Source organism: Aethalodelphis obliquidens, unplaced genomic scaffold, assembly GCF_003676395.1.
Source record: "Aethalodelphis obliquidens isolate GAN/ISIS:26980383/991018 unplaced genomic scaffold, ASM367639v1 scaffold72, whole genome shotgun sequence".
NCBI classification, from domain to species: domain Eukaryota; kingdom Metazoa; phylum Chordata; class Mammalia; order Artiodactyla; family Delphinidae; genus Aethalodelphis; species Aethalodelphis obliquidens.
The window spans coordinates 9,034,700-9,150,476 of NW_020838016.1; the positions used below are offsets into that span (position 1 = coordinate 9,034,700).

A 115,777-nucleotide genomic window follows, 5' to 3' on the forward strand; every position below is an offset into this window, starting at 1 on the left:
AAAAAAAAAAAAAAAAAAAAAAAAAAAAAAAAAAAAAGTGACCTCTCCAGTGATCAGTGGAGATTCCTCTTCCTGAGAATGTGTGGGAGCAGAATAAAAGACCCCCAAAGATGTCTTTGTCCTAATCTTCAGACCCTGTGACTATGTTACCTCACATGGCAAAAGGGTTGTTATAAGAGGGAGGCCGGAGGGTCAGAGTCAGAGAGAAGGAGATGGGACAGTGGAAGGAGACGTTGGAGTGAAGTGGGGAAGGGGCCATAAGCCAAGGAATGTAGGCAGCCTCTAGGAGCTGGAAAGGTCAAGGAAACGAATTCTTCCCCAGAGCCTCCAAAAGGAACGCAGGTCCACTGATGCCTTCACTTTTGCCTATAAGACCCATTTCGGACTCTGACCCCCAGAACTGTTAGGTAATACACTTGTATTGTCTTAAGCCACTGAGTTTGTGGTCATTTGTTACTACAGCAATAGGAAACTAGTACAGCATGTTAATCAGCACTCTTTCAGTTAAAAGTGAAAGCAACTCAAACAGAACTAAAGATAAATAGGGATTTATTGGCTCACATAACAGACGTCCACAGGTGGAGCTGTCTCAGAGATGGCTGAATTTAGGAGCTCAAACCATGTCATCAGGAAACCCCGAGTTTGCTGCTCGTGACTCTACTTCCCTTCCCAGGGTTGGCCTTCTCTCCCAGGGCAGACAGGCTTCCTCCAAGCAGGAACATCAGTTGACATGTCCACCAGCAGTCCCAGAGCTATATCATCATTACTTGTAATCACCCAGAATGTGTGAACCTCTTTCTTCCAGTAACTGTGGGTCAAATCCCATTGGAAGGCTCTAACTGGCTCTCCTTGGGTCACATATCTACCTCTTGGACCAATCCCTACAGTCCAGGTCATGGTAAACCATGATTGGCCAGGACTGATCACACACCCCATGGGGGTGGGGTGAAACACTGTGATGGGCAGCACTACCAGAATCACAGGATTTCCAGCGGGGAAGTGGCAGTCCCCCTCAAAGAAGTAGACAGATGAAGAGGACAATGCAGGACAGACGAGAACAACAGCTGCTTACTTCTCCATAAAAGGGTTATCATGTGTGTTAATAGATCCCAAGTACACATATTCACGACACATTTTAAAGCTGACTACTATTTTTTTGTGGTACGCGGGCCTCTCACTGTTGTGGCCTCTCCCATTGCGGAGCACAGGCTCCGGACGCGCAGGCTCAGCGGCCTTGGCTCACGGGCCCAGCCGCTCCGCGGCATGTGGGATCTTCCTGGACCGGGGCATGAACCCGCGTCCCCTGCATCGGCAGGCGGACTCTCAACCACTGCCCCACCAGGGAAGCCCTAAAGCTGACTACTTTTAATCATTGGTAACAGTAAATTGTAGCAAGTTAGTAGCATAGACTTAGAGTCAGACCTGGGTTCAAATCCTACTCCAGCTGTGCGTGACTCTGGGCAAATTGTCAAATTGATCTAACTTCAGTTTCTTCAGCTACAAAATAAAAATAATGATAACTACCCCCCTGGTGTTTAGTGCAGATTAAATGATATAATGTAAAGCAGTTAGCACATGCCTTACACACAGTAAGTCCTTGAGGGATGTTAATTATCATCATCACCGTCATCGTTATCATTACAGCAAAAACAACCCTTTCCCAGCTTGAAGCATATTGGTGAACACGACCACTCTACTTGCTGGAAAAAAGTGGAGATAAACAGCTAAGTCTAGCATACAGCATGGTGACCATAGTTAACAATGCTCTAGTGCATATTTGAAAGTTGTTAAGAGAGTAGATCTTAAAAGTTCTCATCACGGGGGAAAAAATATCTGTGACTATGTATGGTGATGGATGTTAACTAGACTTATTGTAGTGATCGTTTCACAATAGATACAAATATCGAATCATTACGTTGTACACCTGAAACAAATGTTATATGTCAATTAGATCTCAGTGAAAATTACTGAAATACAATTATTCTCCGACCCTTTTGCTGTATCCTCACATGGCCTTTCCTAGCTGTATGCACCCGGATAGAGAGAGTGAGCTCTCTGGTGTCTAATAAGAACACTATCCTAGCTGATCAGGGCCCCACCCTTACGATCTCATTTAATCTTAAGTACCTCTGTAGAGGCCCCATCTCCAAATACAGCCATACGGGGGATTCAAACCCGTTTGTTTCAAGGCAGAGTTGTAAAGGTCAGGGACCAGTGAGCTCCAGGGGTCTGGCAGGATGCGCTACAGCATGGGTTGCTGGGGGTCAGTGCTGGATTTCTTGGCTCAAGAAGCACGTTTGAGGGTGGCAAAGTCCAGCTGGCGGGGCTTTGGTCCCACACCCCCTGGGGCCAGGTGAGGGCTGGCAAGATACCGTAATCAGTTTTATTGCCTCATATGCCTCTTCTTTTCATTTATGGCTAATCCTGCTGGCATAGAAGTGAAATCAAGATGGCAAAACTAATTTGCCTGAGCAGAGGTCTATCAATCCAGTTCTGAAATAGAAGGCACTTTTACTCTGTGCTGGTGTGTATGTTACCGTTATGGACTGAACGTTTGTGTCATCCCCACCCCCGCTGCCAAATTCATAGGTTGAAGTCTTCACCCCCAAAGTGATAATATTAGGAGGCGGAGGCCTTTGGAAGGTGATTAGATCATGAAGGTGGAGCCCTCATGAATGGGATTAGTGCCCTTATAAAAGAGACCCCAGAGAGTTCCCTTGCCCCTTCCACCATGTAGGGTTATAGCAAGAAGACGGCCATCTATGAACCAGGAAGCAGGCTCTCACCAGACACTGAATCTGCTGGTACCTGGATTTTGGACTTCCCAGCCTCCAGAACTATGAGGAATAAATGTTTGTTGTTTATAAGCCACCCAGTCTATTGTGTCTTGTTATAGCAGCCCAAACACACTAAGAAAAAGAGTACACACAAACTTCCCAGTGGCTATGTTTGAGGGGGTGTGGATGGTTTTTTTAAGTGTCCAGATTCTCACCTTCCATAATGACCCAGTACCTGTGGTTAATATCCTTGGTCACAATCATCATTCTATTTGGCAAACAAAGGTACGCTTCTCTCCCATCCAGTATCTGATCAGAATATCTCCTCTAGGGAGCAAAAACAAAAAGACAATTCAAAATATGAATATAAGCTTTAAGAAAATGAATGGCTCTAATAACTCAGTGACAAATCAATTTATACACATCGTGTGGCTTCCAATTTTTGCTTTTAACAAAATTGAAGGAGGACTTAAGTTATCAACCGACAGATTATTAAAAAAGATTTTTTTGATCAACAACTATATTAATTTTTAGCCTGTAACTCAGGAGTTCAAAGAATTGAATAATACTGCTGTGATAAAACTCCTTCTAGGATTTATTTGAATTTTAGATGAGAAACAAATAATGTATTATAAGTATGTTCCATGCAATGTTTAGGATACACTTAAAATGATTATTCTTGTTTATCTGACATTAAATTGAACTGGGTGTCCTGTATTTGGGGGACGAAGGAGATTAGGTCTGGCATTATTCCATTGCCATCCGCCTGAACAAGATTTCTCAGCAGTTCCAACTATAACAATGAAAAATAGAAAAAACATTGATGCTGAATCCTGCCTCATTTTAGCAGTAATATTCTTTGATGAATACATGAATTAATTATAAAAACAAATAAATAAAACAGCACTATCCATCTCTTTGGGCAAGGCAGTCAATAAAATTTTAGTTTTGTATTTAATTAGGATTTATCAAAATATATAAAATACATATGTTGTATTAATCAGTTGCATACTTCTAAAGATTAATAACTATAGAAGAGCCTCCGCACCCTGTGACTGCGCTCAACCCCGTGGCTGCGCTCTCCTCCGCGGTGCCGAAGCTTTCCGCCTCCGCCACCCCCGGTCTCCGCCCGCGGAGGGGCTCCTAGTGTTTGGAAACCTTTCCTCCTTCGCGGCTCCCTCCCAGTGGTGCAGGTTCCCATAGAACCATACAACATCCCGCTGTCCCAGGCCGAAGTCATCCAAGAAGGGAGTGATGTCACTCTAGTTGCCTGGGGCACTCAGGTTCATGTGGTCCGAGAGGTGGCTTCCATGGCTCATGAGAAGCTTGGAGTGTCTTGTGAGGTCATTGATCTGAGGACTATAATACCTTGGGATGTGGATACAGTTTGCAAGTCTGTGATCAAAACAGGGCGACTGCTAGTTAGTCACGAGGCTCCCTTGACGGGCGGCTTTGCCTCTGAGATCAGCTCGACGGTTCAGGAAGAATGTTTCCTGAACCTGGAGGCTCCTATATCGAGGGTATGTGGGTACGACACGCCGTTCCCTCACATTTTTGAGCAGTTCTACATCCCAGACAAATGGAAGTGCTATGACGCCCTTCGAAAAATGATCAACTATTGACCACAGTATATAACATATAATGGAAGCCAGATGTTGACCCAGATATAAGGAGCTTCATCCATCCCATCATCCCAAGTGTGAAAAGCTGCATTCGCCTGAATCAATACATTTGTGACCTGACCTGGAAAAGCATAGGAAGATAGTGCATCAGAGTTACTTCCATCGAGGTGAAGGGGATTTGTGGCATAGTTTGGAACACAAAGGGGGACTATATCACTTTTCCATTCTATATCCTTCTCTGTCCTTTGACTTTTAAAGTATGTCCCATGGCTCCCCAACTCAAATACAGCGTAATATTTAGAACCACAAAATATTTAAAGTGTTTGGTGAAAATGTATGCACCGTAGGAACTTTTTAAGAGTGTCAGATACTAATGCTGTGATGGAATTTAATATCTCAAAACCACGGGCTTCAAAGAAATTAGACTTGATCTAAGCCTCCGGGTCAGAAATAAAATAAAAATGGAAAATATGACTTATACTGGAACTCTTCAAGCAACTTTTGGCTTTTTCTGTGAGAACACTACAGCTTCCCTGTTGGTAAACTTGGGAATAATGGAGAAAGTCTTGTGAGCTGGGAGCTTCTAGGCTGAATGTTTAACTGCAGCTGGGAGATAGCTGTTCCAAAGAGAGTTGAAGACAACACCAGGTTAACAAGCAGACAAGACTGTTAAATGTGGCTTTTAAAAAGCCAGGCCCTTTGCAAAAAGGGAGGTGGATACACATCCCATCCCTTGTTAAGTTTTCAAAGAAGAGATAAATGAGTATTATTATTTTTGTAAAATTTTGTTGAAGTATAGTTGCTTTACAATGTTAATTTCTGCTGTCCAGCAAAGTGAATAAATGAGTATGCTTTAGGATTAAAAAAAAAAAAATAATAACTATAGAAGAATTTTTAATACTTTAGAGGTTTACGAGCCCAAGACATTTTTCAAATTTAAATATTTGTAAATGAAGCATTTTTATTACAGAGAAGTATTACAGGATGGCCTATAAATGACTTTCAAATATAAAATTCTGCAGAGTTAGTAAAATGGAAATAACAGTAAAAACACAGGAAAAAAAGGAATCATGTAAAACTTTCAATCACTCAAAGAGAACTGCTCATGTTTTGAGCTGTTTGGGATTTTTTAATGCATGATGATGGGTATCAAAGTGCTTGGAATTCAGATTCCATCTGATATACTTAAAAGAATGGTATAACAGACTTCATTTTTATTGTTTTAAATTTATTTATTTTATTTTATTGAAGTAGAGTTGATTTACAATGTTGTGTTAGTTTCAGGTGTACAACAAAGTGATTCAGTTACATATATATATATACCTATTTTTTTCAGATTCTTTTCCCTTATAGGTTATTACAAAGTATTGAGTAGAGCTCCCTGTGCTATACAGTAGGTCCTTGTTGGTTATCTATTTATATATAGTAGTGTGTATATGTTAATCCCAAACTCCTCCCCCCTTCCCAGATTTTACTTTTAAACGTCAACATTTTCTACATGCTAGAAATTTCACTGTTTGAAATTTTAAAACTTACGATGAACAAGTTTAGATACCAGACTAAAAATGCACGAGATTGTACATAGCTTTTCCATATTCCTCTAGGGTGTTATGAGGGCAAAAATGTTCTGAGGCCAATGCTCCGTAAGGCCCAGATGTTTGGTTTCCTCTCTGTTCTGTGAGCTGCCCCAGGCCTCCTAGTAACTTTTCCTTGCCAGAGGTGGGCACAGAAGCCTTCTGTTGCCCACAGTCAAAGAGGCCAACGACAAGTCTGTTTCCTTAATCGCTCATTATAATGTGTAAAATGCAATCGGTAACAATGCTCTTTCCTTCCTTCCTTCCTTCATACGTGTGTGTGTGCACCTGTGTCTTTCCTTACACACACTAGAGCATAAAACTACGATCCCTGCCCGAGGAGGGGCTGGGAATGCCGTGTATGTGTGTGCCTAGATGTGTGTCAAGGACGGGGGAATCAGACAATTTTTAAAAGGCGTAAGAAATATAGAGCCACTATAGTTTATTAGAAGATGATAACTGCTATGGAAAAATGAAAAAAATCAAGCAAGATAAGCACGTTTGGGAATCTGGTGTAGGAAAAGATGGTTGTGGTGTGAACTTATTTTATTTTATTTTTCCCCCAAATCCAAATAGCTTTCTTGTTTGCTAACTTTCTTATTAACACACACACACACACACACACACACACACACACACTTTCATGAGCAAATGTAACCGATACTGAAAATTCTTAGAAGTGGAATTATAGGGCCAAAAGGCATGTAAATTTAGAATGACTTTAAATAGATGTTTGGGTGGCATTTGTGCCACAGAAGGTGAGGGAGTGAGCCTGCGGATAAATGGGGAGCATTCCAGGAATGCCCCAAGGCTTTGCACAAGGAGCACCAATAACAGGGGCCAGGGGGTCACGGGCCTTGTTAGCTAGGAAGGCGCAGAGGAATCAGGACTTAGTTGGGACTTAGGTTTGAGAAGGACCCTCAATCTGCGTAGCAAACGGATTGGGTGTGGGTGGAAGGCACAGAGATCTTTTGGGAGGCCGTTGTCATCCAGATGAGAGGTGGTGGTGAGAGGTGAGAGGCTTCCACCCAGGTGAGACTAGGGCAGCAGCAGAGGAGGTTCTCCATCTACACTGTGTCCTGATGGATGGGATGTGGGGTGCAAGAGAAAGGAGAAGAAGGGTCCAGAAAGACTCCAGGGCGATAACGCACCAATATGTATTTTTAAACATGCCAAAAATGTGTTCCCCTCTGCTACGTTCTTACTAATTCCCGAGATTGGAGCCACTTTTATAGAGGGCAGCTGTGGAGCAGAAAGAAGAATTTACATAAGGCCCTGCAGGGTGATTCTTGGAGCCCTGCTTGGCTGCATAGTCTCCTCAAGCCTTTTAGAGGAGAAACATGAAAAAGACAGGACTGAAGTGAAGTCAGTGGGTCAGATAATTCTCTTTTATGAGAAATACCTCTGTCCAAAGTGTACCTAAAATGAAGGCAATAACCTATATTAAAGTGTGTCAAAAATCCATTCATGCGGACTTCCCTGGCGGTCCAGCGGTTGAGACTCCACACTTCCACTACAGGGGGCACGGGTTCGATCCCTGGTTGGGGAACTAAGATTGCATGCTGCACAGTGCAGCTGAAAACAAAAAAAAATCCATTCATGCAACTTTGAATTAGCTTTTTAAAATCTTTTTTATTTTTCCATACAGCCAGACAGAGAGGAAGTACAACCTTGAACCAGATTACAGAGTCATCTGGAGCTGTAACAGTGAAAACTACTTCAGGGAAAAAGAAGAGAAAAAAAGGTATTTTTGTGATTGTTTCAACTATTCCTCCCACTTCCTTCATCTTGTAAATCACTTCCTCCTTTCATAGGCTGTGTGTTCCCCTTACTAAAGAAATTACCCCAAACAGAGAGAAAAACTCAAGGGGAGAAAAAGAAGACTCATCTGACGGCTTCATATAAACCAAATATAGAACAGCTTAGCCATACCCACCAGAAGAATACATCTTTGGCACATTCAACAGGGCCAGAAAACAATTATGGAAATATCTCTGCAATAAACAGCCAGCAGGACCTGATAAATTCAGCTTGGAAACTTTTCTCCTATGCTTATTCCGTAGAAGCAGAAATGGAGTCATTCAGAGGGAACTTGAAGAAGTCACCAGCTCCATGACCTCTGAGCAGGATTAAACTAAGTGAGAAGCTGTCCAAGTGTTAAAGTTTTGTAGGGAACCAGGATTCTGTTCCCAGCACTTGCCCTGATGCCTCGGTTTCAGCATCCTGTTCTGCAAGTCCAGCACTTGTGCTCACAGCTTCCTAAATTCCACTCCAGCTTTAACATTTTGAAGTTATGAAGAGACAGCACAAGATGATCAATCACTGAGTGTGTCAGCAGCACAGTCTTTGGGAAACTCCTTGTGGAAGCTAACCTAAATTTCTGTTATTCTGTTTTAGTCCACTTCGGTTTGTTTGTTTGTTTGTTTCGTTCTGGTGCTCTTGTTGGTTTCTTTCATTTTTGTTTTGTTTTTAATAGTTTGTGGAAGGCAACAGGCCCTTATAATGAAGCTCTTCACCCTTTGGCTTTCTCTTCCTCAATTTTAATCTGTTCTTGTGTGGTCTTTTTTCTGTTCTTGGATTATCCTTGCATCTTTTCCGTGAAATCTCACTGAATTCAAAAACTACAATTTTATGATCTAAAAAGCCAGATGGGGCTTCCCTGGTGGCGCAGTGGTTGAGAGTCCGCCTGCCGATGCAGGGGACGCGGGTTCGTGCCCCAGTCTGGGAAGATCCCACATGCCACGGGGCAGCTGGGCCCGTGAGCCGTGGCCACTGAGCCTGCGCATCCGGAGCCTGTGCTCCGCAACGGGAGAGGCCACAACAGTGAGAGGCCCGCGTACCGCAAAAAAAAATAAAAATAAAAATAAAATGCCAGATGAAAAGGTAAAGTGAGAACATTTATCAGACCCTGGCTCTGTTGTCTGATGTAAATATAGCCTTTCTGCTGGATAGTGCTAGTAGATTTTGGAAAATCTACTAAAGGGAGAAGGAGGAAGGTTGTGGGGGGGGGAGCACCATGGTAGGTCATCATTTGTGTTAGACAGTTACCATCCGGGAATATTTTCAACCAAGGATGCTTTCAGAGGAGTTGGTTGGGGTTCCTCTGGGGACAAGGAGAATCAGTGTCTCCAAGACAGGTAGCCATAGAGAGGACAGTCCTTACACTGCGCCAGATGACATGTGAGGGGAGAGGACTGCTGGGTCACTCAGTCTAACTCTGCATCTAGACTTTACAGAAAGTGGTAGCAGGGACAAAGACAAGGCATATGCGTCATGCTGTGCAGTCAAGTTGGCACTGCAGAAAGACCAAAAGGACAAAATCTATCTGGGAACTTCAAGGCTTCCCAAGGTTCGAGAGAGTCTCTGACCACTTCCATTTGTTGAGCTACTTGAGCTAAAATTATTTTTTCAGTTAATTAATAGCAAAGGTTTAAAAATGCATAATGTTTGAAGTCTTTATATTTAACAAGCAAACTCTTCTAACACACATAAAAACACAGAGAATACCTGCCTGACCTCATTAGGCAATGACACCAGGGTCTGAATGTGAGTACTTCATGAATGTGACGCCTCCTGTGCACCAGCCCTCACTCGAGCCCCCCAGACCGCCACCCTTAAGTAGGCCCTGAGATGTTAAACCCTTACGGAAGGTGAATAGTTTGAGGAAAAAGTTTTTTTTTTAAAGCAATACTATTAGTTATCCTTTAGCTTTTAAATAATAGCTATGTTAAGGCCCAGGTCACAATAGCAACCTTTCAGTTACTAAAACCTGACCCGAAAGTACCAAACTTGCTTCTTCTGACCTTCATGAACTAGCTGTATACAGTCTCCTGCCAGGCCCCCTGGGGAGTCCAGTATCTTACAGTTTTCCAGGCTCTATGTCATTCTTTCAGTCAACACTAATGGAATTAAATGTCCTCAGGGCCATTTTGGGCTGGTATGTGAGGGATGTAGCGAGAGAGATCCCCGGTCTCTGCCCCAGGGAACTATCTTCCGGTCACTGCAGCTGTCTCAACAGAAGATGGTTATCAGGTGCCAGCTCTGTGTGGGGCACAAGGTGTGCTCTTGCCTTTTAGGGGTGTATTAGTTTCCCAGGGCTGCCATAGCAAAGTACCACAGACTGGGTGGCTAAAACGACAGAAATGTAGTATCTCACAGTTCTGGAGCCTGAAAATCCAGATCAAGATGTTGGCAGAGTTGGTTCCTTCTGGAGGCTTTGAGGGAGAACCTGTTCCATGCCTCTCTCATGGCTTCTGCTGGATTAATGGCCATCTTTGGTGTTCCCTGGCTTGTAGATGCCTCACACCAGGCTTTGCCTCACGTTCCCTTGGCGTTCTCCTTGTGTGTATCTGTGTCCAAATTTCTCCTTTTTATAAGGACATCAGTCATACTGGATTCGGGGCCCACTGTACTCTAGTATGACCTCATCTCAACTAATTATATCCGCCATGACCCTATTTCCAAATAAGATCACTTTCTGAGGAACTGGGGGTTAGGACTTCAGCATATGAATTTGGGGAAGAGACACAATTCAATTCATAACAAAAGGACTCAGAATGTAGTTTTGAGACAGGATAGACACCTAGGAAATGAAAAATCACACAAGGCAGCATCTGCCAAGGGCCAGATATGGACACTGGGTTCAGAGGGCATTCTCCCCAGAGATGGAACTGGAGAGAAGGCTTTGTGAATGAGCTAGGAGCTAACCTGATGTGGAAAGAAAGCACTTATATGGAGAAGGATTTCAGTGAGGAAGAAAGGCCTGAATGCAAGCCACAGAGGAGCTGAATAGACATTTCTCCAAAGAAGACATACAGATGGCCAACAGGCACATGAAAAGATGCTCAACATCACTAATTATTAGGGAAATGCACATCAAAACCACAATGAGATATCACCTCACACCTGTTAGAATGGCTATTATCAAAAAGGAAAGAAAAACAAGTGGTGGTGAAGATGTGGAGAAAAGGGAAGCCTCAAACACTGTCAGTGGGAATGTAAATTGGTACAGCGGAGATTCCTCAAAAATTAAAAATAAAACTACCATATGATCCAGTTATCCCACTTCTGGGTATTTATCCAGAAGAACGCAAAAACACTAATTCAAAAAAGATATATGCACCTCTACGTTCATTGCAACATTATTTACAATAGCCAAGATATAGAAACAACCTAAGTGCCCATCAATGGATGAATGGATAAAGAAGTTGCGGTGTATATACAATGGAATATTACACAACCATTTAAAAAAAAAAGAAATCTTGCCATTTGCAACAACATGGATGGATCTTGAGGTTATTATAGTAAGTGAAATAAATCAGACAGAAAGACAAATACCATATGATTTCACTCATATGTGGAATATAAACAAACAAACAAAAACCAAAATAAATGAACAAACTGAATCAAAACAAACACATAGACACAGAGAACAGAGTAGTGGTGACCAGAAGAGAAGGGCATTGGGGTGGAGGGTGAAATGGGTAAAAGGGATCAATTGTATGGTGATGGGTGGAAACTAAATTTTTGGTGGTGAGCACACTGTAGTGTATACAGAAGTAGAAATATAATGTTGTATATATGAAACATATAATGTTATAAGCCAATGTTATCTCAATAAAAAATTTTTTTAACTAAAAAACAATGCAAGCCACAAACATACAAGTTTAGCTGGAACAAGAGGATGCAGGAGGATGGACCTGGCAAGACGGTGTGGGTCACATTAAGGAGGACTTTGCATGTCAGGCCACGAGTTTGGACTTAATCCAATGGACAATGGGAGCCATTAAAGTCTTTGGTCTCCCAAGGAATCCTGTGCCTCAAATCAATAGAAACAACTTTGTATCTAAGATGTATTTACTTTATAACTTCTTGTCAAAGTAGAGCATTTTCATGCTATCCAGAATTCACAAAACAAATTAAAAATCAGCTTCCCATATTGGATAATTACTTTCACAGTCATAAGGTGTTTATTTGTCTGGGGATGAGTTTGGTCTTTGGTAGAAGAGTTTTACTTGTTTCAAAATAAAGGGTCAGATTGAGCTGATTTACATCAACCTCCTGGGTAAGGAGTCCAGATGGTTTCCATTTGGTTCCAATTGGAAACAGCCAAACTATTTTTGTGCTCGCCCCTTTGTGGACAAGAGGCTTTTGGCCTGCTGCTTGGAAAGTTGAACTCACAATATTGTATGAGTCAAAACCCCCATTCAGAAGCCTGACACCCTTTATTTTCCTTCCAAATGCATGACTACGAGAACGTGACAACTTTACACTTAGCAGCCATCTGCAAGTTGATAGAAGAGGCGAAGTATTCCATTTCTAGGCTTGCAGAAGGTAGATGTCTGTTTGTCCAAGCCAGTCTTGCCTCAAAGCATCACTGAATATGAAAAATTATTAGATCAGTGTTGCTCAAACTTGAGCCGCATTAGAGGCACCTAGAGGCCTTGTTAAAACACAGATTACTGGATCCTGCACCCCCCCCCAAGGACCTGAATCAGTAGGTCTGAGATGAAGCTGGAGAATTTGCATTTCTATTACGTTCTCAGGTGATGCTGACGCCGTTCGTCCAGGGCCCACATTTCGAGAACCACTGTTTTAGACGTGAAGAAAATCAGATTGCCTACTCTTGATTTATTTTGCTAAGTAAAGAAAATCAGAAAGCAGAGTGAGGCTCCTAGATGCCTCTTCTTTGCCATGGAAAGCACAGAACAAACAGGGCCCAGACCTGTTTCTGTTCCGGCTTCTTTGTCTCTTCTAGACCCAGTCTGGCCACCTCTGAGCCCCATGGCTCTGTACCAAGGGTTTACAAGAACTGTCGACCCTGGGCCTGGTGGGTGATCAGCGCTCACTCGGGTGATGTCTGGCTTGACTTATCCTAGTCACAGGCTTGTCAGGTTCATAAAGAGCCAGAAGATGGCTGAAGACTGAAAGTCACCGAAAGGTCATCAGGAAGAGTCATCTGCAGATAAGGCAGCTTCCCTGTGCCCCGTTCAGTCCCCAAGCTTGGGATTGATCAGACCCTAACTACAGCACTAATGCCACCCTGGTGGCAAATTCACTTCCCAAAATAAAGCAGTATTGCTTATATCAACGGCACAGACCATAGGGATGCTTAGTGGCATTAAGGAATGCAAGGTGAAGTTCAAAAGTCAAGATGAAATCTTCAAAACAGCTTTATGAGTTCCAAGTCAGGAAGTTACTGGTTATAATCCAGAAATTATTTTACTCAGGATTTCATCGTGAGTGATAGCTAAACAATGGAAACCGTTGTGGACAGGTTCCAAAGTCCAAGGTGTGAATCATCCAACACTAATTACACTTTGCTTCCTTAAGTCCTGCAATCAATAGAATTTATATTCTGACTGATAGACCTCTGGTAATTACACAGAAAATCACGTATGCTCCCTGCTGATGGAAAGAAGCTGTTTTAATAAGTTAAAAAAAAAATCAACGTCAAGAAGAAGGTCCTACCAGGACCTGGCATCCACAGATGAACAAATGAACAAATCTGAGTACTGGTTCACAGTCTGATGCCCACAGGAACGTGTGATGCCCACCTGTTGGTCTCAGAAACGGCTAGATGAGGACCCCCTCTGGGGAACTTCTGGTTCCATGAAAATTTACACTTGACCTTTGGGAGTTGGCCCATGTGGGAAACAGAGCTCTCTCTGGAAGGAATGAGAAGAGGTTCATCAACTGGGAAAGAGAGGGCATTCTAGGTAAAGGGAACCACGTGAGAAGAGGCTCAGGGGATGAAAGCGCCTAGAGTGTTCAGCATATGGGAAGTGTGACATTCACCACAGAGTGGTCAGGTCATTGGTAGAGGGCTGGAGATGTAGCTGGAAAGGCCAGTGGAGCCCACATGGCCAAAAGCCATGAATGCTGTTAAGGAATAGGGCTTTCTCCTGTGAGCAAAGGGGGAGCCATGGTGCTTCTGCAGCAAGACACTGACATAATAAGAACTGGATTTTTACAAAAAACCTCCAGCAGCCTTACAGAACTTGTTTTAGAGATAGGGACATCTGGATGACGGGAGATGAGTTTCGAGGTTTTTACAGTAGAAGGTAAAGTGCAGAATTGAGCCTGCGGTGATGGAAAGGTAGAATCTAGATATATTTAGGAAGGAGCATTGACAGGACCCAGTAGCCAGTGCAATGAGGGTGGTAAGAAAGATTCTGAAATCAGGGACAATTGGGGAATCCTGGCGATTAGCCAAAGAGAAAATGGGACAAAGTTCAAGGTAGGGCAAGTCCACACTGGATCCGTGGTGTGGCTCCTAAGGGAGGTATGCAGTTGTCGTAAATATGTATCTGATCCTCAGGCAGCGGCAGAAGGGGGACATCTTACACACGGAGGTTCTCCATTAGGTTGCACCCATTCTAGGGTTTCAATGACGTGAAGTCCAGACGTGCAGCTGGAAAGCTAGGCAGTAATATTTGCTGTGTACTACATGCCTCTACAACCACTGTTTCACCAGGCTTCCCAGTCAATCTTCACAATACCTCTAGGAGGTGAGTGTTATGATCTATATGTCAGCAATGAGGCTATTTAGGTTCAGAGAAGTTAAGTGACTTTCTGGGGCGTCACACAGCATTTTTCAGAGAGGTTTTAAACCTGGGGATTCTGCTCATTTCAGTACACCACCCTGTCTCAGGCACAACTGGCATCGCTATATCATTGCTAGATTCTCTGAGACAGAGGAGCATAAATTAAAGTGGTCATTGTTGGTGAGCTTGTTTTTGTTTTAAAGTAAAGGAACTGTAAGATTAGGTAAAAATAGTTTGGAGTGAATACAGCTGGGGTGGATCAAGTGTTACCAGAGCTGAGCATGTACTTACCCTTACTCCAAGGAATTTGTTTCCCATCCAGAGAAAAGAATTTGGTTCTGCTTGAACTTTAGTTAGAGGCCTGCAGCAGGAAATCCCTGTGCTAAAGCAGCATCAGCCTTCCTACCCTCTAACAGGGCACTGGGACTAACTAGAGGTCTAAATTCTGGCGCGTGCCTTGGACTAGCATTTTCCAAATGGCTTATTTTTCATGGGCCCAGATGACATTGTTACCTCTCTTACCACCAACTGGAGGGAGATTTGGATTGTTTTTTCCCATAGGGATGCAAGCTGGACCAGGCCAGTCACAAGCTTGGAAGCTCCCTTCCTCTCCAATGGCACACATTTATGCCATGCTGGCTCGGGTCGGGGTGCAGACTGGCTGAGACCATTTTGTTTCTTTCCCTGCAAAGCTGAGTGGCTGCAAAGGAATTTGGCCTCTGGCCTTTGGCCTTGGCCCCCTTGGCCTCATGCTTCATCACTGCTGCTTTCTGGCGTGCCAGAAGGGGGCAAAAAGAAATGAGTGCCACATGCAATTAGAATCTACATGGTTAATCATCCTGGGCAGTCAACTCTTCACAGGTGTTTATATTTGTGAAGAGATTTCAAAAATAGAAAAATCATATTTTATTCGTGTTCATGAGTTGTCTCAGGGCATTATTAACCACGCTATGCTTGGAAAAACAATGAATGGTGAGATAAAATTTTCCACAATATGATTACACTGTTATTCATTAATTCACTCATTCATTCAACAGTTACCTACGGTGCGCCAGATACTGTGCTAGTATACTAGCACTGTTATATTATTCATAATGGCTGTCATTTGCTATCATTCCCATACCCTGAATGTAAGGACAAATGAGATTTGGACAAGTTTGGCTTATCCCCAGTAAAACTAAAGGATGGGCTCGTTTTCACCCCTCCAACTATTGATTTTCGAAGGAAAATCAATCCTGCCTATTTCCTTCAATAACTCAGCAGATTAGATTCATATCCAAATAAACCAACTGAATCTTTTTTTTTTTTTTTCCGGCACGCGGGCCTCTCACTGTTGTGGCCTCTCCCGTTGCGGGCTCTGGACGCGCAAGGCTCAGCGGCCATGGCTCACGGGTCCAGCCGCTCCGCGGCATGTGGGATCCTCCCGGACCGGGGCACGAACCCGTGTCCCCTGCATCGGCAGGCGGACTCTAAACCACTGCGCCACCAGGGAAGTCCCTGAATCTTTTTTGAAAGCATGCTTTTTTTTTTTTTCTTTACTGGCAGAGTAGAATGATCCAATGTCAAATTTATCACCTTTCCCTAAAAAGTCTGTTCTCTTTCATGACTTGAAAACATCCCCTGAGTTATCATCCACTCTCCTCTCTTCCCACACACTAGTTAACATTCACTCTCAGCTTTATGAAGGCAGGAAGTTTTGTCTCTTTTGTTCCCTGTTGGATTCCCAACAGCTAGAACTGTGCCTGGCACATAACAGGAGCTCAAAAATACTTGTTGAATGCTGAATGAATTCAAGTACAGAAGAGTCCCATTTAGCCCTGGGGTTAGGCTCTCAAGTCAGCATGTTAGGCAAAATTATTGTGTAACTAAAGGACCCTTTTTTTTTTTTTTTTTTGGCCACACGGCTCGCAGGATCTTAGTGCCCTGATCAGGGATTGAACCCACGCCACGGCAGTGAAAGTGCCGAGTCCTAACAACTGGACCACCAGGGAATTCCCTAAATGAGCCTTTTTTTTTTTAATTTTATTTTTTTATATAGCGGGTTCTTATTAGTTATCTATTTTATACATATTAGTGTATACACATCAATCCCAATCTCCCAATTCATCCCACCACCACCACCCCCGCCCCCTACTTTCCCCCCCTTGGTGTCCATATGTTTGTTCTCTACATGGGCCTTTAAAGTCCCTTAAACTGCCTGCACGAGACAACATAGAGATATATTATCTCTAAGTTCCCTGCATTTTCTTCCCCGACTTTGGAACAGATCACTGGTTTTCAGTCGGGCCCCCGCATGCAGTAGTTGGCTGGGGTTCCGAGGGTCATGTTGCACACAAAGCGTCTACCCTCAAACGCTTGGAGGCCCCCGGGAAGTGATAGGCTTTGAGACTGACTGGAGGTTCAGCTCTCCCATCTCACACTTATAAGTGGATAAGCCAGCGTTATGTCCACGGCTCTTTTCTCCATCCCCTTGTTTTTTTCTTTACCAAACTCCTAAACTTGTAAATCAAGTGTGAACATGATGCCACCCCACAGCACTGACCCTGAACTTTGTGAAAGCTGGATAGAACACGGATGTACCAGACTCCAGGACCACGGAACTCAGTCATGAAGTCTACGAAGGCAGGACAGTTCTTCCTCCACATTTGTCCTTCTAGAGCTCAAAAAATATGACAACTTTGCAGGCTCTTTTAGAGGGGTGAATCCCTGTAAAAGAGCTATCATTTCCCCGGGATCAGCAGACAATGCATTCAGCTTCTACCGAGAACTTCTGGAGACATCGATTTTCTCTTTAGCCAAAGTAAAGGCAACAATTTAAATCTTAAATGAGATTTTCTTTCATACAGAGCAATTTTGGGCTTGCTGTTGTAAAGAATAAAGGATGTACTGGGGGCTTCCCTGGTGGCGCAGTGGTTGAGAGTCCGCCTGCCGATGCAGGGGACGCGGGTTCGTGCCCGGGTCCGGGAAGATCCCACATGCCGCGGAGCGGCTGGGCCCGTGAGCCTGCGCGTCCGGAGCCTGTGCTCCGCAGCGGGAGAGGCCACAACAGTGAGAGGCCCGCGTACCGCAAAAAAAAAAAAAAATGTACTGGGTATTTTAAAAAGGACTTCTTAAATTATATGTATTTCCTTGACTATATTGCCAAATGCATCCACTCACACAAGTAAAATCAGTATAATCTTAAAAAATAAAATCAACTTAGCTGGTCGAATGGGGGAACTATTGTCTAAAAATAATCAAATACTCTTATCTTTTTACAGGAATCAAGAAAAAAATTAAAAATTTGACTGAAGCTGCTCCTTGTTTAGTGAAGTTGTATTTGGCAGATAATGGCATAGATGGAAAAGGAAAAGAAGGAGCAAATGATTTGCTGGAATTCACTCAAATTGTAACAAGGTGAGTAGAAAATTAAGAGGCTTTATTTGTTCACCTTCCAAAACGAGGTGCTTGGGTTAATCATGGGGACAGTGATTTAACTGCATCTTGTTAACAGTGCCAAGTGAGATTTTTCAGCTGAGAGGGAAGGAGTGACCCATTTTAGTCTTCGTATGTGATCTTATGGGAAGGCCTGAAATCATAAAAATGGCATGGCAGACAGTTGTATGTAAGCCCGCAAAGGGGTCTCAAAGACCTCACTAGAAGCCCCATTTCAAGAAGTTGGCAACTAAGGAAAGGCAAGAGGTATGACTTCCAGATTTTTCTTCCCTAAGGTCAAGATATGTAAATTTTACAATGTAAAATGTAAGCAAGTGACCTGAGGAAGAAAGGCAGCCTACTCAAGAGGGAACACTCCTTTGTGTATGATTACAAAGTCATCCCAACCTCCTTAGGGAGAAAGAGCTATTCTCAAAAACTTCTGGAAAACAGAGTATTTCCTTGCCATGTTTATCTTCACAACCTTGAACGTCTCCACTTTTCTGAATCCACATACCCAGTAGGCCAAGCCACAAGTGAGCAACTGCAGCACTGCAAGAAAGCTTTCTGGATTGTCTCTAGGCTACACCATCTTAGGACCTCAGTACTTACAGCACCTTGGGGCAATCAAGGGCAACAGAACATAGCCAAGGTCTGAGGATTGAGGGCTTGACTGAAGACTGTTTATTATTTTAGAAGAAAAAGATGTCTTCTCTAATATACTTCCTTATTCAGAAAGGTTGGGAAGATTTACAATTTGGATAGCTTTGCTGTGATTTTTATAATATATTAATAAACTTCATTTTATTAAACTTTTAATATAGCACTAGATCTAATATATTGCTGATGTGCTGTCCTTTTAGTATATTGCTAACATTTTGTTAAGAATTTTTGCATCTATGTTCATGAAAGATATTAGTCCATACGTTTCTTGTAATGTCTTCAGATGGTATTGGGGATCAGGGTAATTCTGGCCTCACAGAATGAGTTAGGAAGTGTTCCCTCCTCTTCTATTTTATGAAATAATTTGTGTAGAATTGTCATTGTTTCAACTCTAAATATTTGATAGAATTCACTAGTCTTCGAAGACATCTGGACCTGGAGTTTTCTTTACGGGAAGATTTTAAAACTACAAATTCAATTTTTTAATAGATAGAGGGCTATTCTGGTCATTTGTTTCTTGGGTAAAGCTTTGTTAGTTTGTATCTTTTTAAGAAATTTGTTCATGTCATGTAAGTTTTCAAATTTATTGGCATAAAGTTATTCATATATTCCCTTCTAACCTTTTTCATGTAGGATCTGTAGCAATGTCTCCTCTTCCAAGTTTGAAATGGATAATTTGTTTTCTCTTTTCCAATTAATCTGATTGGAAATTTATCAATTTTATTAATCTTCTCAAAGAACCAGTTTTTGGTTTTCTCTAATGTTTTTCTTTTTTCAATTTCATTGATTTTTTTCTTTTATCTTTATTATTTCTTTTATTCTGCTTACCTTGGGTATAATATGCTCTTCTCTTTCTAGTTTACTAAGGTAGAAGCGAAGCTTAAGTTATTGATTTTAAACCTTTTTATTTCAAATATAAATGTTTATATTAACACTAAGCACTCTTTCATTGCATCCTACAAATTTTGATAAATTTGTATCTTTATTGTCATTCAACTCAAGCTATTTTCTAAGTTCCCTTTTGATTTCTTCTTTGACCTATGGGTTATTTAGAAGAGTGCTGTTTAGTTTCCACATATTTGTTAAATTTTTAGATAGTTTTCTTTGGTTGATTTCTACGTAAATTCTGCTGTGGGTGGAGAACACAATTGTTTTATGGCCCAGACTACAATCAGTCTTAGTAAATCTTCCATGTGCACTTGAAAAGAATGTGTATTCTGCTGTTATTGGAGGAAATGTTCCATAAATGTAAGCTAGGTCAAGTTGGTCAGAAGTGTTGTTCAAGTCTGCTGTATCTTTACAAATTTTCTGTTAACTTGCTCTATCAATTATTGAGAGAGGGAGATAATTGTGACTTTGTTTATATCTCCTTGCAGTTTAATCAGTTTTGCTGCAGGAATTTTGAAGCTCTGTTATGAGGTGCATAAAGATTTAGGATTGTTAAGTCTCTTGAAGAATTGACCCTCATTATCATTATGAAATCCTTAGTAATATTTCTCTCTTATCTCTGGTATTATTCCCTTCTCTGAAATCTACTTTGACTAATATTAATATAGTCTTTTGATTAATTATTAATATTCTTTTGATTAATATTAGCGTGATATATCTGTCTCTATCCTTTTACTTTTAACCTATCTATATTATTATGTACAAATTGGGTTTTTTGTAGACAGCATATAGTTGAGACCTTTTAAAAAAAATCCACTTGGGGGCTTCCCTGGTGGCGCAGTGGTTGAGAGTCCGCCTGCCGATGCAGGGGACACGGGTTCGTGCCCCGGTCCGGGAAGATCCCACATGCCGCGGAGGGGCTGGGCCCGTGAGCCATGGCCGCTGAGCCTGCGCATCCGCAGCCTGTGCTCCGCGGCGGGAGAGGCCACAACAGTGAGAGGCCCGCGTACTGCAAAAAAAAAAAAAAAAAAAAAAAAAAAGGCTCCAGGAGCACTTTGAGGAACAGATTTATGGTTTCTCACCTTTTATCATTGAGGGTCCTAGTATCTACAAAGGAGGAGCTCAGTGAATGAATGGGGAGGCAAGGGACTTGTCAGGGGGCCTGCTAGCAAAGTCAGCTCCAGGGATCTGCTTAATTGAATATTTACTTGGGGTGGCTTATGCTTATGCATTTATGTTGGGGTAAGATTTGGTGATGGAGATTATGGGGCACTAAACACCTGTCTGCCTACTGGCACTATTCACCCTTGGTACCACATGGGTCTAGCATCACCTTCAGATTAGCTGGTCCAGGGTCAAGGATATCATGCCTTTCCTTTGTGATGAGGCTTTACCTAGCTCTGCTGCTTAAGTCTATCCCTAAAGGCAGTATCGATGGCTTCTTTGATTTTAAGGCAGGAACCAAATGCTAGTTTGGGTGCAGAACCCTGCTGGTTCTCCCCTCATGAACGAGGCCTCCCTCTGACCACAATTCACCGAACAGTGGTCTATAGGGCTGACGATTACTTAAAGCTGACCATTTGTCAGATTTTGCTTTCTGCTCTGACCACACTAAACATGATAGCAGGAACTGGCTACAGAATTTGTTGGGACCCAGTGCAAATGGAAACTCATGGGTCCTTGTTCAAATATTATTAAGAATTTCAAGATGATGATGACAGAGCACGAAACCAAGTGAGGAGCCCTTCTGGGTCTGGGGCCCTGTGCAACGCTGGCTGTGTGCAACAGGGATGTATACCACTAACAAGGTGCACCAGTGCCAGAATTCCTTTCGCGTGTTTTTTTTTTTTAGTTCTGACGCTAAATACCTAAATCCTTTTGTTCTCTTTTTTTAAAGTTTAAATATTGAGAACTACTGAAAGTTAAAACATTTTCTTGGTTTATTTGAATCATGCTTCATGGTTATTTTCAAACAGACTGCCTGAGTTCACATCCCTGCTCCATGATTTAATCTCAGGCAAGCTAAATAACTTCTCTGTATTTCAGTCCCTCATTTGTAAAAATGGGATAATAATAGCATCTAAATCAAGAGATTGTTACAGGGTAAATGAGATCATATATGTAAAGTGTTAAATATAGTGCCTAAGGCTCCAGCTAGCACCTTTATACGAATTAGAAAACGAGCCCCTCTGGGCAGATGAATTAAAACGCACTACCTCTCACCAATGAGTCAGAGGAAGTTACCCCTTCCAGGTCTATGCTTCATGCCCTGGACTTGGCAAACAGAGCTTGGCTGGCTGCCAGCCCCACTCACACCCTTGGAAGGCCCCTTTGTGCCAAGCACAACTGCTTAAGCATGTGGGTGGCCATGATCACATCTGATGCATAGTGAATGCTCCATGAAACCATAGCTCTTGTGAGGCCTGTGTAGCATAGTGGTTAAATCCATGACCTCTTTGGGGTCATGGACAGAAAAGGGAAAAAAAATCCATGGCCTCTGGACTCAGACTAGATATAGAATTGTTGAGTTGTAAAGTTTGTCTTCAACACTCTCCACTCTCCTTCTGTCCTTCCCCTTTCTCCATCTCCTCCTTGAAGCATCCCTGCTCTCCCTCATCTTGTCTGAAGGAATTGGACATAGTCAGGCAGCTCAGGAAGCCAAAGCCTGTCCAGTGCTGATTAGACACACTGTTTCCTTGGGAGCAAGACCTTCGAGAGGCAGAGTCTGGCAGGACCATTCAGCCCCAGCCTCGAATTCTGGCTGCTCAATCAATAGAAAATGTGTACGGGAGGCAAGAGAATGGCCTTGTATACACTACTGACCCTAACTGAAATTTCATATCCCCAGCACATGGTAAGGGCTCAAAATTCTTTTATTGATGGTCATAGGATAATTTCTTTCAGTGCAGAGGCCACGTGTTAAATTCCTTTGAATCCCTGCAATGTTAGGCACTTAATATGCATTTAGTAAGTATGAACTCAGAATTAATAGCATCACTGATATTGCGTTTTGCAAGATGCTTTCATAGAAACTGCTTCATTCTGTTTTTCCACAACCTTATGAAATAGGTAGAACTGCCCTTTTGAGGCCAAATTTACAGATGAGGAAGGTAAGACCCAAGAGGGCAGGCACATGGCCTGCCCATGATCACAGGGTTGACAAGAGGTAAAAGCTGACCAGCAACAGAGGCCTTCACCCAGATTCCATGCTCACTCGCAATGCCAGAGATTCCCAAAGTCCACTTGGCAGGCCGAGACCAGGACATGAAAGAATTTTCAATAGTCCTCAAAGAGATCAGAAAAATAAAGACAGGTAGAGTGTTCCTTTTCGTAAAGCTAATCTTGATTTAAAAAGCTATCCTTTATTTTGAGACTGTGCCCTTCCTAATTTTATATAAAAATATTTGTTCTTTTATAGTGTTGCCAGGTGAGAGTTATTAGACATACTAAAAGGTGCCAAACTGACATTTGCCTGTTCCCACAACTTATTTGACATTTTACTGGTAGGTAAAATCTAAAAGACTGAGAAGCTCTGCACAATAACACACCATATCCTTTGAATAAATAAATGAGTGGTAGATTTAAGGCAACTAAAAATCCTTATCCTACCGACGCACTTAGGAGAGGCACCCAGAGTATAGAGAGATTAAATTGGGAAAAAACTGGATTCCAGATGTCTCCAAATTGGGTCAGTGCCGCATCTTTGGGAGGGAGGTGGGGGAGGGTGGAGAGCAACTAAGGAAAAGAGCATACTCTGAAACTGGACTGTGTTTCTTTGAGTTACCACACTTGACACAGCACTATTTTGTTTTGTCATTTTCTCTGGTCAGCCTGATCAAATACTCTGCCCACTTAAGGGAGACTGACCTTGGAAACAATGCCCTGGGAGAAATGGCTGCTGCTGACATACTTGAAGCACTGAGAGCCAGAAAGACAGGTAGGGCATTTTCAGTTTGTGTTCCCCTCCACCTGTCCACGTCTACTCCTTCCCAAATGCAGCGCTACTTACAACTTGCTCCACTTCTTCCATTAAATAAGTGGCTTGAGCTAAGCGATGACCAGGATCACTGTCACAGGCCGGCCACCATTGTGTCGATGTGCCCTGTGATTTGCACAAAGTTCAAGAACTCTTAGGATGTCATATGTAGTCTTTGATCTAGGTAATGAATACTGTTGAAGTGAAAATTTCTCTGTTGCTCTTTCTTTTCTCCCTCTTCTCTCATCCTCACCTATTCTCTGAGGAATTCTCTCCCATTCTCTATTCTTCCCCGCAACCTGACCTGCAAAGATTTCTCCAGGTATCAACTGGAAAACTCAAGCACCAGCCCTCGTAAGATTCTGATGTGCTTCCTGGATAATCAAAGAATGGTTAAAGTGTGATTGGCACAGAGACAGCATTAACGGTGTTTTATGATCATGTAATCCTTTGAAAATGAGAGAATCACATATGGAACAAGCTGTTTAGCGTTGGCCACGCCTGTCCTGTCCTTCACAATACGCATGACCAGAATTAACAATAGCCAATCTCACTGCTGACGGAGAGATGAGGAAACGTCATTTTAAATAAAGCCTAATGAAAGACATCATAAACACAGTTGAAAGTCCAAATTCAGCGTTAACAAAAGCAGGGAGAAATCTTGGTGCACTATCTGGTAGGTTATGTGGAGAGAATTAAGTGATACAAGCATCCAGTCTTTTATCATTTCTATAATAAAACAGTTTTAGAGGCATGACATACTTCTAGATTGCAGTTTTTTAACACTGGCAGTTCTAGAGAGAATTATATTACCGTCTACTTCATTGCCACTTTTAAACTAAAACTACCGTATTGCCATTTCTTAACAGCCAATCAAATGATTCCAAGATTTTAAGATTATCCCTCTATTTTTAGAGAAACAGAACAGCTACTTTGTAGTCCATTTGAGTTGAATTCAAACTCAACAGAATTATTCTGTTAAAATGAATTCAAATTTAAGTCTAATTTACGCTCAATAAACTGATGGCAGGTTAATGATTTCTTTTGGTTTTTCTTGGCACTGCAGCAACTTTTTCATTACACACTGCACTAGAAGACATTATAAAGCTGCAGGCAGTCTACTGACCATCTCTGTAGTAGGTGCTAATGATGGGTGGTCTCAGATGGTTTGATGGAAAATAATTATCACTGAGTATGTATTTGGAGCTGCAAAACATTGTGCTTGCTTAGTAAATGGTTCAATTTGCACATATAGGAAGATGATCATGAAATACCAACTGAAAATACTCATCTAAAAAACATTAAAATGTAATTTCTAGTTCAAGAAGTCAGTTTTTTCCCAAATGTGGTAGTATATATACGTAGTTTTAATGCATCCATATTTTGACCCAAAATAATTGAGATATTTCTGATGGAGCAGTTCAATCAGATTGTTGCTTTGAACACCAAGAAAGACTCTTCAAATAGGGTTACCTGGTTGGATTTCATAGGGAAAATATCTTGCCATTTAGCCCCAATGACATCATTTTAAACATTAAAAGCAATTAGTAATATCACTGATTATAGAACTAATGTTCTTCTGATTGCTTCTGTGTTCTTATCATTAGCAAGTTATCAAGCTAATTTCTAATTCTACTTCTCTCATGAAATCCAAATTAACACCCTAAGGTTATTATATTAGCCTACTAAGGAGTTCTTAATGACCTACTTTTAACGATGGAATACACACAATGAAACCTTCCTCAGAAACATCAGGAACCTCACTTGTTTAAGTAAAAGTTAATAAAAAGACAAACTGCTATCCACATCTTACAGGGTTGTTTTTCAACTAATATTTTTAAAGCAAACAAAACAATACTTCAGGATCACTTCATTTAGTTATTCTTATTTATTTCTTTCACATACATTTATTAAATGCCTCTTGGGTGCCAGGCCCTGTTCTAGATGTTGGTGAATTGAGCAATGAATTCCTGCCTTCGTGGGGGTTACTTCCTAGTGAAAGACAGACAGACAGTAACAGCAAACCAACAATAGACAGACGGTAAACTAACAACTTCAAAAAGAAGGAAAATATATACTATTGTGTATCAGATGGGGATTATACTTAAGGGAAAAGTAAAGCAAAATAAGGAGATAGTGTGTGTATGTTGGGGGCTGGGGGCTGCAATTTTAGTTAGGGCTGCCAGGGAAAGCTGTATTAAGAAGGGACATTTGAGTGAAGACCCAAAGGAGCGAGGGAGCAAGCCATGTAAATATCTGTGAATGCACATTCCATGTAAATGGAACAGCAAGTGCAGAGGCCGTAAGGCTGGAGCCTACCTGGTGTGTTCTAGTGACAGTAAGGCGGCCAGCATGGCTGGAATGGGGTGAGAGAAAACGGGAAAGTAATAAGACAAGAAGTAAGCATGGAGGGCAGGGGACCTTTAGTTTTTAACTCTGTTGAGATGGAAAAGCATCGGAGAATTTTAAGCAGAGGAATGACCTGATCTGACCCACATTTTAACAGGACCATTCCAGCTCTAAGTTGAAAACAGACTGGAGGGGAGGCAAGGGCAGAAGCGGGGAGACCAATTAGGGACTTTTCTCTGGAAAGATTAAACAGCCTTTCAGCAGACGCAGGACACCCAGCAATGAGGGTGAGGCGAGAAGCTGGAGAGAGGAGGAGTAAGGAAAATTCTACACATTTGGGATTCAGCCTTTCCCTTCACCCAAGCCTTCTTTGTCTGCCTTGCTTCCAGAAGGCTGATAGCCATGTAGAGGACTGGGGTATTCTTTGAGAAACTGAATAGCCCCAGAGAAAGGAATTCCAGATGCTAACAGCTGGACACTCCCTCACCATTCAAAGAAGCCTAGCAGGTAAGCAAGCCCTGCACATACACAGGAGCTTCCTGTCAGCCTTTGGAATCCTCGTGGTTCACTGTGAACAGAAATCTGAGAATCTCCAGACACGTGAGGCAATTCTCCAACACAGGAAACCACACCTGAAACAAAGAGAATGAAAGAACCCTGAAGATATACAGACAATGCAGAAAATTTTAAAAAGAAATTAGTTATAACACCCTCAGTAAAACAGAAGATAATGTATCTATAAAATAAGAACAGGCTGCTATGAAAAAAGATTAGAAAAAAATTTTTAAGTTCTTAGAAAGTGAAAATGATAGCTAAAATAAAAACTTCAAAACAAATGTTGAAAAATGAAGTCAAGAAAGTCTTCAGAAAGTAGAACAAAAGATAGGGAGATGGGGCTTCCTTGGTGGCGCAGTGGTTGAGAGTCCGCCTGCCGATGCAGGGGACATGGGTTCGTGCCCCGGTCCGGGAAGATCCCATGCTGCGGAGTGGCTGGGCCCGTGAGCCATGGCCACTGAGCCTGCGCATCCAGAGCCTGTGCTCCACAACGGGAGAGGCCACAACAGTGAGAGGCCCGCGTACCACAAAAAAGAAAAAAAAAAGATAGGGAGATGAAAAACTGGTGAGAAAATATGAGCAACAGGATCAGTCTAAGAGCACCAGTATCTAACTCGTAGTTTCAGAAAGAGAGAACAGAGAAAAGTGACAAAAGGGAATTATCAAAGGAATAAATGGAGAACTTTCCCAGAACCAAGGGACATAAATCTGCATACTGAAAGAGCCCCCTGAGTCTTCAGCACAGTGCATGATAATCATGGCATTTCAGAATGCTAGGAATAAAGGGGAGATCCTAACAACATATGAAAAGAAAGAAGACTGCACACAAAGGACTGGGAGTCAGAAGGACCTCAGGCTTTCTAACTGAAAGCTAGAGGCAAGGAGCACGGCCATGGCAGCTCTGTGAGAACTCTGCACATTTCCAGCTCCTCACCAAGCGCGAGCATAAACTAAAGATGTTTTCAGCTCGCAAGGACTCAAACTCCGTACGTCCTCTATATCCATTCTCAGGAGGCTTCCAGAGAAGATGCTTGAGCAAAATGAGGGAATAAATCACAAAGACAAAGAATGCAGAATCCAGAAATCAGGAGAATCGATACAGAAAAGTAGAAAAGGGAGTCCCAAGAGATGGTTGAGGGTCAGGCCTAGTCCAGATGGGTCAGAAAAATGGAGGACTCTGGAAATGGGGAGTATAGCATTAAAAACGGAATTAATAAAGCATTGGAAATGCTTAAGTATTTTGAAAGAAATGACGATATGTATGTGAGAAATAAAAGAAATTGGGGGAAATATTTCTAATAGGTACATAAAAAAACTATGCAAATGAAAAAAAGAGCAACTATTAAATCAGGCAAAAGAAAGTTATGTAAGAAAAAGAAACACTGTGAACAAAACATGTATGATCACACCAATGAATCTAATGTGTTGATTTAACTAAAACTTGTGATGTATCTCTATTGAAAGGTTTGCTGAAAGTGACAATAGTAAATATGTAAAAATTTAAATGGAAATATTGATAAATAATATAGAAGTACTTTGAAGTAAGGCAGTAAACATGAAAAACAGCTGAATGAGTTGAAAGTGGTTGTCTCTTAGAGAAGAGTGCTGCGGATGCTGAGGTGGGAGGGGGAGGGTCTGCTGATTTTCATTATAAACTTTTTAATCCCTATTTAATTGTTTAGTTATGTGTATGCATTGTTTTGATCGAAATATTTTTAGGGAATTGAAACGTGCATGGCTTTCTCACCATGCCATTCATTGTTCTGTAACTCCATCTCAATATCTAATTACTATCTTTTTTTTTTTTTTTTTTTTTGCGGTACGCGGGCCTCTCACTGCTGTGGTCTCCCCCGTTGCGGAGCACAGGCTCCGGACGCGCAGGCTCAGCGGCCATGGCTCACGGGCCCAGCCGCTCCATGGCATGTGGGATCTTCCCGGACCGGGGCACGAACCCGTGTCCCCTGCATCCGCAGGCAGACTCTCAACCACTGCACCACCAGGGAAACCCTACCTAAACTCTTTATGAAGCTGTGCTACCTCTTGGGGGGGTAATTGTTTACATATGCTTACTCTCTACTATATAAAGTTGAACTTCCTTTTTTCTTTTTTTCTATTTATGATTTCCTGTTCATTTTTTCACAGGCTAAAAACTGAATATGGACACCATATAACCATATGGATTCTATCTATTTCCATGGCCATGCCTGGAAATATATTGCTTGTTCTATAATATTTTTCACTGTAACCAAACCCCTTTCAAGTTCTAAAATTTGATAAGACTCTTTTATGAACGTTTAAAGTAGTGTTAGTTCTGTCACGCTTGTCATTTTCTAAAATGTGGGTTTCACAAGTATGCCTTAGTAAAAATAAGTGGGATTCTTCTCTTGTGCATGTGAAATTTATAATTTGAAGGAAGTCATGATCTTTAAGAAAGAAAGACTCTTCTTTCATAAATATATCTATGGTTGGGAACAATAGGAATTTGGGGAAATAATAACCATTTTCTAAAAGACAACATCCCTAAAAATGGGGATCTTCTCCCAAATGAGGAAACTTCTGCTCACTCTACCCCCTACCCTCATTACGATTTCAGACAGCTCCATGGGAAATGCAAGAGGTGTCATTGATCAATGTATGGATGATAAATTGGATTTGTTAAATTGTACATGATGCAGGGATAAAAAGCATAGATTGGGCAACTAGATGAACCAGAATTCTCTGTGGAAACCTGCTGCTTTACAGGTGACTTTGGGCAGGTCAGTTAACCTCACTGTGCCTCAGTTTCTCCTTATGTAAGATACAGATAAGAATAGCACCTATTTCATTTGGTGAGCATTGAATGAGGTAACACATCTCAAGTATTTTAGGACAATACCTGTTTCATAGTATGTTTTCAAAAAATACTAATGGCTGGTATTAGTGTTGTTAGAATTGATGATTCCAGTTATTTCATTTAGAATAGCTACACAAGAACAATAGAAAAAAAAACACTTAAGATCTCTCCATTTTGAAGTTAAAAACAAAAACTGTCATTCATTCTATGTACAATGTAACAATTGCTGGCAAGTTCCAGGCACCAAACTAATTGTAGAGGTGAGGATGACTACAGTAAATTATGTCCACTCTTGAGGATCTTAGCATCTAGCAAGGAAGAGAAGATCCTCATACATTAAAAGTAAACATTAGAGCATGAGTTGAAACAGTATAAATCGTTAGTCAGGGTAAGGAAGCCTATAGGGTAGTGACATCAATTTGACAAATCTCTAGAACTTATATATCCAATGTGTGAGGCTTCCTGAGAAATTGTTTCCACTCAAAAAAATAATAATAATAACTTTTTAAAGATTTGCCACCGACATCCACTGGTTGGGAGTGTAAAATCTGTGCTTATTTAGGGGTCTTTTGGCAATGTCTATCAAAGTGAAGAATACATGGCCTTAACGCAGGCATACTACTTCTGGAAATGTACTATATATATATATATATATATATATATATATATATTCTCACATATGTGCAAGGAAATATGTATAAAGATGTTCACTGCAGCACTATTAATTATACATTGGAAACAACTAAATGTCTCTCAACTGGTTCTCAGAGAAATAAATCACAGGAAATGTATATAGTGGAATTCTATGCAGCCATGAAGAAGAATAATGTGGATATGAAAGTGCTTATATGGAGACATGCCCTAGTCATACTACTGAACAAAAAGAGCAGCCTGGAGAATAAAATGTGACAATTTCACATTAGCAATGAATTAATATGAGTCAGCAACTTCACTTCTGGGTTTGCTGCAGAAAAGAGAGTAGGGCGCGAGAGGAGGGTCCCATCCCAGGTCTCAGGTGAGTCCCTGGAATGGCCGCCAAGTGTGGGTTCTTGGCTTCACACAGGAAAGAATTAAAGAGTGAGCCATAGTAAAGTGAAAGAAGGTTTATTCAGGGAGATACACACTCCACAGACAGAGTGTGGCATCTCGGAAGGCAAGAGAGGCAAGAGGGTATGGGGCTGTCAGTTTTTATTGGGGTGGGTAATTTCATAGGCTAATGAGTGGGAGATTATTCTAGCCATTTTGGGGAAGGGGTGAGGATTTCCAGTAACTGGGCCACTGCTCACTTTCTGACCTTTTGTGGTCGTCCTTGTAACTGCCATGGAAGCTGGGGTGTGTCATTTAGTGTGCTGATGTGCTACAATGAGCATATACTGATGCTCAAGGTCAAGTAGAACTGACTCAGCCATCTTGGACCTATTTGGTTCTAATCAGTTTATGTCGTGCCCTTGGGCTATGTCATTCTTTTTTTTTTTTTTTTTTTTTTGTGGTAAGCAGGCCTCCCACTGTTGTGGCCTCTCCCGTTGCGCAGCACAGGCTCCGGACGCGCAGGCCCAGCGGCCATGGCTCACGGGCCCAGCCGCTCCGCAGCATGTGGGATCTTCCCGGACCGGGGCACGAACCCGTGTCCCCTGCATCGGCGGACTCTCAACCGCTGCGCAACCAGGGAAGCCCTATGTCATTCTTTTAAAGGTTGTGCCCTACCCACTTCCTGTCTCGGGTTTATATCCAAAAGAACTGAAAGCAGGATCAGGAAGAGATAACTGTACACCTATGTTCATAAAAGCATTATCCACAATAATCAAATGATGGAAGCAACCCATGTGTCCACTGATGGATGAATAGATAAGCAAAATGTGGTAAATACATACAATGGAATATTATTCAGTCTTAGAAGGGAAGGAAATTTTGACACATGCTACAACATGTATGAACCTGGAGGACATTATGCTAAGTAAACCAGTTACAAAAAGACAAATACTATATAATTCCAATTATATGAGGTACCTAGATTACTCAAACTTAGAAACAGAAAGGAGAATGGTGGCTGCCAGAGGGAGGAGGGGGAAATGGTGAGTTGTTTAATGGGTACAGTTTCAGTTTTGGAAGATAAAAAAGTTCTGGACATTGGTTGATAGCAATGTGAATGTACTTAATACTACTGAACTGTACACTTAAAAATGGTTATGATGGTAAACTTTATGTTATGTGTATTTTACCACAGTTAAAAAGTTTTTAAATGAGTTGATGTGTTATGTGTCTGCAGTACATACGTAGCAATTTCTGGAGAGTCCATTAACAGTACTTGCTTTTTTTTCCATTGGATACTCATTTTCCTATTTTAAGGTTTTTATCATTTATGAGCTGTCAATTTAAAAACCTTAAAATTGTTTGATAAACATCAGCAACAGCACTTTTGGGTTGTTATGCGACCTGATGCCAAAAGAGTGAATTAAGTGCTATGGTTTTTCTGGGAGGAATGAATAAATAGTGGCAAAGAGTGGTCAGTACGGACACAAAGATAAGTGAATTTTTCCTCATTTCAGAAGCAATGTAGCCGGAGCAGGAAGGGAGACGTTCTGACCAATTTCAGAGATGTTACAATGTGAGGGGCAAAAAACCCCGACAGTCCAGGGTGTGTTTGGATGACTGAGACGACTAATCTGATGACAGTCTCAGTGAGGAGTGCTTAGGGATGACTACTGGAAAAGTAGACTGGGGCTATATGGTGGCAGGATTTAAGGGACCAACTGGCACATTTAGATTTTGTTCTAGTGATAATGCAGGGCCACGGAACATTTTGAGCAGCAGAGTGCCAAGTGGAAAAGTGGACAGAGGAAAATTAAACAGGCACTTTAGATTGAATGCTAGAGTGGGGAGGAGAGACAGGAAGGAAGTCAGGCCACAGTAATCCAGGGGCAGGGTGATCAGGTTCAGATTCAGCATGGGCATGTGCCATTTCTCCTTCTTAATCATCCTCTAGCCTTTCATGTGAGGTCCCTCCTTTTCTCTTTCAGACTGCCCAGTTCCCACCAACGGGGGGCATTTTATCCTCATCTGGTTCCAGCCTTCTTTTAACTATCTAGCATTTATAGCCATCTCTAGTCAGATGTGTGATAGCTTAATTGAATGAAATGTGTTTTGGATGGTTCATCTAGGTTTGTTTACAGGTATTTTTGTCTGGCTCATAAAGTTACTGTGGTCAGATTTACATCTGCCACCACTATTACTGCTCTGTTCAAGCTGACAGCCTCGCAGAGGTCTGCTTTCTCCATTCACTTCCTGGTCTCCAAGGCCTCCCATCTCTGCCCAGTTCAAATTTCACCTCTTCCATGGGGCTTTCCCTCACTACATCCGTCCTGAGGAATGTTTCTGTCCCTCACAGCACCTAACTGCACCACTCAATGAACAGCACACATTAGCATCTAGCCAAATGTGACCATGTGTCCACATTTATATTTTTACATATATAACTATGTAAATGCATAAGCATCCCTGTTCCTCTGCCAGATTTCTGGAGTTTGGGTAGTCCTGGCCCAGGCACAAGGCCTGACATCAGGAGATGAAGGGATGATTAGGCCCAGTAAGAAGAGGTGGGAGGCTGAGTCCCAAACCTGACACAGCAGGTGTCCACCACTAGGTGGTAGTGGTAATCAAGCATCTTCTTCCGCTCTCTGTGCCTCAGATTTCTTATCTCTTATCTTTTAAACAGAGATGTTATCTGCTTTACTTGGCACAACATAATAATAAGACCCTGGGCTAGCAACAGAAGAACGCTGGTTTCCAAACTGTCACCTTCACGGAAGGGCAGTGTGCTCTTTAAGTTACTCACTTTTCTGGACCTCATTATTCCTACGTATAAAAGGAGGTTAAACTAGATCAGAGGTTCTCCGAGTATAGTCCCCAGGGTTCCTGGGATCCTTTCAGGGGACCAACAAGGTCAAAACTATTTGGATAACAATATTCACAGCTATTTCTCTTCACTCTTTCTTGTGAGTGCACGATATTCCTGTTCTAAGGATAACTTGTAATGGGTTTCTTACTGTTATTTTTAAATAAATACATTTAAATTTTTTCCTGTTTTCTTAAAAAGGAAATATATACGTATGATTGTGTATATGTATACATCCATCCTACAAAAACAAAAGTTCTTTAATGTCCTAATAATTTTTAAGTGTAAAGAGGTCGCGAGACCATAAAGTTTCAGAACCGTTGAACCAGATTCCTAGACCGTCATTCATTCACTCAACAAATAACTGCCCCTCCTGAGGCTGCATTTTTTACATACCGAGGAGATGGTGGTGATCAAGACGTGGAGCCCGCTCCGATGCCGTTTACATTTGGGAGGGAGGAGGCAAACGAATATATCAAGACAACTTCTGAGAGCGGTAAGTGTCATGAAGGCATAAAGCAGGACACGTGTTTCATGCGCAGTGGAACCCTCCATTGTGCTGAGTCGGTCCCGGGCCCCTCAGGCCCCTGAGCTGGCCAGGCGCGGGGTCGCTGATACCCCGGGACACCGAGACACCCAAGCACCGGGAAGCCGCGGGCGCTGACGTACCGTGACGTCACTCGGCCGCGCCAGCCAATCGCGGGCGGCCCCAGTCCTGGGCCGGCGGTGGCCCGCGGCCTGCGGGAGGCGCTGTGGCCCGTCGGGCGGCCCCGCGGAGCCGCCATAGCCTCCCGCCTCCCGCGACCCAACGTCTCCGCCGCCGGCCTCGCGCCGCCGCCATGGCCGACGTGGAAGACGGCGAGGAGCCCTGCGCCCTGTCCTCTCACTCCGGGAGCGCAGGATCCAAGTCGGGAGGCGACAAAATGTTCTCTCTCAAGAAGTGGAACGCCGTGGCCATGTGGAGCTGGGACGTGGAGTGCGATACGTGCGCCATCTGTAGGGTCCAGGTGATGGGTAAGCGCTGCACGCGAGGCCCGGGCCGCGCTGCGGCCTCCGCGGGCCCGGCTCCGGGCGTAGGGGACAGACCGAGCCTCGGAGAGACTGTTCCTGGAGGAGTGGGGGCGGGTCGCCCTGCCCCGGTGCCCGGGGACCGCGGGCCACGCCCGAGCTGTCGCCGGTCAGAGGGCTGCGGCCGCCGCCAGGGGCCGTGGGGTCGTTCAGCAGGCGCCCAGCGCTGGGGACTGGTATTCTGGGGAAAGAAATGGGTGGTAAGCAGTGCAGTTAAACAAGGTAATTTCAGGTAATGATGGGTGTGATCACAACAATAAAAGTAGGCGATTTGATGGGAGCTGAGAGGAACCACTTCGGTTTGTGTGGCCAGCTACGGCACCCTTTTCAAAAAGATCGCAGAGAGGTCAGGGTCAAGGCCCTGAGTCAGCGGGTCACTAAAGTGGTTCTGGTCACACACAACAAAGTGATGCTCTGGAGTCATCTTCCACAAAAACGACCCCTAGCCGTGCTCTGAGGAGGCGCAGGGAAGAAAAATGTTCCTAGCCGTTGCCTTTCTGGATGGGCTACTGTTCTGCTGGCTTTTAAAGCTGGATGATTCGAGACTGGTCAGATAGCACTCGCTTGGCTTGAACGGGAAGGATGTAAGCCCTTTTATTCAGAAACATAAAACTTCATCTCCTTCGTGGTCCCTTCCTATCATAGGATGCCATTTCTTGGAGAAGACAGTGCCCTGAAGTCAGACCTTTATGGAAAACCCTCTTTTACAAATAACTGTTACTTCTTTCTATGATATTTTTAATAAAAATATTGAACCAAGTGAAACCTTTTAGAACAGCTTCATCTCGTTATGTTTTATATGGTTTATGTTTTAAGATCTCCGACCACCTTGAAGAAGAGGTGCTCTTGAAATGCACGTTATGTTTTTAAATAGGGCATTTAAAACTCCTGCATTTAAGAGCATCTCCCGTTGCGGAGCACAGGCTCCAGACGCGCAGGCTCAGCGGCCATGGCTCACGGGCCCAGCCGCTTCGCGGCATGTGGGATTTTCCCGGACCGGGGCACGAACCCATGTCCCCTGCATCGGCAGACGGACTCTCAACCACTGCGCCACCAGGGAAGCCTTAAATGTTGTTTCTTGAAGGTAATTGGAGAACACTGAGGTTTCTATAGTTTGAAATCTTTGTGTCTTGCACTGAAAAATGAGAGAATTGGAGAAAATAACTTAAAAATTGCTCTCCCTTCTTGAGGAATGAAAATTGAAACCTACCAGAATCAAGCGATTTCTCAATTTACTGTCTCTGTAGTATGCTCTTATGTTTTTTATTCATAAGGATTTGTTTTAAAGAGAATTTACAACCATGGGATTCAAACATTTTTTACTTTTAAAAGAGCTTGATTTCAGATGTGATCCGCTTATATTGTGTTTTAAAAGTACCTAGTTTATTGGCCTGCAATACAGCTCCCTTGTCCTTCCCCTTTCTTAAAAACTAGAATCATAATTTCCAGTTTGAGTGACATTTTTCACTTATCCGGGCGATTTTTGTTCTTTTGTACGACAAACTGTTAAAAATTTTATCCCCTAAATTTCCTTTAGTTTAAAAAAAAGAATTTCCTAAAAGAACATTTTATTTTTCTCCCTAAAGAAAAATTTTAAAATAGTAAACAGAAATGCAAAATTTAAAATAATGGTTGCAATTTTGCAAGAAATAAACTTCCCTGGGATATTTAAAGTAAGTCAAAGTATGGGCTGTAAATGACTCAGGGTTCACATTAACTTTCTAATTATAGCAAGTATTCTGCTACTGTGGATTAATGTTACAGATTTACAACAGCTGTGCTTTGGGTTCAGGAAAGTTTTCTGGACTAGACCTCTGTATTTTGTTTATGAGGTGTTAAAATCCACTTAGTGGTCAGGTGACAGCAGAAGGAAGTTTGTTTTTTAGCATCATTCTGAAAGGTGTTACTATACTCTTTAGAAATGTGCTGTTTTAGATATTAGGAACATCATCAAAAGAAAATGTTTTCCTTTATCTGCAACGTTAGTCATTTTTAGCCATTTAGGTCAGTTTTTGATAATGAATCTAAATCCAAGCTATAAGCATAATTCAGAGACTTCTAGATTATACAAAGAGCCCACTTAATCCCATGTCCTTTATATTTGGAATTCATCTCACACGCCTAAATGATTGGTTATGACTTCTGGATCTAAGATTTGCCTGCCAGCCCACTCTGATGTAGTTAACACTCTCTTCCTGGGTTTCCACTCTCCCCCCTTCATTCTGAAAGGAGCAGATGGCACAGCGAGCAAGCACTGGTGAGGAAGAGGCGACCAGGTTTGCTAGTGCTGTCAAGTTATGAAGAGCCAGAGTAACCTTCCACAGCTGTATGTTAACGTGGACGTTTGAGCTAACTTTTTGGAGCCTTGTTTTCCTAATTTGTAAAAGAGACAGTTGGGACCATGAACTCTAATTCTGTGATTACACAGAACCAGAGCCATGTCTTCACCCTTATATCATGATCCTTATGATATTTAGTTGTTTGCCTATCTACCTCGCCATTTACTGGTGAGACCAGGGACCCAGACTTGGTCATTTTGGTGTCGGCAGTGTATTACTCTTTGCCCAGAGTAGATACTCAGTAATTGTGGAATTGAAGAAGGCCTCAGGAGGCGGTGGTTGTTTTTAATCCACACTGAAGAGGCCAGGGTGGTGTGTTTTCTTAAGGGTGAGAGCACGCAGAGAGGAGCAAACAAATGCCTGAGCATAATCCAGTGTAAGAAGAGAAGCAGGCTTCAGCTCCACCGTGTTTCTATTTTTACAGAATTATTTTCCTCCAATTTATGTTAAAAACTATTTTTTTCTGTTGGTTTGAACTTCCTTTTACCCAACTTTGACTCCTTTCAGCTAGTGAATGAGTCCATTTCATTGGTTCCTAAAATATTCTATATTACCTCCTTCATCAAACAAATAGTAGTACGGATTCAATTTTGAAAACTTCTAGTATACCCTTTTGGTTCCCATTCCTCATGTTTTCTCCCAGGTAATTTATTAAAATATTTTACTGTTGTCGGGTAAATGCTTTGGGCTCAGAGGGAGCATTTCCTTAAAAAGAAAAAAAGAGAACCTAGTATTTAGGAGTTTTTTACATTTAATTTTTATAGAGATTATACAGTCACATAACTTAAAAACTTGAGAAAGTACACAGTGAAAACTCCTTCCCGTTCCATCCCCTCCCAGGTAAACTTTATTATTAGTTTCTTGGATATCATTCTAGAGTTTCTATCTGTGTGTAAGCAAATACAATATATATGCATGGCTTATTTAAAAGGATGTCTTGAAAATAAACTGCTCATAAGGTTGATCTGTGTGAACATGCCCAGTGAGCTTATAACTCCTAATATAGTGGAGTATAGCATATTTTTCTCTGGTGGTTACATCCAAGGTCTTTTCATCAGAGCTTGTAAAAATAGAGGGTCAGTAACCCTTGTGAAATTGCTCATGGTCATAAGTAAATTAGTAGAGTGCCTTGTACTTTATTCATCTTTAAGCAGTTATGTTCAGATGAGAAATTAATAGTATGAGTCTTTTAATCTACATCTCTAACCCTTTGGGCCTTTATTTGACTTTGAAGTGTATGGGTTTTAAAAATTGCATTCTGAGCATCAGAATGAGAATTGCTGTTTGTTTACTTTTAGATGCCTGTCTTAGATGTCAAGCTGAAAACAAACAAGAGGATTGTGTTGGTATGTTGTAATTTTGTTCTCTTGCTTTTTCAACTGAAGGTTTTCTCTCAGTGGGGATGTTTGAATTTGCAATTAAGATTGACTTTATCAATACACAAAAATAAACTGTAAAGCAGTGATCCATTATTAATATAAAATGTGTTGGTTCTCAAATGGTCTTAATGGAATTAATCTGTAAGTCCTTCAGTTGCTTTAATTGAAGAGAATTGGTTATATTTCTAGACATGGGCATGGTAAACATTTTGATAATCAAAAAAAAATAATTCTTTTCTATTAAGAAGAGTATAAAATAAGGAACTTGCCAAAACATCCTTCAAGTTTTGAGTATGTTACAGGTTAGTTTTGGTCAGTCAGGATTTTATTCTAACAAAGCATTTCAGTATTCAATATTCTTTTATGATCCGGTATTTAACTTTTCTACTGAGGTAAAAACAATTCTAAATCTCAAGATTTTTTTGGATGTAGTTTATAGAAAGTTTGTTAAATTTTATTTACATCTGGGACTACAGAAGTTGTCTTAGGCCAAATATTTAAGCAACTCAAAGGTTTTTATGTCCCAGTTCTGGAGGTCATCACTTCTAGATTGCTATATAAAAGTGTTTAAGGATTTTCCTGAAATGAAAGGTTACCTTTGTGTTTGTGTGGTTTACATACAGCTTCTTAATGATTTATGTAGTTTTGATAAAATCCTGTTTCTTCCTCCCAAAAGACTTAGAATGAGTCCCCTAGCTTCCTACTCCTACAACCAATTTTCACAAAAAGGTTTGTTTCCTGTTTTTTTTTTCCTATTTCTTTTATTGTTCTGTTATAGCTCAGTTGGTCAAGCAAGGGATAAATGAAGCCCATGTTTGAGATTGTATCCCAGATTATGGGTGATTTCCCTTGGTTAAAATTTTTTCTTCGATTCTGTTTGTTTTAAAAATTTTCATTTGGGAATTGTGAGGTGTAGGCCAGCCTTATTTGATCATAGAGAGACCCTTTTCTTGAAAGAGACCTCTCTTTCAAAGCCAGCCACTTTGAAAATTCCATTCTGTTTGTCTGTTTGTCACTGCCTGTGGATGACTTGACACAGATCCTCACCACTTCCAGAAAACAACTCATTAGAGGTACAACTAATAATGTTTAGAAGCCTGTCACCTGTTTATAATAGCCTGCTATGAGCTAAAAACATTTTAAAATTCATTATATCTTGCTAAATAAAAATCAGGAGAACATTTTTCAGTAAAATAAAGACCCACAGGTTTCCAGGGTCAGTGCCTGACTGAGGTAGTCTGGGATCTAAAGAAGGCTAAAGCCTTTTAATCTCCTAACTTGAGAAAGACACCATGTGGAGCTATGTAGGAACTGGGGGCCACCACAGCACCCACAGATTCTAAGCAGTGTTGGAAAGTTCCCAAGCACAGTGGTGTATCTCATTTCTTAAGTGTAATTTACATATGTAAGGTTCCATTTCTTTATAGCTAGAAAAAATTATTTTGACCAGTTAACCATCTTTATTCAAGATTATGAACCCTAATTATTACATAATCTAAAATAAGCTAGAATTTTGAGCTCGGTAATTTAAATTGAAATATGTAATGTCACATATTCTTTTTTTTCTTTCAGTCGTCTGGGGAGAATGTAATCATTCCTTCCATAACTGCTGCATGTCCCTGTGGGTGAAACAGAACAATCGCTGCCCTCTCTGCCAGCAGGACTGGGTGGTCCAAAGAATCGGCAAATGAGAGCAGTGGAAGGTGTTCTTTGTGCAGTTGTTCGGAGCCCTGGTGGATCTTGTTATCAGGTGCCCTACAAAGGCTAGTACTCTCCAGGGGGCTAATTCTTTGAATCGGAGGCGGTGGATCTGCGGTCTTTTGGGACTCATCAGAGGCATGGGTTAGCCTTTTTCAGTTTTATTTGCAGAAATTCTCTACAATTAAGAAGATAATTTATTAAAGATGGTCTTTCCTACCTCTGTGGTATGTGTCTCACACACTGCTTATAAGTGCTATAAAGGAGAGAACTATAAGTTGAACAACGTTTATAATTTACCTACTGATATCCAAGGAGCTATGGAAGCAGTTCCGTTCAGAAGAGAACTTTTTGCATGCTTATGGTTGATCAGTTTAAAAAAAAAAAACAATGTTATAGTAACAAATAAAGTGCAGTTTAAAACCCAACTCTTATCCTTAATCTGTTCCTAATATTTATTTTTGGCAGGGAGGGGGATGATTCATGAAATCTTTATTTGATATTATGAGAATTTAAAGTTTGGACCAGTGAACAGGGTAAATAAAATTTAACCTTTGGTTGTATGAGATTTCAGTGGTGTTCTACATTATCATCCTCTGTCTCTGACTCATCAAGAAAACCTAGATCTGCACTCACCTCACTGTTCAATTACTGAGTGGTAAAGGACAGAAGTATTTTCAAGATCTAGTCATATTGCGTTGTAATTTAACTGTGTTTTAGGTGGAACGTTAATGAGGGGAAAATGTTTACCATTGTAGCATTGGATCAAAAAGTTTATTTTATCACACGATGTTTTAATAAATGGTTTATTCTGTTTACCTCATTTGAATTGTCATTATTGCAATTTTATGCACAACCTTCAACTTAATAAGCTAATTTGTCAAGTGAATGCTTTTGTTTAATTTGAAAAAATATTCATTTGCTCTTTCATTGGTGGTAATAAAATTTTAACTTTATTACCTAGAAACATAAGTGTAAGAAAATACTTAAATTTTATCAAACCAACTCACATTCAGTGGAAGTTATCAAGGAACAATTTGTGAGCCACAATTTATGAACCCATGAATTTTTCCATAATAGAGGCTACTGCTATGCATTTAAAAAACCAAAATCTTAACCATTCACTTCTGCAGTTTCAGAATTTGCCAATCTGAATCTCTTTGAATCTAAGGAATGTGAATACATAAAAGAATATTAAAAATATAATAATTAGGGCTTCCCTGGTGGCGCAGTGGCTGAGAGTCCGCCTGCCGATGCAGGGGACACGGGTTCGTGCCCTGGTCCGGGAAGATCCCACATGCCGCGAAGCGGCTGGGCCCGTGAGCCATGGCCGCTGAGCCTGCGCGTCCGGAGCCTGTGCTCCGCAACGGGAGAGGCCACAGCAGTGAGAGGCCCGCGTACCGCCAATATATATATATATATGTATATAATTAAAATAAAAACTAGAATTCTGTATGCCTTCACCTTGCCTATTTATTTCTTGTAGATTTTGCTTTATTATCTTTTTTTCACAATTATCTACTGAAAGAATTAATCACAGTATACAAATATGTTTGGACCATTTGAATGTGTTTCTTGTGCAGTAAGCTGTTTTAGTAGCTCTTTAATCTTTTTAAAAGGTTGTGTCTATAAAATGTGAACTAAATATTTGGCTTTGCAATGGAGAGAAATAGAATGTTGAGTTATTTCTGTCAGTATGACAGTATGTAAATGAAATGTAAAGGATGGTGGTAATAAGTTGATTTTCCACACGGCAAAACTGCAGGTCCACCGTCTAACAAAGCTCTGTTTCTATTACACATCAGCATCTGAGGGTAGAAGAGGAGGGACTGGGACAAAGCAGCACTGATCCTATACCCAACCTGGGATGATATCAGCTCATTTGCATAGCCATCTGAAAGTTCAGTACACGTTGTTTCATCAGAAGGAACATGCTGTGACATTTATGAATTCCAATGCAAAGCATTGAACAGGTTTTTCTTTCCATTTGATTAAACAATGTTGAATTTTACTTCACTAGTGTATTGGAAACACATTTGTCATCTTTGGCTGTATAACTTTCCATCTATGCAAGTTGCATTCTTGTATTAACAGCTGACATCTAAGTAAATCTCACTCTACCAAACCCACTACTTCCTTTTTATAAAAAAAAGTCCCATTTACTATCCTGAAGTGAAATTCATAAATATATCTCCACACTAATTAAAATGTATACAATAATAATTGTAATATAAAGTAGAAATAAAAGGAAAGTAATTTATAATTCATTTCTTTTTCAGTATGTAAATGCTTGAGCACAGTTACACCAGAAGACATAATGAAGTAGGCTGATGAATGCATGCATGTGTGTGTGTGTGTGTGTGTGTGTAGTGTGTGTAATCACTACACGAAGACAGCAACAATGTAGACTATTGTGACTCAGAAACATGAACATTTCCATTGATAAGACTTTTTTTCCCCCAAAATGGTGAACTGTGCTAGTAAAGTTCTGAACAACACAAATTTACAATCTTGATTTGCAATTTAGTTGCATATTTGGAAACCTCAATGGATTTTAAAGCGATGCAGAAATGTACTTTGTGTTTTTATGGAAAAAGAAGTTAGGTTCTAGGCTCAGATAATAATAAACAGACTTTCTACTACATGAATGAACCTTCGAAAGTCGCTCAGGGTGCTGAACCATGTTTCTTCATGTGAGACTGTCTCACACGTTACAAGACACCAGAATTCCCTGGCCTCTACCCACCAAACACCAGTGGTACCATCAATCTTTGTGCCATCCAAAGAGAACATTTCCGAAACATCCCTTTTAGAGGTAGCATAGGCTGTTTGGGGAGCAACGGTTTAAGTGCTTGTACAGGCAATTACATACTTTGCTGCCACTGTCCTAATCCTAATATGACACACACAATAATTTAAGTATAAAGGGTTCAGAATTTTGAATAACTGCTATCCTAAAACGAAGAGTTCATAGAGCCAAATCTTACAGATCTGTGCCCTCTTCTGTAGAGGTGTGAACAGCTATTAAATTAGTGTTTAATACCTAGGACACACATATGATGGTGAATACTCACTTTAGGCTTAAAGAAGAAGCCTAAAATTGTTTTATAGAACTGAAGCTAATGTAGGAGGCTTTACGATCAGAAAAAACATTTTTTTAATTGTTCCTTTAGAAGTTTGGTAGACATCTGATAAGAAAGGTAACTGTTAAAACAATGCTTTGTTGCTTTTTTAGAATATTGCCAAGGGCTAACTTTGGGTAATGCTCTGAAAAGAAAATGAGAAAATTTCCATGTTTACTTTAGTAAGCCCTTGTTTTAAAAAATACTTAAAACGTTACTGATTTGGATGTAAGGAAATTGGAATTAAAGTACAAATAAAATTTAAGCTATTTTATATTGGATGTCTGAATGATGTAACAAAATACATGAGAAATGTTTACATGATCGTTCCTCTTTTGCCATCTTTTTTTTTTGGCCATGCCACGCGGCATGTGAGATCTTTGTTCCCCGACCAGGGATGGAACCTGTGCCCCCTGCAATAGAAGTGCAGAGTCTTAACCGCTGGACCATCCCTCTTTTGCCATCTTTATGTCATTCCATTTCTACCACGGTTAGATTTTGTTCAACAAAATATGTCTTACAGGAAAAGTATTTTTTCTGCATTTTGCTACTCAGTTTAAAGGCTGAGAGCTGAAACTCTAGTGCCAGGATACCTGGATTTGCATCCCAGTGCCACCATTTATTTGTGTGACCTTGAAGTTACTTGACCTCTCTTTACCTAAGTTTCCTCATGTACAATGTAGATAATAATAATAATACCTACCTTACTAGATCATTTTGAGGATTTAAGATGAAATAGATTAATACACACGTAAAACTGACAACAGTTTCTGGCACATAGTAAGTGCTACTGTTGTTACTTCATTTTAGTCATTTTTGGAAGCTCCTCTAATAGAAGTGGCACTTTAAAAATAATGTGTTTTTAGTTATGGGGTAAAGCACTCCTAACTGTTCTCAACAAAAGTTTTGTAAGAAAAAGTTAATTGTTGTAAACATGTTAGATTACTTGTAGCGCTATGAGATTTTGTGGAGGATGGTAATGAGGCCTTCATGACTTGCCTGTTACATTTTTTCTAATCATTCAGTCAACATGATTTCCAGATTTTATATTAAGGAAAGGTCTGTAAATGTTGAGCTCTATTTTTAATTTTAGGTGTCCCACCTTAGTAGAAATATTTCATCAGACCTTGCAGATATGAATATAGCAGTACATTTTTAAAAATTTTATTGAAGAATAGCTGATGTACAATGTTGTGTTAATTTCTGCTGTACAGCAGTGATTCAGTTATATATATACATATATATATATATATATGTATGTATAAAGTTCCCTATGCTATACAGTAGGACCTTGTTGTTTATCCATTCTATATATAATAGTTTGCGTCTGCTAATCCCAAACTCCCAGTTCATCCCTCCCCCATGGCAACCACAAGTCTGTTCTTTATATCAAGCAGTACATCTTTTGACCACTTGATTTTGGAGATATCCACATGTTTAGAAAATCAGTCTTTTTGACAGCCCTCGGTTTTTATCTTGAAAGACTTTCAAAGCAGGAATAAGCTTTACAATCAATCTCCTGCTTTCTCTTGTCTACGCACTGGATAAACCTGAGTCCGTGGCTAGAACTCACCCTGCTTTTCCTAGGTTGGCTGCAAGCAAGCTGTCCTAAGTGACTATAGCTGCCATATAGCACAGTAGTAAGATGGCAATTCTGGAGCCACTCAGCCTGGCTTGGAATCTCAGCTCCATCTGTGTGATACTGCACAAGGTCCTTAACTTCTCTGTGCCTATTTCCTCAACTAAAATGGAATCATAATAGCATCTACCTTATAGAGCTGCCATGAAGATTAAATGAATTAGTGCATGTTAACTGCCTAGAATGATGCCTGAAACAGAGTAGGCACTCAATAAATGGTAGCCATCATTATAGATCACTACTGCCACTGCCGATCTCTGGCTTAATTAGAGAATGGCCTTTCAGAAAGGTATATTGCTTGCAGTGATGCTTCTTGTAAGAATCCTGATGTTTGTGTGCACCTATAACCTGTAAAGAACTGTCAAGATGGGTTTTTAGGAGAAAGGTTTTCAACCTTTCTTTCTTTTTTTTTTTTTAATCCACCTCAACACATCCGAAAAGCACATTTCCATCAGTAACAACGGGCCCTCCCACAAAGATTCCCAAAAAAGTGTGTGTATAGCAAACGGGCAGGGAGGAGAGTTAGAAACAACTGCCCAGATGAAAATCTCAGGTAAAAAACTTGGAACTATTTTAGCACAGACGAAATGTTCTATGCCAGTTGCATTTTATCCTAGCCTCTAAGGAGAAGCCTACTAACTATCTAAATTTATTGGAACTTATATTGAATATGTAACTAAATTCTCTCTACCAAAATTTTAGTGTAATAGAATAATCAGAATTCTTGCCAGACCACCAGGGCTGTGACTTTATAAATCCAAATACTACATAGCATAGAACAAGCTTTGCATGGTTGGTATACAGTCATCTAAGAATTGTAGCGATTCTTAGACCCTTCTTGTAAATTAACCCCTGCAGTGCTAACCCCTGCTCTGCTTTTTCTACTTTTATAAACATTATATATATATATGACATTACATATTGATAATAAAATGGGATTATTTATTGCTTGCCATAACAATAGAAGGAATTTGAATACAAAGAAGTTTGCTATCTTCAGATACAACAGGGCCTGTTAGGGAATGTTCGATTTACAATGGAATTGTGGAGTGGAATGTAGTGAGCCTTCTAAGAGACATGCAGTGCTCTGGGAAGTAGAAGGGACAAAACACAGTCTCCTGCAACGTATACAGTACAGTCAGCCCTCTGTATCCGCGGCTTCTACGTCGAGGATTCAACCATCCAGGTCAAAAGTATTCTCAAAAAAAAAAAAAAAAGGTTACAGAAAGTTCCAAAAAAGCAAAACAAATTTGTCATGCACTGGTAGTTATTTACAAAGCATTCACATTGTGTTAGGTAGCATAAGTAATCTAGAGTTGATTTTAAGTATGAGGAGAATGTGTGTAGATTCTATGCAAATACCACACCAGCATCCTCAGATTTTGGTATCAGGCGAGGGTCCTGGAACCAATCCCCAACAAATACTGAGGGATGACTGCGTATGCCTATGAAGATCATTTCTTGTGTGGATCATGAAAACACATTTCTCTTTTATTTAACAGTATATGATACGTATGAGCTCCCTAGCATTTCTGGGGCAAGAACAGGCGGCCCCTTAAAGTAGTTGTTCATATTGCCGCCACATCCTTGCCCACCAACCTTGCCGTCAGTTCTATCAACACCCCACACACCCTCATGTTTGCCTGGTGGTACCCTTCTAGGTAGGGCAATGGGAGAAAGGGGCCTGCCCATTGACAAAAAGACTCCCTTAAGGAAGAAAATAACATGTAAAATCATTTCTTTCTTGAAGGGTATAGATCTGTGTTATTGAAGAGTGTAGCCACTAGCCAATAAATTTAAATTAATTAAACTAAAATTTAAAATTCAGTCCTTTAGTTATACTAGCCACATTTCAAGTGCCCATCACATGTGGATGGTGGCTTCCATATTGGATATCACACAGAACATTTCCCTCATGGGAGAAAGTTCTGTTGGACAGTGCACGTGTAGATCATCCAGTTATGAGGTATTTCTATCAGAATTAAGGAATAATGGGAGCTTCAGGCATATCAAACTCCGTTTTAAGTGACCTTCCACCTTCCCTTTAAAAGATTATCTCTGGGGCTTCCCTGGTGGCACAGTGGTTGAGAGTCCGCCTGCCGATGCAAGGGACACGGGTTCGTGCCCCAGTCTGGGAAGATTCCACATGCCGCGGAGCGGCTGCGCCCGTGAGCCATGGCCGCTGAGCCTGCGCATCCGGAGCCTGTGCTCCGCAACGGGAGAGGCCACAACAGTGAGAGGCCCGCATACCGCAAAAAAAAAAAAAAAAAAGGATTATCTCTGGAAACTAGAATGCTGAACATGAACCTTATTTTACTAACTAAATCTTATCCTTGACAAAGAAAGAATTAAACATTGTTTTTAATTTATTTTATTGTAGTTGATTTACTGTGTTATGTTAATTTCTACTGTACAGCAAAGTGATTCAGTCATATATATATCGAAAATATGAAATATTTATATATATACATATTCTTTTTCATATTCTTTTCCATTATAGTTTATCACAGGATATTCAGTATCATTCCCTGTGCTATACAGTAGGACCTTGTTGTTTATCCATTCTGTATATAATAACTTGCATCTGCTAACCCCAAACTCCCACTCCATCCCTCACCCATCCTACCTCCCCCTTGGCAACCACAAGACTGTTCTGTATGTCTGTGAGTCTGTTTCTGTTTCATAGAAAAGTTCGTTTGTGTCATATTTTAGATTCCACACATAAGTGATATCATATGGTATTTATCTTTCTCTTTCTGACTTTGTTCACTTATATGATAATATCTAGGTCCATCCATGTTGCTGTAAATGGCATTATTTCATTATTTTTTGTGGCTGAGTAGTATTCCATTGTATATATGTACCACATCTTCTTTAACCATTCATCTGTGTTTTTTTAATAAATTTATTTATTTCATTTATTTTATTTTTGGCTGCGTTGGGTCTTCATTGCTGCATGCAGGCTTCCTCTAGTTGCGGTGGGCGGGGGCTGTTCTTCGTTGAGGTGCGTGGGCTTCTCATTGCGGTGGCTTATCTTGTTGCAGAGCACGGGCTCTAGGCGCATGGGCTTCAGTAGTTGTGGCTCGTGGGCTCCAGACTACAGGCTCAGTAGTTGTGGCACATGGGCTTAGCTACTCCATGGTATGTGGTATCTTCCCGAACCAGGGCTCAAACCCATGTCCCCTGCATTGGCAGGCGGATTCTTAACCACTGCACCACCAGGAAAGCCCCTAACCATTCATCTGTTGACAGACATTTAGGTTGTTTCCATGTGTTGACTATTGTGAATAGTGCTGCAATGAACATCGGGGTGCATGTATCTTTTCAAATTATAGTTTTCTCCAGATATATGCCCAGGAGTGGGATTGCTGGGTCATATGGCAACTCTATTTTTAGTTTTTTTGAGGAACCTCCATACTGTTCTCCATAGTGGCCGCACCAACTTACATTCCCACCAACAGTGCAGGAGGATTCCCTTTTCTCCACACTCTCTCCAGCATTTGTTTTTTGTAGACTTTTTTGATGATGGCCAAGAATTAAACATTTTTAAACCTTTAGCTGGTCAATTTATTGTACCTAGGGGGGAAAGACCCAAATACAGAACTTCAAAATTATTTGAAACACCCCAGTATTAAGTATAAAAAAGATTGTTGACAGTTTCCTGTTCTTTAAGTTTTGTAAGAGTTTCTTATACCTTCAAAATTACAATATTTTAAACTATAAATTCATGTAGCTGCTTTTGTGTCCTTGACAGAGTTATAGCAACCAATCAACCAAGGGTGATTTTGCACTGTAAGGGACATTTGGCAATGTCTGGCGACATTTGTGGTTGTCACAACTAGAGACAGGGTGCTACTGGAATCTAGTGGGTGGAAGCAAGGGATGGTGCTAAACATCCTACGGTGCACAGGACAGCCTCCCACAGCAAAGGATTATGGGGCCCCAAATGTCAATAGTGCTGAAGTTGAGAAATCCTGGTTAATGCTAATTTATATACATTTTTATAATATTTTTGAGAAGTTGGAATTCCCTATTAGAAACTTACTGAAATATGGTCAATAACAATGATAAAACTTGCCTAGCACTATGCACCAAATTCTCTTCTAAGAGCTTTACATGTATTAACTCATTTCATCCTCACAAAAACTCTTTTCCATTATTTTACAGCTAAGGGAACATAAACACAAGAGGCTAAGTAACCCGCTGCTATGGACTAAATGGTGTCCCCCCCAAAAATTAATTTATATGTCCTAGTCATATGGGATTGATGGTCTTGTAGGAAAAGAAAGAGATCTCTCTTTCTCTCTCTCTGTGTCTCCTTCCATCCTGGCACCCCATATGCACCAAGAAAAGACCATGTGCACACACAGCAATGTAGCCATCTGCGAACCAGCAAGAGCCCTCACCAGACACTGACCCTGATGTCACCTTGATCTTAGACTTTCCAGCCTCCAGAACTGTGAGAAAATAAATTTCTGTTGTTAAAGCCACCCAGTCTATGGTATTTTGTTAAGGCAGTCCAAGCTAAAACACCTGCCTAACTTTACAACACTAGTAAATGAAAAGCAGGATGTGAATCCAGGCAGACTAGTTCTAGAATCTGTGTTTCACCACTAGCTTATATTGTCTCAAAAGAATACTTCATTTGAATATATTTTTCTCCAAAATTGCTTTTGTAAACTTTGTTCACATATTTCCGTTTTCAGTTCTGTGAAGACACACGCATACGTCTTTATTCATAGCTATAGTTTAGAGCTGTATATTCTGTGTTTTCAAGTACTGGCCAAGCCATTTCATTGTGTTCTGTACCATTTCATAATGTTCTATACCATTTTATTGTGCTCTGTATCATTTTACTGTGCTCTAGTATACTGCTGTAATATCTGATCTAAATTCAAACATTCAAAAGAGGTACAACTATTATGTATAAAATAAGTTGCAAAGGTATATTGTACAACACAGGGAATATAGCCAATATTTTATAATAACTATAACTGGAGTATAACCTTTAAAAATTGTGAATCACGGGGCTTCTCTGGTGGCGCAGTGGTTGAGAGTCCGCCTGCCGATGCAGGGGATATGGGTTCATGCCCCGGTCCGGGAAGATCTCACATGCCGCAGAGCGGCTGGGCCCGTGAGCCATGGCCGCTGAGCCTGCGCGTCCGGAGCCTGTGCTCCGCAACGGGAGAGGCCACAACAGTGAGAGTCCCGCGTACGCAAAACAAAAACAAACAAACAAAAAAATTGTGAATCACGGACTTCCCTGGTGGTGCAGTGGTTAAGAATCCGCCTGTCAATGAAGGGGACACGGATTCAAGCCCTGCTCATTTATCCCATAAATATCCCTCGCCTTCAGGGAGGCAGATCTGAGACTTGTTCTCATAGACTCTTAGAATTGGAAAGGATCTTAGAGATCATTTTCTCTCTGAAACGACATCTTTGTGTTTATGTTTTTGTTGTTGTCGTCTTTTTTATAAATTTATTTATTTTTGGCTGTGTTGGGTCTTCATTGCTGCACACAGGGTTTTCTCTAGTTGTGGCGAGTGGGGGCTGCTCTTCGTTGCAGTGCGCGGGCTTCTCATTGCAGTGGCTTCTCTTGTTGAGGAGCACAGACTCTAGGTGGGCGGGCTTCAGTAGTTGTGGCTTGTGGGCTCAGTAGTTGTGGCTCATGGACTCTAGAGCACAGGCTCAGTAGTTGTGGCGCACGGGCTTAGTTGCTCTGCAGCATGTGGGATCTCCCCGGACCAGGGCTCGAACCTGTGTCCCCTGCATTGGCAGGTGGATTCTTAACCACTGCTCCACCAGGGAAGCCCGTGTGTTTATGTTTTTAGATATGCTGACTTGTAAAGCAAAAAAATTTAATGAGACTTTAGTACATGTCCATTATGACACAAATTTGGATAGTCTAATAAAATTGTATGTCTCAAAAATATAACTCTATAAAAAATCATGTTATACAGGCTGTAACACCACTTTTATATATTTTCCCTAACTTTAATTTTATGCAGAGATTATAGAGTAATTGGTCTTTGTATTTTGAAACTTCGAACTGAAATAGCACATGGAATCTTTTACAAATAAAAACGGTTACTTCTACAGTCATCCTGAGAAATTTAAAGTGTTTGGAAAGATGTAAATCTAATGCTCTTACCTAGCTATCTTATTTCTGCCTTCACTGCCTTCCTGCAGAACATTCAGCTTCTCTACTAAAGAACATGATCGGTCAACAGAATACTGCCTGATGAGGCCATATTACCAACAAAAGCTTAATTAAGGAGCTGGATATTGGGCAAAATAATTGAAAAGATACTTCGGAAAAGAAGATATACAAATAGGCAGTCAGCACATGAAAATATACCTAACATTCCTCCTCAGAAATGCAAGTTAAAATTGCCATGAAATACCTCTACGCACCCTGTAGAACAGCTCAAGTTTAAAAGACTGATAACACCATGTCTTGGTGAAGATGTGAAGGCTCTGAAATTCTCCTCCATTGCTGGTGGGAATGAAGCATGGAACAGCCATTTTGGAAAACAGAAAGCAGTATCATAAAAAGTTAAGTATGCATCTATCCTACGACCCAGCAATTCTATTCCTAGGTATTTGCCCAAGAAAAATGAAAACATTTGTCCACAAAAAGACATAGATGAATTAAAGGAGCTTTTTTCATACTTATACTAGCTCCAAACTAGAAACAACCCAAATGTCCATCAACAGAAGAATAATGTTCTATTCATAGAATGAATTGAATAGCAGGAAAAAAAAAAGGAAAAACTGATACATGCTACAATATGGATGAATGTCAAAACATTGTGTTGAGCAAAAGAATCCAGTCATAAAAGGGTACTTAACTACATGATTCTGTTTCTACAAAGTTCAAGAACAGGCAAAACTAAACTGCAGTGTTAGAAATCAGAAGAATGGTAGCTTCTCAGCAGGGCTATTGACTGGAAAAGGCATAAGAAAATTTCCAGTGGTGATAGAAATGTTCTATAAGTTGACTTGGGTGATGGTTACATGAGTTTATACATTTGTCAAAACTCTTCAAACTGTACATTTAAGATCTATACATTTTACTCTATGTAAAATAAACCCACATGTAAAAAGAGAAATGGGGACTTCCCTGGTGGCACAGTGATTAGGAATCCACCTGCCAATGCAGGGGACATGGGTTCGAGCCCTGGTCCAGGAAGATCCCACATGCCACGGAGCAACTAAGCCCGTGCGCCACAACTACTGAGCCTGCACTCTAGAGCCCACGAGCCACAACTACTGAGCCCACGTGCCGCAACTACTGAAGCCTGTGCACCTAGAGCCCGTGCTCTGCAAAAAGAGAAGCCACCACAATGAGAAGACCGAGCACCGCAACGAAGAGTAGCTCTCGCTCGCCACAACTAAAGAAAGCCCGCGTGCAGCAACGAAGACCAAAACACAGCCAATAAATAAATAAATAAATTTAGAAAAGAGAAAGGGATATTATTATTTAAGATCACAGCCAACACCCTTTTACATTTGCTACTAAGTGGAAAATGCATTAATGGTTGTTCCATTTGTCTTATTGTTCAACTCTTCAAGAAAGCAGTCAAATCAAAATAATTGTGTTTTCTCATCTTGTTCTGGTCCCCTGTGGAGGTAATCTGAGAAAGCTCCTTGGAGTTCATTAGAAGGGCTACATTTTCAAGAAGTTTAGCAAAATGCAGAAGAAATAAGTAAAGCAAGAAGTGATTTTTTTAAAGAGCAAACGTTTTATTCTTTCCAACTCTCTTCTAGAATGTTTCTCAGGGTTTTAAATGTACAAAATCTTAGAGCTGCCCCCTATTATAAGATGGAAATTTTAGGGTAGCCTGAAATTCTTCACTGAACCCTAAACTGAACAACACTAACTCTGAACTTTTCTAACAGGCTTAGGTCTTCTTAGGGATAAAGATATGGATGTGCATCTTTCCCAGACCTTATGGTTAAAATAGCCCTTGACAGCCCTGAGGCTGTAGTTTTGGGTTTCTGTTGGACAGATGGCCCAGAATTGAGGTTTTATGAGTGCCTACAGATACCTAATAAACCTTAGGAATGCTGAAGTCCCCCCAACTCCTCCACAGCCCTGCTGTTAGGTCCTTTAGGCAGATGCAAAGTCAAAGGAGTTTCCTCTTAAAGTCCTTATGAGGTCTCCACACGCAGCCCTCAAACCCATCGTCTAACCATGTGAATACTCCAGGCCCTCCCAGCTCAGGTCAGACCAACCCCCTGCCAGCTCCTCCTCCGTGGGCCAGGTGGGAGGGGCCCAAGGTCTCCAAATGAGACCTCTCTCAACTCTGGCCACAGTGGTCCAGTGGGAGCTCCAGCTCTAGCACCCTGCATGCACCCCTCCCTGCCTGGAAAACTCAGAGTCTGACCACCATCATCTGCTTTGAGACGGTCAATCTCACCCTGCTCTTCATCCCTAGTCAGCGTGAGAAACCCAGGCTTTCCCAGTCACCTCGCATTCTCTGAAATCTAATCCGAAGTAGTTCTTTTATTGCAGTACGCGGGCCTCTCACTGTTGTGGCTTCTCCCGTTGCGGAGCACAGGCTCCGGACGCGCAGGCTCAGCGGCCATGGCTCACGGGCCCAGCCGCTCCGCAGAATGTGGGATCTTCCCGGACCGGAGCACAAACCTCTGTCCCCTGCATCAGCAGGCAGACTCTCAACCACTGCGCCACCAAAGCCCCCGAAGTAGTTCTTTAAATTCCCTTTTATTCCTTCGTCTCCCACCCCTCCCCAACTTCTGAAACTCTTCCTCTGTGCCCTCTGATATTCACACCAAAAACATCCTCCATCCTCATCCTTCTCCAAAAGTTCCTTTCACTTTCTTATTCTCGCTTAAACCTGCTTCTCCCCCGAGAACACTGCTCCTTCGGCAACCCTCCTGGTCCCTCATACCGCTTGACCTGGCAATGTGGGAGATGTCTTCATTTCTCTCTGTTGCTGCTTCCCTCCCTAAAACCACCCAGCTTGCACTCTCATGTCATTAGACTCCACTGCTCACTAATGGCCTCACACTGTCACTCCCCTTTGTTGGATGAAGATGCTAGCTCCTGGCTCTCTGTCAGTCTCTCCATCACTGCTTTGGATAATTCTTGGTGATCTCATCATTCACATGAATGATGCTTGTAATACCCTGGTTTCTCAACCCCCTGACCTCCTCTCCTCCAGTGATCGTGTGCTCTCCACCCCTACCTTGGCTTCTCACTCCAGTGGTCACACCAGAGCAAAACTCCTCAAAAGAGAAGCTTACGCTGCCAGCTTCCAATTTATCTCCTTCCATTCCCTATTGAACTGACTCTAATAAGGGTTTCATCACATCACTCCATTGAAACTGCTCTTGCCAAGCTCCCTAGTGACCTTTAAATTGCAACATTTTTTGTTTCAGTATTTTATTAAAATAGCATATTTAATTGCTATTAATCAGAACTGTATTAACTTTGTCTCCCTCGCCACCGCCCCCGGCCCCCCGCCAGAAGAGGTAGCACAACACAGTAGTGATTTCAAATATCCTTGATCATGATAAGCAACAGAAATATTTCAAAGTCAAATCTGCTAGTAAAAACTAGACCTTGGAAAAATTCTGAATTAAAGCTCTCTTGAACAGAATTCATTTGTCTGCCCAAAGAATCAATGCTGGTGTGCCACCCAGCTGACAATACTACTAGGTTAGTTGGTTGGTTGGTTGATTGGTTTTCCTTTATACATAGCATAACTTCTCATTTTTAAGTACCCACTTTTATAAGTAAAGTCAGTATCTTTCATCCCATTTAATATTCCTTTTCAGCTTCACAAAGAAACCAATAAATAAAACTGTCAACAACAGTCAGTTAGTTCTTCAATCCTTATCTCGCTTGGCCTACCAGCAGCATTTGTCACAGCAGATCACTCTCTTCCGGGACAGCCTTTCTGCACGTGGTTCCTAGGTTAGCATCCTCTGCCGGCTTTCCTTCTTTCCCACTGCCCTCTCCCCCCCCCCCCCCCCACCCCTAGGGCTCAGTCCTCAGCCTTCTTCTCTGCTATCACCCCAGTGTGTTGCATCCAGTCCCACGGCTTTACATGCCCTTTATATGCAGGGTGACAATGAATATCTCCAGCCCAGGCCTCTCCCCTGCACTCCAGACCCATAGATCCAGCAGATTAAGATCTCCATTCGGATGCCCCATAGGCAGTTCAGATTGAACAGGTACAAGACTGAGTTCTTCATCTTCCCTGAAACCTGCCCCTCCAGAGGATTTTCAGCTGAGTTTAGGGGAAATTCATCCTTCCAGTTACTCAGGCCCAAAACCCCAGAGTTCACCCTGTCCTCTGTCTTTCTGCCACACCCCACATTCAACTCAGGAACAAACCCTCTTACGGCCTCAACTGACCTCTCATCAGAGCTACTGTCGTAGACTCCAAATTGATTTTGTTTTTACCCTTGCCCGCTTCAGCCTATGATCCTGTTAAAACGTCCATCCACCATAGCATTCCTCTGCTGAAAACTTCCAGTGGCTTCCAGCTCTCCCACCTGAGCTCAGCCATCTGCCAACCCACCAGCTGAATTCAGCCACTGAGTGAGACCAGCAAAGAGCTGCCAGTCAAAGCACAGAACCCTGAGAAGTTCTAAGTCATTATTTTAGACTATGAAGTTTTGGGGTAGTTTGTAACACCACCATTTAATATATTATATATTTTGCTTATTTTGTTTATTGACATTCTCATCCACTAAAATGTAATGTCCTTATGGACATTAATAATATGTAATGTCCTAATAGACATTCTGTCTATTTTGTTTACTGCTACATACCTAGTGCCTAGAACAATACTTGACATATGTCCTATCTATCTATCTACCTATCTTCTCCCTCTCTCTCTCTCTCTCTCCCTGTAGGATGAATGAATACACAGATATATAGGTGATCTATTATACAATATTATATAAGTTACAGGTATACAATAGAGTGATTCACAATTTTTAAAGGTTATATTCTATTTATAGTCATTATAAAATATTGGCTATATTTCCAGTGTTGTACAATATATCCTTTAAGCTAATTTTATACCTGATAGTTTGCACTTCCACAATAGTCTTTTATGTTCTACTAAAAATAACTTTGACTTTTACTCCCTTGTTTCACTCTTTATAACCACAAGAACTTTTTCTTGCTGTTTCCCACATTTCCCTCACTTACCAAATATATGTTTAGTGGACTTTATTTTGCTTTTTCTTTGTTAACATTATATTGTTTGGTCTTCTCTAATAATCTCTTAGTCTTCTTTAATAAAATCTCTCACTCACTGGAAAGTTGTTTATAGATGTTTAAAATCTCATTGTGTAAACACATACAGTTCATTTTCTTTTGTACATCTGCCATGATCCATTTCCAAATCGAACCTCTGTTGGGAAGTATTTTCTATTTCCTCCAAATATACCAGTTACTTAATTTTCTCTCTCAGCTATTATGGCTCTTTGTTTAAGAATAATATACTCTGTTATGGGTGTGTAGTCATTATTAGAACAATCAGATTCTTGTTTCGAGAGGAAGATATTTATGTTATACCAGATTACGGATCCTAAGGTTCAATATTTATGAATTTAATTTATGATAAAAACAAGAGACCTTAAACAAGGCCTACAGATTCTTTGGGCCTTTTGCAACTTCTTCTATCCTAAGTAGCCTCAAAAGCAAGATTTCTTGGTATGGCTTTTAAAGAAGATCAGGATTCCTGTTGATGAAAGGATTTTTTCCTTCAGGTGCACAGTGACTGTTTCACTATCAATTGCAGTAGAGCTGAACTAAATGCTTGGTGTTATACCATGACACCATGTAAGCCTGAGAACTAGAAAAGCTGCCATTTTGGCAGGAAACAAAGCACAAGGATCATTTCTGTGTGAAATCCTTGTTTCCTCCAGTCCAGAAGATCACTGGATCACTTCACACAAATGGAAAATCACGTGGTAAATTTCGCCTTCCTCACTAGATGATAAGTTCCATGGGGGCAGGAACCACATCTGCCTTGGCTCTCCACTGTGGCCACAGCCCTAGCACAATGCCAGGCACATGGGAGACCCCAATAAAGACATGCTGGAGGGAGGAAGAAAGCAGGTGGCAGGGACCTTATTCGTCACTGTACCCCTACAAACTGGCTGTGATTTCTGACACACAGTAGGTGCTTATTCAATACAATTCACAATAATGTTCACAGTAGGTGAACATTATTCAGTGTTCTGAACAAATGAATGCAGGCACAAATGTTTTAGAATAGCAGTTGACTAGGAGCAAGCAGTAATACATACAGGCTGATAAACAATTTTAGGATAAGCTAATTTTAGGATAAGCTAGGATATTAGGCTGGGTAATAAAGAAACCCCCAAATCTCAACAATTAACACATAAAAGTTTATTTCTGGATATGAGATTGTATCAAGGAACTATTGGGAACTGTGTTGGGGGGACAACGGCATAATAGTTATGCTGACCATCGACATGTTTGTTCTCAGATATGTCCTCTGACTTTGCCCTTCTCTGAATCTGCATCTCAGGGGGCTCACCTCCCAGCCTCCCTTGTTGTATCAACCTGCTAGGACTGCTAACAAAATACCACAGAATGAGTGGCTTAAGCAGCTGAAATTTATTCTCTCACCTTTCCGGAGACCGGAAGTCCAAAATCAAGGTGTCAGCAGAGTTGGTTCTTTCTGAAGCCTCTGTGCTGTGCTTCTCTCCTAACTTCTGGTGGTTGTCAGCAATGTTCCTTGGCTTGTAGATGCATTACTCCAACCTCTGCCTCTGTCTTCACATGGCCTCTTCTCCATATGTCTCCTCTGTGTCTCTGCATCCAAATCTCTTTCTCTCTCTCTTTTTTTTCTTTTTATTAAAATAAAGATACCAGTCGTCAGATTTAGGGTCAACCCTAATCTAGTATGACCTCATCTTGACTTGACTGCATTTGCAAGCTCCCTATTGCCTAATAAGGTCACATTCACAAGTAGTGGGTTTCAGGACTTGAACATATCGTTCAATCCACTATAGCTCCCCTCATAGTTCCATGGCCCATTGGGTGTTTGTGGCCCTAGGCTCTGAGAACACACCTCCTCCAGCCCTAGGGGTGGAACCAGCCTTCTGTTAGAGCTAATCTCTGAGCTGCTTCACCAAACCCTGTTTGTTTATATTACACAAAATACATAATCTATATGTATGCGTATGTACCTATATAGATGTATATTATATATACCAAAGTATTTACAGATACAGTGACATGGGATTTTCTTTAAAATACTCCAGCAAAAAAAAGGGCTGGGGAGAATCCTAATGTAAGCTGTGGACTTTGGAGGATTATGATGTGTCAATGTAGGTTCATGAATCATAAGAAGAGTACCACTCTGGTGGTGGGATGTTGATAATGGGGGAGGCTATGCATGTGTGGGGACATGTGGGAACTCTGTACCTTCTTCTCCATTTTGCTATGAATCTAAAACTGCTCTAAAAAGTTTAAGTATTTAAAGCAAAACAAGGGGGTGTTAGATGAAAGTGAAAGAATATTGGGACAGTGCTAATAATGCTGATGATAAAGTTGAATGCTGAGCATATGGGAGTTTCTTATACTATTCTCACCACTTTTATGCACATTTGAGATTTTCCAAAACAAAAAGATCTCTAAAAATGGTGTGATAAAATGGTGATTTATCCCTTATAGAATTTTTACACTTAGTTCTATGAAAATACCTTGTGTATGATTCCTTTCTTACTTCACTAAGAAAACCTCAATTGTCTGTAGAACTCTGTTGAAGACAATTCAGTAGGCCTAACACTGGTCTTACTATTCAATATTTCAATCTAAAAGACAAGGTGCTTGAAAACTAAATTTCTGTGTGAAAATTCTGTGACTACATTGAAACAATAAAGTTTATCTAGCTCCACCTCTTCTCTGTTTAGTATCTGTGAATTTTAACAAGCAAGGGATATCCTTGATTTCTTCAAATTAGTAAATGTGAAGTGTGGTCAGCTGTGGTTGGAAGGATAAGACCCTTTTGCTTTTTCTTCCAGTAGAGGGCTGCTACTGAACAAAAAAAGCAAAAATCTTTACTATGGAAGGATTTCAATCAGAAGTTGAAGAACAATCTGGGTTCTTTGGGTGTCCTAATGCTAACATATTCATCTGCTTCAGAACTTAACACTGCTCAAAATACCTTCTGGTTCTGAGACCACATAATACCAAACTCTATAATTTCATAATTCTTGAACCTCAAATATGTGCTATTGGACCATGCAGAGAATTGTGCATTGTAAAGGATGGTCATGTTCTTCCTAGAAACCTAGCTTTACATTTTCCTCAACCTAGGGTGTATTTTCAAAATTAAAAATCCTCAGAAAGAGAAGCAAACCAAGCACACCCTATTACTCAGCATTAACCTAAACTTCCTAAAAAATGTTCTTTGTGTTTCAGATGTTGTATGACATCAGAGCATTTTAAAATGTAAGAACATACATGTCATAAATAATGCTTTAAACCACATGATACAAAATGTAATGGAAGACCTGGCTGGGTAAAGAGCATTTTTTCCTTTTCTTTAGGTTACAAAATTAGACATAAAAGATACTAAAATATTTTCATTGTTTTTCTTCCTAGCATCAAAGTTGTTTTTTCTTTCAAACTGAAATATCTCCTCTTTTCACATGACAGAGTTTAGTCTTCCTTTTTATGGCAGAACATAGTAAATCGCTTAGTTGCAATAGTTTGTTGTTCTAAGTCTTGCATGTCACTTAATGAATCCGATCTCCCTGTCTTCCTGCTCCACGGGTCCCCACAGCTTTCCAAGGTCATGTGAGACCCTGAGTTGGCAGCTTTATGCTAGATGGGCACGGAACCCACCTTCTTCCACATTGCTTAGGTATCTCCTGTCTCCAATCTGCATATCAGAAAAGCATAATTCTGGATCAGGTTTTGATGATTGATAGTCATTATTTAAAAGTGAGGGACTTCCCTGGTGGCAAAGTGGTTAAGAATCCACCTGCCAATTCAGGGGACACGGGTTCAATCCCTGGTCAGGAAAGATCCCACATGCCGTGGAGCAACTAAGCCCGTGTGCCACAACTACTGAGCCTGCTCTCTAGAGCCCGGGAGCCACAACTACTGAAGCCCGCGCGCCTAGAGCCTGTGTTCCACAGCAAGAGAAGCCACCGCAATGAGAAGCCCTTGCACCACAACAAAGAGTAGGCCCTGCTCACTGCAACTAGAGAAAGCCCGCACGCAGCAACGAAGACCTAACGCAGCCAAAAATAAATAAATAAATAAATTTATTTATTTATTTTAAAATAAATAAATTTATTTATTTATTTATTTTAAAATAAATAAATTTATTTTAAAATAAATAAAATAAAAGTGATACTTTTATACTTTGATAAAAAGTATTTTATCAAATATTTTTTGATCACTTCTTTGTGCCAGGCACTATTTGGCATTTAATTCTCTCGAGAACTTACTCAAAACTCAACACTGATATAAATGAAGTATAACTTTTAAAAATTGTGAATCACTATATTATACACCTGTAACATGTAATATTGTACACAAACTATAATTGAAAAAAAAAGAAGAATCAACATTAGCTCTGTTTTCACATAATGAGACTGAGACTCAGAGAAGTTAAGTAGAAGTTAAGTAGACCTTGCAGAAGGTCACACAGCTAGGACTCGCTAGAGCCAGGACTCAGCTCTCCCAAGCAGTGCTGGAGTTAGTGCTTGTAACCATAGGGCCACATCTCCAATCCAAGATTTCTGATATTTTTCCCCTTTGGCGCAGGGTATCCTGAATGTGCCCAGCACTTGGCTGTGCTTCTAAGCTAAGTATTCAGTGCTGTTCTTTAATTGGACCTAAAATTACTGTTTCATCAAGTTGGGAAAAGCCCTGGACCCTAACTGTTAGTAATCACATAGAGTGTTCCATTTTAAATAGACTTTTTTTTTTTCAGGTGGGTAAAACTTTGAAAATAATGGTACTCTGCTTAAAATGGCCGGTGGTCAATGTATAACCATTTTATAACTTCTAAACTTTGCGTCAGATATTATTTAAATTCTGTTCTCATCAGTCAGATCATTTTTAATTACTAAGAGAGTTTTTTATTTTAACCCAGATGGTCTATGGTATTCTGATTAGGAAAAAAAACCACGAGAAAAACTTTCTCTTATTTATGAGTGACAAAGCTACATCCAAAAGGTTTGTCTGTGCTGTCCAAAAAGGTAGACACTGGCCACATGTGACTACTGAGCATTTCAAATGTGTGTGGCTAGAACTGGTAAGTGTAAAATACAAACCATATTCTGAAAACTCAGGACACAAAAAAGATGCAAAATATTCCATTAGCAATTTTTATATCAATTATATATTGAAATGATAATATTTTCCATATACTGGGCCAAGTAAAATATATTTTAAAGCTAACTTCACAAGTTTCTTTTTACTTTTTTTAATGTGGTTGCTAGAAAATCTGAAATTCCGTATGTGGCTTTGCATTTACCTATTGGACAGTGCTGGGTTAAGTGATTACTCGGGGATAAAAGACAGTATCAGTGCGAGTGGGATCAAGCAGCTCATAGAGGATATGGTCATCAGTGAAAAACGTTCTTTTTTCAGCGATAAGGTGAAGTAGTCATGTGATGACAAGTCTACCATTTTCTCAAAGTTCTGCCCTGTTGCCGCTGTATTCATAAGAACCCCAGGAAAAGGCATTTCCTCCTTAGGAGAGAGTCTCAGACTGATTTTTCACTACTCAGAAATGTGGGCCTGGAATGACATATCAAGAACAAAAAATGTCCCAACATTTCTAGCGTGGGTTGCAAAGCAGATGGCATGGTTCCGAGCGGTGGTCCCTCGTGCAGATCCCCCACCTCTGCCATTGGGCTGAGGGTTTACAGCACAGCAGTCCAAAGCCAAAGGGCACCCATGAGTTCATTACATAATTCTTGGTAGCATGTGGCCAAGTGCGTATCTGCTCTGGGGGACGGTCAGCAGGCTCTGTCAGGCAGACCACGGCCGTCACGATGATGTTTTGACAGAGTGTGCTACAGGTTGTTTGTTTGGAAAAAGACTCACCAGGTATTTTTCCTCCCCTTTCTCCTTCCTCTCTCTCTCTCTCTTTTATTTTCCCCTTTGAAACACTCTGGCATAATACTGAATGACTTTGTTTTTAAGCTGCCTTAGCCTTGCTTTGTGAAGAAAAAGCCTGAGTGTTCTTTCCCTGTAGGACACAAGTGTTATTTTTGGAGCAGAGATTCTTAGCCTGATCTCTGTCTAAACCAATTTCTGTTCTTTGTGAGGTCGTGGTCTGGGGCGGCTCTGAGTGATCTCTGTGGAGGGAAGCTTCCTGGCTTCATGAGGGAGCCTGGGCCGAGGTGTCGAAGGGCCACGCCTGGAACTTCACGGCTCGGGGTCTCCACACACAGCTCCTTCACCTTCAGATTCCCCTTTTAGGCTCGTCCCCTTGGAATAGTCTGGACCACATGATGTGAAGTGGTGTGATTTTCCTGCTGATGTCATTTCACGGGATGTTTTGGGTCAAGGTGACCCTCCCCTTTTTAACTGGGTACTGTAGGTCACAGACTCCTCAGAACTAAGAAAGCCATGACTGGAGGATCTCTGTAGGCTGTAGAGGGTGTCGCCGGCTATGGGAGAGCCACAGCCCACTCTGAGGGCCACAACCCGGGTTCCCAAGGGCCTCTGGGAACATGTCTCCTGACTCACAGCTCAGAGCATCCCCTTCTGTAACCTGCTCTGGATCACGCTGCTAGACACAAGGAAGAAAACCTCTTCAGCTTCCCACAGCTCGTCTTCCTGACCTGTCATTCCTAGGAGTTTACTTACCTTGCACCTGCTGGGAAATACGTAAAATCAGACACAGTTGAAAACACTGCTGTCATCAGCAAATAACACACCACCTTTCCTTTGGAAATTGGTAGCTGGGGATTCAGGGAGCAGGTGTAGATGAGAAAGGCCCCATGATGAACAGTAGACCCTGCAGGTGTCACAGACTGCTTTCCCCTCAGTGGGTGACCTGTGAGGCGCCCTTCCCTGGCCGGCTATACATAGCCAGCAAAGCTTCTTACAAGAGAAACCTCTTTCCTCATCCTCCATCAGTCCCACCCTCAGACCCGAAGCTTCGCTGTAAATCCCGCAGAAGTCACTGCACCTTGGACCGGACAGCAGCCAGCTGGCCCGGGCCTGACGGCATCCCCGCCACAGCCCTCCATCCTTCCTTTTCTGTGCCGAGGGAGCACTATTGGTGCTCCGCCATGGTCGACATGGGGGGCCTGGACAACCTGATCGCCAACTCGGCCTACCTGCAGGCGCGGAAGTCCTCGGACGCCGACAGCAAGGAACTGCAGCGCCGACGCCGGACCCTGATGCTGCCCGGGCCGCAGAGCTGCGAGCAGCTCCGCCAGGCCCCGCCCAACGACTTCCACAGCCTGTGCGAGCAGCAGCCCATCGGCCGCCGCCTCTTCCGGGACTTCCTAGCCACGGTGCCCGCGTACCAGGAGGCCGTGGGCTTCCTGGAGGAGCTGCAGAGCTGGGAGCTGGCCGAAGAGGGTCCTGCCAAGGGCAGCACGCTGCAGGGGCTGGTGGCCACTTGTGCGGCCTCCCCGGGGCACCCACACCCCTTCCTCAGCCCAGCTCTGGTCACCAAGTGCCAAGCAGCCACCACGGAGGAAGAGCGAGCATCCCTGGTGGAGCTGGCCAAGGCTGAGGCCATGGCCTTCTTGCAGGACCAGCCCTTCCTAGAGTTCCTGGCCAGCCCCTTCTATGAGAAGTTTCTGCAGTGGAAAGTCTTTGAGATGCAACCCGTGTCAGACAAGTACTTCGAAGAGTTCCGGGTGCTGGGGAAAGGTGGTTTTGGGGAGGTAAGTGTTTCAGAATAGCCAGGCTGGAAGACGAAATAGACAGCATAATGGAGTTTTATTTCACCTCTTTTTTTTTTTTTTTCCTTTTTAATCTCAAGGGAACTTAGAACTAATCTCAGTGCCACATGTGGAGAAAGAATTCCTAACTTGCTCTCACGTCTTCTTTCCGGTCACCGCGTGAAATAAAATGAGAATGGCATAGGAAAAACTAACAAAATGTGGAACTGGCCAAGAATCTTTATCGTGGGGTCTACAACAGGCAGGCACACACTGAAATGCCCCTCTGGTGAATGATAGCAACAAACAATGGGGGATCCCCCTTTCCCCTTAATTGTGGTAATGGAGGTAATTTGAGAAAAACTTCAGAGAGCTAAGAAAACACTCATCTTGAATTAAAGCCTGGAATTCCTTTTGCACCAATGCTGTGCTCATCTTTCTTTTTTTTAAGTTGAAAAAAATTCTTTAAGGTAAAAGTCACATTAGCCATTTACCCTTTTAGAGTGTACAATTTAATAGCATTTGGTACATTACAATCTTGTATAACTATCATCTCTATCTAGTTCCAAGATATTTTCGTCACCCCTGTGCCCATTAACAATTACTACCCATTTCCCCCACTCCCCCAACCCACCCAGCCCCTGGCGACCACTGGGCTGCTTTCTGTCTCTATGGATTTGCCAATTCTGGTGTGTCATATCAGTGGAGTCACACAGTATTTGAGCTTTTGCGGCTGGCTTCTTTCACTTCGCGTAAGGTTCAGATGTTCATTCACATTGTAGCATGTATCAGTACTTCATTCCTTTTTAGGGCTGAATAACATTCCGTTGTATGGGAATACTACATTCAATTCATGTATCCATTCATCTATTGCTGGACAGTTGGGTTGTTTCCACCTTTTGGCTGGCGTGAATAGTGCTGCTGTGAACATTTATGTACAAGAATTTGTCTGAATACCTGCTTTCATTTCTCTTTCATATATGTCTAGGAGTGGCATTGCTAGGTCTTAGGGCAATTCCATGTTTAACGTTTTGAGAAATCACCAAACTCTTCCAAGTTTTAAGTTCCCACCAGCAACACGTGAGGGTTTCAATTTCTCCACATCCTTGCCAGCACTTGTTATTTTTCGTTTTTGTTTTTTTTTAAATTATGGCTCACATAGTGGGGGTGAAGTGATACCTCACTGTGGTCCCAGCTCTATCTCAAAGAATCCTTCTCACTCACAGCTTCTCTTTTCTCAGAAGCCTGCCATCTTTCCACCTTGGTGGTTTTCTGCTCCTCCACCCTCTGTATCCCCCTTCCCCTTCCTGTCTCCAGTACTGTCTACTTCTTCCTCTCCCTTTCTTTCTCTCCTTAAGGTATGTGCTGTCCAGGTGAAAAACACCGGCAAGATGTATGCCTGTAAGAAACTGGACAAGAAGCGGCTGAAGAAGAAAAATGGTGAGAAAATGGCTCTCTTGGAAAAGGAAATCTTGGAGAGGGTCAGCAGCCCTTTCATTGTCTCTCTGGCCTATGCCTTTGAGAGCAAGTCCCATCTCTGCCTGGTTATGAGCCTGATGAATGGGGGAGACCTCAAGTTCCACATTTACAGCGTGGGCGAGCGGGGCCTGGACATGAGCAGGGTGGTCTTCTACTCGGCCCAGATGACCTGCGGCGTGTTGCACCTCCACTCCCTCAGCATCGTCTACCGGGACCTGAAGCCCGAGAATGTGCTTCTGGACGACCTCGGCAACTGCAGACTGTCTGACCTGGGGCTGGCTGTGGAGATCCGGGATGGCAAGCCCATCACCCAGAGGGTGAGTGGCTCTTCGTGGGCCCAAAGGTGGGGCATAGAGTCAGAGAGGGGGGGAGAGGGCCGTTCTATTCCCAGGACAAGCAGAACCTTGGACTTAATGCTTTTAATTTCCTTGTTCTTAAAGCCCTTGTGCTGTCATCTTGCCTTAAGTGGAGTGGTGTAAGAGGATTAGCTCTTTGGGGGCTATTTTACTTTCCTCTCACTGGAAGCAGAGGGGAGCCTTCTTTGTGAGTTGGAGATGATCTGTGCCTTCATCGTGAGATGGTAAGAGCTGAAGCCCTAGCCAGGATCTAGGTATGTCCCACCAATAACCACCTCCCTGGTGCCATGTTCCTGAGTCAATAGAGCCTTGGTTTCCTTTTCCGGAAATTTTTAGGGGCTGGACCCTAAAATTTCAGGATTCTAGGAGGTAAAATTTAATAGGATAAGAAATAGAAGGAACCCCAGCATTTAGCACATTAAATATCTCCTTTTCTGTTGAGTGCGCACTGGGGGAATGTTTTACATTGGACAAAGGTGAAATTTTAAATGAAAATACATATACAAGACAACAAAGGCAATTGATGTTTATTTTGATCAATTTGGTTCAAGGTGATGGCAGAGAATTCTGTGATTAAAAAAGGAATTATAATTAAGCAATTATGTTAAGTGAACAATACAAAAATCTCTCCGATTCTGACAGTTCTTTACCACTGAGTTTCTGTGCACAAAGGTGGGAGAATCCCCAGGAAGATAAGGGACCGTCAGGTTCCTAAATATCCACTTAAAACTTTGTTTTTGCACAGTTTCCAGCTTACAGGTCAGAGAGGACAGTCAGGCAAGGAAGTGAGAAAAATCATGGCAAGTTTGGGAAACCACAGGTGAATTTATGTGGCTATAATGTAAGGAATGTTGACAAGATGTGTAGGGCTCAGATCATGCAAAGGCATTGGAATTCTTTCTTGTGAGGGACCAGAAGCCATTGAAGGGTTTTAAGAAAGGGAATGGTGTGATTAGATTTGCATTTTTTTTAATTTTGTTTTTTTAGCGGTACACGGGCCTCTCACTGTTGCGGCCTCTCCCGTTGCAGAGCACAGGCTCCGGACGTGCAGGCTCAGCGGCCATGGCTCACGGGCCCAGCCGCTCCGTGGCACATGGGATCTTCCAGGACTGGGGCACGAACCTGTGTCCCCTGCGTCAGCAGGCAGACTCTCAACCACTGCGCCACCAGGGAAGCCCTAGATTTGCATGTTTTTAAACACCAATTTGGATTGTGGATGAGAGGCAGAGGAGCTAGTTAGGAGGCATATGCGGTGGCTCAGGAAGAGATGATGAGGCCTGTATAAGACAGTAGGATTGAAGAAGTGGGAATAAAGTGGAGCTGTTGGAAAGAGACCTGATGGGACTTCAGGACCAGCTGGGTATGAGGGTAAGTGATGCGGAAGGTCTCTAGCTCCAGTGACTAGAAGGAGGAACAGAGTTATGGGAAAGCTGGTTTAATTGGGAGTGTAGTGTGTATGAGGCTCCTATGTGACAGGCAGGTAGACATTTAGATAAAGGTCTGGTGCTCTGATGAGAGGTCAGAGCTAGACATTGGGATTTGGAGTCATCATGACTTGGGAAGCAGCAGACACCACTGGGTTGTTTGGGAAACAGTGGAGGAAGAGGACCAGGGATGGTAGCTAAGGAACATCAACATGTAGGGGGTGTTGAAGCAAAGGGGCCTTGAAGAGGTTAAAGAAGTAGGACGAGAGTGACAGAGTCATGGGAGCTGTATCAGTTAAGGGTTGATTTCAGCAGCATATCATAGAAAACCCAAATAACAGTGGATTAAACAAGAGACGGGGGTATTTTTCTTATGTAACAAGTAGTGTGGCGCTAAGCGTGGTTGGTGTTAGTTCCGCAGCTCCAGGATAACGGGATCGACATCTCTGTCATTTTGGCCTTTTTGACGTGTGCAAGATGGCTGCCCTAGCCCCAGCCATCAGGCCCATGTTCCAGGCAGGAGAAAGGAGGAAAGGTCTGGAGTAAATAGGCATGCACGCACCAACCGAATATGTCTCCAAATATGAACTTCCTTGGAAGGCCCATCTGACAGCTTCCATTTAAATCTCATTGGCTAGAACTATTATCTGGCCACCCCGCCTGTAGGGGAAGCTGATAAATGACTTTTTTTTTTTTGGAATGAGAAACGCAGGATATGGAGCAGGTAACCGGCAGCCTCCTCCACAGGAGCCAAAGGAGAAGAGGATTTAAGGGAGGAGAGTGATCAGCACTGTCGAGTGCTGCCAAGAGGTCAGCAGGGGATTTGACAGTCAGGAAACCACAGTGTCCTCAGGGAGAGTGATGTTCAAGGTCAGAACTCAGACTGTGGAGGTTGCATTGACCTGGGAGTAGAAAGTGAGACAAAGGAAGGAGGGAGACTGGTCACTACAGGAGGACACAGGGAGGAGGATGGAGTTTTAAGGAGGGGAGATTTAGATGCTGAGACAAGAATCAGGAGAGAAAGTGCTGGTTCTGTAGGAAGGAGAGGCTGAATGAGGGTGGAGAAACCGAGGAAGAGGTGGGGATGGGATGGAGGACTTCCATATCACTGTCTCCTAAGTTGGGGTGGAAGAAGCGGGAAGATGGCGGGGAAGCAGAGTGTTCGCCTCCGTGGGACTTTGCTATGAAAACAGAAACGTCTTGGGACTTCCCTGGTGGCACAGTGGTTAAGAATCTGCCTGCCAGTGCAGGGGACACGGGTTCGAGCCTTGGTCCGGGAAGATCCCACACGCTGCGGAGCAACTAAACCCGTGTGCCACAACTACTGAGCCTGAGCTCTAGAACCCACGAGCCACAACTACTGAGCCCGCGAGCCACAACTACTGAAGCCCACGCGCCTAGAGCCTGTGCTCCGTAACAAGAGAAGCCACCGCAATGAGAAGCCCGCGCACCACAACGAGTAGCCCACGCTCGCTGCAACTAGAGAAAGCCGCACACAGCAACGAAGACCCAACGCAACCAAAAATAAACAAATAAAAATAAAATTTAAAAAAAAAAAAACGGAAACGTCGTGAATCCATGTCTGTCTATACATGGAAAAACCAAAGTGTATTTCTTCACTTATTGTCATAAGTGACAATGAATTCGCATTGTCACTTATGCAGAGGGGACGTGTTCCTTCTGAGTGTCTCATAGGCATGTATCATGCTAATTGGTGGTACATCTCCACCTTGCTGAAGGTTGAGGAGACACGTAGCGCTGTCTCTTGTAAATCCTTTCTCAGTCTTCCTCCAGCTCTATTCATGGGCCAAGAGAATATTTAAGGACAGTTCCTTCAGTGGCTCCTGTGTCCAGCTGCCTGACTCTTTTGGAAACTGGAGGAAGCTTTCCGTGCCTCCTCAGTATTGTCCACTATAACGAACGCAGTTGGTGGAGAAGTTTACTCACTGAAGACCTCTCGCCCTTTTGCCTTTCCTGAGTCCCTCTTTGTCCCATGAGACCAAATTTCTGGGTTTAGACCACTTGCCCCAGTCCTCAGACCTGCCTCCAAATCCCAGGGGACCCTCAGGAAGGGTGCAGGGTGGGGAGGGGAAGAGTCAGAGAGAAAGTTTAGAAGCCATAAAAAGAAAGACAGGGCTTCCCAGGTGGCGCAGTGGTTGAGAGTCTGCCTGCTGCTGCAGGGGTCGCGGGTTCGTGCCCTGGTCCGGGAAGATCCCAAATGCCGCGGAGCGGCTGGACCCGTGAGCCATGGCCGCTGAGCCTGCGCGTCCGGAGCCTGTGCTCCGCAGCGGGAGAGGCCACAACAGAAAGAGGCCCGTGTACCGCAAAAACAAAACAAAACAAAAAACAGAAAAAAGGAAAGCATCCCTCTTTCACTGTTTATCCCTCCACATAGCTAAGTAGAGCCCCTCGGTTTCCTATGTACTGTAGCTCCCACACATGTAACTGGGCCCCCAGGTGGATTTTAAGGTCATTATACTCACAACATTTCACAGAAGAAATGAAAAGGAACATATTTACAGGACTTCTGTAACCACTAACATTGTTTTGATGTCAAGATACTGTATAAAGAAGTACTGTGAACATTATGAAGAAGGTGTGAAGGAAAAATCACCCTGATTATGAAGGTTGATACCTGCCTGAACTCTGTGCAATCCTTCCAGAAAAGTTAAGGCATCGTGGCTTTGGAGACATGGCTAGCTGCTTCTCATTCAGCTACTCATTCAGTCTTTTGTAAGCTAGCATTGCTTTCTGCTACATATGAAAGAATGCCAGATTCTCAACAATTTCAATGCCAAGGTCTCTGTGAAAATCTCCCGGCCTTTTCCTCCTGTCACAGATGGCTTTTGCAGCTCCAAACATCAAGTCCACATTCCAGGATGGAAGAAAGGAGGAGAAAGGAGAATGTTAACAGACTCTGCTTACACCCCGTTGGCCAGGACCATGCCACATGTTCACCTCTAGCTGTAAGGGAGCCTGAAAAATAGTTTTTCATTGTCCAGCCTCTATTGCAGGGGATGATAAGGGAGATGGGGAGTGAGATCAAGTGTTGGATGAGCTGACAGCATCTGTCACCAGCCCCCAGGAAAAGAATATTGAAAAAGATGAGGAAATCTGGTTCAGTTTTTAACTCACACAGGCATTAAAATTCGCAAATAATTGTTACAGTGGTGTGGTAGGTAGAATTCTAAGATGACCTCCAACGACCCTTGCCCCTGTATAATTTTTTTCCCATTGACTTGTGGGCAAGAGCTGTGAACATGGTGAGCTATCACTCCCGTGGTTGTATTACATTATAAGGCAAAATGGATTTTGAAGATGCATTTATGGTTACTAATCAGTTGATTCTGAGTTACTCAAAAGAGAAATTAACCAAGTGGGGCTGACCTAATCACGTGAGTCCTTTAAATATGGGTATAGAGGTCAGAGACAGCAGAACTCAGAAACTGAAAGCATGAGAGGGCTTCAACACACCATTGCTGGCTTTGAAGATGGAGTGAACCACATGGCAAGGAATGTAGTTGGTCTCCAGAGCCGAGAGCTGCCTCTGAATGACAGCCAGAAACATAGCAGGGACCTCAGTCTTACAACCACAGTGAACTGAATTCGGCCGTAACCACGTGAACTTGGAAGAGGGTCCTGAGCTCCAGATGAGAGTGCAGCCCAGCAGAATCTTGACTTTGGCTTTGTGAGATCCTGACCAAAGAACCCCTCCCATGCTGTGCTCAGACCTACAGAACTGTGAGGTGATAAATGGGTGTTGTTTTAAGCTACTAAGTTTGTGGTAATTTGTTACACACCAATAGAAAACTCATTAATAAAGGAAGATAGCCAATGGAAAGATGAAAAATGGCATCAACATTAATGGTGACGATAGCAAGGTACTGGACACTGTTAGAGGGACGTTTTCTTTTCCAGCAGGGATCAGTGCACCTACCATCTACTACAGACATACCACAGAGATATTGTGGGTTTGATTCCAGACATTTTTTGGTTTCCCAGTGTATATAAAAGTTACGTCTACGAAGTATGCAATAGAATTATGTCTAAAAAACTATATACATACCTTAATTTAAAAATAATGCTATTGGCAGAATGGTACAACAGACTTGCAGGGTTGCCATAAACCTTCAATTTGTAAAAAATTCAATATCTGCAAAGTGCAGTAAAGCAAAGCACAATAAAACGAGGTATGCCTGTATAATAGAACTTGGAACTCTTAATTGAATTTGAAACTCTGGAACTAATTCTTCCCAGTGGGTAACCCTTCCCTAGGTATGAGCTGAGCCTCCCTGGAGGGACACAGGCCCTGTCAGGCTATTTCAGGACACCAGGTGAAATACTTTGGACATTGCTTTATAGGCAGCAAGGAGCCATTGAAGGTTTATCAACAGGAAATGGCATGACCAGAGTGATTCTTTTTTTTTTTTTTATTGAAGTATATTTGATTTACAACGTTGTGTTAATTTCTGCTGTACAGCAAAGTGACTCAGTTTTATATATATATTCTTTTTCATATTCTTTTCCATTATGGTTTATCATAGGATACTGAGTATAGGTCCCTGTACTATACAGTAGGACCTTCTTGTTTATCTATCCTATATATAATAGTTTGCCTCTGGTAATTCCAAACTCCCAATCCTTCCACCCCCTTTCCCCTTGGCAACCACAAGTCTGTTCTGTATGTCTGTGAGTCTGTTTCTGTTTCGTAGATAAGTTCATTTGTGTCGTATTTTAGACTCCACATATAAGTGATATCATATGGTATTTGTCTTTATCTTTCTGACTTCACTTAATATGATAATCTCTAAGACCATCCATATTGCTGCAAATGGCATTATTTCATTCTTTTTTATGGCTGAGTAGTATTCCATTGTATATATGTACCACATCTTCTTTATCCATTCATCTGTCAATGGACATTTAGGTTGTTTCCATGTCTTGGCTATTGTAAATAGTGCTGCTATGAACATGGGGGAGCATGTATCTTTTTGAATTATAGTTTTGTCTGGGTATACAGGATGATTCTTTAAGGAGATGACTGAAACTATGATGAATTCAAGTAGAGGGAGCCTGGGGTTCAGGAGAAAGGGGGGCTGGTAAGGAGCTACTGTAATAACTCCCACATGAGGTAATGAGGGTTGAAGTAGGGCCCAAGGCTCTGAGCAGTCTTACATCCGGCGCTCAGCTGCCTGGCTTCACCTAGCCTCCATCAAGACCCACGTCTGTACTCACTTCTCTTAAATCACGACTGTCCCCAGTAGAGGGGGCGGGGTTGTGGAGAGAACGGAGCCACTTCTAGAAGGTGGTGCCTTTTGCCCCGTGGAGCCCCTGGCTGCTGGTAATTGGGCAGTGACTCAGGAAGGAAAGGCGAGGGTAGTTCTGCTCGAGTCTGAAAAAGACAGGCAGACACACGACAAGAGGCGGGGAGGCTTAAGAGCACTGGCCACGGGCTTCCCTGGTGACGCAGTGGTTGAGAGTCCGCCTGCCGAGGCAGGGGACACGGGTTCGTGCCCCGGTCCGGGAAGATCCCACATGCCGCGGAGCGGCTGGGCCCGTGGGCCATGGCCGCTGAGCCTGCGCGTCCGGAGCCTGTGCTCCGCAACGGGAGAGGCCCGCGTACCACACAAAAAAAAAAAAAGAACACTGGCCTGGGAGGCAGAAACCCTGGCTTATCGCTGACTCGCTGTGTCTGGCATCTCAGGCAGGCCCCAGAACATCCTTAATCTCTAAAATTTCATGAGTCTATGAGATAGTCTTTGAATTATTTGTAGGAAAAGACTCGCAAACGCCAAAGGTAAACACATGGCATACGTTTTACTATGACTTACTGGGATATCAGTAAGGGTTCTTAAAGGACAAAGGGAAGTTACTTAAGAAAATGAAATTAATGGTTTACATAACTAAGAAGCCCAGAGTGATCCAGAGTCTGAGCAGTATCAGCGAGAAACTCTCCTTCCGTGCACCAGCTCTGCTCTCCTCGGCGTTGGCCTCACTCCTGCTCTCAGGGGCTCCTGAGTGGGGGCCGCCGACAGCTCCACGCATATCCTACCAACCAAGCAATCCTGTGGAAAGAGAACAGTTCTTTACAAACAGTTCCTTCAAGTTCCCAGGGAAGACCCTCAATGGACAGCTCAAGTCACATGCCCAACCATAACCAAGTCCATTAGCCAGGCTAGATCTCTGCTGTGCTCAGGAACCAGGGACACGTTCTGTCCTATATAGATATATATCAGGAACTGAGGGCAGAGGAAAGTGTTCTCCAATGGAAAGTAGGGATGGAGGGACTTCCCTGGTGGTCCAGTGGTTAAGGCTCCACGCTTCCAATGCAGGGGGCGAGGGTTTGATCCCTGGTGGGGGAACTAAGATCCCACATGCTGCGTGGCGTGGCCAAAAGAAAAAGAAAGAAAAGAGGGGTGGAAGAGAATGGTGAAATGGAATTCAGATAAGCAAAAACAGCGGGTACCCCTAATAACTGCTGTTATCTCAATGGTTTGAAAAGTTTGGAAGAGTTCTGACCTCTTAATCAAGGGATATGGGATCTAGAGGCTTTCTATAAAGACTTACAAGATAGGGAGTATTATCGAGATGGAGAAATTGAGACTCAGAGAGGTTAAGTTACCCCCCTAAAGTCACATCTCTCATGCGTGAGATGAACCCAGGTGTGCCAGGTTCAAGAGCACTTACGGTTTTGACTCCACCTTTGTCAAGTTCACACACGGAGCAGAATGTGGCCTCTGGTCTGTAATGCTATAAAAGGCCCTCCACTGAGTAAAACTCAGAATGAGTGCATGTGATGACACAGCATATCTTCCTCAGTCTGGTCTGATACGGATCTCAACCTCAAGCCTAGCTGAACCTCTAATGGAGTTAAGACTTTGGAAAAGGATTGGCCCAACCTTTACAGGGAACGATGTGACTAATATCTCAGGCAGCCTTCCCACACCCAGGCACAATATCATTAAACGTGGTCCCAGCCACTGTCGCTATTCACCTTTAATAAACGTGATAAGCACTCCTGCCTGTTCTCAGCTGACACCCACGTGCACACAATAAAACGAACTCAGCATTTTTAGAACTGCCAGGTGAATATAACAGGAAAATTGGGCAATGGGACTCGTGCTGGGACTTTTCAAATTCAACCATCTATGTGGAGAACAGTGACCTTCAGATATTGTGGAACATGAGTGAGTCCTTAAAACTTGCTATATTGTCAGGAATTGGAATGAAGTTAGTGCAGGGACCCAAAAGCTTGTGATATGTTTGGTTACCATGTCCTGCCTCTAACCAACTCCTCACATCCAGAGGGATAATGTCATAGAGTTTGGGCATAATATTTATTTTGAAGCTTCTGTCATGTCGACTACAGTGCTAGTGACACACTGAATAAGTGATTTTGTCTATTTATTTTTAAAATTTATTTATTTTATTTTTGGCTGCATTGGGTCTTCATTGCTGCATGAGGGCTTTCTCTAGTTGCGGCGAGCGGGGGCCACTCTTCGTTGCAGTGTGCGGGCTTCTCATTGCAGTGGCTTCTCTTGTTGCAGAGCACGGGCTCTAGGGCACCCAGGCTTCAGTTGTTGTGGCTCGTGGGCTCAGTAGTTGTGGCTCACGGGCTCTAGAGCACAGGCTCAGTAGTTGTGGCGCGTGGGCTTAGTTGCTCTGCAGCATGTGGGATCTTCCCGGGCCAGGGCTCAAACCCATGTCCCCTGCATTGGCAGGCGGATTCTTAACCACTGTGCCACCAGGGAAGCCCTGAATAAGTGATTTTAAAAAGATCTCTGAGTGTGTTTCATCAGAAGTTAATACCTACATACATCACAACCATTATGACCCTGCTCTAAAAAATTTTCTCTTTGAGAATTTACTTCTGAGAACCACACAGGACAGGCATTCTGGCTACTTCATGGTCACATGTTGGTCTCTACCAAAATCCTAACCACCGGGCTTCCCTGGTGGCGCAGTGGTTAAGAATCTGCCTGCTGATGCAGGGGACACGGGTTCGTGCCCCGGTCCGGGAAGATCCCACAGGCCGCGGAGAGGCTGGGCCCGTGAGCCATGGCCGCTGAGCCTGCGCGTCCGGAGCCTGTGCTCTGCAACGGGAGAGGCCACAACAGTGAGAGGCCCGCGTACCGCAAAAAAAAAAAAAAAAAAAGTATCACTCCATCTGAAGGGAGAGCAGATCAGAAGGGATTCGGGTGGATCGTGGTCATTTGTAATCCAGGTGAGAGATGATGGCAGCTCAGCCAACAGGAGGGGTGGTGGAGCCAGAGCACAGTGTTTGATCTGGGAAGAGATTCCAGAATGACTGGGCCTCAGTGATAGTTTGGACATGGGCTAAGGGAGGGAGGGCTGTCAAGGGTGATTTACTAGGTGAGGTCATGTCACAGGTACAGACTTGGCCCTGAGTACAACAGGATACCAGGCAAACAAATGCCTGCCTTCATGAAGCCGAGGACAGGGAAGAGACTGATAAGTCAAAGGGCCCTGACAATACAGCAGTCAGACTGTCCAAGCTGAGTGCATAGGAAGGGCACCAGCCCGACATTGGGTCATGGGGTCAGGAAGGGCTTTCAGGAGGAAAGGACAACTGAGTCGAGACTTACAAGGCAAACAGAAGTGAGGCAGGTCATCATCAAAATATCTAGAAACAATAAATGCTGGAGAGGGTGTGGAGAAAAGGGAACCCTCTTGCACTGTTGGTGGGAATGTAAATTGATACAGCCACTGCAGAGAACAGTATGGAGGTTCCTTGAAAAACTAAAAATAGAACTACTGTATGATCCAGCAATCCCACTACTGGGCATATACCCTGAGAAAACCATAATTCAAAAAGAGACATGTACCACAATGTTCATTGCAGCTCTATTTACAAGAGCCAGGACATGGAGGCAACCTAAGTGTCCATCGACAGATGAATGGATAAAGAAGATGTGGCACATATATACAGTGGAATATTACTCAGCCATAAAAAGAAACGAAACTGAGTTATTTGTAGTGAGGTAGATGGACCTAGAGTCTGTCATACAGAGTGAAGCAAGTCAGAAAGAGAAAGACAAATACCGTATGCTAACACATGTATATGGAATTTAAGGGAAAAAAAATGTCATGAAGAACCTAGGGGTAAGACAGGAATAAAGACACAGACCTACTAGAGAATGGACTTGAGGATTTGGGGTGGGGGAAGGGTAAGCTGTGACAAAGTGAGAGAGTGGCAGGGACATATATACATTACCAAATGTAAAATAGATAGCTAGTGGGAAGCAGCCGCATAGCACAGGGAGATCAGCTCAGTGGTTTGTGACCACCTGGAGGGGTGGGATAGGGAGGGTGGGAGCGAGGGAGATGCAAGAGGGAAGAGATATGGGAACATATGTATATGTATAACCGATTCACTTTGTTATAAAGCAGAAACTAGCACAACACTGTAAAGCAGTTATACTCCAATAAAGATGTTAAAACAAAAAAAGTGAAGCAGGTGAAGAGAAAGGAGAGTGGGCTTGGCACAGGGATCAGCATAGGGTAGTGGTCCTCAACTGAGGGCGATTTTGGCCCCTAGAGCACTTTGACAATGTCTGGAGACCTTTTTGGTGGTCATGACTGGGGAGTTGCTACTGGCATCTGCTGGGTAAAGGCCAGGGATGCTGCGAACGTCTTACAACGCACACCACGGCCCCTCCCCACAAATAATGACCCACCATGTCCGTAGTGCTGCAGTGAAAACCCTGGCCAGAGGCCTGGGGCTCGGCCGAGGACAGTGTGACTCTGCAGCTGTCTAGAGTGTGGAGTCAAGGCTGTGAGGGAGACAACAGGTGCTACCGAGAGCGGAGCCTGCGTCAGGCCCTAGGAGGCTGCAGGAGTCAGACAAGGGCATTCGAACCCAATGCCAAGGGTGCTGGGGAGCCACTGAAGGTTTCCAGGCAGGAAAGTGTCAAAATCAGCCTTGGAAGCGCCAACAGGAAGAGGGAGTTGGGATGAGGGTAAGGAGGAGAGGAGTGCAATGTTCACGGCAGCAGTATTTACAATAGCCAGGACATGGAAACACCCGTCAACAGACAGTTGGCTTAAGAAGACGGGGTATAATATATATGTAAAATGGAATATTACTCCTTCATAAAAAGGAGTGGAATCCTGCCGTATGCAGCAACATGGATGAGCCTAGAGAATATTATGCTTAGTGAACTAAGTCAAAGACAAAGACTGTATAATACCACTTACATGGAGAATGTAAAAGATAGTACAAGGGAATGTATATGCAAAACAGAAACAGACTCACAGATACAGGAAACAGAGGGGAGAGGGAAGAGGATCTGGCACCGCGCGTGGCTCGGTGCGCGGAGCATGGGTTGGCCCTCCATCTTCCGTGGGAAGTGCCAGGCTGGCACATTGTCTGTTGAGTTGTGGCAGTGAGGAGAGAAAGAGGGTCGTGAGGCTCACGGGGTGTGGCAGGAGAGGGCTGTCATGCACGATGATGCGATCCAGGGAACAAACGGTTGCCGCCTCACCTGATTTGAGGTAAACACGTTGGAAGCTCAGAGCATCCTTTCAGATCAAGTGCAGCTGACGAAATACGGTCCACGGGATCAAAAAGATGGAAGGAGAGTGAGTCTGCCCATCTGGTTCTGCCACTTACTATGGCTGCTGTGTACAGACGCACAGGCTGACCACAAACCCAGGCAGAGAACCTCCTTCTAATTGGCCCAGACGTGCCACTTAGGCTCGCCATAGCCCTGCATGTGACCCCAGACAAGTCATGCCTCTTCTCTGAGCCTGATTGATACTACTCCCCTCTTAGGCTTGATGAGAAGATCAAAGTAGATGAATGCCTAGCAGAGGTCAGCCATTTGGTAGGCACTCACAAAATGACTGCTGTGATAATTTTACAAGAAGCCCAGCGCTAGACCCTCTGCCACGATCCCCACTGTTGCATTGTTTCTGCCTCACCTGAAAGGCACTGTAGCTGCTCAGAGGACCTTTGCTGCCATGCTCTGTTCTCTGAGGGACACTAGGAGCCAGCAGGACCCCGAGGCTGCAGCCGGGTGGGCAGTGGATGAAGGCGCAGCTCGCCTGGAAGCTGAGTCGAGCAGCCACGTGCCATTGTCTCACTTCCTCACAGCCACGTGGAGCTTCGTCTGTGATTTTATTCTGAGTGTCTTCGAGTCACCATGGAAAATAGGCATCAGCCTGCTGCTGGACAGATTCGCAGAATGTGAAACCGCCAAAGAACACACTCCAGCGGAAGAATCCCAGCTATTGATCTCTGATGATGTGCCAGGCCCGTCTTTCAATCTGATGGAGTCTTAGAGGCTTCTGGGTTTTTCTTTTTGCGTAGCTGCCCTGCCTGAGACAACCAGAACCTGGCTTGGTGACCAGCGTGGCTAACACCTATTGAGGGCCTGCTATGTGCCAGGCTTTGGAAAGGCAAGCCGTGTGTATTATGGCTTTAATCTTCATCACAGTCCTATGAGGTAAGAGCTGTGGCGCTCAGAGAGGTTGAGTAACTGGCCTGGGGGTGACCAGCTAGTAATCGGTAGAGCTGAGATCTGCACCAGAGCAGACCGATGCCAGACTGTATAGCTGCAGAATTCGTTCTTGCAGGGATCCCTCTTTTGGATCCCCTCTTCCCAGGGGTGTCAGGGAGAGCAGGAAAGCCCCTCTGGTGAGGCTCCCTCTCCTGCCCAGGAAGTGGCTGGCAGAAAGCGACGGGGCGGGAGGGCAAGGAGCAAAAGTTAGGTCCGCGCTCTGGAGGCTGCAGCCCGGGGCTGAGCACACAGGGCGGAGCCTTGGAGCAAAGTCCCCTGGGGTCCCGGGCCGCATTCCTCTGAGGTCTGCAAAGGCCACCGCTTAAAGGCGCAGAGGAGCAGCTGGGAACGAGAACAAAGCGGCCGGGCCCCCCTCGGAGGAAGGAAGGAGCGAGCCCCAGGAAACAGCCGATAGCGCTAAGCTCAGCTTGTTTTTTTCCTCTGCTCAACAGTTCTCCTGCCACGGCAAACAAAAGATGTACATTCTGATTCCCTCTTCTGTTTGGATTGTGCTGTCGAGTGGATCTGGTTTGTGATGAACTGGGGGGAAGAGGCATCCGCGGGCGGTTTCTTGCTCCGCCGGCCAGTTTGCTGGGCCATCGGGAAACGCAGAAACAGCTTCCTTGACGGCGTCTTTCTCCCCGCGCGGCTCAGTAAATCCAGCCTGGCCTGGCCACACCAAGGGCACCAGGATACAGGCATTTCCTTTAATGACGGAATTTAAGGTTGCCAACTTTTCAGGTTCACTGGGACCTGGAAGTGACCTTGACCTTGAAGGACCTGCACATAACACACGCAAGCATGCGCGGGGACACGCACACTTCTTAATGGACGTTTAAAACTAGTCGGATGAGAACTATGCCCTCTAAGCCCCCCACTGAAAGGCCACACCCTGTTCTCATCACTGCGGATGAGGTCACAGTTCACTCCTGCCCAGAGCCACACTGGGCTACTCAATGTGCAGACCCCGCCCCGCCTGGGCCCTGCCACTTAGCTCCCATGGGCCCAGGGGTGAGAGTGACAACAACTGCAGGGTCAGTGGAAGCCAGCATCCAACAGCAAGAGCAAGGAAGGGGGTGTCCGCACAGGTCCCCACGAGCTGGCTCTGATCCACCTTCCTCAAAGTCTGGACACCTGTAGGTGACAGGTGGCCCTGATGGGACTAAGCAACCCACATGCGATGACAGTGGTAGATGGACTTCTTGCTGCCCACCGCGGGGAGGGGTTTGGACCCCATCTGGCCTCCTGATGCTTGATACCCTGAATGCTGGGCATACTTTGTTTTGCCTGACCAGGTGCTGACGGAGTGGACCCACCAAAGGGCGCTCTAGAACCAAAGCAAAACAAAATGAAGCAAAAAAAAAAAAAAAGTCAAACTCTACACAAAACCCACCACGGAGTTCTGTTGCTGCTGATGCTCGAGTGATCCCTACAGCCCTGGCAATGGCAGTTCCTGGTCTCACGATCTGAAAGGGGTTGTTTTGACGCCACAGAGACTGATGCGCGGGGGGGCCCTTTGTAACTGCAGGAGTTAAACTGAGCCACGAGAGGTCAGCGTGGTTAGACCTTGCCCCATGCTGCTTGGCCCGTTCTCTCCTCCCACCCCACTCTGAGGAGGCAGTTCACATGCCGAAGACAAATGGCATAAAGGGCAGGCAATTCATTTTTTCAGCTGGAGGCCGCGATGGAATTTGGGCGCTTGGACTCTGGCGTATGCTGCTAATTCCATTCTTCTCCTCTGTGAAATACCTCCACTCTTCAAGGAGGTGGTGCCCTTCAGAATTCCATCACTGACATTTTCTGTCTTTAGGGCCAAGAGGTAGAGTCCTGATAATTATTTGGAATGAATCTGAGGTTACCCTGCATGCCATTAGCGCTCTTTCCAAGATTCCAAGGGGTTATAGTGCCGTAAAGACGGCCGGCGATTCTTCACTTGTTTCCTGGGGGTGGGACCAAGTTGGTCCCAGCGTGGCTCAGGGTCTGGTGCCCACCGACCAGCAACCTCTGTGGTGTGGAGCAGGCCAGCCAGCTTGCCTGAGCAGTGATGCCGGCAAAGAACAGAGAACTTGTTGGGAAAAGAAGAGAAGCAGCTTAAGCAAGAACGGACCAAGATGAGGACTTAGTACCTGGCAGATGGGGAGAGGGAAGGGGGATACTCTAGAGGGAGAAAAGAAATCCTGAAGGGAATTTGGAAGGATAAGAAAAGGCTACCTCGCCTGTTTCCGCAGAGGCAGTGTAATGTAGTGGTTCACAGTGCAAGCCTGTGCGTGAATCTTGGGTGGGTGACCTTAGGCAAGATTTAACCTCTCTGTGGTTTAGTTTTCTAATCTGCAAAATGGAGGATAAAATAGGCTCTATCTCATAGGTTCACCATGAAGATTAAACAAGAAGTTCACGTTAAGCAGTTGACAAAATATTTAGCATGTAATAAACACTCAATAAGTATTGCCCATTATTATTTCCAACTTTTCTCCCGGTGTGTGTCTCACAATCCTTTGTTCACGACTGGCATATGCTGCCCACTTTCTACCCTACACCTTCTACTGAGCGACTGATGTTTATCCAGTGTCCTGATTAGCGATTTTAATCCTTGAAGTCACTCGCCTCTGAAATCTGCTCGCTGGAAACTTGCCACACACGGAGCAAGCTCACAGTAAATGTGGCTGAGTAGAACTTACCCATCACCACCGTCTGAAATGCAGTGGGATGTTGTTTATAGTCTTTCTTCATGCCTCTCCCACCCCAGCTCAAGAGACTGAGCCAGGGAGAAGCACGACCCAGGAACATATAGCCCAACTCAGAGCTGTAGAGAATGAAATACTACATACAGGGAGACCCTCAGCCCCTTTCCCATCTCAGCTCCCACAATGAGGGCAAACAGGCTGACATCTCTCAGGTGGGATATTGGAGGATCTCCCTCTGGGGAAACTGAGCAGCCTAACACAGAAGGTCTACAGATACAGGTAGGGTCCCCAGTGACACGGCCTGGCATAATCACCCTACAGTGAAGCCCTTCAGTTGACCAGCTTCTTGTCAGCATTTTGGTGTCGCACTCTTAAATACAAACAGAGAGTCAAAGATCACTTGTCATTTGAAAAAACCCTCCAAAATGAAAGACAATGCCAAAACAAACAGAAGAAAGAAATTGCAGGAAACAGGAACAATGCGGGGAGTAGAAAAGAACAATTTTTTAAAAACCTACAATTAATATCTTTTGAGATTTAAGGGAAGATACTGCATCCATGAAACAAGGACAGATGTTGTAAAACAAAGAACATTCAGAGAAGAACAAGGACATTTGGAAGTTAAAAATATATAAATATGTTTTCAGAACAACGTGGATGAATCTCAAAAACATTATGTTAAAAAAAGGTCAGACACAGAAGAGTTTCTACCATACAGTCCCATCTACGTGAAATCCAAGAGCAAACAAAACTAATATATGGTGACGGAAATCAGAAAGTGGTTGCCTGGCAAGAGGGGAGGAGAATGAACCAGAAGGGGCACAAAGGAAATGAATGGAAATGTTCTTTATCTTGTTTGGGTTGTATTTACATGGGTGTAGTCAATTATCAAAATGTACTGAACCCGAAGTATAAGCACATTATTCTGTGTTAATTGTATGTTAATAACATATTTGCAAGAAATGAAAAGTTCAGTAGAAGTTTCTAGATCTAGCTATTTCCTGTAAGTTGATCTAGCTCTCAACTTACAGGAAATACAAAGAATAGAGGAACATGTTAAATAACACCACAGGAATGCAGTCAGCAAAATCTGACTGTGGGAAACTGCAGTTGAACCAGTTTTTTTTCCCAACAAAATCTTGCAGGGGATGAGGAGAGAAAGAGGAAAAACATATATAGTCCTGAAGATTTAAGAAACATATCAATCAATCACACTGTGTGAACCTTACTTGGACCTAAATTTAAACAAACTATTTAGGGGGCAAGTGTATAGGACAATTGGGAAAGTATAAATATGTCCAGATATTTGATAATATTCAAGAATTATTGTTATGTTTAAAGTGAGATAACGGTGTTTGCAGTGCTTTGTGTTTATTTGCTTGTTTTTTTAAGTGACCTTATCTTTTAGAGATTCATAGTGAAATACTTACAAATGATATCTAAGTTAGTGGCAGGGGTGGGGGACATTGGGCTTGAGTAGGGACACAGGAAACAAGATTGGTCATGTGTCGATAATTGTTGAAGCTGGGTATAGAGTACACTGGGTTTATTATTCTAGTGTCTTCTTTTGTGTATGTGTGAAATTTCCCATTATTAAAGTACTTTAAAAAAATAGAGGAGTTAGAAGAAAAATTGAGGAAGTCTCCCAGAAAAAAAAAAAAAAGAAAGAAAACAGAAGACAAAGAGATAGAAAGTAGGAGCAAAAATAAGAAACACAAAGGATAAGTTCAGGATTTTAAAAAAGGGGGGAGGGGAGAAAGAAGAAAGAAAATGAAAGGGAGAAAATGATCAAAGAAATAATTTCAGAAAATTTCCCAATACTGACAGCCACTAGTTTCTGGATTGAGAGACCGGCCAGTAGCCAGCACCAGGGATGAAAAATACCTCACAGCAAAGCCTGTCACTGAGAAATTTCATGAAGTTGGTGTACTGGGCCACAGACCTCACACACCCTCTTACATTCTCTCTACGGCCTCCTTTCCTCTCTCTCGGGCAACACCCTGTTGACACCACTTGTAGGCCAAGTTGTTCCTCCACTTTTAGAGCTGGGTGAAATATTATACTGTAGTATGATGTGGGACCTGGTTTTCCAGGCAACTGCTAAGGGTCTGGATGACATATCTGGAAATAGAGACAAGCTAGCTTTGGGATAATTCTTTTTTATTTCATGCTTTAACAATTCTATTTTTTATTATTTTTAGTGATGTATAATCTCAATATATGATTAAACATTTACATGTCAGAGAATTCAAAATGACATTTCTCTTTTTTAATTGAAATATAGTTGTACAATATTATATGTTATAGGTGTACAGTATAGTGATCCACAATTTTTAAAGGTCATACTCCATTTATAGTTATTATAAAATATTGGCTATATTCCCTATGTTGTACAATATATCCTTGTAGCTTAGTTTATACCTGTTAGTTTGTACCTCTTAAAGCCCTACCCTGTACTGCCCCTCCCACTTCCCTTGCCCCACTGGTAACCACTACTTTGTTCTCTGTATCTGTGAGTCTGCTTCTTTTTTGTTATATTCACTAGTTTGTTGTATTTTTTAGATTCCACGTATAAGTGATATCATATGGGGTTAACTATTGACTAATGGAAGTAGGAGATGGGAGGGAGCTGGGCCGATAGATGCCCCTCCTCTGCTCTCCCCTGTGGTTCTTCCTTGTGACTCTTGCAGAAGAGTTTCATGTGCCTGATGAACTAGCAGCCAGTGTGGTAACGTCTGGCATCACATCCCCCCACCCCTTACTCCTTTTTCCCCTGTGCATTCTATTATGAAAACTTTCAGACATACAGGGAAGTTGAAGGAATTCACAACGAGCACCTGTACACCCATGACCTAGAGTTTACCTTTGACATTTTAAACACCTTTATTGAGATATAATTTAAATACCATAAAATTGACCCATTTAAAGTGTACAGTTCAATGGTTTCTAGTATATTCACAGAGATATACAAACATTATCACAATTTTAGAATATTTTCTGCACCCCCAAAAGAAACCCCCTACCCATTAGCAATCACTCCCATTCCCCTTCTGCCAACCCTAAACAACACTAAAATTGGTTGCATGCAATTTTAGATACTGCATTTCAGTGGAATCCTACAGGAAGTGGCCTTTGGCGACTGGCTTCTTTCACTTAGCATAATGTTTTCAGGGTTCATCCATGTCATAACGTGTCAATACTTCATTCTTTTTTATAGCTGAACAATATTCCATTGTGCATTATTAACATTTTATTAGACTTGCTTTATCACATGTCCATCCATCTATCCATCCCTCTGTTGATCCATTAATCCATCTTACATCTTTCATGTATTTCTCCCATTTTGTCGTTGTTGTTGAGCACACAAAATTCTGAGTCATTCAGGGTGAGGTTACGTAAGATAATAAGAGCAATGATGAAAAATTTGCAGGTCAACATGTGCTTTGACCTTCACATTTTTAATATCATGCTCTCGGACATAAGAAATATATAAATATATATCTTATTTTCTGGCCTAGTTAACTTTCTTTTTCCTCTGATAAATATTACTTTTTTCCTTTCCAGAGTACTTAAAATTAGAGAATGAGCTTTTAAAAATGAGATATTTAAAAAATGAGTGTGTATTTCTTACATGAAAACTAAACATTATGAAGGACTTACTTGAAGTTTTACTCGTGTTCTCACTGGATATTTCCCCCATTTTTTAAGCTTTTTCCCAACCGTCAGTGCCTTCACCTTGCACACCTCTCAAGTGAAGCTCATATCACATTACCACATGGCCACCCTCAGTGCAACATGTGAGGTTGGGAGATGGAGTGCTTAGCCTTCTGGCTCTATAGTAAAGGAACAAAGGGAAAAGGGAGCCTGGGAATGGACTTTCGCCACCTTGGCAGACAATGTTTCTCAATTTCATCTACATCTCCCCCTCCAGTCTCCCCTCCCACCATTGCATCCCACAGAGCTTATACTCCAGAAATGCCAAATTACTTAAAGTTCCCCAAGCACCCCACATTTTTCCGGACTCCATCTCTTACACATGTCCGTTACCTGGACAGCCTTCTCTTTGTGAGAAGGTTCTTCCCTCATAATTCAGCTCAGCTGTCACTTTTCAGTAAAGTATCCCCAACACACACATTGACACGCACACACACACACACACACACACACACACACACCCTCTGGCCTCCCTATGTTTGTTTTCCACTCCCATTAAGGCATTTACCCTCCTTTACTGAATTAACCTTTTGACCTGTCTCCACCAGCCTATAAATCCTCAAGGTCAGGGGCCAGGCCTAGTATGTCTTGGTATCCCTAGAAATCACTGCAGGGTGTGGCTTAACAAATATTTGTTGGATAGTGGATGGAAAACGTCTAGTTACCATCTTCACTATTGTTTACGTAAGAAACATTTTGTTGGGCGTGCAGCAAGGGAGGCTCGGGGGGTAAATACCCAGTTTGATACAAAGATGAGTAAGACTGTATCCTGGGCCTCAGAGGAGCCTACAGCACCCTTTTGTTTTGGCAGACGTAACTCTGGACAAGATGCCAGGACAACAGATGTAAACTGTTGTCCCAGGCCAACCGGAACATATGGTCACCCAAATTACATACACACTCCTACGAAAACAGCAGTGCCATGCTGACTCATGCCCAGCCTGTCAGACCAAGGTCACTTCCACAATTTTCTTGCTCAAGCCAATTACTCCTCATTAGTGCTTAGGTCATTTATGTTTTTCATTGTTGTTATCCATGTAAAAATCATCCGTGAAATTTAATGTTCCTAAGGTATTACATATATTGTGTACATTAAAAACATATATTTAAGCAACTAGACAGAAAAATAATCACCCAGTAAACAACTAAAAATACTTTCCAACCTTTTTTGATGTACTGAATTCACATTTATAATCAGTATGCAAAACCCATTACATATATGCACTTCTTGGTATTAACACTAGACTCTAGTCTATTTTTTTTTTTTTTTTTGGTCGCATGGCGGGCACGTGGGCATGCCCCCTACAGTGGGAGTACAGAGTCTTAACCACTGGACTGCCAGGGAAGTCTCCTGGTCTATTGTCTTTATTGAAAGGCATTGGGTGTTTCCAGCTCGCAACCGTGAAGAATAATGACGCTACGAACATCACGATGTAGATCCCTTTCCCTTTCTTCTGAATCAATTCTTTGAGCTACTTGCTCCAAAGTCAAGTGACCTGGTTGAAGAACAGGAACAGTTGATACATCTCATTATCTATGCTCTGTGTCTTACTGCTCTCCTAAAAATCGGAGTCAAATTACAGAGCACATCTGTTTCTTACAACTCTGCCAATAATTTATGTTCTCATTTTTATGTAAATATTAATAGAAGCTTATTGTTGTTTTACGGTGTTCTTTGCATTTTTAAGTGCTGCAAAGGTTATACATTATACTTTAATCAAAAGCAGCTTAGTTTTTATGAAAACATAATGTAAATATATACTTTATAATTACAAGATATGTTGCAGGTGTTCATTAAATATTTGTTGAATGAATGAACGTATTGAAATTATACTCAGTTACAAAGAGACAGATGCTGCATGATTCCACTTATATGAGGTACCTAGAATTGTCAAATTCATAGAGACAGAAAGTAGAATGGTGGTTGCCAGGGCCTGGGCAGTTGGGGTAATGGGGAATTGTTTTTTGGGTTTTTTTTTTGTTTTGCTTTGTTTTCTTTGGCTGTGTTGGGTCTTCGTTGCTTCACGCGGGCTTTCTCTAGTTGCGGCGAGCGGGGGCTACTCTTTGTTGCAGTGCTCAGGCTTCTCATTGCGGTGGCTTCTCTTGTTGCAGAACACAGGCTCTAGGCTCTTCAGCAGTTGTGGCACATGGGCTCAGTAGTTGTGGTTCATGGGCTGTAGAGCACAGGCTCAGTAGTTGTGGCGCACGGGCTTAGTTGCTCCATGGCATGTGGGATCTTCCCGGACCAGGGCTCAAACCCGTGTCCCCTACATTGGCAGGCGGATTCTAAACCACTGCACCACCAGGGAAGCCCAGTGGGGAATTGTTTAATGGGTATAGAGTTTCAGCTTTTAAAGATGAAGAGTTCTGGAGATTCATTGCACAACATAAATGTACTTAATACTCTTTAACTAAACACTTAAAATGGTAAGATGGTAAATTGTATGCTACATGTATTTAAATATATATACATATATATACACACATTAACCCAATGGTCATTTGGTATATATTGTCGGTAGAATTGTGCCTACAATAAATAGTCTTGCATGTTAAATGAAGTTTCATGTGTGGAATTTTATGGATTAAAATTTCTGTATTAAATTTTCAGTGCAGAGACAAACAGGCAAAGATGGCTGATATATTAGTATCATTACATAGCAAATAGAGTAAAAAAATCATAGACTAGATAATATTATGTGAACGTCCAATATTAGCAATAAAGAACTCCACTTAAAAAAAAATCATGCGTCTAATTTTCTATTATCTGTGAATAAAAAGCAGAAGCAGGACTTAGGGGATCTTAGAGACAGCCGTGTGAACTTTTTACCTTAAAGATGAGGTGAGGGGACTAAGAGAGTCTAGGTGATTTTCCCACTTCAAGATCAGCCGTATCTCTCTCTTTCATAATGCACTCCAACCAAATCCTCTTTATGTCTCATTGGCCAGAATGGATTGCATGGCCCGCCCCGACTGCACCAGAGGCTGCTGGGAAAGCAGGGAATAGAATAGGTTAGACACATGGCCACTCCAAGTAAATTAGGTTCCCTCAACAAGGAAAGAAAAGGAGAAAGGGTATTGAGTAGGCTGTCAGCAGTGTCTGTTCAACTCACATTAGTGTTTTTGTTTTGTTTTGTTTTGTTTTTGTTTGGGGCATTACAGGCTGGAACCAATGGTTATATGGCTCCTGAAATCCTAATGGAAAAAGCGAGTTATTCCTATCCTGTGGACTGGTTTGCAATGGGATGCAGTATTTATGAAATGGTTGCTGGACGAACACCATTCAAAGATTACAAGGAAAAAGTCAGTAAAGAGGATTTAAAGCAAAGAACACTGAAAGAGGAAGTCAGATTCCAACACGATAACTTCACAGAGGAAGCAAAAGACATTTGCAGACTCTTCTTGGCTAAGACACCAGAGCAACGCTTAGGAAGCAGGTAACTATCATATAAAGACATGATTAGTGATGTCAGCATTTCCGCAGGGATTTGGAGAATACTTTGGATTAATGACAAAGGCTTGGGATTAAGTAGTAGTAGTATTTTCCTGTTATTATTTGTATATTATGTGGTTAAGTATTTTCAACACTTTCAAACACTATGAACACTTGATATGGAACAATCTCCAAGATGTATTTTTTTAAAAATAAATACTGCAGTTTTTAAATTTTATTTTATTTATTTATTTATTTTTGGCTGTGCTGGGTCTTCGTTGCTGCACGCAGGTTTTCTCTAGTTGCAACGAGCGGGGGCTACTCTTCGTTGCCGTGCACTGGCTTCGTGTTGCAGTGGCTTCTCCTGTTGCCGAGCATGGGCTCTAGGCACACGGGCTTCAGTAGTTGTGGCACGCGGGCTCAGTAGTTGTGGCACATGGGCTTAGTTGCTCCGCAGCATGTGGGATCTTCCCAGACCAGGGCTTGAACCTGTGTCCCCTGCATTGGCAGGTGGATTCTTAACCACTGTGCTACCAGGGAAGTCCTCCAAGATGTATTTTAAAGTGAAAGTTTCTGCCCCTTTAAACATCTCTGTAAAATATCATTAATCAGTCAACAAATATTTATTAAGTACATCTGATGTTGCCAGCTATGTTAAGTACAGTTGAAATTAGTTTTGAGGAAAGTCAAGTTTTATTGCCTACAAAGGAATAATAAGATCAAGATATTTTAGAAGAAAAAAATAAGAAAACCTGATCTATGAAAAGACCCTTGGCAGTGAGTAACTGTGTTATGTAAGGAGAAAAACCAAGGGTTTTCAAGTCACAGACATAGACTCACAACCCAGCTTGGCTACATACTGATCATTTTACCCCAAGCAACTGAATTACTTTCTTGGAGTCTCAATATCCTCATATATAAAATGGGGTTTTTTTGTGGGTGTGATTGTTAATTTTATGTCTTAACTTGACTAGGCCACAGTACTCAGATATTTGATCAAACACTATTCTAGATGTTTCTGTGCAGGTATTTTTTAGGTAAGATTAACACATAAATGAGTAGGTTTTGAGTAAAGCAGGTTATTCTTCATTAAGTGGATGAGCCTCATGCGATGTGTTGAAGGCCTTAATAGAAAAGGACTGACCTCCCTGGGAGAAGAAGGAATTCTGCCAGCAAACCACCTTTGAACTTGAACTGTGACTCTTCCCTGAGTCTCCAGCCACACAGCCTACCTTGCAGAATTTGAACTTGCCAAGCCTCCACAATTGCCTGAGCCAGTTCCTTAAAATAAACTCTCTCTCTCTCCCTCCCTCTCTCCCTCCCTCTCTCTCTCCCTCTCTCCCTCTCTCTCTCTCCCTCCCTCCCTCTCTCCCTCTCTCTCTCCCTCTCTCTCTCTCTCTCTATTATCTGATATCAGATAATATATATATTATATATATAATATATCTCTATATAATATATATTATATATATAATATATCTCTCTATTATCTGATATCTCTCTCTATTATCTGATATCAGATAATATCTTTCCTCTCCCCCCAGTACACATGTACTGGGGGGAGAGGAAAGAACTTTTCTTCTACCCTCTTAGGTTTAGGAATGGAAGCCTAAAAATTAAACTGCCAAAAGATGATTAACAAGAGAAAAGACAGATTTTTATTTATGTACATACACAAGAGTTCACAAAAAAGTGTAACTAGGGGGCTTCCCTGGTGGCGCTAGTGGTTGAGAGTCCGCCTGCCGATGCAGGGGACACGGGTTCGTGCCCCGGTCCGGGAAGATCCCACATGCCACGGAGCGGCTAGGCCCGTGAGCTAGGGCCACTGAGCCTGAGGGTCCGGAGCCTGTGCTCCGCAATGGGAGAGGCCACGGCAGTGAGAGGCCCACGTACTGCAAAAAAAAAAAAATGTTACTAGGTGGCAGTTAGAATTGAGGGCTTATATTCCATTTAATAGGGGAGGGGGATGGGGAGAAGGTCACTTACAGGAAAACAAATGACTTCTTTGAAATAGTGGGGTAAGGGCACTTATGGGAGAACAGTTGACTTTTAGGAAAGATAAATGGCCCTTAGAAGAATAGATGGGAGATATGATAGCTTTGTGGCAATGTCTATTTAGGTATGGTGCTGCGTTCTGTCACTGGTGATAAGAGTCAATCTTTCCTGGTTCCAAAACTCCTGAAATTCCCGGAGAGAAGATTTATGAGTTGAGTTTTTTTCCAAGGCTCTGCTTATCTTAAAGGCAGACAAAGGGGAGTTCAAAACCTGCATCTGTTGACTCTCAAATAACTTCAGCTCAAAATAATTTTTATGCCACTGTTGTGCATTTTGGACACTTCAGCGCCCTTTTGGTTCTGTTTCTCTAAGGAACCCTAACTAATTCAGTGGGATATTTTGAGGTTTAGATATAATGCTTGCAAAGTTAGATATAACATAGCTTAGGAATCATTCAATGTGATAGCAATTATTATTAATTAGTTCTAAGGGTGATATCAGATAATATTTTGACTAAACTACGAGCTCGTGTGTCTTAAATTACTTGGACTGAATTTTCAAAATCTAAAAATACATACAAAAAGAAAGTTACAACCATAAAGTAATATGACTGATTTTTAATATTACACCAAAACTTCGAGAGGCAAATTACTCTAAATCTTCTGAGTAGTTGTCAGCGGAGGCTATAGAACAGGGCTGCCTTAGCTTGCAATGTTTACGTATGGAGGCAAGCTTTTTATTTTTGATCTGATCTTTTAAAATAGTGAAACAAAATTCATTTGTAATGACTTTCAAAGCATTTCAAAGATAGCGAAACTAACAAATGAGTATTTTGAAATGAGATGGAACTCTTCACTGATGTGGAAGTGATTTTCCTGTGTAGATTCCAGCATTGTTGTATTAGTGTGGTCAAAACAGGCCACGTTGTGATAACAGGCAAATCCCAAAGTCTCAGCGGCTTAAAACTAAAGGATTATTTCTCATTCATATGAAGTCCTTTATGGGTCCAGGGGTTCTCCAGGTATCTCCCTTCTGACTGGTGACTCAGAGCTTCAGGCTGCTTCCACCTTTCAGCCCCACTGGAACTGGTGGTTTCGGTTGCTATGGCAACAAGAGAGAATGCAGAGAACCTGGGGAGCTTTGTCCTGCCTCAGACCCACTTTACAGGTCATTTCAGATACACTTCTGTTGGACAGAAGGAGTCCTCGGGCCCTGCCTAAGGGCAAGGGAGCTGACTAGTCCTGCTTTCTGTCTGTCCAGGAAGGAGAGGAGAGCTGGATATGGTGAACACAGACCATCTCTACCATCTTGGCTCTCAAGCCCATGCGGGGGGAATCAGAGAATGTACCAACAGTGGCCAAGGCAGTGAAAGAAGTGAACAGTCTCTTCAGATGACTCCCCTGAAGGGAACACAACCCACTTGGTGTCTTTGAATAAAAATCTATCTCAGTACTTTATAAGCACACTTTGTTTTTGTTTTTTTTACATCTTTATTGGAGTATAATTGCTTTACAATGGTGTGTTAGTTTCTGCTTTATAACAAAGTGAATCAGTTATACATATACATATGTTCCCATATCTCTTCCCTCTTGCGTCTCCCTCCCTCCCACCCTCCCTATCCCACCCCTCCAGGCGGTCTATAAGCACACTTTGAATCTGTAAAATGAAACATTGACTAACTTCTTCGGGAAAACGCCACCTTAAAGCACTGGATCATGGCCTGAAGCTGCTCTGTCAAGCAAAACCTTTTTAGAAAGCATTTGTTGTTGTGACTGTTTTGTATAAAAACTGTTTACAACATTAGAGAGAAAGCATATAAAAACCAGCTGTTCAGTGAAAGAGAAAACCTTCCAACGTTTTCATTTCAACTCTTTGTATTTTTTAAACATTCATTCAAATGAGATAATGTTTGATTGCTTTCGTGGGCATCCTCCAAAGCCGAGCAAATACCTAGACAATGTATTACACAGCGGAGAGGTCAAGTGCCCCCTCCCTGTTGCATTCATGAGCATTTGAAAGAAAGAAAAAAAACCCCTTCTCCTTCCTTAGACATCACTGAAGGGAATCTCCTCTTTTGCCTTTATGGGTCTGTGAATTAATTTTGCAGAGAAGCCAAAAGCTTTTCTGATCATCTCACAGGGACTCAGATAGGGTCAACTATGGTGTGTTCCAATAAAATAAAAGGTGAAGACTTAAGTGTTTTGCAGGATTTATTCTGATCAGACAGTGCAGCCAAGTAAGGGCAAATAACCATGCAAGTCTCTGACTTAAGTGCTTCTCAGGCCAATAGCCACTGTTCTTGGCAGACCAAACCCCACAGCGTGGTCCTCGTGTATGGGCAGCTGGAATCTTTCCTTCACTGACTGTTCTTAGAAAATCCATTGTAATCTCTGTGTGGGGTTTGGTAACACAACAGCCCCTGTCCATGCTCTGAAATATATTCAATAAGCAGGAGAAGTCTCCCTGCAGCTGCTGATTTGGCCCTTACAAAAGGTGCTGCCACCCTCCATAGTCTCCCCTATTTGCCCAAGGGCACTGCATGATGATGGGCCAAAAGAGCCCTGAACAAATCTGCCAGGGAAAGGTTCAGGAGTCAAATAACCTTCACTCTAATTACACAACTGAGGTAAGCATGGCTAGTGCAAAATAGCCAAGTGATCAGCTTTCCCGTAGCCTGGAGCAGAGGGAAAGGAGCAGAAGTTGGAGAACCTAGTCTTTTGCTGTTAGCATCCGCACCCACAGATATTTATTGGAAAGGGGCATAAGGCATGGGCCCCGCTCTCCAGGGGCATCTAGTTGGGGATGTGGCGGAACATAAAGAAAACCTCAATGTGGCCCGTGTTTCCCCAGTCTTCTGTGACTAGTTGCAAAAAGGCTGCAGTTGGCCATCCCTAATGGACACGCCAAGGCCATCTGGGCCTGGTTGAGATGTTAGTTAAGAACGGTGCCTTTTTTAAAAAGTTTATTCTATTGAAGTAGAGTTGATTTACAACGTTGTGTTAATCTCTGCTGTACAGCAAAGTGATTCAGTTATACATATATATACTGTTTTTTCATATTCTTTTCCATTATAGTTTATTACAGGCTGTTGAATATAGTTCCCTGTGCTATACAGCAGGACCTTGTTGTTTATCCATCCTGTATATAATAGTTTGCATCTGCTAATCCCAAACTCCCAATCCACCCCTGCCCCCTGGCAACTGCAAGTCTGTCCTCTACATCTGTGAGTCTATTTCCTAGATAAGAGAACTGTGCATCTTGATGTGAGGACTGGTATGGCAAGTTCCCCACGGTCACCGAGCCCATGGGCACTCTCCTTTATCCAAGTTAAATCTGCTCAGAGGGACTTTAAAGGTGCCCTCTTGACCTCTGGTACAGTGTGTTCATACCTGCCAGCGGCCATCAAGATGGTACAAGCTTCTTCCTCATGGCACCTGGTCCCATTCTAACTCCTCTGTTCTCTTTGAGACACACAGGCCTGAGGTTCATTCCTGATCTACTTGGGTGGAATTTTACCTCTATCCTTGTTCTGACACATTTAAAATCTGGTACCAACCCCCATTCCTCAAATCTCTCTGATACTTTAAAATGTTGCTGTGTAAATTATACCTCAGTAGATCTGACTTTAAAAAAAAAATCCATCCTTGAAGTTTCAATTCATCTTAGTAACCCTCCCTCAAGGCTCTTACTCTACAGGATGTAAACCACACAGACATTGGTCAGTAGGTTCCTTTTTTTTGGCTGCATTGGGTCTTCGTTGCTGTGCATGGACTTTCTCTAGTTGCAGCGAGCAGGGGCTACTCTTCATTGTGGTGTGCGGGCTTCTCATTGCGGTGGCCTCTCTTGTTGGGGAGCATGGGCTCTAGGCGCACAGGCTTCAGTAGCTGCAGCGTGCGGGCTCAGTAGTTGTGGCCACGGGATTAGTTGCTCCGTGGCATGTGGGATCTTCCTGGACCAAGGATCGAACCCGTGTCCCCTGCTTTGACAGGCCGATTCTTAACCACTGTGCCACCAGGGAAGTCTGATCAGTAGGTTCTAATAGATGGCAAGCCTGCATTTCCCTTTCTTTCAATTCATGGAGACTCAGTGACTTTGGGGAGAACAGAGTTACCTTATAGTATCTTATGATACAGTTTTCCATACCTCTCTTTTCAGTGGGATCATAATGGGAAAAGTCCAAGGAGTCCTGGATGGGCCTTTCTGGATGGAGCTAGGCTTGAATCACAAAACAAGAACTGGGGAATTGCTGGACATCAGGAGCCTTCGACTGAGTTTCTCTTTTCCATAATAATATTCAACTACAATTTTTCCTTTGAAAAATTCACCTATATTTGCTGGCTTTCTCAGATACACAGCTATTTATAAATGCAAAAGCAAGTATAAAGAGGTTAAAAGAGGTTTAAAATACAGTTAAAAGACAGATAGGGTTGTAGTGACGGTTAAATGTGACAAAGTAAGTGAAGAGCATAACGTTGTGTCAGCCGAGAGTAGCTCTGCATAAATGCTGGTCATTTCCACTTGTTATTAGTAACGTGATTATTGAGTTTAGACTCTAGTCATCTTATTGGACAGAGTCTGCTGCAGTAATCCTCAAACACAGTAGGGAGTCTCTGAAGGGGATGTATGTGGGAAGCCCTCAATCCCTTCCCTAAAAGCTTTCTGATTACTAGAACAAAAATGAAAAAGGGAAGACCATGAATGTAATTAACTTTATTAAGGTTGATTTATGACAGAAATTGACTTCTTCCAAAAGGAAGACATCTCTTAGTCAGACCAGCATACCTACTCATATAAAAGAAAGAGAGGGGACTTCCCTGGTGGTCCAGTGGTAAATAATCTGCCTTACAATGCAGGGGTCACGGGTTCAATCCCTGGTCAGGGAACTAAGATCCTACATGCCGTGGGGCAACTAAGCCCGCATGCCACAACTACTGAGCTTGTGCACCTCAACTAGAGAACCCACACTCCCTGGAGCCTGCATGCCACAACTAGAGAAGAGAAAACCTGCACACCACAACTAGAGAGAAGCCTGTGCGCCATGATGAAAGATCCCATATGCCTCAACGAAGATCCTGCATGCCGCAACTGAGACCCGATGCAGCCATAAATAAATAAATTAAATAAATAAATGATAAATAATAAATCTTTTTAAAAAAAATGAAAAAGAGAAAAAAATCGTTTGAACCTGATGCCACAAAACAGCCCTCTTTTTATTTCTTTAAAACTTGGACTCCAGAAGAACCAAGAGGAGTGTATGGTAGACCACCCCTAATATGGTCCCCAAAGATCCCTACCTCCTGCCATCCACACCCTTGAGTAACCCCTTCCCTTAAGGATGGGCTGGACTTACTTGTACGTACTGACTTGCTTCTAACAAGTAGAATGTGGCAGAAGTAATGAGATGTCATTTCTAAGATTAGGTAATAAAAATACTGTGTCTTATATCTTGAGCTCTCTCTCTATCTCTCTCTTGCTATGACCATTTGTCCTGAAGAAAGACAGTTACAATGGTATCAGGCAGCCCTGTGAAGAGGCTCACATGGTGAGGGATGGAGGCTTTCCAATAACCATATGAGTGAGCCTGGAAGCAATTTACCCCAACCCTGACCCCCCACCCGAGTCGAACCCTCAGATGAGACCACAGCCTTGACCAACAGCTTTACTGTGATGTCTCTAGAGACCTTGAGTCAGAGGCACCCAGTTAACCCAAGTCTAGATTCTTGCCCCACAGAAACTGTGAGATAATAATAAATGTTTTTGTTTTTTTTAAATAAAGCCTTTTTTTAATATTTATTATTCATTTATTTAGCTGCTCTGGGTCTTAGCTGCAGTACACAGGATCTTCATTGCTGCATGAAGGATCTTTAGTTGCAGCATGAGGACTCTTAGTTGCAGCACGTGAACTCTTATTTGCCGCATGTGGACTCTTTCTTAATTGTAGCATGCGGGATCTAGTTCCCTGACCAGGGATCAAACCCGGGCCCCCTGCACTGGGAGCACAGAATCTTAACCGCTGGACCGCCAGGAAAGTCCCAAATGTTTGTTGTTTTAAGCCACTAAATGTTGGGGCGATCTGTTACACAGCAATAGGTAACTAATATAAAAGGTTACACAACTAACTGGAAACACACATTTTTTCCCCCGTATTCTAAGGCAAATACTAGAATAATTTCTAGCATGGGGAAGGAGGGTTTGATAACAAACAACTGTAGTCTTGAGCACCGAATGTATGCTCAGTTATGCTGCTAAAAATTGCTAATGGATTATTTAAAAGTCTTTAAAGATTACTGTGGCAGTTGAGGGAGGTAGGTGGGGCTCCTAGAAATCATGTCATATGAAGAGTGAGGAGATCTGACTGCTGTCTTTTAAAATGTAAGTGGCGGTCAGGTAAGAAGAGACATGCTTCACTTGTTCTATGTAACCCTGAAGGACAGAGCAAGAGGCAGTGAGCGCCTTGGAAGCTGCAGGCAAGCAGGTTCTGACCCCACTGAATTTTGCTGGTGTTTGCATGAAACACCAAGAACAAAAGTCATGTCAGCTACTTCGCTGTTTAAAAATTACATCCAGGGGCCTCCCTGGTGGCGCGGTGGTTGAGAGTCCGCCTGCCGATGCAGGGCACACGGTTCGTGCCCCGGTCCGGGAAGATCCCACATGCCGCGGAGCGGCTGGGCCCGTGAGCCATGGCCGTTGAGCCTGCGCGTCCGGAGCCTGTGCTCCGCAGCGGGAGGGGCCACAACGGTGAGAGGCCCGCATACCGCAAAAAAAAAAAAAAAAAAAAAAAAAATTACATCTAAGTGTGAAGGTGGTCTACAAACAATGAAAATGCGACTATCTGCATATAGTAGAAGTGTGGGGTAAATTTTTTTTTTTTGGCCATGTGTGGCTCGTGGGACCTTAGTTCCCCAACTAGGGATCGAATCCAGGCCCTTGGCAGCGAAAGCATGGAGTCCTAACCACTGGACCGTGAGGGAATTCCCTGTGGGTGGTTTTGAAAGTTGTTATTTTTCTAAATTGTTCTTTATGTGATATTGTCTCTGCAATTAAAATGAAATGTATTCTAGGAAAAGAAGGCCACATATTTTGAATTGCTAGAACAGTTCCTGTTTGGGTTTGTTACTGTGTCTCAGGCTGGCCATCTCCTTTCTTCACAGAGAAAAGTCTGATGATCCCAGGAAACACCATTTCTTCAAAACCATCAACTTTCCTCGCCTGGAAGCTGGCCTAGTTGAGCCTCCATTTGTGCCAGACCCATCAGTGGTTTACGCCAAAGATATCGGTGAAATTGAAGATTTCTCTGAGGTTCGAGGAGTTGAATTTGATGATAAAGATACGCAGTTCTTCCAAAGATTTGCAACAGGTGCTGTCCCTATAGCTTGGCAGGAAGAGATTATAGAAACGGGGCTGTTTGCCGAATTGAATGACCCCAACAGGCCCGCAGGTTGCGGGGAGGGTAATTCGTCTAAGTCTGGTATATGTTTGCTATTATAAGTTGTTCTCTCTACCACACGGGCAGCAGGAGTCTCAGCTGACATAATCCTCGAATGTTCCTAATACGTGAAAATCTGTTGAATGAGCACTGATCAGTCAGGAAGGGCATTTCAACCACAAAACAGTTCAAAGGATAGGTGAGCTCACCACTAAGACGTATTTTCTCTCCTTCCTTCCTTCCTCCCTTCCCCCCTAATTTACTTCCTTTCTTTATTCTTTCTTTCTTCCTTCATAAAGAAGAGTACAGTCTCAGTTTTCACTGAGACCTGGTTGAAAAGGAACCCTCAGGTTTATTTTGCTAAACTAAAAGCATGAGCCTTTGCCATCATGTCCCTGACAATTACACAAAGTCCTAAGAACAGAGAATGGAACTTTGTGGTATGCTCAGAAAACGAGCATTTGCAATTCTTAGTAAACAATCATTTTAGTTTTTCTTTGTTTATATCTTTTCATCCTTTCATCTTTCAGTATTTCTCCTTCTTCTGTACTTATAAAAGGCATTTTGAACGTGGAAATAAATATTTCTGATTTTCCCCCTCCCTGCAAAAAAGGACTGGATTGTACTATTTTGGAAATATTTCAGATTACAGAATCATTTTTAATTTATAGAGTCTCTTTTCATTATTTCTGAAATATTCTACCATTATAATGTTGAAGCATGTTAAACGTAAATACACATGAGGTCTGGGGATTAAAGTATTCTGTAAGTTGAGTTCTTTAGGTAGTAGTCTACAAATTGCTTACCTGTATAATTCCGTATGCCATCAGTTCCCAAACTTTGCTGAACTTTGGAATCACCCAGAAATATTTTAAAATAATAACATGTGACTCCCACTCCCAGATTTTAATTGGTCTGGAGTACAACCTGGGCATCTAGATTTTCAAAATCTCCCCGAGTGATTCCAGTGTGCAACAAAGTTTGGGAACCACAGTCATGCAGATTTAAATGTTATTACATATGGGTCCCTGTTTTGGTTACTCAAAACCTCAGTCTTACATTTTGACAACAACTTTTCAAATACCCAAAAAAATGCATAACTTTGGCAATTGCAGTTAAATGAAACTGAAGATAATCCGTATTCATCTTGTAGATTTCCTTGCCCTTGCACACTTTAGTTCTTCACACATATCTTGGGAAGTAGATCTCTTGACTATTTCAAGACCTGAAGGAGACATATGGGCTTAGAAACTAATTTGAACAAACAGTGGCCCTCATTTCAGGTGGCTGCCCAGCCAGCACTTTATAGCAGAATTAGCACTTCTCGAAAGCACAGCCAAAGTGAGAATTTTAAGCGCCCCCCCCCGCAAAAAATATATATATACATATATATGACACAAATATACATCTGGGGTGACCATATATATATATATGTGTGTGTGTATACGTGTGTGTGTATACGTGTGTGTATATATATATATATATATATATTTTTTTTTTAAGATGTATGTGTGCCTAAGGAAATCTTCCTTGGCCCAAAGGTGAGAAACCTGGCTGAAGTTATTTTAAAAGTTTTGTCCCTTGAGTAAAGGTACCAAGAATTACAAAAAACACTGGCCAAAAATTTTTTGGTTAACTGGAATCCAGCTAACAGTAATCCTCAACTACAAGACAACATCAACCATATCTGGAGCAAGGAGGAAGAAACCTCCATGGAGTTGAGTCCTGGGTTAGAACACCTGCCACTCACCTGCTCATCCTCCATCCTCAGTGAGCTCCTTGAAGCTCCAAACCCTACCCTAGAGACACTGTAGAGTCCTGAATCACCAAAGCAGAATACAGGTGTGTCCTGCAGATTCTTCTTCCTAAGGCAAGAAAGTAGATTAAAATTTGATAAAAATTTCTAAGTCTGTTTAACAAAACCTAATCAACAGTTAACAGAAATTCAATTAACTAGAGCATTCCAAGAGTAGAGATCTCAGGACTTAGCATTATAAACATCAGACATTTTAAAAAGTGACTTCTACTTGCATTGGTTCTTTCATGTGAATGCCTACTGCTTTTGATAAACTTTAAATGCAAATCTGTTTCATGTTTTAGAAGTAACTCAGGAAAATAATTGAATAAGATACCTATATTCAAACAGTCACCAAGTAAGTATGTGTTGAGCTCTAGTTATACATTGAGCCCTGCACTGGGTGATGTTGGGGACACAGTAGAGAAATAAGACAACCATCTAAGAAAGGCCCTGTGGTGTAGTGTAGCATGCAGACTCCTGTGGGTGTTATTATTCACATTTTAAAAGAGGAAACTGATGCCCATAGATGTTTTGTAGCTTGTCCAAGGTCACACAGCTCTGCAGAGTTGTTGTGAAGACTAGAAATAATGTATAGGAAGCACATAGTGCTTGACTTGCATATAGTAAGGGCATACTAAATTGAAGATCACGGTCAGTAAGTAGCAGCAGGTCGAATGATTCCTGGTCCAAGGACAAACTATTAAGACCTGAACCTTTATTAAAAGTTCCAGAGGAGGTGAGAGAAGCAAGAGAGCTGGTTCCTGGGGAGTGGTTGAGAAGGAAATTTTTTACACACAATGAAAGAAAAATCTAATTGGAATAAGTGGAGACATGGGGGCCCATCCCAGATCTCCTGCCCATCATATGCCAGGTGGGAATCCACCTGGGCCAAGTCAGAGTATAGGAGGCTCACAGGGGCAGGGCAGGTAAGGGACAGACCTCAGCATGGAGATTAAATGTTACAGATGGAGAGAAATAAGCCAATGCAAAGGGATTGGCTCAGATTGTGGGTGGGATTCAAGACTGAAATAAGATGCAACCAGATGTTTTATCAAAGAAAAGAAGTGATTTTTGAAAAGGGATGATACTTGCTTATTTTTAAACAGTTAAAATGAGCTTATGTTTTTAGAGAAAAATTTTATATATAAACAAAATGAAACATCAGGGGAAACACAGACATATATGAGTGAACTATTCAGACAAAGAAGAACCGAGGAGAAGTCACTTTTATTCTTCTAGTTTGTCAGGGATTGTTTGAAATGTTTGTTTCTTAAAGGGGTAGATGGAATTAATAAACCGCTTGAAGGGGCTTAGAAGTGCCTTGCAAAGCAGGAGGTATGGATGATGTTTTCACAGGAAACAGTGATGAATGATTGATTTTAGGTGTAATTTTTCTTCTTTTCTTTTTTCGGCCGCACCGCGAGGCATGCTAAATCTTAATTCCCCCACCAGGGATTGAACCTATGCCCCTGCAGTGGAAGCACAGAGTCCTAACCACTGGACCGCCAGGGAAGTCCCCAATTTTAGGATTGTAAGCCACAAAGAGTTTAAAAAGTATTCTCAATTGTTTACCTTGAATATCAAATTCAAGATGTTTCTCATTTAGGTGACCAGGCATGAATGTGAAATAATTGAATGATTTAAACTTTGCTTCTTAGGAATTGCTCATTTGAAGTCATTGAGGGAATTCCCTGGAAGTCCAGTGATTAGGACTCTAACCGATGTGCACTTTCACTTTCACTTTCACCCAGTGCACTTTCGCTGGGCACTGCACTGGCCTGGGTTCAATCCCTGGTCGGGGAACTATAATCCCACAAATTGTGCGGTGCAGGCAAAAAAAAAAAAGAAAGAAAGATAGAAAAAGAAATCAGAGAGAATACTACATCAATTTTTAAAGATCATTATTATTATATTGTGTTTATCATTAGGGCGGTTTAACTGATGTTAATTTTTGGACAGTAAAACATGATGAAAATAGTGAAAATATATAATACTCGCTTCTTAAATGATTGTTCTTGGCAGTTATAAGCCTTAAGAAGAAAAAAATAGATACAAGATTTTTTTGGTGGTGGGGAGGCCAACCTGGAAGATTTACCATATTAGCCATTTTGATCATCAAAAAAGTAAAAAGACTGAATTTTCTTGGATCATCTGGGAAAGATAATTGCAGTCGTTTAGGTTTAATTATTCTTTCAATAAATATTGGTGCCTGCCATGTGCCAGGCCTCATTTCGGGGAGATATGCTGGGTTTTGCCCCTTTAAACTTTTTAGATTGGAAAGCACTTTTGTTCACCCTGTGTATCACTAAACTTTTATATCTCTCTGGGTAGAGATGAGTTTTGTTCTTTCCATTTTTTCCTAAGTTTTCTGCACTGAACATATCTTTCTTTTAAAAATCAAGAAAAAATATATATATTTTTAAAAATGTCATGAAGAACCTAGGAGTAAGAAAGGAATAAAGACACCGACCTACCAGGGAATGGACTTGAGGATATGGGGAGCGGGAAGGGGAAGCTATGACAAAGCGAGAGAGAGGCATGGACATATATACACTACCAAACGTAAGGTAGATAGCTAGTGGGAAGCAGCCGCATAGCACAGGGAGATCAGCTCGATGCTTTGTGACCACCTAAAGGGGTGGGATAGGGAGGGTGGGAGGGAGGGAGATGCAAGAGGGAAGAGATATAGGAACATATGTATATGTATAACTGATTCACTTTGTTATAAAGCAGAAACTAACACACCATTGTAAAGCAATTATACTCCAATAAAGATGTAAAAAAAACAAAAAAAAAAGAAAAAATATATTTTTTAAAGCAAGGCAGGCCCTGTCATAATTGGAGCTGGGTGTGTGCCCAGGCTGGCTCTGGCAATAACCAGACCCTGAGGACCTCCTTCCTGGCCAAAAGACATGAACTAGCCTGGGTACCAGGAGTAAGTCCAGGACTCCTGGTCTGAGCCAGCAGAGTCTCCCTGGACAGAGCCAGCAGTTGGTGTCTAAGGTTGAGCCAGATTAGTGGTCCCACAATCCAGACCATGAACTGTGGCTAGTTGGTGGCAAAGTTTTTACCAAACCTCAAAGAAAAAAAAGAAAGGACAATGCAGTGAGTCTTTCAGGCGCTACGCTCTTCAAAATATCTTATTTTATCACATAGCTGAAATGTCTTCTTTTATGAAGTAGTTGATATTTGACAGAAGTAAAAATTGAAGACCAGTGACTGTTCCTCAAGTATTTTTTTGAAATTTTACTGATGCATGAGATTTCAAAATCTGGAACCCCCTGGACTGGATGACCTTGAAGGACATTCCAACTGTAAGGAAACTGTGCTTCAGTGGGAAATGATGCATTTTCTAGAGGAAGATCTACAAACTTTTTCTGAAAAAGACCAGATAGTAAATATTTTAGACTTTGCAGATGACAACTACTTAACTCTGCCTTTGTAGTGGGAAAGCAGCCACAGACAAGGGAAAGGACCAACTCTGTCTGTGTGCCAATAAAGCTTTATTTACAAAAACAGGTGGTGGAGCTGGATTTGACCCACAAGCTGTAGTTTACTGATTGTAGTTGTAAATAAGTCTCATTATTAAACTGGCTGGGTTATCTGATTCAAACAGAGCTATTTTACAACTCTATAAATTATAGATAACTAATTGGGATGTAAATTAATTCTTGTCTATAGATGTTCAAATAACCCTTCCCCACTGAATTAGTTTGTTAGGGCTATGATAACAAAGTGCTGGGTGGTTTATACAACCGAAGTTTATCTCAGTTCTGGAGGCTAGAAGTCTGAGATCAATGTGTCATTGGGATTGGTTTCTTATGAGGCCTCTGTCCTTGCTTGATTTCTAGATGGGCACCTTCTGTCTCAGGGTTCTCCTTCTGTGTGGGTCTGTGTCCTAATTTCTTCTCCTTATAAGGACAACAGTCATATTGGATTAAGGCCCACCCTAATGACCTCATTTTAACTTGATTACCTCTTTAAAGACCTTATTTGCAAATACAGTCACAGTCCGAGGTACCTGAGGGTTAGGACTTTAACACATGAATTTGGGGAGACACAATTCAGCCTATAACACCCCTTAAGCCAATTTTATGTCCATTTGCTCGTTCGTTCCAACATTCCTTTACCCCATATAAATCTGTGGGTTTTATTGCTTCTTTGAACTGGTTGAAACGCCAGTTTCCTCCTTAAAGAGTTAAATAAAATCTTTAACATGTTTTCATTTTTATTTCTGTATGACAGTCATGATTTTACCCTTTTTTTTGAGAATTATCCATTAACACAAGGCAGAATGTCACAATGCCATCATGGAACCTGGGGCACATTTTAAAAATTCTGCTTCCATAAGCAGAAGTTCTCAGCAAGAGCCCTCTGTCTTTTTGTTCTCTTATGAAACACACAGCAGAGAGCAGAGCCCCTAAACAGAGGGCTGGTGGGAGCGGTGGTGAGGCCGGAAAGCCACTAGCATTTCCCAGGGAGTTTGGTTGAGGTGCATGGGGCCAGCTGACTAGTCTATATTTTTAAACCTATTCTCCTCACCCTGCCTCTCCTGTCTGCATGGCCAGCTGTCACACACATTCCTGCCATGCCCACAGTTCCTGCATACAGCAGGGGATGCTATCAGGGAAGAAGAAGCAGGGAGGAGAGAGCCAGGAGCCACAAGAACCAAAGACAGCTTCAGAAGTCCACCTGAATCTTTTTCGACAAGTGCATATGTGTGCTGTATTTCACCTAAAGAGTTGGCTAAGCGGCATCGCCAGCATCACCACCAATAGTAACACAATAAAGACTCCCATTTATTGAGCACTTACTATGTGTCGGGTGCTGCACTTGGCACTTTTTGTATATTACTCCCAATGCTCACAATCATCCTGTGAAGTGGGTATTCTTATCTGCATTTTGTGGATGAAGAAGGAAAGCTCCGGAGGTTAACGGACTTATCCAAGGACACAGTAAGTGCTGAGTAAACCCGGGTCTACCTGACAGCTCTTGGCTGTGTGGTCACTGGTTTCCTAGGTAAGAACAGCCTCTGTTCCTATTACCTAAAACATCTCCTGTGTTTCAGAGCAGAGCTAGTGGACCAAGCCCAAAGGGGAAATAATTTTTTTAAATATATTTTGTCAGTTCTAAATGGACTAGCAGGGCGGGGATAGGAGTGAGGTGAGTGAGGCAGTAGGGCACAATATTTAGGACATGTAAGATGGCACTCACTCTCAGGATCATGCCAGTAAGTGCAGCTTTGAAACTTGCATAAAACTGGAAGTGAGTGCCTCCTTCAGTTCTGTACCTTAGACCTTTCATTCCCCTCACCCTAACTCTGGGCCTGTGTCCTAGGCAGCTCAGGTGTAGATACTTAGCAAAATCCTTTCGAAGCTACATTTCTTTATTTCTCTGCATCTTCACAATCATCTACATTCATTCATACAACAAATTCTAATTGAGGCCTTACCATATGCTAGGCCTTGTTGTAGGAGATGGGAATACCACCCAAGACAGACCACGCACGTCCAGAACATGTCCCCTTTTGGCTGGATCTCTATTAGGCAATATCGATCAATATATTTTTTTAATTTTATTTATTTTTGGCTGCGTTGGGTCTTCGTTGCAGTGTGCAGGCTTCTCACTGTGGTGGCTTCTCTTGCGGCAGAGCACAGGCTCTATGTGTGCAGGCTTCAGTAGTCGTGGTGCGTGGACTCAGTAGTTGTGGCGCATGGACTTAGTTGCTCCGCGGCATGTGGGATCTTCCCAGACCAGGGATGGAACCCACGTCCCTTGCGTTGGCAGGTGGATTCTTAACCACTGCACCATCAGGAAAGTCCCACGATCAGTAATTTTTCTTCCTTCTCTTATCATACTTTAACTGATGCCAAGGACTCGGAAGCACAATGCCCAGGGGGTAGGTAGTTAAGAACTGAAATTCAGTTTCCCTTCTTCCTTTCCTCTTTAAGAAATTTCTCCCAGGGACTTCCCTAGTGGTCCAGTGGTTAAGACTCCGAGCTTCCACTGCAGGGGGCACGGGTTCAATCCGTGGTCGGGGAACTAAGATCCCACATGCTGCGCGGCGTGGCCAAGAAATAAAAAAATAAAAATTCTCCCAGGTTTATGCTTTAAAATCCTTGTCCTTCAAAAGCTGTGAAATCAAGACTTGTAAACTCCTCGTTACCTCTCCCTGAAAGTGGAAAGTTACAGGCAGGCCAAAAGACACATCCAGATCAGATCTTGGTGAATGTTGTTTTAACAAATGCCAGTGGAATGAAGGGGGCAAAGCCTGCTCTGGCACGTGTCATAACTGGTAACGAGGCGAACAATGGTGAAACAGCAGCTCAACCAAACAAACATTCGGATGCCCTTGTCTGCACCTCTCTTCCCAGGGAGCGGGGTGCCCTCCGGCCCTGGCCTCTGCCTCGTTGTATTCCGGGCTAGGCCCATAAAACAGCACAGCACATACCGCAGGGCAGAGCTTGGCCCAGACATGTGGAGTTTTCATGATTATGATTACTTTATGACGATGTTGGCATTTCCTGTCACAGTTGAGTGCTTGATCAATTCTAAGTCACTTAAGACTCACCTGCGGTTTGTAGACTCTCTGGCCACCTTGCCTCTCCCTCCTACAGTGCACTTGGGGTCACTTTGTCACTCACTGTGCCCTACCCCATTGTGTGCAGGGCTGCAGAAAGGAAAAGAAATAAATCCGTTCCATTTTGGAACAGGAATTTAAGAAGAGGGCCAAAGCCATTAACTGGTTTCTGGATTCTTAGCACTTAAATGATGTACTCTATCTGCTCACATCTCCCACCCACCCCCCTTTCTTTTATGAAAAGATAGCTCAGCTAATTCACCTTAATTTGCATGAAGTTGGAATTTTCTTGTGTGTACCACATGAGACACACAGGAGCTGGATCGCCTATATTTAGCCCTTTTCCTCCCTGGCATGGTGACCATCTTGCCAGTAAAAGTGACTATAAGCCAGCATCCCTTGACACAAGGAAGAAGGAGGGACAGTGGGAAAGACTAAAAGCAAAGTGCAATTCCACATCAAAGCTTACTTCTAATCATACCCTTGCACCAAAGACTAACTCGGGGAGAATGTGAGAGCGTGGAAGGTTTCCTTTAGAAAAAATTCCAGAGAGAATGTGTTTGACTAGTTCTTCCCTGTTTCGGAAGAGGCGGACTATTGAAATATTGTGTCATGAGGACATGTCTGCACTGGCCCCGTGGTGTGTGCATCTCTCCCCAACTCCACGGTCTAGGTGACCTCAGTAGCTTGGATTGGACAGCAGTGGGTGTATCTGCCGTCACGAAAATTGGCAAATCCTACAAATCAGGTTTGTTTTTTTCTGGGGAGAGGGTTGTTAAGCATTACCAGCTTTTCACAGACTTGTCCCTGGAACATACTGTGTCTGGTTAAGTTATGACTCTGCCCGGGACCCCACAAGTTCTGCCCCAAGACTTGCTTCCATTTGCAGGGGGTGGGCAAGGCTGTAGGGGAGAAACCAACGAAAGTCACAAGCCACTGCCCATGGGAGATACTCACCAGCCAGAGAAGCTGAGAAATGCCAGGAAAAGCTGGATGCAAGGCTACCAACATCTGAAAGAGGACCGTAAGAGAACGTGAAAGAGGGGCAACCACCAAAACCAGAACAAAAGGAAAGAAAGACAGGGAGAGGAAAATGGTCCAAGTGGTCTGTAAGTTCACTACAAAACTTTACTTAACGTCCTAAGAGGTCCTGTGGAATCATCACTCCACAGCAAGGGTTCATTAAAAATGTGACGAAGCTAATGTGGGCATGTGATTTGATGGAAGTTTTTTCACGTTAATGGGATCTGCCACCTCTTCCACGTGCACTGACTTAAAGCAAATGTGATTCATTCATCTGCAAAAATACAAGACGCACAGAGTTAAAAGTGTCCCCCACAGGTTCCCAAGAGAGACTTCCTTCTGCAAGGAGTTCTTTCCTTCAGGCACAAACATCACCCCAAGCATCTGCCACAAACTTAAGCCATAGACCCCAAGACCACACTTATGAGCTGCTGGGCTGCTGAATGTCACTAAGAAGACATTAGAACTCCCTCCTGCCTAGTAAGTTCCCCCTTCAGAAACTGTTAAGATTGGAGGATCAGGTATTAGGGTGGGTGGTAGGCTGATTAATAGCCCCCGGAGATATTCATGTCCTAATTCCTGGTCAGTGTTAACCTTACATGGCAAAAGGGACTTTGCAGATGTGATTAAGAATCTCGAGTCTGCCTGTGGCTGTCAGTTCCATTCCAGTGCTACAGGAGTTCCAGCACCACGTGACTGACTGACTGGTGGCTTTCAGTTTTAGGTCTTGGAGACAAAGTGAAAAAAAAAAAAAAAGGATCTTTAGATACGGAGATTATCCTGCATTAATAATTGCAACCCTCCTTCTAAGGGGGATGCAAGAGTCTGTCAGAGAGGGCTGTGGGATATAGGGAAGCAGATGCCATTGGTGGAATTACCCACATTGAAGATGGCGGAAGGGGCACTGAGCTACCAGAAACTGAATAAAGCAAGGAAATGGATTCTCAAGAAGCAACCAGTCCAGCCAACAACTTGACTTTTAGCCCAGTGAAACAGATTTTGGATTTCTGGAATCCAGAGCTATAAGTGAATAAATTTGTGTTAAGTCATCAACTTTGTGGTCATTTGTTACAGAAGACATAGGAAACTAATACAAGGTACAACATATTTTTTCTGGCCTTGGAATTAAAGAACTTTCTGAGGCTTTAGGAGAATTAGGAAAATACAGAGGTCAATTATTCTGCAAAGGAATAACTATAAATTGTGTTAACTAGCAAACAATGCCCCCTATTCTCCAATCCTGACCTTGACCCTGCCCTAGGGGAAGGCAGGGGTTTTTTTTAGGACTTTTGGGAGGAAGGACATGAGAAGAAGGAGAAAGAGGTTATATGGCAGCCTACCCAACAGCCACCTCTTCTTCATTGCACACGGATGCCAATATCGCTCAGGGAAGCTGCATGCCCTTGCCTAGGGGATGAATCATGATTGGTCTAAGCCCAGCATCCCCTTTGCCAATAATTGGTCTAGGCACGGTCATGTGACCTCTTCCTGGCCAATGAGAAGTAAACAGATGCCTGTTGAAATGCTTTTGGATGGATTTTTTGGTCATTGTTCTAAATAAAAAGAACCACATGAAAAAGAAGCTCTTTTGCCCACTTCTTTTTTTTTTTTTTTTTTTTTTTTTAGCGGTATGCAGGCCTCTCACTGTTGTGGCCTGTCCCGTTGCAGCGCACAGGATCCGGACACACAGGCTCAGCGGCCATGGCTCACAGGCCCAACCACTCCACGGCATGTGGGATCTTCATTGACTGGGGCACGAACCCTCATCCCCTGCATCAGCAGGCGGACTCTCAACCACTGCTCCACCAGGGAAGCCCTGCCCATTTCTTTTTTAATGTTTAAGTTAGAAGAGGACCATGATGCCTTGCCCTGAGGTGGCCATCTTGAGACCATAGCGTATGAGCTTGAAGATAACTGCTAACACATGAGGCAGAGTGGCAAGATGGAAGGGCCTGTGTTCTTTTTTTTTTTTTTCTTCAGCCTCGCCTCAGACCCTTGACCTTGAGAGCACAGAGTGCTAACCAATGGACCACCAGGGAATTCCCAGGGCCTGGGTTCTTGATGATGCTATTGAGCTGTCAAACCTACCACCCTCAGACTTCTGAAGAAGATAATAGGCCTCTTAACGCTTAGATTTGCACGGATAGTCAAGATTCTGGTTACTTGCTGCCAAATGCACTTAAAGAATACAAGAGAGAAGTTGGAAATAGATGGAAATCCAGAGGAATGCATATCATACTCTTACAGAAGTGGGCTGTCAGAAAACAAACGCATAGAAGCAGAGAACAGAGGAGCGGTTACCAGAGGGGAAGGGGCAGGAGGTGCAGAGGAGGGTGAGATGGGTAAAGGGGATCAACTGTGTGATGACAGACAGAAGCTAAATTTTTGGTGGTGAGTACACTGCAGGGTATCCAGAAGTAGAAATATAATGTTGCACACATGAAACTTGTATAGTGTTATAAACCAATGTCACTTCAGTAAAAAATAAATCTAAAATGGTTGAAACCTCACCATTAAGTGTTCAACTTGATGAATTTTGTATTAGGTATAAAACTGTGTAACCACCACCCCAATAAAGACATTGAACATTTGAATCACCCTCTTTTGTTTTGCCACGCCACACAACTTGTGGGATCTTAGTTCCCCAACCAGGGATTGAACCCGGGCCACAGCAGTGAGAGCGCTGAGTCCTAACCAATGGACTGCCAGGGAATTCCCTGAATCACCCTTTAAAAAAAAAAAAGTGGACTGTCAGGCCTACAGCTGCTGCCAAAGCTTCCAAAGTGAGTCCCCAAAGGGGACTGGAGGACATCCTGTGGGGGGCAGGAGACACCCAACACAACTTTGGCTGGTAGAACTACATCTGTGCACTCTGCCCACCTGAAATCCCTTTCCAAACCCTGAGGCCGGTTATCCAAGTGACAGACAAAGCATTATTTACTTAGGGCACCAGCACCAGAACCATGAGAAAAACATGCAATAGCAAAAATCATAGTCGTCGGGCTTCCCTGGTGGCGCAGTAGTTGAGAGCCCGCCTGCCGATGCCGGGGACGCGGGTTCGAGCCCCGGTCCGGGAAGATCCCACATGCCGCGGAGCGGCTGGGCCCGTGAGCCATGGCCGCTGAGCCTGCGCGTCTGGAGCCTGTGCTCAGCAATGGGAGAGGCCACAACAGTGACAGGCCCGCCTACCGCAAAAAAAAAAAAAAAAAATCATAGTCGTCATAGGAAAAATTTTTTAAATTTCTTACCCTCCTTCAGAATTTAGTGTGATTTGGATTTGGATTATATATGGCCAGAGGCACAATGCTTTTGGTGCTCAGAATCTCAAGCGATAGAATCACAGAGGGGCTCACTGCACCTAGGGCCAGGCTGCTTGGGTTTGAATCCTGTTCTGTCACTTACTAGTTATACAACCTTGGACGAGTTGCTTGATGTTTTCTTTTCTTTTTTTTGCCTTCGTTTTTCCCATCTCTAAAATAGGGTAATGATGCTAATACTAGCACCTATATCTTAGGGTTGTTGTGAGGCTTCAAGGAGTGTATCTATACATAGTGTTTAGACAGTGCCTGGCACAGAGCAGGTGCTTTATGTTGAGAAGCTGTTGCTGTTAATATTATAGTGAGAACCTCTAACGATCTCAGTGTGGCCCTGGCTCTCTGCCCTCTGGTCATAGGGAAGTGACTTGACCCAAGGCCTACCAGACAGAGGCCACTCGAGGTTGTGTGACTGACAACAGTGGGACTCCCCTTATCATTTGCTGAGAGCCTGTGAGCTGCTGCTCCTGTGACTTAGGTCAGAGGCATGAGAGGAGCATGAGAGGCTCCTGAGACACTAACCAATGGACCGCCAGGAAATTCCCTAAGTCCCCAGGGACACTTTACCTCTGTCTGCCCCCCACTCCCACTCCCATGGGATCACAAAAGCCAATTGCTTCCCACTTCACTTGGTAGCTGTGGGTTTCTGTACTTGTACCAGAAGCTACTCTTGACTGGTATGGTTGCCTGGTAAAGACCCGGCCTAGGTCTGTGCAGAATTGCTCTTACTTGCTCCTGATATGATTAAAAATGCCACTGGACCACTATGAATCTTAAGCTAATTTCTTTATTATTTGTCCTGTAGTTGGGGTGAAATGAACAGTAATTCCTCTTATAAGGTGAGAGTCTTGAAAAAAATTTTAAGTAACATTTTTTTTTTCTATTAGAAAGTAATACAAGATGAAGCAAGATTGATCATGAGTTAAAAATTACTGAAATTCAGTGATGGGTAGATAGTGAAGAGGGGGGCTATCACAATTTTTTCTATTTTTTGTTTATGTTTTAATTTTTCCAAAACTAAAAGTTCAGAAAAAATATATTCAATGGATAAAATTAGTAAAAAACCAAATACAAAAAAGCAACACTGTCTTAAGCAAACCATTTATATTTTGGTAGATTTTGGTGGATACATTTAGCAGACTGGTTATATATTTGGTGGATTTGGTGGACTGTGGTGGAGAGATACACAATGGTTTTTAACCACTCTGGGGTCACAGTATATATATTGTTTGAGAATGTGTTTTCCATTTAACAATGAATTATCAACATCTTCCTGTGTCAAAAAATTCCTTGTTAATCATTTTTACAACTGCATTTCATTCCATAGATGCACCATAATTTAACCAATCCTCTGTTTTGATTATCACTCTTTTTTCAGTTTTTCCTTATTATAAATAATCCTGTAATGAACATCCTTGTAGCTATCTTGCAACATCTCTAATTATTATTTATCTTTGTCCTAGGATAAATTCCTAGAAATGGAATTTGGGGGTATACATAATTTTAAGGCTTTGGATAAATATTGCCAGATTGACCTCCAAGAATGTTATACCAGGTTGCACTCTCATGAACCATGGGCTGTGATCTTCTGATAAGATAATAGAAAACTATTAGAATCAAAGGCTTGGTGGCCAGCCACCTCCTCAGCCTGATTGTTGCTAGGTTGCCATGTATCAGGAACAGGTACTACTAGGATGTATGATTCAGTATTTCCATTAGGAAAATGCAAAGAATGTAATTTGAGATCTTTAAGGTCAGTTCAGACCTTATCTGATCCAGCTTCCGAATTTTACAGATGAGAAAATTCAGCCCCAAGGTCGTACAGTCAATCGAAAACTTTCTGGAATTTCTGTGCTACAGAAGGCTTATTACAATGATGTAGCCTAATAATAGTAGCTAATATCTATTGAGCATTTACTCCATGTTTTTCATGATTCATTATTTGGTCCCTCCCCATTTTACATTTGAGAAGGCACTTGTCAGCCACAATAATCTAAAACCTGAATATAGATCAAACTAATAATTATATACAGGAGGATGGGGGAGGGATGTATGGATGTGGTTTAAAGGAGCGAGTAAGAGGACGAAATCTTCATCCTTCACACAGGGTATTCAATCAGAAAAAAAAGATTTATTAAAAATAAATTATTTAGGGCTTCCTTGGTGACACAGTGGTTGAGAGTCCGCCTGCCGATGCAGGGGACACGGGTTCATGCTCCGGTCCGGGAGGATCCCACATGCCGCGGAGCGGCTGGGCCCGTGAGCCATGGCCGCTGAGCCTGCGTGTCTGGAGCCTGTGCTCCGCAACGGGAGGGGCCACAACAGTGAGAGGCCCGCGTACCGCAAAAAAAAAAAAAATTATTTAGCAATATAGATACACTCAAAGAAGCAGCTAAAATAGATGAAATGGGTTATCTTTGGGAAGTAGGAATAGAGGGAGAAGGGGACCAGAGAGCTGTGTTTTTCACAATTGACCTTGTAGAACAATTTGACTTTTTAAAATAATGGATATGTACCACTTTACTAAAAATAAAAGCTAAAGTGACAGAGAAGAAAAAAGAAAAGGCACTAAGAGGTGAAGTAACTAGACAAAGGACACACAGCAAATACTTTGAAGATCCCAGATTCAAATCCAGACAAATAACGTCCAAAACCCGAATTTAACCATGGATTACCAGCACATCATTTATTTTTAATCCTGGAAGGGAAGCTGACTCAATAATTCCTTTCAGGGACTTCCCTTGTGGCTCAGTGGTTAAGAATCCGCCTGCCAATGCAGGGGACACGGGTTCAAGCCCTGGTCCAGGAAGATCCCACATGCCACGGAGGAATTAAGCCCATGTGCCACAACTACGGAGCCTGGGCTCTAGAGCCCGTGAGCGACAACTACTGACCCCGCATGCCACAACTACTGAAGCCAGCGCGCCTAGAGCCCGTGCTCCACCACAAGAGGGGCCACGGCAATGAGAAGCCCGCACACCACCACAAAGAGTAGCCCCCGCTCGCCGCAAATAGAGAAAGCCTGCGCGCAGCAGTGAAGACCCAATGCAGCCAATAAATAAATAACTTAATTAATTAATTAAATTCCTTTCAGGCCAGGCTGGTCCCCACCCAGTTTTCCAGGAGCACACATGTGACTGGAATCTTGTCACTGCCATTCTATACCTCCACCTCCCCTCACGCCTGTCACTGCTCACTTCCTCCTAATGGAAGGATTTTTATGGAACTTCATGTTCCTTAAACTTCTTTTCTGATCGATAACAGAAACTACTATTCCTTCTTTTTCTTAAGAGTTTTTTGATGTGGACCATTTTTAAAGTCTTTATTGAGCTTGTTACAATATTGCTTCTATTTTATGTTTTGGTTTTTTGGCCGCGAGGCATGTGGGATCTTAGCTCCGCGACCAGGGATCAAACCCGCCCCTGCATTGGAAGGTGAAGTCCTAACCACTGGACCGCCAAGGAGGTCCCAGAAACTACTATTCTCAAAGCAAACCCTCTCCTGGTAGAATCTGAGGGGACAATGTTTGTGATTTCCCCCTCCTTAATCTAGTTAGAGCTGGACGTCCAAACTTTTAGCTCTTCCGCAGCACTGGAAACGACGATAGACATGCAGCAATTGTATGTTGTGAATGGTTACTAATGGACAGCTCTTCCTGGGGTCTTCCTGTCAAAAAGAAAAAGTCCTGGCCACTCCTGGACTATTATTTGCTTAAAACAATGAAAGCACTCACAATAGCAGGGGAAAACATTACTGGACCGGGAAAGCAAGTAACCTGCAAATAATCCCCAGGTCTCTTTGGAGCAAACCAAGGCAGAATTTTAAAAGCTCTTTCCACCTTACGTCTTCCAAGGTGGCAAAACCTAATGAATTACATCACCTGGGCAGGGTTGCAAGGCTAGCAACAAGGTCATGGCCACAGCGCTCACAGAAAGGGAAGGCAGAGGTGAAGGACCCACTTATAACAAGAGTCCTTCCCTTCAACGTTTTTCCCCCTTCCAGACCTAACCTACACTTAGAATTCTGAAGGAAAACATAGTCATTAAAGAACAAGACAGCCACCAGAAGATTACAATCTTACAATAATAATATTTTTTTGCCGGAAAGGAGCACCCCACCTTATGAATCATCCAACCACTATTCTTTGTCTGGCCTTTTTTCAGCTCGTTTCCTTAGTTCTGTCAATTGCCAATTTTTTTTTCTGCTGGAGGAAAAACCCCACTTTGAGTTAATCCTCTGTCTCTGGTGTCAAAGCCTGCCTGCAGCACAGCTCAGGTAGGGTGCGTCTTAATCATCTGTGCAGAAAGGAGCCATGGTTGACAGGTTCTGTGATGTCTGGGACTTCGAGCTGGGGGACAGAGAGCCTGGACACCCTTCCCTTTCTCCAGGGCATCAGCAATCAGCCACACAGCCCACTTGCCAATTCACCCACTTCTGGCTGAAGCTCAGAAGGCAATTTAAAAAGGGATGTTAAGAAAGCAGGATAGAGAGTAACCTGGTCAAAAAAACTAAATTGTCTTTACCTATCCATGTGTTTTGGTGGGCTGTGCTGGCATATCTTAATGGACATTAATTAAACATCATTATTTCTGTCAAAGTGCACCATGCTGTCTCCAACATCACACGTTACCGGGAATGGTGCCTGTTGATTACAGCTCGGATAAGCCCCATGGTTCTCAGGCTCCGCATCTTTCCCAGGCTCTCCTCTGTCTTCACTCTTTTTTCCGCTTCACCATCATCACAGACCTTCATTCAGTCCTACCTGTTTCCTTTATCGTCGGTGGTTTCATTAGGATTTCTCAAAGTTCTCGAACGTGGGTCAGCCATTTTTATGTTTTTTGAAACTCTCAAAGCTTTGAACAAGTAAATAAACATTCAAAAACACTTCTCAGAGATACAGGTGACCCTCACCTGTATTGTACATGTGGCATTGAATTCAAAATTGGTGACGAAAGTTTGGCTTTAAGAAGTGTAGAGATTCTAGGCTGAATTTGAAAAAGGTAAAGTAAATAATCAGTCTCTTCTTGTAAACGGTCGCTGTCATTGATAAAATTAACCAGGCTGAAAGATAGTAGAGAGAAACGGATAAGCATGTGAACTCTAAGATCAGACCTGCCTGGGTTCAAATTCCACCTTGTACTAGCTATGTGACCTTGGTCAGGTTACCTAAGGTCTCCGCATCTGTAAAATGGAGGTGAGCAAAGCAGCATAGCTCACAGAATTGTTGTGATGATTAACAATATTTTTATAATTATTAATTTAATAGTAAGAAATCATATAAAGTACTTATCAAAGTGTCTGACGCATGGTAAGCACAGAAGAAGTGTTAGCTATTAACACTTTCAGAGGAGCACAAGATGCCAGGAGAAGGTGAATGATTTTGCTAATGAAACCAGTCCTTTGTTCATAGAGTTTTCCCAGAAGATGGGCTCATCCTTGCCCCCTGAAATTTGCTACCAGCAGATACTAGTCATCCTAGGGTTTGTGTTAACAATTCAATGCTTATTAACAATAAACTCTAACTACCAACATTTGGCCTAACAGTATATACATATACTCTAGGCTTAATTGTTGTGCTAAGTAACTTCCAGGAATTTTCCTTTAGTCCCCGGTGCCCCAGGCTTGGGAGTGGTCTCTATAAGACAAAAGGAAAGGCCATGATTCCTTCTTTTACCCACAGACAGGAGCCAAGTATTAAATTTTCCCTGGGATACATGTGCATGCACACACACACACACACACACACACACACACACACACATGTGGGACTCGAGGGACATTGTTCCAGCTAATGATTAAGAACTCTC

At 42.6% G+C, this 115,777-nt stretch overlaps 2 protein-coding genes, 1 long non-coding RNA gene and 1 pseudogene across 4 annotated transcripts; 3 read left to right on the forward strand and 1 right to left on the reverse strand.

The window, feature by feature from the left end:
* Window positions 1-3,841: 3,841 nt before the first annotated feature.
* On the forward strand, window positions 3,842-5,177 carry LOC113612134 (2-oxoisovalerate dehydrogenase subunit beta, mitochondrial pseudogene; annotated as a pseudogene).
* Window positions 5,178-25,325: 20,148 nt separating this feature from the next.
* LOC113612135 (uncharacterized) lies at window positions 25,326-33,665 on the reverse strand. Its single transcript, XR_003429732.1, has 2 exons — window positions 33,486-33,665; window positions 25,326-26,441 (listed from the first exon to the last, which is right to left on the reverse strand). It is a non-coding gene; the product is annotated as an uncharacterized LOC113612135 (long non-coding RNA).
* Window positions 33,666-33,791: 126 nt separating this feature from the next.
* On the forward strand, window positions 33,792-40,396 carry RNF7 (ring finger protein 7). Of its 2 annotated transcripts, none has more exons than XM_027091767.1 (3): window positions 33,792-34,103; window positions 37,795-37,842; window positions 39,448-40,396. In XM_027091767.1, the coding sequence occupies exons 1-3, from the start codon at window positions 33,929-33,931 to the stop codon at window positions 39,564-39,566; spliced, it is 342 nt and encodes a 113-aa protein (XP_026947568.1). In that variant the 5' UTR covers window positions 33,792-33,928; the 3' UTR covers window positions 39,567-40,396. The 2 variants fall into 2 exon arrangements, with proteins under 2 accessions (XP_026947568.1, XP_026947569.1); XM_027091768.1 differs by having other exon boundaries at window positions 33,900-34,096.
* Window positions 40,397-62,523: 22,127 nt separating this feature from the next.
* GRK7 (G protein-coupled receptor kinase 7) lies at window positions 62,524-97,998 on the forward strand. Its single transcript, XM_027091617.1, has 4 exons — window positions 62,524-63,225; window positions 64,581-65,018; window positions 87,564-87,838; window positions 96,981-97,998. The coding sequence occupies exons 1-4, from the start codon at window positions 62,620-62,622 to the stop codon at window positions 97,315-97,317; spliced, it is 1,656 nt and encodes a 551-aa protein (XP_026947418.1). The 5' UTR covers window positions 62,524-62,619; the 3' UTR covers window positions 97,318-97,998.
* The last annotated feature ends 17,779 nt before the right edge of the window (window positions 97,999-115,777 follow it).

Bases quoted from the DNA above. Each gene is read 5' to 3' on its own strand.
- GRK7 (XM_027091617.1), top strand. From the start codon at position 62,620: ATGGTCGACATGGGGGGCCTGGACAACCTGATCGCCAACTCGGCCTAC. The intron at 63,226-64,580 runs GTAAGTGTTTCA...TCTCTCCTTAAG, and splicing joins GGAAAGGTGGTTTTGGGGAG to GTATGTGCTGTCCAGGTGAA. The intron at 87,839-96,980 runs GTAACTATCATA...CTTTCTTCACAG, and splicing joins GAGCAACGCTTAGGAAGCAG to AGAAAAGTCTGATGATCCCA.
- RNF7 (XM_027091767.1), top strand. From the start codon at position 33,929: ATGGCCGACGTGGAAGACGGCGAGGAGCCCTGCGCCCTGTCCTCTCAC. The intron at 34,104-37,794 runs GTAAGCGCTGCA...GTTTACTTTTAG, and splicing joins CTGTAGGGTCCAGGTGATGG to ATGCCTGTCTTAGATGTCAA. The intron at 37,843-39,447 runs GTATGTTGTAAT...TTTTTCTTTCAG, and splicing joins CAAACAAGAGGATTGTGTTG to TCGTCTGGGGAGAATGTAAT.